Source organism: Salvia hispanica, chromosome 3 (assembly GCF_029641045.1).
Source record: "Salvia hispanica isolate PSC_SH4W2 chromosome 3, Shi_PSC_v1, whole genome shotgun sequence".
Classification (NCBI taxonomy): domain Eukaryota; kingdom Viridiplantae; phylum Streptophyta; class Magnoliopsida; order Lamiales; family Lamiaceae; genus Salvia; species Salvia hispanica.
Window position 1 is genome coordinate 60,892,957 of NC_142694.1, and position 144,179 is coordinate 61,037,135.

Genomic DNA, 144,179 nt, shown 5'->3' on the forward strand with positions numbered 1-144,179 from the left:
ATTTGACTAATGTTTGCTCGGTCTGGTGGTTTGACGGTGGCAGGAAGTTTTCCTTCATTTCCTCGCATCTCGTTCAAGGAAACTGCAATCTGGGACAGTTGCTTTGTCATCATGTCCATGGCGGCCTTATGTTCAGACTGAGCATATTGTAACTTGTGCACCACGTCATTGTTGGAGTGTAGGTTACTCTGCATGAACTGTTGTGAATTCACTAGATCATGGACCATGTCATCCAAACTCCTTTGTGGTCTGGAGTTGAATTGACCAGAATTCGGTCCTTGGCCTTGATTCTGACGATAGTTACCTTGATGATTGTTGTATTGGTTATTAGACCCTTGATTTCCCTGATGGTTGTTGTACTGGCTACCAGACCCTTGATTCCCTTGATGATTTGGTTGGGAATTCTGGTAGTTCCCTTGGTTATTTCTCTGATGAGGTGGCACATAGGAGCTCCCTGGATTGTTCTGATTCCTATTTCCCCAATTAGTATGGTCTTGATTCCTGTACCCCAGCTGCAATTGTCCCTCTTGACCTTTTCCTGACCAGTTGGTCTGCCTCGCCGGAGGATGTGCATAATTCGTGAGCTGAAGTGGGGGTGGCTGGCCTTGATCATGGTCGGTCCACCTAAAGTTTGGGTGAGTCCTCCATGGAGCATCCCTCTGTCACTCCCCTTCGCAGGGCTGACCGTAATACGGTTGAAGTTGCCTTTCCTCTTGACCAGGGGGTTTCTCAATTTCCACTGGAGCATGCGGATTATATTTCTCAATTGCATTTAGCAAGGCTTTTTCCAGTTTATCGATCCTATCTTCCACCTTCTTGTCTTCTTGTTCCATTACTGCATTGGCTGATCCTCTCCTCAATATGCTTCGCGGGTTATCATAGGCCTCCTTCGCCTCGATCAGCCTTCCCAAGGTTTCCCGAGCTTCACTTGCTTTATTCTTGGTAAAATTTCCCCCGCTCGAGGAGTTCATCAAGTCCTTTGATTCAGGGTTTGCACCTTCGTAGAACAGATAGTAAGTCTCTGCTTCTATCATCCTGTGGTTCGGACAAGCATCCAGCAGCCCCTTGAAACGGGACCAATAATAACTCAGAGACTCATCGTATTCCTGCTTGCACTCCTGAATCTCCTTCTTCAAGGCATTCGTCTTGTTGGACGGAAAAAAGTAATCCAAAAACTCTAGTTTAAAGTCCTTTCACGTGTTGATCGAGTCCGGTGAGAGCCTTAGCAGCCAAGTGTTCGCCTCCCCTTTGAGAGCAAACAGAATTGCCCGAAGACGGTAGTCCTCCTCTGTTGCCTCGTTGGGTCGCTTTTGAATGCTGCATAGTTTACTGAACTCGTTCAAAAATTCATAAGGGCATTCGTTCCTTCGCCCAGAGAAAGTGGGTAAAACTCCGAGTACATTCGTCTTGATATCGATCGCCCTCCGTCGTGGGTTCGAGACTATAGCATGAGCGGGTTCACCGTCGAGATGTGCGGTGAGCGACCCTATTTCCGGATCGGGATCTATCAGATGAGCCATATTCGGGTCCTCCTCCTCCTCGGTCTCGGAATGCTCTGGTTCTATTGACGACTCCGGGTTCTCCTCTGTCGACGAATTCCACTCTTTTTCACTCTCTGACTCGAACGGGAATGGATCCTCCGTCCTCAATCCTGATCTGGTGGTGATGTAAGATGTAGATTCCTTGACTCGCCACTTGTATTGGCCACTCCCTGACCCAGATGAGCTCGCCCAACTTCCAGAATGAAAGCCTGCGTTCATAAACTGTCAAAGAGAAAGAAAATAACAGAAATTAAAATATTTACACCAAATCCTTAAACGCAATAACAATAAAAGCCATCCCTCCCCGGCAACGGCGCCATTTGAAAAACGAGGTGGATCTCACGGTGCGCACAGAAGGAATTTAACAGGTTCCCTTGGTCCAGCAAATCCGCTAGATCACGCGGTCTAGGAACTCATTGGTCGTAGGAAATCCTGGTCGTCGGACACACAGATCACTCTTTCAAAAAACCCTCAACCAATTTACTAAACCTAGTATAGGGAAGTAGGGATCGATCCCACAGAGATGGATGCGTAATAATCATGTTCAATGATTTGGACTTGTTTTTGGGGTTGGCTGCTGCCACGCATTTTTCTCGGGTTGAGGAAAATAAACTTAACTTGGGAATTTAAAAAAAACTACTACGCTAACAGCTGGATCTAGGCGAAACAACAAGCATGCTCAAAAACTACTCGATCTATCGCTGGATTTAAGAAACTACTCTAATCACCTAGACCTGGGAAACAAATTGACCGTGGGGACCATGACTGAAAAAGCAGAGTACGGACGAAAAGCTGGCAAAACAACTAACTCTGGTACTAACGAACAGCGACATCATCTTCTTCAACCAAATTGCGTAAAAACTCAGAATAAAAATCACATGAACCAAATCGGAACAGAGCAGACTGAATCTAAACCATTTTAATGAATAACAATTAAGACTAAACAGATCTACAGATGCTAGACGAAGTAAAACAGAAAGCAAGCGGAAAACTCAAAATCCATGCACAACTCAACCTCCTCGCTTCGGATCCAACCTCAGACGCTAAATCCACTCCGGATCCAAGCGCCTGACACAAACTCCAACGTTTCACAACTTTAAATTTAAACAACAACCTCCAATAAATCAACAAACCACATATCTATCAACAAAATTCCCAGATCGAATACTACCGCAGCAAAAACAGAGATCGACATATAACTTGTCAAAATAAACTCTCAACAGCAGGATCTATGTAAATCAACTTGAACAGATCACAGATAAACGCAAACAAACAGAGTGAATAGATAATCAGTAGCATCGACAACCGAATCGACTCCCAAAAGTGAAGTTCGACCGTAAAAGTGCAAACAAACTAAGATTTAAAGAGATTGTATCTTCGCCCACACGCGGACGGTGTTGCAACTGAAACTTTCTAAAGAAATGAACCCCTTCGTAAACCAAACTACCCCAGATCTCCCATTCCCAAGTGTGTTATGTGTGTGAGCTAAGAGCGAGCGAAAAAAAAGTCCTCCTTTGTGTGTTGCATGCTCATCTATTTATAGGCGTTGGAGTGGGGCCCAGCGAGGTATAGATAGACTTTGTTGCCCTCAGCTACTGACTCCCTCCTTCACGCCTTCTTTTTTTTTTTTTTTTTTTTCTCCTTAGCTTCTGTTCATTTTACTTCATTCCTTCGCTAGATCGTTTCATTCAGCACTTCCTTGATCTAGCGATTCTGTCACACACCTGGCTTATAAACCGTGTTAGATCCAGCAAAATGTAACGCTTTTCACCATATAACCGATGCATGAAATTAGCCTTATCAGTCTCCTTCTTTTGAGTCGTTCAGTCACGTCTTTCTTTCGAGTTTGTCGGCGATTTCTGTGTGGGAGTATTTCGATACCTGGTTCCCCTCCTCGCACACAGTGATTCACACGCGCACTGATATTGCAGTTAGACTAGGTCACTGGCGGATGTCCTCTTTCTCGAGGGCCCCCGCCATGCATATTAGTTTTATTGTTCCATGTCTGATCGTTTGGTTTCTTTGGACGGAGAGGAACGGCTGCAAGCACCGTGGTCGTCCTTTCCGTCATACTCATGTCATTTGGCAGGTTACTCATCACCTGCATACGTTCGTGCTGGTCGGCAAGATTACCTCGATACACTGGAGGGGTTGCTCGACGTCGGTGGATTTCATGCCTTCTTCTCCCAGACAGCGTGTTCTGCGTTCACTCATGGTCCTATGGCATCCACCCGATGCCCCATGGTTGAAGCTGAATACAGATGGTGTCTTCTCTTCGGCGACATTGGAGGCGGGAGAGGGAAGACTTGTTCGTGGTACTGATGGAGGTCTTCTGTGGGCCTTCTGTTCTCCAATGGATGCATCGTCAAGCTTTGAGGTGGAACTTATGGCTCTTATTCGAGGTTTGGAGATGGCCATGGTGTTTTCTACACACATCTGGATAGAGCTTGACTCAGCGGCTCTGGTTACACTACTGTCATCTGGACAGCCTGGCTCTGCGAATTTTAGACATCATATGGCTCTGATCCGTAGAATGACTTCTCAGCGGCAGGTTCGATTCTCACACATCTATAGAGAGGGTAACCATGCTGCCGATTTCCTTGCAGGTAGGGGGGTTCAGACCCCTACTATGACATATTATGATTCAGTCTCTGCGCCTCGATACTTGAAGGCGCTGGTTAGGTTGGACCAGCTGGGATATCCTAACTTCCGTTTTCGCCGCAGAGATTTGGACGGATTGACTTTGAAAGCATGGAGCATCCCGACCTGTGGGAGCTTCAGTTTGTTTCTTTGTTCATGTTCTTGTTTTCCGATACTAGTCACTTTTGGGCTAGTATCATGGTTTGGAACATAACATTTTGATTTATTCACGGGTTGGGGGTCTGCCTAAACCCCCCACCCACTATGGGCGTTTTTTATTAAAAAAAAATAAATAAATAAAAATTAAGTAGTTAGATATGTGTGCTAAATGTTTCATGGTTGAATCTCCAAGATCTGGTGCTGTTTGAAGATTAAGTAGTTAGATCTTGTGTAATCTTGTATTACTTGTAATTGTTCTGGGCTGATTTAGACCTTACAGTGGCATTAGAGCCACGGTTGGAGTTAAGCCGAGGGTACGGTGTTTTTTCTGGTAATACAAGGGATCTCTATTTTGATCTCTTGCTCTGGTATTGTAGTTTGGCTTCTCTCTCTGGTTATCTTTCTTTCTTCTCCGGTTTCGTTGTGCCTTCTCTGCTCTCTGTTTTGGTTTTGAATATCCCATCAAATTATGTCCTGGCCAGAGATATGATAAGAAGGGAAAATGTTAGACCACCCAAAAGATGGTCTGATGAAATGAACTTGATAGCTTTGGCTTTCAATATTTATGAGTCAGATGGTGATAAGCCCCAGTCATATAAACAGGCCCTTAAGTCAATGTTTTATCCTAAGTGGCTAAAAGCCATGAAAGATGAAATGAAATCCTTATATTTGAATAAGACTTGGATTTTAGTGCCAAGATCTAAAGATTGTACTATTGTTGAGTGCAGGTGGCTTTTCAAGTTGAAACAGGAGCTAAATGGCTTGAGGTACAAAGCCAGACTTGTTGCCAAGGGCTTCACTCAACAAGAGGGGGTAGACTATACAGAAATCTTTGCCTCTGTGGTAAAATTTACAATTGTTAGGTTAATGCTTTCATTATGTGCTTATTTTGACTGGGATCTCAAACAAATGAATGTGAAAACTGCTTTTTTACATGGTGATCTTGATAAGCCTATTTACATGAGCCAACCTGAGGGGTTTGTCGACCCCAAATACCCTGATCATGTGTGTCTCTTGAAAAAGGCTTTGTATGGTTTAAAACAGTCACCTAGGATATGAATATTAAGTTTGATCTGTGCATGCAGAACCTAGGCTTTTCTAGGAGTGTGTTTGATCATTGTCTATATTTCAAAGACCTTAATTCTTCTACTCCTGTTTTTCTTCTCTTGTATGTTGATGACATGCTTATTATAAGTCCTAGTACTTCTGCTGTCAAACATGTTCAGAATATGCTTTCTAGATATGAAGGACTTAGGAGATGCTCAAAAGATTTTGGGCATTGACATTGTGAGAAACAGGAAGAAGAAGGAGCTGACTTTAAACCAGAGTTCTTATGTAAGAAAGGTTCTCAGTAAGTTTAATATGGTGGATGTAAACCTTCCACTGTTCCTTTGGCTGCACATTTCAACCTTAGTAAGGATCAGTGTCCTAATAATGATAGTGGGATCCAGAAGATGAAGAGTGTTCCTTACTCTAATGCTATTGGGTCAGTTATGTACTTGATGGTGAGCACAAGGAATGATATTGTTTATTCAGTGTCATGCCTATCAAGATACATGTCCAATCCTGGACAGCCTCATTGGGAAGCTCTTAAGTGGTTACTGAGATATTTGAAACATACTGCTCATTATGGTTTGAATTTTTCTAAGGGTACATATAAAACTAACCTTTATGGTTTTGTAGATTCAAACTATGCCAATGACAGGGGTAAGAGGAAATCCACTACCTCTTATGTTTTCACACTTGGTGGATCTTGTATAAGCTGGAAGTCACAATTGCAACATATTGTGGCCCTCTCCACTACTGATTCTGAGTACATTGCCATCACAGAGGCAATGAAAGAGTCTTTGTGGCTAAAAGGAGTGATGGGTGAACTGAAATTCCTTAAGCAACCCATTGTTGTCTTCTCTGATAGCCAATCAGCCATATAAGTGTGCAAGAATCCTACCTTTCATGACAGCACCAAGCACATTGATATAAGGTTTCACTTCATCAGAGACATAGTGGAAAAAGGTGAGGTCCAGCTGGAAAAAATTTACACTGATCACAACCCAGTTGATATGGGGACTAAGTGTCTCTAAGTGGAGAAAATGCTATCCTGCATCAGAAAACTCCACATTGATTCTGGCTAGGTAAAAAGGTCAGGTATTTTCCTTGTTTTTCTTTTATTATATACTTATGTATATGTATGGTAGATAGACTGTGGAAAGGCGTGTTTGCCTAGTCCTTAACTTAGCAAACACCAACAAACAAGGATGAAAAGCACAGGCCGAATCTCTCACTGGTCTGATAAGGTCCAAGGTGGAGAATTGTAATAGTAAGGCCCTTTAATGTTGGCCCAGTCTGCTCCATTGGTAACCAGCCCAAGATGCAACTTGGGTTTGAGCCCAACTCCTTGGAAACCCTAGCTACATGGCAGCTTCTGGTCTGAATCTTGAGTGATGAAATTAGGGATGTGTGTTTCTTCTTCTTTGGTGATCTCTCTGTGCTACAAGCTTGAGAGTGTGGTTCTCTTCTTCCTTTGTTCTGCGTGTGTATATACACTGAGTCAGTGAGTGAGTTGAGTGAACTCCTGGTTTATGGTAAAGATCAATTGACCTATTGTGGTGGTTCCTGGAAGAGTGGAGACTTGAAATGTGGTGTTTGGTCGTGGCTTTGATCCTTGGGTTGTTCTGCAACAAAGTGGTTGCTGGATCTAGGGTTACAGTGGATACGGTGGACCAGTTGGAGGGTCGGATAAATAGGCACAGTTGTACCTAGTGCAACCTCTAACAGTCTGTGACACTATAATCGCAATAGAACGTTTTTGATCTGTGTGCCTTTCAGGGTTGAATCTCCGAGATCTGGTGCTGTTTGAAGATTAAGTAGTTAGATTGTATTACTTGTAATTGTTTTGGGCTGATTTAGAACTTACAACAACAATAACTTAAACGAATAAAAAATAAATAATACAGTCCGAAGAAGTAAAAACTTAAATCCACACATGCCGCCATTTTTCTTCCAAACTGAATTACAATCAACCAGCTCCATAAGAGAAAAATTGCTGAGAGTACTCACTTTTAGAAAGCAACACGACGCATCAAAATCGAAGACATTTTCTGCCTTCGAATTTCGAAGACAGAAATTGCACATTCGAAGCTGAGAGTACTTACTTTTAGAAAGCTCCATAAGTTATGATGCATGCATCTAAGGCTTCGAAATTCTTTCCGTGTTCGCAGAAACTTTCGGATTCAAATCCTAATTGATTCATAATATTTAATTCGACGTATTTTAGAAATAAACTTTGTTATATCGATTAATTGTGGCCGCCCAAGGTGTCTTGGTGATGCCGGTCGGCCACTTATGTCCCCAACATTTTTACAAATTACCCGAGTCATGAGCAAATAAATTCAATCTTCAATTTAGCCCAACATAAGTGGATTAAAGCTGGCCCAAAGAAATAAACAAATTGGCCACTTCTTATAAAAACAACCTAGCCCGAAGAAAGAAACAATCAACCCAAGTAAAAAAAAATGAAATTGGCCCAACACTCCAAATAAATTCCCATAATAATGAAAAAAACATGATTATACTGAAGGAACTGGCAGCGGAAGCGTTCGTATTTAAATCAAACAAATAAATCACATAATTATCAGATCTATTTAGCAGATTATTTAGACAAATTCTATTCGCGTAATTTTCACATGTATCATGCTCAAAACTTGAATTAATCATGCTTTAAGTATAAAAGAAACCTAAAACATGATTTTCAACGGAGCAGAAATAATACCTTGTTGATTCTCCAAAGAATCGACGATGGCTAGCTACTTCTCCACGTGACGCTTTGAATACTAGACCACGGATCTTCTCTCTGGTTCCCGAACTGTACTCCAATATTAGTGTGGGCTGATCTCACCGGAATAATAGGACTTAAATAAAAAAAGATAGAAGAAATCCTTCTCCAAGTAGGATTTCGAACTCCTCAAGGCAGAGGGGGACGAAAATTTTAGTGATAATAATAATGATTTTTGTCTCCTTTATTCTCCTATTTATATTAAGTTCCTTTTGGGCCCAAACAAGGATCTATAGAAGGGTTTGGATATGGCCTTATCCAATTCACTTTTTACTAATTAAATTGAACCCACAATTTAATAGAAGCTTTAATTGGAATATTACAAGCAGCCACTACAGAAGTAATATTGAACTCTCCACATCCAAATCTGAAATTATAAGTAATCCGAGTTTCCGTTTTAACTTTAATTTCCCGCGCATAAGATAAACATGTCCATTAATTAATTAATGTCTACTATGGACTTAATTAATTAACTTCTTATTAATTCCAAGAGTGGACTTAGCATAAAACGCTTATTTATTATTCTTAGAGTAATCAAACTCCAACTAGCTAGGTTCCGAATAATAAAACCTTGTTTCGCGCTCCTCTTGAGGACATTATCAAACGAGACTCACCTCGCGCACGATTCAATATAATAGCAATCCTAGCACCGCTAGATATTAATCACCACTACCCAATATATCAGGATTATTGGGTTGCGAAAAACCCGCACCATTTGATAAGTCAAAGTAATGCATAATCAATACCGTATGCTCAATGCTAACCTACATTGGTTAAGAAACAAATATTTATCAAGATCTCGTCTTTCAGTAGGTAGCACAAAGACTCGCCTTGCTGTTAGATCCGTTTAGTGCTTTACCACACCAATGTCATCTTATTTCAGTAAGACTTGGAAATATGCGGACTGACATTGCAACCTTTCACGATGGATAGTCTAATTCCATCTAGGTCGTGAAATTCTTCTTTTTCTTTGTTTAGGACTGACCGTGTTACCTTAAAGTAGACGTCGCCCTCAACCGGTCTACTAAAACTAAGACTTAGACTTTGTTAAGTTAACGTATACATTTAAACATGCAATTAACATCCATTAAATGTAAAACATAACAACATTATGACAAAAATAATTTATTTTATTGCTTAGAAAATAAAATAAGAGTTTTAAAGTATTCAATCACTCGAAACATGATTTCTAGTATACAAACTCTAACATATACTCCCATTCCAAATCACGCGTATACTCTCGTACTACCCAATTTGGAACTCAAATCCCTAACTTCTCAATGCACTTCCCTCTCTCGCCTTCTCTCGTCGTCGGCGTAGCCGTTGTCCCTCCCTCTCTCAATCCCACTCTCTTTCCCTCTCTCTTCTCACGGAGCGGATCCCAAATTACAACCCAAAAATCCGCCGCAACTTCTCTCTCTCACTCAAACCAGCAACACACATCACAACATTTTCTCCCTCTCTCTCGGCCAATTTCTTGCCCTTAATGCTTATTCTCTAAACCCTAAACCCATTGTGGAGACACCAGTGCCGGTTCCTTGGTGAGCCTATGGATATCATGACTGCTCTGTGACCTGAAGATGGGATTGAATTCGGAGTTCTTTAGAGCAATGCAATCTCTTCAGTGACAAGAATTTGTAGACGTATTGAATTTGCTTCTTGTCGAGCTCTATTTCCCAAAGTAAGTATCATGCCTGCTATTTTCTGGTTTTGGTTGTGTTTCCCTGCATTTGGCAAGTTGTCTACTTGGTCATTGCAGTGTTATTTCTAACGCAAGTTAGATTAGGTGTTCGTCTGTAATCACAAAAATAACCAGTTATGTGTATCATTCAAGATTCAATCTTCTTAGTAATTTTGTGGAAATTCTTGATTGTCAGATTGCTAGGGCATTGTGAGAAGCATATGAGGCAAGTTGGCTATGTCGCTGGCACACCGATATTCTGCAGCTATGCTTCGAAGCCGGCGCGTGGCAGCAGATTCTGCTCATTTCCAAGCGCTTGAAACAGCTTGGGTAGATTTTGTGCAGTGTCGGATTTGTTTTATTTTGTTGATATTTTTTCAATAATATTCTTGTTTTAGCATTCTCATCATTAACCTTTTGATTAATTTGGTTTGAGATGAGATGAAAAGTCGATTGTTTTCATTTACCCTTTAAGGTTCAGTATTTAGTACTAGTACGAAGTTGAAAACGGCTGTATGCGTTTTTTTAACTCGTTCATGGCTTGATTAGTGATGTTGCTGCAAGCTCTTTTGCTGCCTTGTAGATTCTTTATCGCCTGTTATTTATTATATGGCCCCACTCACTCTCTCTCTCCCAGCATGCTCAGTATATGGTAAGGAAAAAAAACTTAATCACCGGAGAGTGCACGAAAAGCAAACTTTGGCTTGAGGACTTAGTAGGAAGTGAGAGGCTTGCAAAAACTGATATACAAGGTAAGTGGCTTAAAGAAGCTCAGAACATCAATAGGTCACTCTCTGCTCTCGGAGATGTAATATCTGCCTTAGCATATAAAAGCAGCCACATATCATACATGTTGGTGATGCAAAAGAAAAAGGTCTTTTCATTTTTCCTATAGTTGTTACACCTCAGTATATGAAGCCTGACATTGGTGTCTAACTGTTGCAGCTTTCAGGAACTCAAAGCTGACCTGTTTATTCAATTTTGCGACCCGAGTTAGAGGTGTTGAGTTGGTCCTGCTAGAGAACAAGTTGATATACAAGAGCTCCTAAAGATAAAAACAATGGTATGCAATATTCAAGAAGATCAAATTTGGTATAGAATGAATATTATCTCTGAGAACATTATATGGAATTGATCTCACGCTTTATGTACTTGTCTATTTCTTCATGTAGCTTGAGAAAGCTCAACTGGAATGCAAGGCCAAAGATAATCTTTAAAAAAGGCTTGAAGAAAATCAACAGAACCTTGAAATCAAAGCTAAGGGAAAGGATCAGTTTTACAAAAAATATTGGAAGAAACTAAAAGAGTTAGAGGGCCAAGTAGAGTTGAACTCATCACTGCAATGCCAATAAGAGAGAAAGGTTTCACATCTTTTGGAGAAGTTAAAAGGGAAAGAAGAATCGTGTTCCAAACTTAAACACAAGGTGAGAAATCGACTTTTATGTTCATACACTAGCTTGTATGCTTTGAAATTTGAATTTAATCTTTGTCGATTTTTTCGTGTTTGTTGAAGGTCAGATAAAACGAGAGAAAAATAAAAGCTGAAAAAAGAGAAAAAAAGCTGAAACAACAATAGAGAGAAAAAAAGACTGAAATAGCACGAGGAAAATCATTCTACAACATACAAAAAGAAGGTCTGAGAAGAAGCTGAGTGAGCAAATACAACAATTTGTGAGTCCAGTTCTCAAACACTTGAACACGAGGTTCCTTGCACTTGTTAATGCATTCATTTTTTTGGAAAAGTGTGATCCAACCCAAGTACATTTTAAAAGATATACACGTATAACAAATGTTCAATAATTTCCTTAGGTCAAAGAGCTTGAAAGGAAGCTGACATAAAAAGAAGAAAATAAGGATATTCACTTCCTCTGTTTAGGGTATAGGGTTTAGGGTTTAGGGTTTAGGGTTTAGGGTTTAGGTAGCTTGTAACGTGTTTAGGGTTTCGAGTTCGTGATTGTGAATCTGTGATAGAGTTGTGTCCGAATAACAATTATACGTCTATTCTCTCAAACAAATGGGATATCTTCAAGTGCCGAGTTCATTTAAAGATCCATTTTTATGTCCAAATTACCACTACAAGGACATTAATTTTCTCACCTTTTGATGCTTCGATTGTTAAGATGGTTTATTCCTGATTTGGTTACGTGTGGCATAAGCTTTCATGTAGGTCATCATTTTATTTCTTATGGAACAAGAATCTTTGATAGAGTAGTGCCTGAACAATGATTATTAGATTATGCTTTCAAATAAAATGGACAATATCCCTTTTTCGCGCCCCAAATTATCTCTGCAATGGCCTACGAAAAAATCGACAGAGATTAAATTCAAATTTCAAAGCATATGAGTTGGTGTATGCACATAAAAGTTGATTTCTCACCTTCTGTTTAAGTTTGGAACAAGATTCTTCTTTCCTTTTAACTTCTCCAAAAGATGTGAAACCTTTTTCTCTGATTGATTGGCAGTGATGAGTTCAACTCTACTTGGAACTCTTTTAGTTTCTCCCAATGTTTTTTGTAAAATTGATCATTTCCCTTAGCTTTGATTTCAAGGTTCTGTAGATTTTCTTCAAGCCTTCTTTAAAGATTTATCTTTGGCCTTGCATCCCAATCGTGCTTTCTCAAGCTACATGAAGAGATAGATGTATTGTAACATCCCACTTTTTCGAACCCTAATTTTTGAGATGTGAAAATTTTGCATTTAATGCTTTTAATGCTATGAAATATGTAGATGAAATTATGAGTAATTTATTGCATGATTCCTTGTGACCTAATTGCAGTTTGGAGTTAAATTGGAGTTGAATAGTCAAACTTGTTGATTATATGACGTGGCTATTGAATAGTCAATATGGTGGAAAATATGACGTGGCCGTGGAATGGTCAAAGTCGTTGAAAGTGTGACGTGGCGGTAAAATTTGAATGGTGGATTTTGTGATGTGATTATGCGAATATTTTGATGCGGGGTGAAATAGTATTGTGGTGAATTATTTTCTTAAGGGATGAGTGAGAATTTAATAGGAGCATTATTTAATTAAGTGTAATTTTCGACCCCTCCTATTTATTGGAAAGGAATTCTATTTTTCTTGGATTTAATTATTGTTTGGGATAATTATTTAAATTAAAACCAAAGTCCGATTATTCCTTATTTCTCCATGAAAATTTCGATCCCTATATTTATCTAAGGAGATTTTCGAAAATCTCTTATTATGGGAGAAGGGATATTTTTATTATATTATTTGATCCATTGTTTATTCTCTTCCATAAATAAATTCAAATATCCTAGCATATCTTGTCATATCTAGGAAGATCTTGCCATACCCTATTTAAATTAGGATTTTAATTTGAATCCTTGTGTAAAGATTCAAAAATCACGCCTATTTCATAATGATTGGGGAGTTTATTATTTTATCATACTCCGTGAAATATTCAAATTAAACCATAGGCTAAATAAATAGCCTAAAAATTCGAATTCCCTATTTTCCTCTTCAAATTTTCGCCAACTACAACTACCATATCTCCTCAAATCTTTTATTTATTTAATTGTTGGATTAAATCTTGCACTCTATAAATATAAGAGTGAGAACCTAACCCTAGCACACCAAAATCACGCCCCCACTCCCAAAATCACGTCTCTCTCTTTCTCCCCACTCTCTCAAAATTTTCTTCTACTTTCTCCAATATTTCTTCATCTTTTGGAGAAGAATTGAAGTTGAAATCCAAGAATCTTTGAAGAATGAGGCTACTACTTTGTTTCTACCGTTCATTCTATCAAAAAAGGTATTTTTATTTTGATCTTTACTTCATCTACCGATTAATCGGTGTTGTTGAATCCACATGCATTTAGATTGAGTGAAGGGGAAATTAATTGATGAATTTGGGATGGATGGGTGTGTGTGTATGAAACCGTGTGTGTGTTTGACCGTGTGTGTGTGTGTGCATGTCTCGGTATGTATGTTGTGCGTGTGCGTGTGTTGTGTGAAAAACACTCATGTGTGACACGATTTGATGACAAATCTGGAGTGGTTGTGCGAATAAAAGCGATATGATAATCGTACTTTGATTTTGAATGGTGATATTAAAAGTTTAAAACTAATCGATGGGAACAAGGGAAAACGTGGGAACATGCATGATTTTGATCAATGATTGAGACTTACTTGTAATACATAAATTAAAGGTGATACCTCGCGCTCACGGAGTGATAGCAAGAAGAAGAACATACTTGTGATCTAGGAATCGAGGTGGGCTTTATTCTTAAACTCTCGCTTATGTTGCAAATTTATGAAAGTGGAGCGATAAGGGTGGATTAAACTGTTATGCCATGCTTATGATTATTTTGGATATTGTGTGTGTTTGATGCCTAGTTTGCGAGTGCGCTCCATTAGGCTATAGGGCTATATAAACGAATTCGGGTCTGAGTAGGGCCGCAAACCCTATTAGGCTAGTGTACATGGGAGATCGGGAGTCGTCCTTGCTAGTCGGCCGGTCTCGTGGGCGAAAGTGTGGCTACACTTCGTCGCACCATGATATTGTTGATTGATGAGAAAATGGGAGGTATTGTTTGACTGGCCAGTCCATGAAATATTTTGTGATACTCGATGTTATTCTTTCAATAAATGCTAAACCTCGAGTTCACTATGGTAAGGGTGGCATAACTATTAAAACGTTTTGGCATGAGTCCACTGAGTATGTTTAAAATACTCAGCACTGCATGTGTTTTCCCTATGTGCAGGTTGAGCAGTGACGAGCGGGTGGCGGTGTTGAGCTAATAAATTGAATAATGATATGATCGTTTGAAACATCAAGTGGAGTTGTGTCTTCATACATGTTCTTCACTTTTCTCTTGGTTGCTAACGCTAAACATGAAACTTAGTATCATCGCTTTTGAACTATTTCATTATTGCTTAGAATATCGAGACATAATGCGTTTTGTTGGATTTACATTAAACCCTTGACCTTTGAGCATAGTTATGATATCTATTCATCTTTTGATTTTCTTGATTAAACCGTTGACTTATTGTTTTGATAGTTCGTTAAATACCTTGGTCAAATCTCATTAAATGAAACCTTAGCCTTTGTCTTTATTGCTTGTAAGTCCGCCTTAGTAACAGTCGCCGTATTTATTATACCCTAAAATGTCGGGCTATTACAGTTGGTATCAGAGCCTCAGTTCTTTCCACTCTGGAACCAAGAGTCTTGTTGTATTAAAATCTGAAATTGTGTAAATTGATTAAGTGATCATCATCGAAAGCTCAACACCACGACTCGTCTCCGCTCAACCACGAAGAATGAGGTAACCCGTATCTCTGAATATTGATTTGAATTATGAAATGATGGAAATTGAAGCGAATGGAAGTTGTTGTGACATTTTGAGATTGTGTTGGGGTATGAACTGACGATTATGCATGCATGCGAAATTGCTAATTGTGATTATGCAAGAAAAAAAAAGATGAATGTTGTTTTGCAAGTGATTTTGCGACTAAGATCTCTACGAATCGAATCAATGAAATTCTATATGATTGTGATTGCTGATTGAATGATGAACGACACTTATGAGAATGAATGTGAGCATACTGCTATACATAGTTGTAAATCGTGTTGTGAATGAAAATATTGTGATGATGTCAAATATGGAGGCACGAAACGCCGAATGCGAGGCAAGCGACTTGAGAACGAAATTTGCGAATTATTGAAATGCGAAAACATACGAACCATTTGTTGCGGATTTGAAATCCCATTTGTTCTTGATATGATAGTACCTTCACGCCTTTATCGTTCGACCCATATATACATCCATCATACTCTCAGCATCATTTGAAACCTCATACACTATCGATTTTTTTTCGATCCTTGTGCTGATGCTGAGATTTCTTTTTGTAGATGCTTAACCGGTATTACGCACGGATACGAGACCGTTACGCGAAGAACAATGTTTTCCCTGTCGAGACCTACCAAGATTTTGAATGGGACGGAAAGTCTTTCCTCCTGACCTACGTCACCGAATTCTACGATCGTTGGATGGATGCATACGCGTATGGAGGAGCTACCCATCACGCGGGGATCTCGAGATTGATCCACAGCCTGCCAAGTCCTTGGAGCGAATGGACTGCCCAAGCTGCGTTACCATATACGTGGTTCAGTCCGCCCGAGTATACGCCTCGAGGTGATATGATCGGCTTGATAGGGGTGCTACTCCCAGCCATGGCAGCTGCAAGAGATGGACCGCCGCTTAGTCCCCCACGGCACAAGTATCCGCCGAGTCAGGCCCGTCGATGGAGATATCGTCGTGATAAGGAGCTGCATCTTGATCGTGTCCCTACTAAACCGAGACTTAGGACTCGTACGTCTAACCCGTTGGTTATAAATGGGAATGTGGAGGACATGCGTGCGATAACCCCCCCGCCCCCAGATGTTGGTGGATCAAGCGAAGATGAGGAACCTTACGAGGAAGGACATGATTTGGACATGGGAAATGTTGATGAGGATGAGGACCCCGAGGAGGATATGAACGATATTGACTAGGAGTGATAGTCGTGGAAAACGTTGTTTTGCTTCCCCCATATTTTGATTATTTTTGCTAAACTTTTGTCGTACCTTTCTATTTTTGCTCTTTTGAAATTCCGTTGATACTAAGACCTCATTGAGGCAATGTTTTTGATTGATATGCTATGGGGAGAATTTTTATTATTATTTCTGTACTCACTACCTTATGATGCAATGGATTTCCATATTGTTTTTCCCATGCCATTGTGAAAAATTATCTATCACTGTGTTATCACGCCATCATATTATCACACCACTATCTTTGAATGTCTTATTTTGCAGTATACTTGCCACTTAAATTGCATAATTGTCTCTTGATTACAATTACCTTGTTGATAAGGACCAATGATCCTTTTGATACCCTATGGCGCAACCGATTTTGTGATAATAATGCTTTGACACTACTTGTGCAATCCATCTATGTGACGAACTTTTGATATCTTGTGCTTGGCCATATACACCAAAACAATTGTCGTTGGCTAGTAGAGGAAGACTTCCCTACGCCGACGCGTTAGCACTCGCGTTAGAGAGTGAGCCAAGGAGAACTCTACACCGTCTTTACCTCCATCGCATCACTCCCGGGAGAAGAGAAAGTGTGAGGATTCTAGAACTTCCTACGATGGAAAACGGTACCAAGGAAATCAACATCGGTCCCAACATGGAGGAGGACAACATGCATCTAGCCAGAGAGGAGACTACCGGACTAGGGCACCACAGTGCAACGTGTGCTCTAAGTACCATTTCGGAGAATGCCGGCAACAGAATGTTATCAAATGCTACACCTGCGGAGGGAACGGTCACTACTCTAGGGAGTGCCCAAGTAAGACGGGAGGATCGGGATCGAGGCGGAATGACCAGGGATTCCGTCAGCATTCAAGGGGAACGCAAAATGAACCACGAGGGAATCACGACCCACCGTCGCGACAGCAAAAACCTCCTCGCCAAAGGCTTCCTCCTCAAGCGAGAACGTACGCATTGGAACAGAAGAAGCCGAAGATTGAGGAAGATGAACGCGAGAAGAGAAATTTGACAGGTATGGGCGAAATTCTCAACACCCCTGTTGTTGTGTTGTTTGATACGGGCGCGTCGCATTCGTTTATATCTGAATTATGTGTGCACACTTTGAGCTTGCCTGTTAGAAAATCTGGACATAAGGTGATAGTGTCTTCACCAGTGGGTGGGACAGTAGAAATATCTCGAATATGCTCGAACATAAAAAGTTGTACTAGGAGAACTTAAGTTAGTCGCTCACGACCTGCAAGTTATGGCAATGAGAGATACCGACGTAATCCTAGGAATAGATTGGTTGGCCGCGAATTTCGCGACGATTCGTTATAAAGAGAGGCAAAATTCTCTACAAGCTCCGGGAAAAGAACCCATCGTGTATCACGGAATCTCGTTGAACCGACGAACCGCGATAATCTCTGCACTACAAGCTACCACGATGATGAGAAAGGGGCGACCTGCCTATCTCGTCTATCTTCACGGCAATGAAAATGATGAAAGAAAAGTGGAAGACGTCGCTGTTGTGCGGGAATTTCCAGACGTTTTTCCCGAAGTGTTACCTGGACCGCCGCCGGATCGACAATTAGAGTTCACCATCGATCTCGAGCCGGGAGCCGCACCCGTATCCAAAGCACCATATCGAATGGCGCCTAAGGAGTTGGAAGAACTCAAGATACAACTCCAGGAGCTTATGGACCTAGGTTTCGTTAGGCCTAGTGTCTCGCCATGGGGCGCACCAGTACTTTTCGTGAAGAAGAATGATGGGTCGATGAGAATGTGTATCGACTATAGGGAGTTGAACAAATTGACCCTTAAGAACAAGTATCCACTGCCGAGGATTGATGACTTGTTCGATCAACTTCGAGGAGCCGGTGTGTTTTCAAAGATGGATTTGAGGTCCGGATATCACCAGTTAAGAGTTCGAAGGGAGGACATACCGAAAACTGCGTTTCGTACAAGATATGGACACTACGAGTTAGTTGTGATGTTGTTTGGTCTAACGAATGCCCCAGCGGTATTCATGGATTTGATGAACCGGGTATTCCACCCATACTTGGATAAAGTCGTCTTAGTATTCATTGATGACGTTCTAGTCTACTCGAGGAACGAGGAGCATCTATGAATTGCTTTGGAGACTTTGAGGACCGAGAAGCTATACGCCAAATTTAGCAAGTGTGAATTTTGGCTGAAAGAAGTAAACTTTCTTAGACACATTGTATCGGCAGAGGGAATCAGAGTGGACCCCGCCAAAGTTGAAGCCGTGCAACAATGGAAGTCATCATCCACCCCAAACGAGATTCGGAGTTTCCTAGGCTTGACAGGATACTACCGAAGGTTTATAGAAGGATTCTCCAAGATAGCGAGACCAATGACCCAACAACTTAAGAAGATAGTCAAGGTGAATTGGACCCCATAGTGTGAAGCAAGCTTTTAACTCTTGAAGGAGAAGTTGACCACCGCGCCAGTGTTAGTTGTGCCCGAGTCTGGAGTGAACTACGTAGTCTACACCGATGCCTTGAAGGTTGGACTAGGATGCGTGTTGATGCAAAACAACAAGGTGATCGCATACGCCTCACGACAGTTGAGACCACACGAGTTGAACTACCCAACACACGATTTGGAGTTAGCAGCAGTAGTTCATGCCCTAAAGATTTGGAGGCATCATCTCTACGGAGTTCGATGCGAAATCTTTACGGACCACAAGAGCTTGAAATATTTCTTCGAGCAGAATGACTTGAACATGAGACAACGAAGATGGCTCGAACTAGTGAAGGACTACGATTGTGGTATCAATTACCACCCCGGTAAAGCAAATGTGGTGGCAGATGCTTTGAGCCGAAAGGACCATTCGCAACTAGCTTTCCTAACGGAAGAAGAGAGTTTGATACAAGAGTTTAGTAAATTGCGATTGGAAGTAATAAGGGCACCTGAAACGGTGGAAGGACGAATCGCCACCTTAGTGGTGGAACCAGATTTGAAAACCAGAATCATTGCAACGCAACTAATGGATGCGAAACTCGAAGAGATTCGAGTGGAAGTGAGAACGGGCATATCGGAAAATTTTAGTGAGGAGTCCGATAATGCCCTCATCTTTGAAGGAAGACTGTGTTGGAACATATATACTAAAAAGCATTTTTCGAGTTTATTTTGAATTTGATAAATTGCTTGTATATTGTAAACACTCTTCATTTAATGAGAATAATAAATGTTTTCTTCATACTGTGTATTTTACTTTAATGGGTATTAACCGTATTTAATTATATATTAAATTATATAATTAAAGCGCCGGAAAGTAAAATCAGTCTAAGTCTTCAACATTGAAGGTTGGGTCGTGGAACAGGTCATCACAGTAGGTGGCCCAACCGGTACCTTGTAGAAGTAAAATTTTTTCACAACCTAGATAGGCCTTGGCTACCTATCGCGAAAGGTTGCAGTGTCCATCCGAAAGTCATCTTTACCTTGAGAATGACTAGTGACACTGGTGTGGTATAGCATTGAATGGATCTAAAGTATAGACACGTCTTTGTTGCTATCTACTGTAAGACGATGTCTTGGAGATTTAATATTTCCTGATCTTTGTAATAATATAGGACACACGTTATTTAATCATACGCTGCTTTGACTTATCAATAGGTGCGGGTTTTTCGTAACCCAATATTCCTAATATCTTGGGTAGTAGTAATTAATAACTAGTATGGTGTTAGTTTTATTATTACATTGAATCGTGTGCCTGCGCGGTTTGACTATATCCCCAAGAGGTGTTCGAGAGAAGTTCTATTATTCGGAAACCCGGCCGGTTTGGATTTAATCCAAGAATAAATAGAAAAGGAAAAGTATATTTTTAATATACATCTCGTACTAGACAAACTCTTGGAAATAAAGATATTAATTAATTTAAAGTCTATAGCAGACTACAAATTAATTAATGGATATAGAAAGTCTTAGACACGGGAAATAATATATTAAAGAGGTTAACCCGGATTGCTTGTAATCACGGATTGGATGGGCGGTCAATATTTCTTCTATAGTGGCATAAGAAATATTCCATTGGCCTTATATTAAATTATGGGTTATAATTTAATTAGTAAAGAAGGTCTAATGGGGGAGGCCCAATCCAAGCCCCATAGATCCCTAACCTAGCCCATCATAAACTCTATAAATAAGAATGTAAGGAGATGAGACAAATGTTATCACAAACCCTAGCCTCCACACTTGGCTTTCTTGTCTTCTCCTTCAAGATTCTTATAATTTCTAAGAGATTCCTTCCACAAGGAATTTAGATCTATAGAGTTAAGGGTCATAGGTTAGAAGATCTTTGGTCTTGCATTCACAATCAAGCTTCAAGATCTACACGTGGAGAAGTAGCAAGCCACTTCGATTCTTTGGAGAATCATTATTGTAAGTATTCAACATCATAATTTAATTTAAATTATGTGATTAATTGCGCAATTATATGTCTCTACATGTTCAAGCATGAAATTGAATCGATCCACATAATCTCCTAAATAGATTCTTTTGTGGATTTATTTAATTTGCTATTTCCGCTGCGATTATCCCCAACAGACTGTGCGTGCCGAACGACGAGGGACTCAAGAATGAGATCATGAGTGAAGCTCATGAGACTCCATACACTGCTCACCCTGGAAGTACAAAGATGTACCAAGACTTGAAGAGGTCATTTTGGTGGAATGGCATGAAGAGGGATATCGCGGCATTTGTGGAGCGTTGCTTAGCCTGCCAACAGGTGAAGGCCTTACATCAACGACCGTACGAAAAATTACAACCGTTGGAAATACCAGAGTGGAAGTGGGAGCACATCACCATGGATTTCGTGACGGCCTTGCCAAAGACCCTCAAAGGAAACACCGCCATTTGGGTGATTGTAGACCGACTCACCAAATGTGCGCACTTCATACCGATTCCTATAACTCATGGATCGGACAGACTAGCTCGTATCTACATAAAAGAAATCGTGCGATTGCATGGAGTCCCAGTGACGATTACGTCTGATCGTGACCCGAAGTTCACTTCAAAATTTTGGATTAGTCTATAGCGCGAGCTTGGAACACGACTGAACTTTAGCACGGCGTTTCACCCGCAGTCCGATGGGAAATCCGAAAGGACGATACAAACTCTCGAGGATATGCTAAGAGCCGTGGTGCTCGACCGAGGCGGAAGTTGGGAGACCGCACTACCGCTGATTGAATTTGCTTACAACAACAGCTTTCAAGCAACGATCAGCATGGCGCCGTATGAAGCATTATAAGGAAGAAAGTGTAGATCACCGCTCTACTGGGATGAAGTTGGCGAACAAAGGGTACTCGGACCCGATGCAGTCGAGGAGATGATTGAAATTGTTCGACGAATTCGTGTGAGAATGAAGGAAGCCCAGGACAGACAAAAGTCATACGCTGACGTCCCACGGACCGACTTACAATTTCAAGTCGGTGATAAAGTTTTTTCTCAAGGTATCCCCGTCGAAAGGGATAACACATTTTGGTGTTAAAGGAAAGTTGAAACCGCGTTTTATCGGACCTTATGAAATTCTCGAAGGAGTAGGACGCGTAGCCTATCGATTAGCACTACCGCCAAACCTTGGGAACGTACACAACGTCTTTCATGTGTCGTAGTTGCGAAAGTACGTGTTCGACCCGAAACACGTGATTCACTACGAGGAAGTTGCCTTGAATCCGGATTTGAGTTACGAGGAGCGACCTCATATGATCTTGGACCGTAAAGTTCAAATCTTGAGGAACAAATCTATAGCCAGTGTAAAAGTACTTTGGAGAAACCACGAATACGAGGAAGCCACGTGGGAGCTCGAGGATAAGATGATGGAACTGTACCCGAAACTTTTCCCATGAAGGTACCAAATATCGGGACGAAATTTCTTTTAAGAGTGGTAGGATGTAACATCCCACTTTTTCGAATCCTAATTTTTGAGATGTGAAAATTTTGCATTTAATGCTTTTAATGCTATGAAATATGTGGATGAAATTATGAGTAATTTATTGCATGATTCCTTGTGACCTAATTGCGGTTTGGAGTTAAATTGGAGTTAAATAGTCAAACTTGTTGATTTTATGACGTGGCTATTGAATAGTCAATATGGTGGAATATATGACGTGGCTGTGGAATGGTCAAAGTCGTTGAAAGTGTGACGTGGCGGTAAAATTTGAATGGTGGATTTTGTGATGTGATTATGCGAATATTTTGATGCGGGTTAAATAGTATTGTGGTGAATTATTTTCTTAAGGGATGAGTGAGAATTTAATAGGAGCATTATTTAATTAATTGGAATTTTAGACCCCTCCTATTTATTTGAAAGGAATTCTAATTTTCTTGGATTTAATTATTGTTTGGGATAATTATTTAAATTAAATCCAAAGTCCGATTATTTCTTATTTCTCCATGAAAATTTCGATCCCTATATTTATCTAAGGAGATTTTCGAAAATCTCTTATTATGGGAGAAGGGATATTTTTATTATATTATTTGATCCATTGTTTATTCTCTTCCATAAATAAATTCAAATATCCTAACAAATCTTACCATATCTAGGAAGATCTTGTCATATCCTATTTAAATTAGGATTTTAATTTGAATCCTTGTTAGAGATTCAAAAATCACGCCTATTTCATAATGATTGGGGAGTTTATTATTTTATCCTACTCCGTGAAATATTCAAATTAAACCATGGGCTAAATAAATAGCCTAAAAATTCGAATTCCCTATTTTCCTCTTCAAATTTTCGCCAACTACAACTACCATATCTCCTCAAATCTTTTATTTATTTAATTGTTGGATTAAATCTTGCACTCTATAAATATAAGAGTGAGAACCTAACCCTAGCACACCAAAATCACGCCCCCACTCCCAAAATCACGTCTCTCTCTTTCTCCCCACTCTCTCAAAATTTTCTTCTACTTTCTCCAATATTTCTTCATCTTTTGGAGAAGAATTGAAGTTGAAATTCAAGAATCTTTGAAGAATCAAGGCTACTACTTTGTTTCTACCGTTCATTCTATCGAAAAAGGTATTTTTATTTTGATCTTTTCTTCATCTACCGATTAATCGGTGTTCTTGAGTCCACATGCATTTAGATTGAGTGAAGGGGAAATTAATTGATGAATTTGGGATGCATGGGTGTGTGTGTGTGTGTATGAAACCGTGTGTGTGTGTGTGCATGCCTCGGTATGTGTGTTGTGCGTGTGCGTGCGTTGTGTGAAAAACACTCATGCGTGATACGATTTGATGACAAATCTGGAGTGGTTGTGCGAATAAAAGCGATATGATAATCGTACTTTAATTTTGAATGGTGATATTAAAACTAATCGATGGGAAAAAGGGAAAACGTGGGACCATGCATGATTTTGATCAATGATTGAGACTTACTTGTAATATATAAATTAAAGGTGATACCTCGCGCTCACGGAGTGATAGCAAGAAGAAGAACATACTTGTGATCTAGGAATCGAGGTGGGCTTTATTCTTAAACTCTCGCTTATGTTGCAAATTTATGAAAGTGGAGCGATAAGGGTGGATTAAACTGTTATGCCATGCCTATGATTATTTTGGATATTGTGTGTGTTTGATGCCTAGTTTGCGAGTGCGCTCCATTAGGCTATAGGGCTATATAAACGAATTCGGGTCTGAGTAGGGCCGCAAATCCTATCAGGCTAGTGTACACGGGAGATCGGGAGCTGTCCTTGCTAGTCGGCCGGTCTCGTGGGCGAAAGTGTGGCCACACTTCGTCGCACCATGATATTGTTGATTGATGAGAAAATGGGAGGTATTGTTTGACTGGCCAGTCCATGAAATATTTTGTGATACTCGATGTTATTCTTTCAATAAATGCTAAACCTCGAGTTCACTATGGTAAGGGTGGCATAACTATTAAAACGTTTTGGCATGAGTCCACTGAGTATGTTTAAAATACTCAGCACTGCATGTGTTTTCCCTATGTGCAGGTTGAGCAGTGACGAGCGGGTGGCGGTGTTGAGCTAATAAATTGAATAATGATATGATCGTTTGAAACATCAAGTGGAGTTGTGTCTTCATACATGTTCTTCACTTTTCTCTTGGTTGCTTCCGCTAAACATGAAACTTAGTATCATCGCTTTTGAACTATTTCATTATTGCTTAGAATATCGAGACATAATGCGTTTTGTTGGATTTACATTAAACCCTTGACCTTTGAGCATAGTTATGATATCTATTCATCTTTTGATTTTCTTGATTAAATCGTTGACTTATTGTTTTGATAGTTCGTTAAATACCTTGGTCAAATCTCATTAAATGAAACCCTAGCCTTTGTCTTTATTGCTTGTAAGTCCGCCTTAGTAGCAGTCCCCGTATTTATTATACCCTAAAATGTCGGGCTGTTACACGTATACATAAAGCGTGAGATCAATTCCATATAATGTGCTCAAGAGATAATATTCATTCTATACCAAATTTGATCTTCTTGAATATTGCATACCATTGTTTTTATCTTCTGGAGCTCTTGAATATTGCATACCATTGTTTTAGTGTGCGGTGTGTGTATAGTGTGTATTTTTTATATAATGTGAATGTCTGTTTAGCACAATGTCTGTATTTTGAATATAGCGTGTAATGGTGTATATTTTGAATTTTTTGTGTATTTATATTTGGTGTGTATTTTGCGCATTATATGTATTATTTGTTTTTTGTGTATAGTGCATGAAGTGTGTGTATTTATAGTGTGTAGTGTATGAGTTTTGGATTAGTGTGTTTTTGTCTTCTTATTTGTAGTGTGTATATGTGTATGTGTACGTGCATGTGTACATGTAGTTTTTGTAATGTGTGTTGTGTATGTGTTTTGTTTTAGTCCGCAATGTGTGTATTGTGTATTTTTTGTATAATGTGTTTAGCACAATGTATGTATTTTAAATATAGTGTGTAATAGTGTATATTTTGAATATAGTGTATTTACTTTTGGTGTAGTGTGTCCATTATATAGTGTGTATTTTTTCTTTGAGTGTGACGTGTTTGTAGTGTGTATAATGTGTATGTGTACGTGCAGGGCATGTATTATTGGTATAGTGTTTGCATTTTATTTGTAGTTTGTGTAATGTGTGTAGTGTATGTGCTTTGTTTTAGTGTGCAGTGCGTGTATTGTGTATTTTTTGTATAATGTGTATAGCACAATGTATGTATTTAAGCTGTAGTGTAATAATGTATATTTAGAATATAGTGTATTTTTATTTGTACAATGTATAAATTGTGAGTATTTTGTGTAGAGTATGAATTGTTTGTATTTTTTCTTTGTGTGTGAAGTATTTGTAGTGTGTGTGATGTGTATGTGTACGTGTATGTGTATGTGTATGTGTATGTGTATGAGCGTAGCATGCACGGCGGCATAACCGGATTCGAAAATTGATTTTGGTGTTGTGTTACACTCACTCCCCCTACTGAACCTTCTTTTTCAACTCGTCAAATCTCATTGCTATGTATGCAATCAACATTACCATCATATTATCACCAACTCTATTTATTCAAATTTTTAGAAATAAGTTAGTATTTATTGCATACCTGTTGCTGAAGGATCCCATTCCCATATGACGTGGGTGATCATAACCAGAAGAGTTCAAGTTATGGTTTTGTTGTTGCTCCATTGCCGCCGCCGTCTCTTTCTCTCTCTCCTTGATCTGCTTATACATATATAAATCAAAATGAAAATGCATAAACTTTCCCTACATACGGCTTCATTTCGTTATTTAGATTTTGGTCAGGGAATGTCGGAATATATAATCAATTCAGCTTTGATGTTTAAATGATTTTAATCTCTAATATCTGTCCCAGAAAAGTATGAACAATTTTCTTTGTTAGAAGTTGAGCTGATCAACAACTCAATTTGGGGAATTACCAAATATAGCCGTTGGAGAAGTGAAGACTCAAAATTGAAGGTGACCGTTGGTTTCAACCGATTTTGGGAGCTGAGCTGGTTTGGCAGTTGAGTTGGTTAGTTCTCTTCTGGAGTGTTTGTAACAGCATTTGAATACCGTGTTGTTTACACATTTTTATTCATTCAATTCAAGAGTGAAAAAATCAAGAGGAGAGTTAGGAATTCTTTCGACTGTGCGTGATAGCTCTCAAAGCAAGTAGACTTTGAGCGGGTTGAGAAGAGTTCTTCTTCTTGTAAATTCAGCTGAGAGATTGAGTGTTTCTTGTAATCCTTGTACTCGTTTAATAAATAAAGCATACACTAGTTCTGCCCGTGGACGTAGGCCTAAGTGCCGAACCACGTAATCGCCTAAGTTCCTTTTGCTTCTCGTTCTTGGTCGAATATCGCTACATAATTCACATTCTTTTTAGTCAATCCCCGAAAAGTATGAACTTTCTAATTTTAGAAACTCTTTCTTCTCTAATAAGGTAGGGACTCATTCTCCACTAACAATACTTTAAAACTTTTTTTTTATATCTTCCTCTTGCCTTTTCAATTATGCATTAAAACTCGTATCAAACCAAATGCGTGTATTTTTTGTATATTGTTTGCATTTTATTTGTAGTGTGTGTATAATGTGTGTAGCGTTTGTATTTTGTTTTAGTGTGCGGTGTGTGTATAGTGTATATTTTTTATATAATGTGCTAATTTGAGCCTTTTCTATGCTACTAAATAAGCACTATGTTTCCGATTCATAAAAGAGTAAAAATAGAGAATTTGAACTCCATGTCTCCATTTCATAAAAGAGTGAAAATAGAGAATTTGAACCCAAAATATCTACCTAATCTATTGACTTAAATGGAACACTTTATCATATTAAATTCTATGTTTGAATTATGAAATGTGCCGATCTGTGTATGATCGATTATATTCAGCCAACATTATGTCTCCACTAGGGCTAGGGAAAAATACCGAAATACCAAAATACCGGCCTTATCGTACCAAAAAATACCAAAAATACCGAATTTTCGGTATACTGTGACTTTCGGTACGGTATGATACCTTACCGAAAGATTCCGGTAAGGTAACGGTATGAATTTTCAAATACTGCGGTATACCGCTACATACTGAAATTCGGTATATGCCGTAAATTAAGGTATATACCGTAAACTAAGGTATATACCACAAAAATACAAACACAATTATATATAAAATATATTTTATATATTTTAAAATTATAAAATCTATTGTGAAATATAAATATAATTATGAATAAATTATATTTAATTTATTTTTAAAATTATAAATATAAATAATATTCTAAAAACTCTAATTTTCTATTTTAATTGATGTTGAAAGTTAGGTATACTGAAAAAGTAAGGTATACTGAACTTCGGTACGATATACCGACAATGAGGTACGGTATCGGTATGGAAATTCGTCACACCGAAAATAAGGTATACCGAAGTTCGGTATACCGAAAACTTTGGTAAGGTAAAGGTATGACTTTTTCGCATACCGTATTTACGGTAAGGTATACGGTATGGTGGTTTCAGTAAGGTATATCGTACCTACCCACCCCTAGTCTCCACGTCTCAAACATTTTCACTCCCACATGCTTTAGGAGTATTTTTTTTTTTCCACATGTTTTAGGAGATTTATTTTTAAAGTTGTACCGAAATTCTACTCCAGTGATTAGCTGCTTATATATAATGACTAAAAATTCCTAACGATATAAATTAAAGTATTATATTAAATGACGGACGTAAAATATAGGAGAAAAGAATTGATTCACTAAGTTTTCGAAATATTGTGTCAATCAAAGCTTGGCACAAGTCTAGAACCATATTCGTTAAAGTTTCTACTGTGAAATATCAGTCACATATTCACCAATGTTGCTAGTTTTCGAGTCAAAAAAATCAAATTATGTCATTAATAAGAAATGTGTAGTGAATGTGAATAATAAGAATCTACCTTTTCTAGCTTAAGTGAGGATTTAAATTTACGATATACTCAATCTCACTCCTTTATATTATTGCTAGTTGAATGGTCACACATAAAAATTATAACTTAAATAAGTAAATTTGTCATATAAGTATGTATGATTTTTGCATTATTAGAGAGTAATGTATTGTGAATACTTGTATTTTATCGAATTACTCCCTCAGATCCTGAATATGAGTCCTATTTAGTTATGGCATGAGTTTTAAAAATGTAAAGAAAATGAGTAGAATAAGTTAGTGGAATATAGGCTCTACTTATATGGGGAGTGTTATATTGCTAACTCAATACTTAATAGCTAACTATAACTAAATAATAGTCATTAGATATTCAAATTAAAGGTCTAGATCATCAACTCCGAAATGTCAATACGATTAACAAAAAACGTCAATAAGGCCATAGGATTAATTCCAAAAAATATCAATAGGGGTATTAATGTCAATTAACTACAAAATTAGTTATAACTAACTTTTAAAAGAAATCTCAAAACTTTAAATTCATAATAACATATATCAAATTAAAGATAATTTTATAAGGATTCCAACGATATCCTACATGCATATGTTCCGACGTCAAAATTTTAAAAAAAATGACGAAAATTTTTAATTTTTTTGTACAACAGAAATGTCAACATACTATATAAAATATGTCAATATAATACATGTAGAATGTCAATATAAGCAATGGGTTAATATTCTTAAAGCATTGTGTTGACATTCTCAAAGCATTGTATTGATATTTTCGAAACACTGACATTTTCATCCAAAACCCTAATTTGGAGTTTTTTTTATCTTTTTTGATTCGATTAATAAAAACGAAAATTACACATGGAAAGTTGTAGACCACACGTTTTCTAAAATCCTATGGCCTTAAATTAGTTGTAGTTAGCAATTAAATGATGAGTTAGCAATTGATCACTCTTCCTACTAATATATATTAGTTTTAGGGCAAATTGTCATTAAAGTCATGAACTTTCAAAATAGTTTGGTTTTTTTCGTGAACTTTAAATGGTGCATGAAAAGCCATGAACTTTACTGGACTGTGTGAATTTCCCGTCTGGCCCGACCTGATACATTTCCGACACAAACGTATCCTACGTGGCGCGCCGAAGGCATAACTTGGCATATAACAATTTAGGGTTCAATTCGAACTATGGAATTCATGCTACTTTTATGTTGAATTCGATTTGTGGAATTCGATTTGTATGTTTATGTAGATTTGTATACTCAATTCGATTTGTATGTTTTCATTTGTGCAACTTGGTCAGAGATTGCAAAGATAGAAGAGAAACAATCAGAATTAGTGGAGTTTTGCCAAGTCAAACCTCTGGCGCTCCACTTAGGATAAGTAATTGTGTTGGAAATCTATCGGGTTGGATAGGATGGGAAATTTGCACAGTCCGGTAAAGTTCATGACTTTTCATGCAATATTTAAAATTCACAGGGAAATCCAAACTATTTTGAAAGTTCATGACCTTATAGACAATTTGTTCTTAGTTTTATAACAAATGTGAGTGGAATAAGTTACTGAAATGTGAGGCTTACTTATCATTTATGGTAAAAGTGAAATATAACTCTTATTATGAGACGAATCGAAATAGTAAAACATGACTTATTGTGAGATGGAGAGAGTAAGCGATAAGAATACCATTAAAGCTCGTACAAAAATTTAACTAACTTGTTAGCGTTATATTTTTGCAATTTTGCCTATTGCATGCTATGTGCAGGTAAGTCAGAAATATTATCAGGACAGCTTTATGGAAAATACAAATATAAACAATTTGTTTAAATGTTACTAGGAAATCGATATTAGTTTTATAATTAATTTATAGCATCTAAACTTCACCAAAAAAAAATAATGGAAGTCCAAATCCGAACCCCATTCCAAACCCAAGTGCAAGTCTAGATCAATCTACAGGTTTTATTACACTGTGTAAAAATGATTTACTTGCCGCAAAAAAGTATTTAGCACGTTTTAAAAATACAATCAATGTTCGGGTGCGTGCGCATTTGTAATTTCAAATAAAAGAGTTTCGACAATATCCTACTACTTTTTAAAAAAAAAATAGATTAATTTTATCATTTTCAATTATTCACCAAAGTTTAACCTAGTTCTAAAAATGAACAGTTTAACATACTAGTACATCAATATAAATGTGGACCATGCAATCCATTAACACAACTTGACCATATTTTTCTTCTTATCTTACTTTATTAATTGATATTAAAACTTGTGTCATTTACAATTTTTTTTTTTACATCTTCAAACACTAAACTTAGTTTAAAACAAATTTGCAAATCTAGAAGATAGCATTCTATAAAAAAAAATCAAACACTAAACTTAGTTTAAAACAAATTTTGCAAATTTAGTACTCCCTCCGTTCCGGCTAAAATAACACATTTCTTAGCCGACAGGAGATTATAGGAACTATTAGTTAATATTGGAGAGAGAAAAGGTGGATGGAAGTATTTTAATAAAGAGAGAAAGAAAGATAAATATTTTAATAGGAGTGACAAAAAGTAGTTTGATGTATTAATTGAAGAGAAAAAAATTTCTAAAAAAAAAATATGTCATCTAATTTGAGATAAACTAAAAAGAAAAATGTAGTATTATATTAAGTGGGACAAAGTGGGACAAAGAGAATAGATAACATTCCAAAAAAAAAAAAAGTTAAAATGTGTTAATTATACTCTTTTAATACTCTTTTAATTTTACCATCAACAGAGCAAATTCTCTCTCTCCTCTCTCTCTCTCCATTTCAATTCCCAAATTGACCTGAAAAACCCTCCTTTGCCCTAAGAATTTCGGAGCTATGAATTGTTAGTCCATCACCATCACTCTCCAAACCCCTCTTTCTGGCAGGAAACTTCTCGCTGTTCCAACCTAATTCCAAATCCCCAAATGTGGCAGAGACATTTGGTCGAATACCTTGTCTGCCAGAGATGCTAGGGGCCGTTCAGCTCGGATTGTTAGCCGCCTGCGTTGTTCTGTTTGTTCCCATGGGTATGGCCGGCTGGCACTTGAGCCGCAATAAGATGCTATTCTTCAGCTGCGCCCTCTTCATCACCCTCGCCGTCGGCGTGCATCTCACGCCCTATTTTCCTTCAATTTCCGCTTTCCTTTCCGCATCCGAGGTAATCATTTCCACGCCGGCTATTTTGTATCATGATTCCTGCGTGCTTTTGCTTCATAGAGTTGTGTATAAAGATGTTAGGGAATGTGATGTTGATTCCAATTTTGATGATAACGAAAGTGTCTGTAAGAGGTCGTGGGATTGGATTAGGAATGGTGAGGTTGATGAGTGTGAGTTTCAGAAGCTGAAGAAATCCGATGCATCGGATTTGTTGAACGGATCGTGGGTGGTTGTTGCCGGGGACTCGCAGTCGAGATTGATGGTTGTTTCTTTGTTGGAGTTGATTATGGGATCTGAGGGTGTGGAGAAGGTTAAAGGGGATTTGTTCAAGAGGCACAGTGATTACTCGGTGATGGTGGAGGAGATCGGGATGCGATTGGATTTCGTTTGGGCTCCCTACGTTGCGAATTTAACTCAATTGACGTTGAGGTATAAGGGAAGTAAGGATTTCCCAGACATCTTGATGATGGGGGCGGGCTTGTGGGATATGCTGCACGTGAACAATGTCACAGAGTTTGGTGTATCGCTGCGGGTTTTGAGGGATAATGTGTTGGCTCTTTTGCCAGTTTCTTCAAGTTTGGTTGCTGATGCTGGCGGTGGAGGGGTGAGTGAGCCTAAAGCCTCTCACCTGTTGCATTTGTTTTGGGTTGGGATGCCGACGTTGATAACATCGATGTTGAACACTGCTGAGAAGAAGGAAAGGATGACAACTGCAGTGTACAGTTCTTATGATAACGAGCTTGCTGGAAGTAATCTCTTGCGCCAATCAGGCGGTCCCCTTTTGAAACTCGATATTGGTTTGTTAAGTGAATTTTGTGGCCCTCGCTGTACATCTGATGGAATGCATTATGATGAAGTTGTCTATAATACTGCCCTTCAGATAATGTTGAACGCATTGCTCATTGAATCTAATCAGAAACCCCAGTGATCACATTTTGTTCAAAAGGGATATAAGGTTCTTTAATATTTTTTGTATTCTTGAGGTCCAATATCGCGCGAGCTGCAGTTGTGTTAGTTTCTCGGGAGATTATGTTATTAGCTTTTCCTTCATTGATCAAGTCCTAACATGGTGGAGGCGAATTTTCTTTCGCTTCTTTGTGTGGTAGACAGATTAGTCGGAGAAACTAGTATGCCTCACGTCTGATTTTGATGTGAAGAAATACAGAATATTGTAATAGTTCATAGACACATGCTTTCAACCACCCTATAAAGGTTAGTGAAGTTTTTCTTTCCAATTTTTAGATGTTCTATTTTGGGATATACATCCTGAATTTCCTATGTCATTCAATGTGCTTTATTCCTGCCATGGGATATTTTCATGAGTGCAATTTCATTTCACTTCATCAAATACCTCGAGATTTGCAAAATGGCTTTTAGTTATAATTATAATAGTAGTAATTTCTGAGCCATCTTTGTTCTTGAGTATTTTCAGCAGTAACTTGTATGTTGTGTTGTAAAATACATGTGATTGTTATGTTTGTGAGGAAGATTGTAAATGCAATCGTAAATCCTATATTCCATTTGTAGTTGCAGTCGATATAGTTTGGGTTATGTTTTTGACAGCTAGATTTGTTAATTACTGATATTGATTTGATATTTAGATTAGTAAATCATTGCGTAAGAGATTGTTAATCGGTTTTGTTGAATGTGGGGAAAGATGATATGGTTGAATTGGGGTTAATCTTATGGTCGACTTTCGAGAGGAATCCCACTGTCCTTGACCGATACACTATTTGCATACTCTCGATTGAATGCATAGTTCATTTTATTTTTTATTTTTAGGATTTATGTATTGTCTATCTTTTTTGTTATTCATATTATTCTAATGAGTGTTTTGTTAAATTTCTTAATATATTATGCAAATTTAAGTGAAGCCAATTAAATTCATTGGTCCATAAAATACTAGTACTATAAGATAATATAATTAAATAACACAATTTATTAAATTAAAAAATAAATTCATTTAAATGAAATTGAAAAATAATTGACTATACTCTTCAAATTAAATAATTGGGTCAACTAATTAGAATTAATGAAAAAAAGGTATAGAATTCGTTTAAGAATCTGGCGCCATTTATCTTTTGCATCTCCAGTGGAGAGATATAGTTATATAATTATCATATTTACCTTTTTAATATGAAAGGTATTTGACAAGGTATTATACTTTTTTTCTATTTTGAATAGGTATCTTTACCTCTCCGTCAATGGAATGGTAAAATTTGATAACTATCATATTTGACTTCTTTTCATGAAAAACCTTTCTCTAATGGAGAAGGTATTTGAGAAGGTATTACACTTTATATTTTTAATGCATTTTGTACTATTATTTTATTTTTTAAAAATAATTTACCTTTCTATATATCTTTTCCCTTTAGAATATGTTACTCTTTGAAAATGTATATTTCACTTTTTGAGAAGGTAAATAGATAATATACCACATTTATTTACCTTTCCTAGTTGGAGATGCTCTAATACACGAATTTGCCTCCATTTGCTCCTTCACTTCAATACCCAAATCCTTCTCCATCTTATCTTTTGCTCCAATATACCTTTATCTTATCTTCTCCCCTTACCTCTACTTTCCACGTCCATCTATCTCCAGTAGTCTTTATCTTTTCTGGTTAGCCTCTTGCGCACTTTCATAGTCTTGCATCGCCGTTATCTTCTCCATCAAACTACTTTGGAGGATATGTAGCAAGACCAATCCTTCTTTCTTATGTCTTGTCTGCTCGAATTTTGATATAAAAAATTATTTTATGAATGAGTATTTATAGAGATTTGAATTTCCAATTGCGATAAAATTGAGTAAAAGTGTAACTAACTCTTTTTATTCTTATGATTAGCATTTATTGTAGATAGAAGAGAAGACTAATGTATTTTATTTTACTTTAAAATTATGGAATCATCATTCAACTATTGTCTATTAGACATCTTATTTGTATATTAAATTTATATTCAAAATTATTTTCACTTCCTCTTCCTCTTCCTCTTCCTCTAATTATTTACAAAAATAAATACAAAACTCCCCTTTTCAATATTTACATATTTCTATTTTCATTTTCCAATTTCTTACTACACTCTCTATCCACAATTTAAAGAGTCATTTTGTCATTTTGTTCATTATTTAAAAAATCATTTATTTTTTCTTCACTCTTAGTACGTGGATACCGTATTCCACTAACTTTTTACACTCACAATCCATTATAAAACTAACACTATCTTTAGCCTCCATCTTCTCTGCCTGTTTTCTTTTTCTATTTATTTTGTTCTAAATAATTATATTATTTTTTTAGTAACCATATACTAATAATATTAATTAATTTATGAATAAGTAATCTTATTCCATTTGAGTTAACAACATGTTTTTATATTTGAGTGAACTTCCTCATTAGTACTAACTTTTGAGGTTGTGACATCTCATACCCTTAATTAAACACAACAGTGCTAGATAATCCTAACATTTAGTATAATCACGATGTGATTTTTTGGACTGAAGCATCCTCAGGTCCTAAAAGGATATTTTTGTTCCCGAAATTATATGAAATGACCAAAAAACTGAAATTAATATATATATATATATATATATATATATATAGGGGAGTGATCAATTGCTAACTTTCTTAAGTTGCTAACTTGCTAACTCATCAACGCAGTGTATTAAAAATGTTAGCACGATGACATTAAAATGTCAACATATAATTTTGTTGAACTTCAATATAATATGTTGATATTATGTGTTGACATTTTGATGCCACTGTGTTGACATTTTTAATACACTGTATTGATGAGTTAGCAGAGTTAGCAATTTAAATAGTTAGCAATATAACACACCCCTATATATATATATATATATATATATATATGATCTTGTTAGGATGAGATTTTTAGGCATAATTGAGAAATGAATAATTGAGAAATGAGATGCAATCTCAACCACTAATTCACAAGATTAACTTAATGTCAACAACTATCACATTATGTCAACACGGGGGTATAATTGTCTTTTCAATTAAATTGTACTTGAAATCATTTTCTAAAATCCTCTCTAAAACTCTAGCTGCAAAGTCTTCAAATCTTCAAATCTTCAACATTCAAATCTTCAAATCTTCATCATTCAAATCTTCAACTCTTCAAATCTTCAACATTCAAATCTTCAAATCTTCAAGTCTTCAACATTCAAATCTTCAAATCTTCAACATTCAAATTTTCAACTCTTCAAGTCTTCAACATTCAAATCTTCAAATCTTCAACATTCAAATCTTTAACTCTTAAGTCTTCAAATCTTCAACATTCAAATCTTCAAATCTTCAACATTCAAATCTTCAAATCTTCAACATTCAAATCTTCATATCTCTTCAACATTCAAATCTTCAAATCTTCAACATTCAATAAAATAACACTTATTAAAATGTCAACAACTAAAAAATAACACTTATAATTCACATATCAATACCGAGAATATCGAAGGTCAACAACTCGTATTAAAATGTCAACAACTAACAAATAATACTTATAATTCACATATCAATATCGAGAATATCGAATGTTAACAATTCGTATTAAAATGTCAACAACTAACAAATAACACTTATAATTCACATATCAATACCGAGAATATCGAATGTCAACAACTCGTATTAAAATGTCAACAACTAAAAAATAACACTTATAATTCAAATATCAATAGCGCGAATATCGAATGTCAACAACTCGTATTAAAATGTCAACTAAAAAATAACACTTAAAATTCACATATCAATAGCGCGAATATCGAATGTCAACAACTCGTATTAAAATGTCAACAACTAAAAAATAACACTTACAATTCACATATCAACACCGAGAATATCGAATGTCAACAACTTATAGTTGACATTATATGTGTATAGTTGATATGAATTGTATATATAGTTGACATTATATGTGTGTAGTTGACATGAATTGTATATGTAGTTGACATGATTGTACATATAGTTGACATGAATTGTATATGTAGTTGACATGATTGTACACATAGTTGACATTATATTTGTGTAGTTGACATTATACGTGTGTAGTTTACATGAATTGTATATGTAGTTAGACATACATTATATATGTAGTTGACATGGATTGTACACATAGTTGACATTATATATGTAGTTGACATAGATTATATATGCAGTTGACATTAAAAAAGGAAGATAGCTAAATCTTGAATCTATCTCTTAGCAACTAATTTCTATTTTGAGAATATCACCAAACACATATTCTATTTTAACAGTTAATTTCCTCAGGTGTGGTTGATCTCAGAGATGAACTAGTACGACATCTCAATCCTATTTTAACAGTTAATTTCCTCAAAATCAGTACAAATTATTTTACAGAACTGGTCAAACAAACACATAATAGCCAACACAAACGACTAACAAGGTCACTCATGAAGTCTACAAATAAAATTTGCCAGCCAAAAATGTAAAACTCATTATTCCAAACAAAAAAAACTTTCTAGAAATGGCAACAAAGCTCTTCTGAAAGTCTGAATCCCAAAAGAATATAACAAAAGGATACCAAAAGAAACAATACAAATACATCAAGAATTTTGCCAATTCTTCTCCTAATGAATCGAACAGAAGCAATTTTATCCGGTGAAAGCAAATCAACTATTGCAACCATTGATTTCAGCTGAAGCAAACTCAGAAGCAATCAAATCAGAAGCAACCCCCAATTCTCTAGCTGAAGACACAGCAAAGCAAACTCAGCTCTTGAAATATCACAACGGCGCTCTCCTCCTCGAAAGAATCTCCGCCAACCTAATTTGGTACGGAAAATTCACCCCTTCTCAGCGCGCAATCGTCGCCGATTTCATCACCTCTCTCTCCCCTTCTCCCTCGCAATCTAACCCCTTCGTCGCTGCGTGGTGGAAAAAAACAGAGAAGTACTACCACCTCACCTCCTCCAAAAATCCATCCCTCTATCTCCACCTCAACTAGTAGATCCTCGACGATTCTTACTCAATCGGAAAATCTCTCACCGAAAAACACCTCATAGATCTGGCATCTAAAGGAGAGAAAATCAACGCGATTAACGTCGTAGTCGATGGTTTCTGCCAGAACCGGTGCGGCAGCCACGGATCTAAATCGAGCGTCGTGAAGGGGAAAAATCAGAAATCGACGATCTGAGGAGTTTTACTTCGAGGATATCTTGGCAAATCGACGATCTGAGGAGTTAAAAATTCTGATTTCGTGAAGATGGCGGTTACCTTCTTCGCAATCGCGGTGCTGCTGTCTCTCTCCTCGGCGGCGCAATCGGCTCCGGCGCCCGTGGCGGCGCTGGAATGCAAGAGCCTGGTGGCGAACATGGTGGACTGCCTGCCGTTCGTGACGGCCGGCGGCACAGCGCAGAAGCCGGAGGGGACGTGCTGCTCCAGATTGAAGACGGTGGTGAAGACGAATCCCCACACACAAGCTGAAAATCCTAAATTAAAACACAAAATTACCATTATACCCTTTCATAATAAATTAATCTAAAAATATTTTTTGTGTGGTAGAATCTGGATCACTCATTTAATAAAAATGAGTGGCTGATATTGCATCTCATTTCTCAATTAGCCTAATAAATCTCATTTAATAAATATTAATAAAATATATTAATATTTTAATTTATACTATATACTAATAGAACATATATATATATATATGATATAAAATTAATAGTATAATATAATATAATACTACATATTATATAGAATATATTAAATTAATAGAATATATATGCAATATTGTATTTAAAATATAATTCGATTTTTTGGTTTTTTATTGCGCCCGAATCGAACCTAGCGAAAAATCAAAATTTTTGTATTTTTAAAACCGAACCAAACCGAAAAAACTGAAAAAACAAACTGAATTTTAAAATTTCAGTTTGGTTTGGTCCAAATATTCGGTTTTCGATTTTTTTGCCCACCCCTACTCACAGCATGGACAATCCGGCCTCGTGTTGGTGAGGTAGATAAGCGAACCAACAAGGCTTTTAAAGAGTTGTGCATCAATTTTTTCAGATCCATCATCTTTCTGTAACTTATCACTTGTTTCCAGAGGAGAGAAAACTGGTTTGGGATTGCAGTTCTCCATGTGAAATTTCTTCAAGAGATCTTCAATGTACTTTTCTTGTGATATGAGTGTTTCTCCTCCAAATTGCTTCACTTGGATTCCAAGAAAATACTTCATGATTCTCAAATCTGTCATTTTTGAATTCCTCCATCATTATTTTCTTGAAATCTTCTATCATCTGTCTTTGTAGGTACCTATAGATAAGATCATCTACATAGATGCAAACAATCATCATGTCATTATTCTCTTTCTTCACATATAAAGAAGGCTCATTGGGACTACAATGAAAACCATCTTTGAGAAAATCCATCAATTCTGCTATTCCAGGCTCTTGGAGCTTGTTTAAGGCCATATAGAGCTTTCTTCAATCTGTACCCCTTGGCTTCTTCTCCTTCAACACAAAAACCTTGAGGTTGTTCAACTTCTTCTAACTCTCCATTTAGAAAAGCTGACTTGACATCGAGTTGAAATACTTGAAGCTCAAGCTGTGCTGCAAGTATAAGTACAACACGAATAGTCTTCATCCTCACAACTAGTGCAAAAGTTTATGTGAAGTCAATTCCCGGCTGTTGCGAGTACCCCTTCGCCACAAATCTGGCTTTATGATTTTGAATGCTTCCATCTTCTTCATATTTTGTTTTATAGATCCATTTCAATCCAATGACATATTTATGTATTGGCCTATCGACCAACTCACAAGTATTGTTCTTCTCTGTCATGGCAACTTCTTCCTCCATAGCTTTCCTCCAAATTTCTTTGTTGTTTGCAACTTCAAAATTTCCAGGCTCACTAGAATATAGAGCAAATTCGGATACTTCATATATTTCTCGTAATGAATGAGTCTTTCTTATTGGAGATTCTGGACTTGAATCTGCAACATGATCAGGAGGACTCTGAGGTGAAGTAGGATTTGGACTTTGAGGTGGAGGAACGCCATGATCTGTTACATTGTCTACATTTAATGATTCATAAAAATCATCTTGAGATAGATGCTCAACTGATTTTCCTTCCCAACTCCACGATATTGTTTCATCAAAGATAACATCTCTTGCAACCACGATCTTTCGAGTAATCGATTGTAGAGATGATGCCTTTTGGCTCGTCACTGTAACCAACATATATCGTTTTCTCACTTTTCTCATCAAATTTATCTCTATTTGGAGTAGAGATATGAGAATACACAATGCTCCCAAAAATCTTCAAGTGATCTATATCAGGCTTTTTCGGCTTTTTCTTGTGCCATGCTTCAAATGGAGTTTGATCCAAAACAACTTTTGTAGGACATAAGTTGAGAATGTAGTTAGCTGTATGAACAAATTCGGCCCAATAAAATTTTTGGTAGTTTTTTTTCAATCATCATGCTTCTGGCCATTTCGATGATTGTGCGATTCTTCCGCTCGGCCACTCCATTTTGTTGGAGACTCCTCTTAATAGTGAGCTTCCTGTGAATGCCACTATTCTTGCAATAATCCAAGTGGTGTGAAGATAAACTCACCTCCACGATCAGTTCGAAGTGTCTTTATTTGATGATTGTCTTGCTTTTCTACAAGGATTTAGAACTTGAGGAATGCAGAAAATGCCTCGGATTTTTCTTTTAGAAAATAGATCCACATCATCCTTGTGAAATCATCAACAAATAAAATAAAGTACCTCTTTCCTTCGAGAGAGAGTTTTCTTGAGGGACCCCAAATGTCTGCATGAATGAGTTCCAATGGTTGCTTAGCTCTCCACGAAGTCTTTGGGAATGGAAATCGATGCATTTTCCCACAAATACATTCTTCACACATTTGACTGTTTGATTCAATCTCCGGAAGGCCAATCACCATATTCTTTTTCTTCAGAAGTTGCAATCCGTTCCAATTGAGATGTTCATATCTCAAATGCCATATTCCAGATTGATCAACGCTTTCTCCAGCAAGAGCCACTTTTTCTTCTATAGGCATGACTAAGGGAAACACCCGGTTTGAACTCATTGGCACGGAAACAACAGAGCGACTATTCTTCTTGTCAACTATGTTGCACTTTCCATCATCAAACACGACGGAATAACCTCTTTGTGTAAGTTCTCCAACACTCAGAAGGTTGCTTGTTAGATTTGGAACATAAAGTACATTGCTTATAAATCTTTTTTTGTTACCACATTTGGTGGGAACGACGATGGTTCCTTTTCCTTCGCAATGATGGATCTTCCCATCACCAAGCCTTACTTCCGAGGTGAAATCTTGATCGAGTTCGACAAAGATATTTCTGTTCCCGGTCATGTGACTGTTGCAACAGCTGTCCATGTACCATTTCTCTTGTGATTGATGTTGGGAAATCATACAAGAGAAGAGTTGCTCACCTTCATCTTTAGAAAAATGTGCTTCATTTTGCTTCTCTTTTTTCTTTTGATGGTAGCATTCCTTCTGGAATGATTTGAACTCTTGCACTTTTTGCATTTGAAATAACACTCTTTGTGATATGAGTAGTCTTTTTGCAAATTTTGCAATAAAAACTAAAATTCCTCGACTAATCTCCTCCTCTTCCTTGGAATGATCCACCCTTGTTTTGAAATGTTTGTCCTTGGAATTTTCTTTTGCTTTGTTGTTTTGGGTGCGAAAAATTCATCAACCCAAATGCTTGCTCTAGAGGCTGATTTGAAGACCTTCAAATTCTTTCTTCATGCTCTTGAATAGGGCTGGGGAAAAATACCGAAAAAATGATATATCGCTCGCATCGTATTGAAAAATATTGAAAAATTATCGAATTTTCGATACGATACGATATTGTATCGTAAGTTTTCGATACGATAACGATATGAATTTCCTTATATCGCGATATATCGTTTTATATCGAAAATACGATATATATCAAAAAATTTCGATATATCGATATTTTCGATATATATCGATATTTTATTTTCGATATATATATCGATATATATCAAAAATTTCGATATATATCAATATTTAACGATATATCGAATTTCGGTACGATATATCGAAATATCGATACGATAACGATATGAAATTTTTTTATATCGAAACTTTCGATACGATAACGATATGAAATTCTTTCATATCGATATTTTCGATACGATACACGATACAGCGTTTTCGATACGATATATCGTATTGACCCACCCCTACTCTTGAAGAGAGCATGTAATAAGATCATGTAGTGTATAAGTTGATAAATCCTTAAACTTTTCAATAGCGGCAACAATATAATCATATTTTGGTGGAAGACTCCGAAGGACTTTTTGAACTATTTTCTTTTCTTCAATTACTTCTCCAATACTTCTAATTTGATTCACGATCTCGGCAACTCGGGTACGATAGATTTGTATGGTTTCACCATCTTTCTTTTGATAAATTATGAAACTCTCTCCAAAGAGATTGTAGTTTGATAGAAGTTACCTTGTCGTTGTCGTGAAATCCTTCCTTCAATGTATTCCAAGCTTCTTTGGATCGTTTGATACTACGAATTCTTGGATATATGGATTTACTCAGCCCTTGTTGAATAAATCTCAAGGCACTTGCATTTCTTTTCACATTTTTCTTTAAGTCGTTTTGTTAAATTTGGCTTCATTCCTCTCCATTAGTATGTTATTGTGGTGGTTCTTGAAATCCATCTTCCACAATATCCCATAGATCTTGAGACAAAAATATAGTCTCCATTTGATTACTCCAATAATCGAAGTGCTCTCCTTCGAAGATAGGAACTTGATTTGGAGTATAAGAAAACATGGAAATGCTTGATTCCATGTTAAAGATCAAGGCTTTGATACCACTTTGTTGAGTATAGGAATTGATAATAGTATTGTGGCACTTTTATATTTGGAGAGAATATGGATATTGATATATTTCACTAAATAGTGAATATGATATTTTTATTGGATGATTAAAATTGTGGAGATTACAATAGTATTTATAGATAGATACATGACTATTCACTAAGGGACATGGCTCTACATTAAGGGAACACGACTATTTACTAAGGGCCATAACTCTTCAATAAGGTATATGACTCTTCATCAAAGTATACGACTCTTCAAGAAGGTACATGTCTATTCATTGAGATCCATGACTGCAAATTACTTTTTCAACAGTTTGGCTATGGCTTGCCCCACGATTTGGTGGAGTTGCTCCATTCCCTGCCATAACGCGTCTTTTGCTTGCTGACATGATTGCGCTAGATTTCCAGGATCCAAACGATGTTGTTTAGGCAATGGCTCCAGATGTGGTAAGAGAACCTGTTTCCAAACAAAAGTCTGTAGGTCATGCGCAGGTGTGTGCAGAGTAGGAGTGCAGGTTGGTGGTAAATTGACTAAATTGCCCTTCTAGCCATTTGGGCATTTTCGTTTGAAAAAATGGCTAAAAACACTGCATCCGTAATTATATTATCTGGCGATATTATTTTTTGTTAGGGGTTTGTGGTGTCACAACCCCGAACATTAGGGACTAATGAGACATGTCACTCTTTATATTTTGTTTTATACAAATTGTTTAATTATAATTAATTATTAAGATTAATTACTTTGTAAATACTGTATTTACATTTAAAATTATTAATAAACATGGTTAGATTTATTAAATAAGTGATAAACATGAATTACATTTATACATTTATTTAGTGGTAGTAATATTTAAATTTTTATAACAAATTTTATGAAATAATATGATGAATGGTGGAATACCGAAAGAAATAATAAAAAATATAGATGAAAAGAACATAAGATATATAAAAAATAATTTATACATTAAAAAATTAATTCATTGTAACAGTTTACAAGAAATAAAAACAAAACTAATTTATATACAAACAAGATATATAAATAAAAATAGTATATAAAATAATTTATATATTTCTTCAAAAGAAGAAAGAAAAAATAAGAAAGACAAAAGGAGGAGAGAGGTGTTAAAAGACAGGAGATCCTCTCCGGTTAAAAGAAGAGTAACTTTCGATATATACTTGTGTAGTTTATAACGGTGTATTAATAAATACTACTCCCTCCGTTCATAAACAATAGATCATTTTTGTCATTTTGGGACGTCCACAAAAAATAGTTCATTTTCTTAAAATGGAAAGTTTATCTCTCATACTTTTTCCATTTTTTTTCCCTCTCTCATACTTTACTCATTTTTTCTCCTCCTCTCTCGTACTTTATCTATTTTTTCTCCCCCTCTCTCTTACTTTACCAATTCTATATTAAAACTTGTGTTATACACAAAGTGATCTATTTTTTGTGGACGAATTGAGGAAGTATATTAGTAAATGTATTAAGTAATCCGTAGTGTGGACCAAGGGAGTATATATCTTCAAAATTAAATATCAAATTAATATTGTGATCTAGATTGATCTCATGAGTCATGACTCACAACCAATTTGTGGTCTGAAATGTGAGCAGGCGCAATTAAGAATCAATACGTATCCTAATTATAATTAAAATATAATTATAATTTATGTCGAAGCATCTGCTGGTGTCTGGAAATAGGAGGCGGGTGGATTGTGACGTGGCGGAAAAGAGCAGAAAGGTTTGGCCCACCCATATTTATGGTGAGAGAGAATAATAGACAATTCATTAATCACCTTCTACAGCTGATTAATAGTAACTAATCTTTCATTTTTACATATTTATCTGGTCTTTATTTTATATCGTTTTTTATAATTATAAATCACATTTTTAATACTTGAGGAAATATTCACCCCAAAATACTATTTAAACAAATTCATTTTTCTATTTATATCCTAAAGGATATTTTAGACATTGACAAAACTAATATCAAAAATAATATTATAATATCTTATCTCATTCTTTTCACTCTTTATACTATTATTATTAATTAATATTAATATTATTATTTTGATGTTATAAATTAATAATTAATTTATTCTTTATTATCATTTAAATATACTTAATTATTATTTTATATTAAATTAATAATTAATTAATATAACCTTAATCAAAATTTAAAATTGTGAATTTTATTCATAACGATAAAGAGTTAAATATTTTTAGTTAGGTGTTTCAACCCTAAAATGAGTATAAATAATTTAATTAAAAAATATTCAATTAATTTGATTACTTTAAATAATTATTTTATTAGGTGTTTTGTTATTGATTTATAATATGAATGCAATTAGATGTATGTATGAAACACTAAAAAGAAAGAAGAGAAAAGAAAAAAGAGGAAACATAAACTATGAAGAAAAAAAGAAGAAGAAAGGAAGATAAAATACTAAAAAGAAAGAAGAAAATGAAGAAAAAAGAAAGAAGAAAGAAGAATAAACTAAAGAAGAAAAAAAAAATAAGAAAGGAAGAAAAAATAATCACATATTTGATTCTATTTAATTGAAATTTTCAAAAATATCCTCCATAACAATTACATGTTTGAAACTTAGAGTTATTTTTGTTATAGGGTACCAAAAATGATACTCCCTCCATTTCGCCATAGTTGAGGCGGAACTTTTGGGCACATAGTTTTAGAAATGAATGTTGGGTGTGTTAAATAAATAGATAAAAAAGTAAGAGAGAGGAAAAGGTAGAGAGAATAAAGTATGAAGTGAATAAAGTAAAGAGAATAAAGTAAGAGAGAGTAAAGTAAGAACGAGAAAAAAGTTACCATATATGGAAATGACTCAACTATGAAGAAACTTCCCGAAATGGAAAAATGATTCAACTATAGTGAAACGGAGGGAGTATAAAATAAATATCAAGTACCATTTATGTATAAAAGTGAAAGATCGGGTATCATTTATGTAGTTCACTATTTTTCTTTAATTCAAAGTACCAACGATAAAATTATTATGCTAAACAAAGATATGTCAATGTGTACAACAAAGTACTCCCTCCGTCCCGGCTAAGATGACACATTGCTTAGCCGGCACGAGATTTTAGGAGTTATTGGTTAAAGTGTTTAATTGGAGAGAGAGAAAGTGGTGTAAGTATTAAAGTAGAGAGATAAAGAAAGATGAATATTTTAATAGGAGTGAGAAAAAGTGGTTGAGTGTATTAATTGGAGAGAGAAAGTTACCAAAAAAGGAAATGTGTCATCTTAGTTGGGACAAATTAAAAAGGAAAACGTGTCATCTTAAGCGGGACGGAGGGAGTATTTGTTATCCTTTGTGTTAAACCATTTAAAAATAGAGAGAGTTATTAATTTATTTTGTCTATGTATTTCTTTTAAATATTTCCTTGAGAAATATCCTCTTCAATATTATCGACTTCTCTCTAGCCTTTAAACTTCAATTGTGCTAATTCGCTCGAATTCGGGCCAATTCATTTGGGTGCGGGTTATTTTGGTTATGAATTTTTTGGATTATAAATTTTCGACCATAACTCTATATCTTTGGGTTTCGAGCTAATCCACGAACTATTCGGGTCAAAAGTGATCTTATGTGTGACTTTCTATCAAATCCAATATTCTAAGTTATAAAAAAACAGATTGTCGCAAATCGTAAATTAGTAAGTGATCAAGAGAAAAAAAAATAGGAATTGAAAATTGAAACAAAATACATAAACATATCGTGAATCTAACTACAATTAAATGGAAATCATGCATTTCAAATCAGTTGAGTGACATTCTTAATTGTATACCCAAAAAATAATTCTAACTTTCCATTTGAGAGAGAAGACATGATTACCATATATACTTCATATCAATGATACGTTTGATAATGATATTACAATAAATACATCGTATTATATTTTTAATTATATTTTTATTTTAAATGTTCAACCCATGGGCTAACCCACAACCCACTCGGGCCATCCCGCATAACCCGCTGACCCGAACGGGTCAGTCCGTGTAGCCCTATTCTGCATTTGAGTTGTAATTTTTCGGCCCTAACCCTATAATTGTACCGGGTTATTTGGGCAACCCACGAATTTCGAACTAGATTGACGTCCCTATCTATACATATGTTACCGAATTTCTGCATGGGAATTTTGGGATCTACCTATAGTGTCTTATTTAATTTTCTATTTTCTAGTTTCTAGTTTCAAGATTTGGATATGTTTTTTAGGTTATATTCTAAAGTCACATTGGATAGCTATATTTCGTGATATTAGAACATCTACTAAAAATCAATCTTATAATTCTCCGCAACCTATTTTGTAGTTGCCACTTGAATATTTAAAAATTCCAATCTTTAACGCAATCAGCCACAATTTTTTTTTTTACTATTTTAATATTTAATGAAAAATTAAAAACATCAAAATAACATAAATTAAACACAATACTAAAACTTACTCCCTCGGTCTCTTAAATTTTAGCCACATTTTTTATTTTCGTCTGTCCCATAAAATTTCACATTTCATTTTTTACCATTTCTGATAGTGGACTCTATATTCCACTAACTCATTTTAACTCACATTTTATTATAAAACTAATACATAAAAGTAGGACTTACTATCCACTAACTTTTTCTACTCATTTTTCGTTACATTTCTTAAACCCGTGCCCCGACAAAGTGTGACAAAAGAGATGGAGGGAGTACATATTAAAAAAAAAAAAGGTAAAAAGAAAAAGTTACATAGGAACTAAAAAAAACTAATTGAATAAAGAAAAATGACACATCAATTGTATCCTAATCGTGGGTGAAGCATGTTGATCATTTTCTGATACATTTTCTTCACACTCTGCCTCGGGCCTCCTCGAAGTTGGTCTTGGTGGCGAGCAGCGGCTTCGACAATAGTGCATTGATCAGCCCTTGGATGTGGACTTGCTTCATGTGGCTCGGTTGCTTTAGCCTTCCACTTTCTATTGGCCACTTTTAAGCCCATGAGACAACTTTATCTTAGCACTTGTGTGCCAAAATACTCTACCATAGGAGAGTCAAGTCGAAGGCATCGCCACCGCTGATGGTGCAGCTGCCATTGACACTGATCTTGGTCTTCTTCAGGCCCCTACACTCGTAACCCGATTAGAATTTTGTAAAATTCCTTGATGAGGAAAAAGACGCCGTTGTACTTGAACTTGAGACTCATATTGTCATTGGAGTACGTCTTCGTGACTATGCTGCGGAATGTCTCCAAACTTTGGAAGTTGGGGCACATGCTTTTGGTGTTTTGGTAGATGGCGATAAATTTGGAGACATCCATTTGGACCCAGTGGTACTTCTTCAAGAGACAACCCTAGATTTTGTTGACTCTTTGGTTGTTCGCAAAGTTGGGTCCTCAGAGATGTTGACCCAGCACTTAGTCAGTACCATCATCTCCTCCAGGCTACAGACCTTGCAACCAACTAGGTGAAACCTCCTTTACTTTCCCTTCCCCTTTGCAGGCGAGTTCGTAGCCCCATTAGGAGGTGATGGCTCCATGCCTGAAATCTTGTAGTAGTCGGTGTCTATAAGGAAATCAGCGTTGGGTCAATGGTGGAGTCATGCATTCTTGGGGTACCCAAATCTTGGGGATCCGTGACCAGCCGATACACATCGCCTTAGTGTCCTGCACCAGCAAAGTTAGGATCCCATCTCGCAACTCGGTAAATGTTGTGGTAAGCTTGCTGAACAATCAAGTCCATGGCTCTTAGTTGGGGAAGTACGTGGAACCATAATTGAGTCGTTTTTTCATTTTGGAAAGTTTCTTCATGGTTGAGTCATTTCCCTATATGGTAATTAACTCACTTTTCCTTTCCTACTTTATTCGCTTTTCTATTTTGTTCTCTCTACTTTTTCTGTTCTCTTACTTTTCTTTCTTTTCATTTAACACAACAAACATTTTTTCTTAATTTTCATACAGAAAATAAACATCTCAACTAGGGATGTTAATGCAGCCTGCAACCCGTGGCTGGCTCGAATAGCTTGCCAAATTAATAGGGGTTAGGGTTGAAGAATTATAGCCCGATAAAATTACAACTCGATTAACCCGCAACCCGTTTAGGTCAGACCCGAAAACCCGATGAGCTGACCTGAAAGCCTAGTAAAATTTCTCCTCCCTCCGTCCGGCATTAGGAGTCCCGATTGAGTTGGGTGCGGGTTTTAAGAAATGTTTGACTGTGTAATAATTAGAATGTGTGATAATGAAATGTAAGACCCATTTGCATTAATATTTGTTTTATTCTTTGGATGTGTTTTTACTTGTGCATTTTAGTGTTTTATTTTATAATATTTTTCTTTCACTTTTTATGAAAATATCTAACCGGGACTCCTAATGCCGGACGGATGAATCTGATCAACTGGGACTCCTAATTCCGGACGGAGGGAGTATTATTCTATTTGTTTGACTCTTAATTCGACACTTCATTATTTATTATTATTATTATTATTATTATTATTATTATTATTATTATTATTATTATTATTATTATTATTATTATTTAGATAATAAAAAGATTAACTTTCAATCTTATATTAAATACAAATTATACATTAAACTTTAATTAATACAATAATGGATAAATAACGTAGAAATTTTAAATTCACTAAAAAAATATTTAAAATTTTAAAACATGCTTTAAAAAATTTTAATGTTTATTTTTATTTGTATAAATCTCAAATATTAGTATTTGATCATGTTAATGTTTAGTTTAAGCATATACCTCAAATTTACTAATTAAATGATTTATATTTTATAAATATAACTAATTTTTATCATTATTTATTGGGCTTATCACATGTTAATTTTATCGTTAACAATCCGATTAACTCATTGGGCTAGCCCGAAATTCGAGCTTTTAAGGTTAGAATTGAACTTTTATAACTCGGAAAATCACATCCCGGTAGCCCCCATCCAATTGATCCGTATCCATAAAGCTGACCCGAAACCGCTAGATCAACCTGATTGATATTCCTATAGTCTCAACTATGGATGGACGAAAGTGAGCAATGAAATGTGCGATGAAAATATAAAATTGGCCATCAATGAGTACTGTGAAAATGAAATATCATATGTTATCCGGTCAACATTTTTAGGCAACATATATGTTGCACTCAGAATTCCACTAGAAATTCGCCAAGTGGCTGGAAATTTTTGGCGAGTAAACGTTACTCCCTCCGTCCGGCATTAAGAGTCATATTTTTCCATTTCGGTCCGTCTCCAATTAAAAGTCACACTTCATTTTTACCATAAATAGCAAGTAGGTCTCATATTCCACTAACTCAATTCACTCACATTTTATTATAAAATCAATATAAAAAAATGGGTCTCACATTCCACTAACTTTTTCAACAACTTTTTTTTACATTTCTTAAAACTCGTGCCCGGTCAAAGAGTGATTCCTAATAGGGGACGGAGAGAGTAGTTTTGTATAGATGCGAGCACTTTAAACACAAAAAGAGCAGTAGTGGGGCCACTCCCAGCATCTTCACGCCACGTGTTGAATTCCAGCCACATGATTCCATCAAATTTTCGAGACTTGTATTATAATTTTTTAACTATATTTTCACGCTGACGTGGCGGCCTCAACCTCCTCTTTTCATTCTTCTTCTCCACAATCCACAAATGACAATAAGTTTCTTCATCCAGATATTAATTTTTCTCATCTTTACCTAAAATCCGAGCAACATATGCCTCTTCTCACTTTAATCACCATTTCCTTCATTAGTTTCCAATAGTTTTGCTCATATTTCACTTTTTGTCCAAAAGCGGAAATGAGATATAGTATTTGGTAAAGTAGTCGGATATTTTTCCTTCAAAATTCGAATTTTCTTGGATTTGGAATTTTATTTTTTTTAAGTTGAGGAATAGATATTAGTAGCGGAGAGGTTGGAGGACTTGTGGAACGAGTACAGCCATGGCAGTTGAGGTGAGATCGAGGCATCAATTTTACTACTACCTCTGTCCCCCAAATTTTAACACGGTTTGACCCGACATGGGTTTTAAGAAATGTAATGAAAAGTGTATTGGTGGGATGTGGGTCTTGTATTAGTTTTATAATAAAATGTGAGTATAAATGAGTTAGTGGAATATAAGTTCCACTACCTAAAATGGTAAAAAGTAAAGTGTTTCAAACTTTCAGGGACGGACTGAAATGGTAAACTGTGTCAAAATTTGGGGGACGGAGGTAGTAGTATATTTCTAATTAATTACATTCTATTTAGTTTTATGTACGATTTCCAGACTTTTCTGTTAAATTTGTTGTAGGAATATTTTTTTGTTTTCCTCTTTTAATTTTTAATTTTCCAAAGAGGATCAATGCGGGGGAGCATCTAGAGAGAGTGATGTTTCTATATTAGAAATGCGTTGTGTGTGGGACGGAGGGAGAATTAAGAGTTTTGATTTGATGGGTCCATGCTAGCTAATAAGGAAGATTTGAAGAAAGATCTAGTTTGGACAGTGTTATTATTTTCTGGTGTAGGAAAAGCATGATAAGGCCACGGGTGCAAGTGAGGAGGCTATGCAGTCGAATCCGTATGCGTATGCTCTTAAGGTGATCGGTCCGTATGCAGTTGTTTGAGTTCACTCCTAAGGTTTAGTATTGCAGATAACAGTGCTCTTGCAACTTTGTGAGTGATTTTGGTGTCCTATGTTTGTTGGGACAGGTAAGAAAGCCATATACGATTACTAAACAAAGGGAAAGATGGACTGAGGAAGAGCACGAGAGGTTCCTCGAGGCCTTGAAACTTCATGGTCGTGCGTGGAGGAAAATTGAAGGTGTTGTATGCATGTCTTTTAGTGAATGATTGATTGATTCTGAGGAAATTGTGTATTCTCTTTTGCAGAGCATGTGGGTACAAAAACAGCAGTGCAAATCCGAAGCCACGCACAGAAGTTTTTCTCCAACGTTAACTGTTCTCATAAGTATCATTATGTCCATAAGCTCCTTTAAGTAAGGCATCCAAACTGCATTGATTTTAACTTAATTTAGGGTTAGGTTTTTCCGTGCTTGAGTGTGGATAGTTGTGGTGTTTCAGGTTTCGAGAGAGAGTACTAATGGAGAAGGAAGTAATGCAAAGCTTATTGAAATTTCTCCTCCAAGGCCTAAGAGGAAGCCGGTGCACCCTTATCCGAGGAAGCCTTATTCAGTGGTTAAGAAGTTAATGAAATCGGTATCTCAAGACATGACGGAACAAGATACACAGTCTCCTACTTCTGTGTTATCTGAGAATCATTCGTACACATCTGCCAGAGCTGATTTGTGTACTCCAGAAGGTAGCTCGTCACCAGTCTCATCTGCTCTTGCTTCTTGTGGTACCCAAGTACCTACAATATCCAAACCAATTCACGAAGATGGAAAGTGTAATCCTGATGAAGAAGTTTCTCTGGTACTTGCACGACTCTCAAATTAGTAGGCCAGCGTTAATTGGTTTACATATTCTCCAACTCATAACTAATGCAGTATATGTTTGTTTCTACGAAACAGAATATGGAGCTTTTGGCTCAAGACAGTGACCTTGCTCAAGAAGATCAATCTGCTGTTCAACACCTGAAGCTTTTTGGTAAGAACTTGTTAGTGAAGGGTTCATCTGGAACATCTCTTTCGACCATCGAGAGAAATGAAGGTGGGGACGTATCATTCCCTTTGAAAGTGATACCTCTGAAGCTAACTGTTGAGCATGTGGATGCGTCGCCTCTGGTTCCTTTTCCATGGCTGATGCTTTCATCAAGTTCGACCCAGCAAGTTATCGAAAAGAAATGCCATCTCGACAATAATGACGAGAAGGGGGCGTCTTCTAGTGGTTCCACAACTGATTCAGACAGAGAAAAGAGCTCGGATACTAACAGGAAGAATGCAAATGCACTCGCCTCTAGATTACGTAAGAGGGCTTCTGCAGATTTTGAAGATTATAGAAAAGGTTTTGTTCCGTACAAAAGACATTCACGACAAGCTGAGAAACACCGGAGCCGCATTTGCTTGTAGCCCCAGCCAATATGCATAGCCAAGTAACATTTTTTTGCTCTCTTTCTGAATTGAAGGCTATAATATATTGTGCAGGTACTTGATTTCCTAGGCAATCTTTGATTTTTGGGTTGTAATATTTTCAATCTTTAATGTTTTCGGTCATTCGAAACACAACTGTGTATCCTAATGGAAACTTGTGTTTTCTTGTGTTGTATAAGATTCAGAACAATTTCGACATACTGTGTTTTCTCCCTGTTTTCCCTGTGGGATCTATTGTTGGTACATATGTCTTCTGCTACAACCCAAGCTTAAAAATGATTAAAAAAAAAAAGTAGAAAAGAAAAGAAGGCACGAGATCGATCATTTTTTGATATGGAGATAATGAAAGATGTGTGGCGTACGTACAACATAGCAAGAAGTGAATGGTCTATGTCGCTCACAATACGATATTATTAATATCTTTCTGATCAATCTGGTGATCTTGAATAATTAGGAAAGCCATTTTTTAATACAATTGCCAAAATTAAAATTTCAACTAACAAAAATTTGATCAAATTTTATTATTGAAATAACTAAGTTAACCCAGGATAAAACCAAAATTTTCTAAATCAAATTCGACTGGCATGGTTGAACTGAATATGACGAGCGCCACTTAACATCTCCTACTACACATGTGGGATCCACTTAGGGATGTCGATGTAGCCCGCAATCCGTGGGCTGGCCCGAATAGCCCGCTAAATTTATAGGGTTAGGGTCGGAAATTTCTAGCCCGATAAAAATAAAACCCGATAAGCCCGCACCCGATTAACCCGCAACCCGTTAGGGCCAGACCCGAAAACCCGATGGGCTGGCCCGATAACCCGGTAAAATTTATATTTTTCAATTTTTTACTCCTAATTCGACACTTCGTTGACTAATTTTATGACATAGATAACTAAAAAAAGATAACTTTCAATTTTATGGTAAATATATAAATTATATATTGAATTTTTATTAATATATTAATTGTTAAATAAATTAATCTCACTAAAAGAATATTTAAATTTTTAACATGCATTAAAATTTCATGAAATATCACAAATATTATTATTTTATGATTGAGTTTAAGCATATATATATATATATCAAATTTATCATAATTAAATATTTTATATTTTATAAATATAACTAATTTTCATCATGATTTATTGGATTGTTCGAGCTTTAACCTTATCGGTAGCAACCCGATTAACCCGTCGGGCTAGCCCGAAACCCGAGCTTTTAGGGTTAGGGCCGAACTTTCACAACCCGACAAGCCCGCACCCGATTGACCCGCAACCCGAGTAGGGTTGGCCCGAAACCCGACGGGCCGGCCCGATTGACATCCCTAGATCCACTCATGTTTTTTTTTTTGTGTGTAGCAGGAAATGACGAAATGTAGTAGGAGATGTTAACAAGACGTAGCCGTAGTTGCGAAATCCAAAAGTATTTAAAAGAAAATTGCAAAAGAGGAGTAGAGCTAAAAATTCAGAAAAATCCAAATACAAGATTAGTTCCAAAAAAAAAAAAAATTCTTGGAGCACCAAAACCAAACAAAGAGAGAAACTTAAAACTTCTAGGCCGAAATAATCAGTTATGGAATAGCTGTCGTACCACTTGAGCTTCAAAGTTGTTGACGATAGTCGTGTTTCTTCCTTTAAGCACTTCGCTTTGCTGGAGATTCCCCATGCCATAAAAGGAGATGGAGCTGGTGCAGCACAGCACACGCCTGCACCTATTCCATTTGCTTTTCTACCATGAGTGGAAAAGCACGACAAAGAATGTCAACGCCAACCTGGTTAAAATCTGCAGCACCGGGCACTTGATGAGCAGTTTCCCCACTCTCAACTTCTTCACATGCTACTACTATGTTACAATCTTATCAAATCAAAATCTATCAAATAACTACCGCAAACAAAACTCGATGCGTGTGGAGAACTTTTCCCTCGTTCCTACATCACTTCTACACCTCACTTGTCTGACTGTCAGCAATAAGCCATGGATGCTGCAGGCATTGCTGGGCCGTTGGTCGTTTATCAGGATCAAAATCAAGTATGGGACATAGAAAACTCGCCAATTCACGTGCATCATCATCAGAGAACTTGTATTTATCAACAAGTAATCGATCAAGGGACCCATACTTCAGCCTTCTAATCCTCTTCAAGTCCCCATATCTATCAAAGTACTCCTTGGATCGTGCACCAGTAGTAGCAATCTTAAGCATTAACCAATGAGAGTCAGCAAATATTGCTTATAACTTGAATTTTTATAGGGACATGAGATGTGCATCTTTACCTTGCGTGGCATCTTTCCAAGGAGCTCCATCATCATAGCAAGGTGATCCTGTAAAAGGAAATCCATCATATGACATATCGATTGACACCACTTCTGGCAAACTACTTGTGTAAAAGCACCCCAAAAAGGTGGAAAGTACAGGACTTGAGGTTGCTCAAAAGCTACTACTTTGCTATCCTAAAATTGTTGTAAATAAAACAGCACAGATACAGTACTATTATAGTGGCATAGCTAACTGGTGTTGTCATCCAATCAGGAGGTGGGATAGGAATACTAATTAATTTTAATCACCAATATTTATCCTAAAATCTCCAATCGATCATATCTGTGCATCTTAAACTTTTAGATTTCAAATTTAAAGCATTACTGAAGAGACGAGCAATGAAGTGTAGATTACTACCTCGTCCTCGCTGAAACCTTGTCCGTTCTTGGGAGCAAACATCATTTCTCCCGTTGCAAGTTCAAAAGCCGTACAAGCAAATGACCACATATCAGCAGCAAAAGAATAACCAGACTGGAGTATAACCTCTGGTGCTCTATATTGTCTTGTTTGAATTTCATCAGCAAGTGGCCTATCACCCCAACATGCATTTCCAAAGTCCACAACCTTACATGTGAAATCTATCCCATCCAAGTTTCTAGGAGGCTTTGGAGTCCTGCCTACCCCATCTCCTATACCAATTCGCCTTTCTGAGATTCTTGCAACTGCTCTTTTTGCCCTTTGTTTTAGTCTTCTCTCAATTTTACTAATAACTGAGACTCCTCCATTTGGGTTTCCCTCAGGCCTTTCAAGGATGGGAGTCAATCCTGACCTGATCGGATCTTTTGAAGGATTAATGGTGGAACATAGAAGAATGTTCTCAGGTTTTAGATCAGTGTGTATGATTCCTAGCTCCCGATGCAAGTAATCGAGAGCAGTCAAAATGCATCTGCTTATCTCCTTAACTCTATGGAGCTCAAGACCTTTATACCGGTTATACTTGATCAAACGAAGCAAACTATCACCAAGAAATTCCAGAGCCATACATAAATGCTGCCCATTTGGGCCTGCATGCTTAAAGGAGTCTTCTAAGCGTACAACTGACTTGCTATTTAAGGGATCACCAGCAGCAATAGCAGAAAGAATTTCAATTTCATGCATTGCCGCCTGAGCAAATTGAGGTGCACTTTTCTGGATCTTCAAGGCAACATATTTCTAAAAACCAAACAAATCACAAATAAGACACTAAGAAAATCCCACCAGTTTGGTAAGAACTGAGCGTGTCATGACAGAGAGCCCAGTTTGGTAAGAACTGAGCGTGTCATGACAGAGAGCATTAATTAGGAAAAGCTCTAGCACTCTTCGAAGTAACTGGAGCCAAACGAACATGCCAAAGAGTCAGGATTGTATCAAATTTTTGAGAGAGTATATAATGGAGAGAATCATCTGTATGCCAAAGGCATGCTTTCTTGTATACTATGTTGCTTCAATTATGCAAAGACTAATTTCATTTGAACTAAATCTGATGCACTAAATGATCGTTATATTCATCAATCGTTAAAATGAATTTCCCTCCTGAGATAGTGTTCAAACTGAATGCGCTACTTGTTTTGGTTTTCCTTTAGCAGAAACTGAGAGTTATCGACTATAAGAACCTTCAAGCTATTAGCTAAGTGAATCATTTTGAATAGATAATTACTAATAATTATGATCCGATCATGAATCGCTAAATATTGATCCATTCAACAATTATCCAAATAAATAAATACAGCAACCAAAATGAAACCTCCGAAGCGCATCAACAGAAGAATGAATCAAAATTGAGACGCTAATAAAAAAAAAAAGAAAAAAAAAAGAAGGTTACAGTGTGCATACCGAGGACTGAGTATCATAGGCGAGCCAGACGGTGGAGAACTGTCCCCAACCAAGTTTCTTCTGCGCGATGTAGCGAGCAGAGGAGAAATTATCGGCGATTCTGACGGCGTGGTAGCCTCCTTTACGGTAGGATTCGAATCCTTCATCCTCATCTTCCGATCCCGACGACGACGACGGGGAGCCAGACATGATGATGGCAATCCAGAGGTAATTTGAAATCCAAAAAGGGCGATCGGTTGAAAACAATTTTATTGGTTAGAGGATTTATCCCAAGGCAGGTTGTTAGGGGAGAAGTTGAGATTGGGAGGAAAAGCTGCAATGGAGGAGTGGAGAAGGAATGTTAATAATAATATTCACTTTTTTGAGATGTGTCTCTAATCACATTACTCTCTCCACTTTTTCCTCGTCATTTTCATTGGGTATTTCTTCAAAAATTATTTATGGAGTATATGTTTTATGTTATGAATATTTTTTGGGTTTATGAATTATCAATGGATTTGTTCTTCTTCTTTTTGAGTGGTCATTTATTATTACTAAGTCCATTCTATTTTGTATGTAAATTGAAAAGTAAAATATTCCAAAAAGCAAAACATACGTATCATTTAGAAAGAGACGAGGGAGTATTTTATTGCACGTGATTAGGTTAAACAATTTTGGAACCATCAATTAAACGAAATTCAAAACCATCAATTAACATTTATAACGGAATAAATGTTTTCCTCTTCAATTCATCTTCTACCTAAACAAATCTTATTGTGGCTTATTCAGTATGGTCACTATTATTTTGTCTAATGAATCGAACAACAATGAATTGTTCAATAGTTTTTGTATGTAATACTAGATTGATCTTATCTTCTATTAAACTCTTCTTAATAAAAAGTTTAGAATTTTTAAAATGAAGTACTCCCTCGATACCATAAAAGATGTTTCACTTTCCTTTTTAGTTTGTCTCACTAAAAATGTCACATTTACAATTCTAGAAAAAGTTCTCTCTCATAATAATATAAAGATTATATTTTCTCTTTCTACCTAACACACAAAACAAAACCTTCTAAAATTTCATGTCGTTCCACAAATGTAACATCTTTTGTGGGACGGAGGGAGTAGTAGTCAGCAAAATTTAAATCTAATGCTACAACAACAAACTTAACAATCTTTTCTAAGAAGATTTGAGTCATAACTAGTGTGAAATAGGACAAATCATTTTTCTTAGTGCCTTTATTGTGTATTGACACATTAAAATTTGGCATCGACTCCTGATATTAAATGATTGTTTTGCAATCATTATTATCTACTATATTAATTGCTTTTTTCTTCTCTTCTTCTTCTTGAAACAATCCTATGCTTTTTTCTTCTCTTCTTCTTCTTCAAGAAACAATCCTAAGAGCATCCGCAATAGGGACGAATGTCTAGTCAGATAAGCCGGCAGACATCTCAAAAACACCTCCTGCCACGTCATAAGGATATCCCGCTGCATAATAGCGGACATACCTAGGATATCCCGACAGACAAGCACAATAATAAAAATTCACAAATTCACAAATTAACAATTACTAAATTAAAATTTTGACACGAATACGGGAAAAGGTGCAACCATTTTATTTTTAAAAACGGCATACATATTTAAATTTTAAAAAAAATACATAGTTCACCAAAAAAAAAACTATCCCAAACCAAAAAACGATAACAAAGTTACATGTTATGTCTTAAATTTGTAAAGTTTGCCGCTAGCCGAACGGGGGTCTCGCAACGAGCCATATATATAGAGTTTGCAACGAACTGTATATATAGAGTTTAAAAAAATATCGGAAATTGGGACGACGCCGGAACGTCTGTCGTGTCACCGCAATAGCGGACGTCACGATGGACGACCCGACGGACGTCCGCGCTCACCCGCGAACAACCTCTCATCCGCCGCCGATGTCCATGTCCGCCTCAAACGTCGCAATAGCGGACGTCCCCGGTTAGACGTCTGATAAGGCTAATTTCATGCATTGGTTATGTGGTGAAAAGCGTTATAATTTGCTGGGTCTAACACGTTTCCTAAGCCAGGTGTGTGAAACATATCGCTAGATCAAGGAAATGCTGAAGGAGATGGTCTAGCAAAGGAATGAAGCGAAGTGAGCAGAATTCAAAAGAAAAGAAGGCGTGACGGAGGGAGTCAGTAGCTGAGGGCAACAAAGTCTATCTATACCTCGCTGGGCCCCACTCCAACGTCTATATATAGAAGAGCATGCAACGCACATCATATCACTTTTTCACTCTCTTTTAGCTCACACACATAACACACACTTGGGAATGGGAGATCTGGGGTAGTTCGGGTTACGAAGGGTTCATTTCTTTAGAAGTTTCTCAGTTGCAACACCGTCCGTGTGTGGACGAAGATACAATCTCTTTTAATTTCAGTTGTTTTGCTCTTTTGCGGTCGAACTTCACTTTTGGGAGTCGACTGGGCTGTTGATGATACTCATTATCTTATCGCTTTTGTTGATTTGTGTTTGGTTGTGATATTTTGAGTTGATTTACGTAGATCTCGCTGCTGAGAGTTTATTTTAACAAGTATCATGTCGATCTCTGTTTTATTTTGATGTTGTGGTGTTTGATATGGGAATTCGGTGATAGATCTGTGGTTTATTGACTGATTGGAAGTTGTTGTTCAAATCTGAAGTGATGAAGTGTTTCTGTTGGTCGGAGTTTGTGTCAGATGCTTGGATCCGGAGTGGATTTAGCGTCTGAGGTTGGATCCGAAGCGAGAAAAGGAAATTGTTAGATGGATTTGAGTTTTCTTCTTGTTTTATGCTTTACTTCGTCTAGCGTCTAAAGATCTGTTTAGTTCTTCGTTATTATGCATAAATTTGGTTTAGATTTAGTTTGCTCTGCTCTGATTTCGTTCATGTTGATTTTCTTATGAGTTTTTACGCAATTTGGTTGAAGAAGATGATGTCGCTGTTAGTTAGTACTCGAGTTAGTTATTCTGCCAGCTTTTCGTTCGTACTCTGCTTTTTCAGTCATGGTCCCCACAGTCAGTTTATCTCCTAGGTCTAGGTAAGTAGAGTAGTTTTCTTAGATCTAGTGATTGAGCAGTTAATTTTCTTGCAACGTTCTCTTGTTATTTCGCCTAGGTCTAGCTATTAGCATAGGAGTTTTAAGATTCTCAAGTCAAGTTTAATTTGTTTTCCTCAACCCAAGAAAAATGCGTGACAGTAGCCAACACCAAAAACAAGTCCAAATCCTTGAATATGAGTATTACGCATCCTTCTCTGTGGGATCGACCCCTACTTCCCTATACTAGGTTTAGTAAAGTGGTTGAGAGTTTTTGAAAGAAGTGCTCTGTGTGTCCGACGACCAAGATTTCCTACGACCAACGAGTTCCTAGACCGCGTGATCTAGTGGATTTGCTGGACCGAGGGAACCTGTTTATTTCCTTCTGAATGCACTAAGACGAATACCTACTTTCAACGTCCGCCGAGAAATCTGCTATTGCGGTGTGGATGCTTTAATAGATATCAAGTAGAAGTGAAAAAAAGGAAATTCATTGAACATAAACTGTAAAATGAGATTAGTGACTATTTACAGAAATAAAATTTAAATTAAATAAAGAATTATTAAGTTAAGAAACAGAAACAAATAATTTCATAATTTAGTTTTAGGAACTTAATATGAATATAGGTTAAATACTCCCTCCGTCCCAATTTAAGAGTCCTGTATTCCCATTTCCGTCTGTCCCAGGTTAAGAGTTCCATTTAAAATTTATCATATTTGAATATAAAATTTAACCTCATTGTTGATGAAATTTACACTCAAATGTCATTACTTTCATAAAAATAAAACAAAATAAAATCCTAAACATACAAAAAGTCAACATGATCTAACTTTCCACTATCTTATTTCAATTATTACACACTTCAACAACCACTAACTCAATTCAATTATTACACACTCCAACAATTTCTTAAAACCTCTGCTGTAACTAAATTGCACTCCTAAACTGAGACGGAGGAAGTATTACAGAATCTTATTCTCGTACATTCGGCCCATTTTGTTTCATTAAGTTTGCAATCATATAAGTTCATATAATGCCCATTTTATTTTAACAATTATCAATTTATTCTTGTACTTATTATATAAGTGACTTATTGAGTTTTAAAAAACTAACTGAATCCTAAAAACATTAGCTGCCTCTCACTGTCCACACTTTATGAAAAGGAGAGAGGAGAAGGAAAGGGAGATCAACAACCATCTCTCTCTTCACTATACTATGAGTCTGTGATTTCTGTGAAAAAGATGACATGGTATGCGTGGGCAGATACAACACCTCAAGATATCAGGATACAAAAAAAAGTATGTACTTCTTCCTTTTTAATCTATGAATACAAAAGGACTTTCATAAATAGGCTTAGATTTAGAATGTCATTCTAGTGGATACATATTAATTCCTATACCAGCTACACATTTTATCATCTATATTTATATTTGAGAACATAGTTCATATCTGACTTAAATGAGCATAATGTATATTAGGTATTCAAGATTATTATAGTCAGATTTCAATTACAATTACTACTCATTTGCAAATAAAATTATCATATTTAATAGGATCTTTTCTATATCCCATTTTTTTACACAAACAAATTCAATAAATAAATTTATAAATTTATATACTTGCAAGGTTTTTTTATTTAGTACAGTAGGATTGCATTTAGAACAGGTTTTAAGCTTGCAGGTAATCATCAACAATACTTTCGGTTACTCAATTTCATGAAACTGAGTATATAGACATTAATATGTTATTGCAAATATTAATTACTAGATGATTTGTAGTTCAACATTGTTCTAAGGCTGTCCCATTTTCTACAGTTTTATTTACAAAAATCCGTTTTGAATATGAATACTAACATACATTTTTCTTTATTGAGGGACAAATGGAATTAGAAACAGCTTAATTAATTGCTAAATGTTTTACAAGAAATAATTTTTTACTCCCTCCGTTCCCTCATAGTTGAGGTGAAACTTTTCGTCACGAAGTTTAGAAATGGATGTTGAGTGTGTTAAATAAATACTCCCTCCGTCCCATAAAAATATGCATACTTTCCATTTTCGTTCGTCCCACAAAAATATGTGCATTCCATTTTTGGAAAGTTATAACATGCCCACGGTTCGTAAACCGGCGGTTCCGGTTTTGGGAAATGTAGAACCGGAACCGAACCGTGAGGCTATTTCATGGTTGTTTCGGTTCTGAACCGCCGGTTTTCGGATGGTTCCTCACGGTTCCGATTCGGTTTGGCGGTTTTGGCGGTTTTTCATTTTTTTTTGCTATGTAATTTGGAAATTTGGACTTATACAATAATTGGAACAAGACAATGGATAATTTAAATCGAAATAAGACGAATAAGGTGAAAATCATATCAATTTTATTGAATTTGAGTTGTAACGGACAACAATGCATTACAATTTTCAATACATATACAACAATGTGATGTATTTTACAAGTGTCATCGGAATATTAATAAAAAAAACATGAAATGGGGTGAATGTAAGTGAGGATAGGAGGGGGTATTTATAGATAAAAATGGAGGAGGGGGGAAATGGATCAATTTGAATTCAAAATCAGAATTAAAAAAAATATATAAAAAAATATAAAAAATTTGAATTTCGGACAAAACCGGCGGAACCGCCGGTTCCGGCCAAAAAATCGTATGAAAAAGCTGCTCCTTGGCTGCCAACGGTTGACGCCACGAATACCTCACCGGAACCGTGAAACCGTCGGTTAACCAGCGGTTCGGTGACGGTTTCGGTTCGTAAAATCTTGAACCTGAACCGGAACCGGCCCACGGTTCCAAATATGTCGGCTTCGGTTCGTAAAAAATGTCACAGTTCCGGTACGGAACCAAAACTGGCGGTTACGGTCCGCAGTTAACCGCCGGAACCGAAAACCTTGGGCATCTCTAGGAGGGAGTATCAATTATATAATCTAGGTCGACCTACTATACACTAACATTACTTTAACTACCATTTCCCCTCTGTCTCTTACTTTATTATACAATTCTCCTCATCTCTCTTACTTTACCAATTTTGTCTTAATTCCCGTGTCATACCTATTGCCCATATTTTTATGGGACCTAGGGAGTAGATAAATAAGTAAAAGAGAAAAAAAAATAGAAAGAATACACTCAACCATTTTCTTTTTTGGAAACTTTGTCTCTCCAATTAATACACTCAACCATTTTTTTCTCACTCCTATTAAAATATTCATCTTTCTTTCTCTCTATTTTAATACTTACACCCACCTTTTATCTCTCCAATTAAACACTTTAACCAATACTCCCTCCGTCCCGGATAATTCGGGTCACTTTGACCGGGCACGGGTTTTAAGAATTGTAATGAAAAGTGGGTTGAAAAAGTTAGGGGAATGTGGGTCCTACCTTTATATAATACTCCCTCCGTCCCCTATTAGGAGTCACTCTTTGACCGGACACGAGTTTTAAGAAATGTAAAGAAAAGTTGGTTGAAAAAGTTAGTGGAATGTGGGACCCATTTTTTTATATTGGTTTTATAATAAAAATGTGAGTGAATTGAGTTAGTGGAATGTGGGACCTACTTACTATTTATGGTAAAAATGAAGTGTGACTCTTAATTAGGGACGGACCGAAATGGAAAATTATGACTCTTAATGGGGGACGGAGGGAGTAGTTTTATAATAAAATGTGAGTAGGAATGAGTTAGTGGAATATGGGGTCCACCACAAAAAATGGTAAAAGTGAAGTGGGACAAATTTTGTGGGACGGACCGAAATAGAAAACTGGGACAAATTATCTGGGACGGAGGGAGTAACTCCTAAAATCCCGTTGCGGCCAAGAAATGTATCATCTTAGCCAGGACGGAGGGAGTATTATATATGGAAATGACTCACCTATGAAGGAACTTTCCAAAATAGAAAAGTGATTCAACTACTCCCTCCGTCCCGGCTAAGATGACACATTGCTTAGCCGGCATGGGATTTTAGGAGTTATTGGTTAAAGTGTTTAATTGGAGAGAGAGAAGGTGAGTGTAAGTATTAAAGTAGAGAGATAAAGAAAGATGATATTTTAATAGGAGTGAGAAAAAGTGGTTGAGTGTATTAATTGGAGAGAGAAAGTTACCAAAAAAGGAAATGTGTCATCTTAGTTGGGACAAACTAAAAAGGAAAACGTGTCATCTTAAGCGGGACAGAGGGAGTATAAGTCTATGAGGGAACATACGAAGTATTTGACAGGCTGTCCCACTCCCTCCAGTTTATTTAAAAAATGATTTTCATTCATAATTTTAAATATGAATAAAGATAAATTAATAAAAATTGTACATACAAATTGCCCTTCAAATTTGAATCGGATAAGATGCAAGTATTTTGAATTGGTAGCATCATTAATTACATACTTCTATGACTAATTTGACCCTATATACAAGTATAAGGAAAAATATACTATTACAATTTTTCCTTAATCATTTATATTGAAAAATATGTAATCAATTTTTTTAAATATCCACAATTATTAATAGATTCACAAATAAAATTTCAATAGATCATTCATGTTTTAGTAGTATATTTTCCATTATATAATTGTATATAGGGTTAAATTAGTCGTAGAAATATGTAATTTATAATGATACCAATTCAAAATACTTGCATCTTATCCAATTTAAATTTAAATAGAATAATCATTCATGATTAAATTCATGTTTCAACAAGATTAACACTATTTTATCATTTTTTATAGGACAATTAGAAAATACGTTCTTTGTTCACAAAAAATAGTCTCATTTGTGAACGACATATGTTTTTAATAAGAAATTTGTAAAGTAAAAGAATGGGTAAAATATGAAAAAGAATGGGTAAATTAGAAAAAGTACATTTCGTTAGTTAATTATGGAGAGAATTCGAAATAAGGGATTGATTTCGCTGACCTCTCGAAATTTAGGATTAAATTCACTGACCTTTCGTAATTTGGGATCGTGGCATGCGTATTTTTTAGAATAAGGGATTTCTGATTTTTTCCCATTTTTCTATTCCTTTTTAATATTATCTCCCTCCCTCCATTTATCAATTGCCTAAATCATCCCTCAAATATTTTACCTAAATTCTACAAAATCAGCCCTCAAATATTATACCTATATTTTAGAATATCAGCGCCGTTTTTTTCAAACATCCGCCTTTTTTCTGTTCCAAGCGCTTCTCTTCTCCACCCTCCTTCACACGCCTCCACCCTCCTCTTCCGTCTCTCCAACTCAAAGCAGCGTGAATCTGTAAGGAATCAAAAATACATATACATATGTGTCTGTATATGTAATATACATGCATACATATTTGTTTGTTTTGTGGAAGTAATCACAGAGGAGGAGTTTTAATGGTTACTTTTTCGGATTTTTTAAAAAAGAATCCTCTGAAGTAAATACATGATGTTTCTGGATGGTATATGATAAATACATGTTTATGGATTGCTATGGTAATTGATAATTGTCTTGAACAAAATTATTATTTAAAAGACTAAAGTTCACGTAAAATATTTTGTAGAGCATGGCAAATTTTGTACACATTTTATAGAGACGGCAAATTTTGTATACATATTGTAGAGACGGCAAATTTAGGCAAATTTAGGCAATTGTTCACATTTTGTAGAGACGGCAAATTCTATAGAATTTAGGTAAAATATTTGAGGGGTGATTTAGGCAATTGATAAATGGAGGGAGGGGGATAATATTAAAAAAGAAGAGAAAAAGGAGAAAAAATCAGAAATCCCTTGTTTTAAAAAATACGCATGCCACGATCCCAAATTACGAAAGGTCAGCGAATTTAATCCTAAATTTCGAGAGGTCAGCGAAATCAATCCCTTATTCCGAATTCTCTCTTAATTATGTCATCAATTTGAAATGCATGTGTACAAATTAATATTACAATAGAAATTAAAATTTTCTGTTATTAGAAAATTGCAAAAATATCAGGTACATAATTTTTAAAGTTAATTTTTAAAATTGCGAGAAAATATGTTTTTTTTTGGTCTTGTGCTTTCCAAAATATTGGGTCAAAGTTTGAGGATAATAAATTTCCAAAGCCGAATTGGTAGATTTATATTTCCGGCTAGGGTTTATAATTTCCCCTCACACTTCCTCTCGTGGAGAATAAAAGGACTCACTTTGATCCGACGTTTCTACTCTTCACCTCAGCGTATTGGATTCTGTGATCGCCGCTGCCATGTACGGCCACAGGGGGTAAGGACCTTGTCAATTTTGAAATTATTTGTATAAACGAATGCCTTTATATGCGACTGATTCGAAATTATATTTTCTGGGTGTTTCCTCGGTGAAAAAGGATTAGGGTTTCTTTTGATTTTGTTGATTTATGATTGAATTGCATTGACTTCTAGTATGAAATAGTAATTGTTTTCCTTTTCTTATAGATGCAAGGTCTTTTTTTTTTCGATTCTGGTGAATTTGGGTATTGCTTTGTTACCGGTTTGAATCTTGATACAAAAGAAATTCGGTTTTAGGGCTTTTATTTTAGTTGTATTTGTTTAGGCTACTTGCAAGTTGAGGATACCTATTGATTTTCTAAATCCCATTGCACTGCTGTTTTTGATTGATTTGTATCGATGTGAATATGCAAAAGATGTGTTTCCAAGTGCTTCCTTAGCTAAGTAAGATGCATTTATCTGAACTGGTGTGGTTTGCTTGGTGAATCATTGCTATCCTGTGTGTTTAACTGAAATCCTTGCTTTTCAATATCATTAATATCTATTTCTGCGACTGGGTTCATGAGTTATCGTTATTCTTTAAGAGCTTGAGATGCAAAAGAAAAACTAGATGGGTTGGGATTGGCTTTTATTAACGAGGTTGAGTGGGGGGTTTTTCCTTCCTTGGGTATGGATAATTGAAGGGCAATGTTTGGGAGCGGGGGGGTGTCGGACGGGTACGAGATCGGCTCAAAGAGACCAAGAATGATGGAATCGGGTCCCTACTTCGCAGTGAGGAGCAGCGGTGGTTCAAGCAGTTACCAGGCACAAGGCTACGACAGCAGATATCCGCCTTCTTCCACTTTTCCCGTGGTTCGTCTGAGGGGCCTCCCGTTCAACTGCACCGATGTGGATATCTTCAAGTTCTTTGCCGGACTTGATATTGTGGATGTCTTCTTGGTGAACAAGGAAGGGAGATTTTCTGGAGAGGCATTTGTTCTCTTTGCAGGGCCTATGCAGGCTGATCTTGCTCTCCGTAGGGACCGGCAAAACATGGGAAGACGATATGTGGAGGTATTTAGGTGCAAGAAGCAGGACTATTACCACGCAATAGCATCCGAGGTTAAAGAAGGATCTTATGGCAGTGTTGACCCACCACCTGTCCGACGCAAGAGGTCTCCCGAGAAGGAGAGGATGGAGTATACAGAGATCTTGAAGATGCGTGGTCTTCCTTACTCTGTGAAAAAGGTGGAGATCTTGAAATTCTTCGAAGACACAGTCAGTGTGAAGGAGGAGAAGATTCACATTGCGTGCCGATCAGACGGGAAAGCAACTGGGGAGGCGTATGTGGAGCTTGGTTCGGTCGAAGAGGCAAGGAAAGCCATGTCTAAGGACAAGATGATGATTGGATCAAGATATGTGGAACTGTTTCCTTCAACACCTGAAGAATTGAAGCGAGCTGCATCAAGATCACGTTAGTGAATTTTAATAGAGTTTCTTCCTCTTTGTCTCTGTTGTCAGCTTACATATTAAATTGTTACATTGAAACTTGAGCTTTTAGTTTCCTAAATCCGTTGAAGAGATGCTTGAAAAATATCAACGCTGCCATTTTACCCTGTGAGATAAATCTATTAAATCAAATTTTTATGATATATCGTCGTAAGGAGAAACACCATTAATATCATTGATGATTTGTTTTAATGATATTTGTTAATTTGATTGTTACATTTATATTTTCATTAGGTAACAAGTAAAATGTTTTCTTCTAGTTATAAAATATAACATAAGTTATTGTATAGTACTCCGTAATAGATAATATTTGAATTCTGGAATTGGTTTTGATCAGTAAAGCACTTTTAGAATGGTAAAGACTTTTGACCATCAGTAAAAAGCATCCCCAATGCTAATCTATATTTATTCGAGGGTCTCTCAATTTTCAACGCATTATAACAAATTTTGATCATTCACTAGTGATTTATTGTATGTTTCTTAATCATTAATGGGAGAATCATTGCATATAAATATAACAAATGACTACATTTCGAAGTCAATATATTTCATTAACTTCATGATTAATAATTTACACATATTGACTAAATGTGATAACGAAATGCATTATTCCTGCATTTATTCCTAAGTATGTCAATTCAACTCAAATTCTATGGGCTGCCCCAATCAACATGATAAAATTAAAAGGTTAGGACTGAAAAATTATTATCCGATTAGAAATTGGACTAGCCCGTTCGAGCTAGCGGGTTAGTAGGTTGCCCCCCGGGCTGCACAAAAAATAAATATTTTTGACTATTTAACATTTGCCATGGGTCACGCTATTTCATTGAAATCATTCCTCCACAGTTTCTTCTTCTTTTCTCTCTAAAATATTAACCTTATGTAAAAAATGGACGAAAAATTTATAATTGTCTCAAACTAAAAGAAAAAGGAAATACAAATTTTTTATATAAATAAATGTGCTTAAGAGATAGTTATATTTTTCCCTGTTTTCTTACGAATTTAATACATTTTTTATACATCAATCTTATTTATTTATTTTCTATGTTTTATGTTCAAACTCTATTTTTATTTATAATGTTGATTTTGTTAATGATGCAGGTGTATATAAATTATTTATAAAAAATATAGAATCTTTATGATTAATAAATAAGATCGATTAGCTCGTTGGACTAACTCAAACTCGAATATTTAAGGTTAGAGTTGTATTTTAACCCAATAAAATTTCAGTTCAATTCGCCTACAATCTGAATAGGATTGACCCAAAAATGTTGTTTTGGCCAGATTGACATCCTTATTTTATTAGAAGAAATTTAGAATAATACGGTCAAACATTCGTATTGTCATAAAATCACCACGTCTGCAATTCTAGTTCTGCCAATCGCAAGCTGATACGATCCTATATCATAGGATCTCCCAATTATTTAGTTATCTTTTGATTCATAGTATCTTTCTCATATATGTTTAGATATTTGTTTCTTGTTCGATAAGTTAAGGTAGTTGTATTCTAGTATATAAATAGGAGATATTGTTATCATTTAATGGAGGAATGAATAAAATCATATGTTTAGTCCATTGGCTTGAGTATCACAAAACAAAACCTAATCGAGCTGCCAGTGGGAACTTCACCCGCACTCTGCCGTCGACCTACTAGGGCAGCGGATTTCTTGTTTCTGTGTCCTACCCAGAGAACCGATTGCTTAAGAGGAAAACCCCTATTAACAACATGTGCTTTCATTGTGTTCTCACCCTCCACAACACCGATTGAATCATAGCTAAGTCACTTCCCGACGGGAATCCACCGCGTAGAACAACTAGCCACACCGATCAATCCACAAATACGTCACTGCCCGACAGGAATCCACCAGCGCACAACAACTAGCCATGCCGCTGCCTGACGGATTCATTCCACGGACAACACTTGCCCCCGATCATCTCCACTGCCGAGCTTCACCGTACTTCATCACACAAACCCCATCTTCATTTTTTGTTTCTATTATTAACTACACATATTCACCACCAACATCATTTTTTACATTGAAGAGAAGGTTTGTGAAGGAAATTTGAGCAGAAAATGTGATTCACTCAAAAGGGATTTTGTCATTCATCAAAAGTCTCTCCCTCCATTGATACAATGCCGAGATGGAATGAAATCTCGACTCGAGAGAGCGGACCCCCACTGGTGCAAATTAATGGGATGTTAGCCGCCACAACTATGTTGGAAAAGAGATTGGATGAGAAGGCGCGACGACAACGACGATTCAGGGAGTTGCACCCACTCGATCCGGGACTACCCTATGGTATGCGTGATCCCAAGATGCCTTTGCCGGAGGGGGTCCACTCCGGTCGCCTGATACGATCGGATTTTGCACTGTTTTAAGGCCATTATTTGGTCTGTTTTTAATGTCAAAGTCGCATTGCATTTTCATTATTTGCATATTTTATACATTTTGGTATTTTGATGTGTTTTGTGAGAAATGTGCATATTTGAGCCGAAAAAGGGAGTCAAAATGCGAAATCTGGAAATTTGGAGTTTCAGGTGGCGACCGGCGACCGCCAAAACATTTCCGTGACCGCCGGCGCCCGGCGACCATCATTCTGTGGCGGTCCTCCTCGGAAATTCTGTGCATGGAACAAAGACACGTCCGGCGACCGCCAGAGGAAGTGTGGTGACCGCCACAAATGAGTCAGAGAGTTTCGGTTCCACGCACGGCGACCGCCGGCCGAAGTGCGGCGGCCCGCCACGGAAAGCGGCGAAGCAGATTTGACCTCTATTTCTCTTCAAGACTTTGATGGTGCTGGCAGCGGAAGCGGTCGCATAAATAACAATCACATAATAATCAGATCTATTTAGCAGATTATTTAGACAAAACCTATTCGCGTAATTATCACATGTATCATGCTCATAACTTGAATTAATCATGCTTTAAGAATAATGAAACCTAAAACATGCTTTTCTACGGAGTAGATAAATACCTAATTAATTCTCCAAAGAATTGAAGATGGCTAGCTTCTTCTCCACGTGATGCTTTGAGTACTAGACCACAAATTTTCTCTCTGGTTCTCGAACTGTATCCCAATATCAGTGTGGGCTGATCTTACTAGAATACTAGGACTTAAATAAAGAAGACAGAAGAAATCCTTTTTGGAATAGGAGAGGAATTCGAAATTCTCTTCAGCTTAGGGCTGAAAATTTCAAAAATTACAATAATTAAAATTGTGTTTTTCTGTCTCCTTTATTCTCCTATTTATATTAAGTTCTTTTTGGGCCCAGACAGGGATCTATGAAAGGTTTTGGATATGGGCCCATCCAATTTACTTTTTACTAATTAAATTGAACCCACAATTTAATATAAGTTATAATTGGAATATTACGAGCAGCCACTACAGAAGTAATATTGAACTCTCCCCATCCAAATCCGAAATTACAAGTAATCCGGGTTTCCGTTTAACTTTCATTTCCCGTGCTTAAGATTAAAATGTCCATTAATTAATTAATGTCTGCTACTGACATAATTAATTAACTTCTTATTAATTCCAAGAGTGGACTTAGCATGAAACACTTATTTATTATTCATAGAGTAATCAAACTCCAACTAGCTAGGTTCCGAATAATAAAACCTTGTTTCGCGCTCCTCTTGAGGACATTATCAAACGAGACTCTCCTCGTGCACGATTCAAAATAATAGCAATCCTAGCACCGCTAGATATTGATCACCACTACCCAATATATCAGGATAATTGGGTTACAAAAAACCCGCACCATTTGATAAGTCAAAGTAGTGCATAATCAATACCGTATGCTCAATGCTAACCTACATTGATTAAGAAACAAATATTATCAAGACCTCGCCTTTCAGTAGATAGCCCAAGGCAAGTCTTGCTGTTAGATCCGTTCAGTGCTATACCACACCAATGTCATCTTATTTCAGTAAGGCTTAGAAATATGCGGACTGGCATTGCAACCTTTCTCGATGGTTAGTCAAATTTCATCTAGGTTGTGAAATTCATCTTTTTCTTTGTTTAGAACTGACCGTGTTACCTTAAAGTGGACGACGCCCACAACCGGTCTACTAAAACAAAGACTTAGACTTTGTTAGGTTAACTTATACATTTAAACATGCATTAACATCCATTAAATGTAAAACATAACAACATTATGACAAAAATAATTTGTTTTATTCCTTGGAAAATAAAATAAGAGTTTTACAGTATTCAATCACTCGAAACGTGATTTCTAGTATACAAACTCTAACAGACTTACCATATTTTGCACATCTTTTCCTTCTAGGATGAGAGGCGATTTTTCCCCTATAAATAGGTCCTCAAGTTTCATCAAAACAGATCCTCTTTTTGCAACATGTTTTCCAGAGATTAAAAGCTAGAGTACTTCATTGTGCAAGGAGTTGAAGAAGAATTCAAGAGCATCAAAATAGCAAGGATTCAACCTATGAGTTTTATTAGCTTTAGTTTTATGTTCCAATTGTTTTCCCTTCAATCTATGTCTTTAGATTATTACATTATGTGTAACTAAATTCATAGGATTCTAGGGATGTGTTAGTGATGCACTATTTTTTAGCACTATAAATACCTGCAAGTATACAGAGTAGGAAGGGTATGATGGAATGGAATGGTGGAATGAAAATGTGATTCCTACTTCCATTCTATTCACTTGTTTGGTGTGATGGAATGAATAAGTGAATGGATGAAAATACAAAGGAAATCCAAGGAAATTGACATTTCATTCCTATCTTCATTCCATTCCCACCTCCATTCCATTCCACCCTCATTCCATTCCATCATACCAAGCATGGCCTTAAGAATTTCACTTACAATCGAAACACATATCTTGTGATATCTTATTTCAAAAATGGGAAAAGTTGCATCTTCAGTAATTTTTGCTATGGTTATGATTTTCTACTTCAGTTTAGAGACAGGACTGTAGGTGCTCTAGAGTATCATTGTGCTGGTGAAGGACACTCTGCCTTTGAGCTTCATGCTGAGCATTGTGATGTATTCAATACAAAAACTTGCAAAACTTCTTGCCATAATGCAACTCCGAAGGGATTTAAGGTTATTAGTCACCTTTGTGCTTATGAGTATACGTTTCCAGGAAGATTTTGTATTTGCACTATTAACCGTCCTTGTCCATGAGATTCATAAATTAATTTTATTCTTATCAAATGTTTCAATACTATTTGGAGCTTTTATGAAACTATCATTTGCACTTAAAAAAAAAGAAAAGTATACAGAGTAGGAACAGTATAGCTAAAGGTCAGTACCAGATATCGAACACGGGGAAGGCAAACACAAAGTGGCTATCCTCTACTAGAACTCAATTGCTATCTGGAAGAACGAGAATTTTTGGAAAACTTTTTAAAAACAGAAAACAATTGAAAACAAATAACTACTAAATGTGAATTAAACACGGAGACAATCGATAGAGATAAGGGAATCCCAGGGATGTGCATTCACAGTTATGGTTATACAAATTCCAAACTACAATACCCTAGCACAATTATTACTTTGATAGGACGAGTCGCCTAGCTTATGCTCATGCGATACAAACGTTGATTACAAGATTAGGGTTGTCAATACTAACACGAAACTCCATAAAGCTCCTAAAACCCTTGAAAAGTTCTCACTCTCAATTAACAGTGCCGTTTTAAGGGAAGCTAACTGTAGCGTCTACTAAGTGAATCTAACTCGCTAGAACTCTCTCACAGTTATGAAGCAAGCTATATTAAATCATACAAGATTGTGTCACTCAATCATGCAGCATCAGAACTACTTAGGGAAGAAACAAAGGAAAAACAAAACGGATATTAAATAGAAAAAGGAATTGTATAACCAAAGTCGTTACTAACACATCCCTAGAATCCTATGAGTTTAGTTACACATAATGGAATAAGCTAAACACATAGATTGAAGGGAAAACAATTTGAACATAAAACTAAAGCAAATAAAACCCGTAGGTTGAATCCTTGTCGTTCTTGATGTTCTTGAAATCCTTCTCCAACTCCTTGCCTTGATTTCTATGAAATATTTTGCAAGTAGACGCTCTCTCTTTTTGATGGTCGTATTTATAGGGGAAAGCCAATCCTTGTTGTAGAAGGAAAAGATCTTCAAAATATGGTGAATCTTGGAGCAAATCTAGGGCATCTCGGATTCGCCGCCTTTCTCCGGCGGGCCGTCGCACCTTCGCCGGCGTTCGCCGCGTTGGAGTCCAGAGAGTCTGTTTCTCCGGCGGCGGACCGCTGCACGACTTTCGGCGGTCGCCAGGCGAGACTTATTTTCCCAGCGTATTTTTCCGAGGTGGACCGCTGCATTGATCTGCCTGCCGGGCGCCGGCGGTCGCCGCACACCTCCGCGGCGGTCGTCGGTTGCCATCTGACTCCAGATTTCCAGACTTTGTGTTTTGGCTCCTTTTTTCGGCTCAATTATGCACATTTCTCACAAAACACGTCAAAATACCAAAATAGACAAAATATGCAAATAATGGACGTTTAGAGTGACTTTGACATCAAAAACGGACCATATAACTTAAAATAGTGCAAATTCCGAGCGTATCACTTTGCGATGTGGGCAATGGGAATGGCGTCATTTACATGTTCTAAAGAAGGTGGCTATCATATAGGAAGCTCACCCTCGAGTTTCTTAGTTCACTCAAGGTGACCAAGGATCGCCGTTCCCGCGTCCCTGAGAGCATCGACTTCCGTTTGGGCAACCGCTGGCATTCACTCACGATGGAGGAGCTTTGTGCGGTGTTCCATTGCTTCGACCCCAACCTCGATGAAGAGATTAATTATTCATATTCAGAGGTTTGGGACGCGATGACCACTGAGGAGGAGCACGCGCCAGGCTATGCTAAGTCCTCATCCATCCACAACCCCGTCTTGAGGTACCTTCACCGAGCTATGACCCAACTCATGTTTGCTAGGGTCGAAGGGGGAAGTGTTTCCCAAACCGAGCTCAATGTTATGTGGTGTCTTCTCACCAAAAGGGGGTTCGATTACGGAACCCTCTTTACTCTTTATGTTGATCGGATCACAAAGAAGGACAGAGGAGTTATTTGTTGTGGAGGCTTGATCACAGCGATTGCCAAGCATGTTGGCATTTCGACTGCCTGGTTGATGGAAGATATGGGGGAGAAGTTCATCACTTATGAGGTGCTCTTTTCGGTTCGATTATTGAAGCCCGATTATGTTGGTTAGGGGTTCTTTTTGCAAGTGGAGGGGGATCACTTTCCCGTTCCCATTCCTCATTTGACCAAGGTCGACGTTTGGGAGAACAAGACCAATTGGAAACTCAACACTCCCGCCCATCGAAGAACCATTGAAGCCAACCCCGCCAATGGGGAGTTTAGGAGGAGGAACATGCTTTCTCACATCCGCCGAGGCTCGACAAGAGTGCCAAACCATGAGTAGCGACATCGCCTATCTTATTGGCGCATTCGACGTTCTCAACGCATGTTTCCCTCCTCAAGATTGAAGAAGTCAAGCTCAATGACTTTAAATGAGCATTTGTATCATATTTTAATTGATTTTAAGACGATATATTTTCATGTTTTGACAGTTTTTGGTTTAAGTTTAAGTTTATTTTGGTATTGGTTTAATTTTTATGCTTTTAAAAAATTTTCACAGGTTCTGACCTTCCCTGGCGACCGCCGCACGTCGTGGCGGGCCGCCAGCTGCTCACTGGAACATTCTGCCCCCTTTGCGGCGACCGCCGCCCAATTGCAGAATCCAGCGCGATTTTTCAAAATTTTTCAAATTTTTGCCCCGTCCAACCTCTACGCGAAATTTTTCAAGCTATGTTCTCTTTTCAGTAGTTTTCTCACGTCCCCACCGACTCTACAAACTTATTTTACTTGTTGTAAATATGTTTGTGGGGATGAAGTGGTGGACCGTGAGTTTAGGGTTTTTGTTCTAGGTTTCATTACATTTTCGTTTTTGTTTTTGTTTTAAAACCCGAAGGTTAAATCTATGTCATGAATTTAACATGAAGAACTTAGAAACACGCATGCTTAGGGACACATTAGACCGAGTTGCCAATGATATTTAATTCCATCCATTTTTAAATATGGCTTGACGTTTTGATTTGATGGTTTGGTGAAAAAGTGCATAATTAGTGAATTGCTTGTTCGCCTTGAATCATGCTTATACCTTGTGAGATTTGAGCCATAATTTGTTTCTTGTGTGATTTATCTGTATTCATGTATATGTTTCAAGAACTTGATCCTAGTCTGCCTAAGTTTACATAGAGTTTATGTTGATTTAGGAGGATGTTAGGTCATCCTTTCTTCGCTACTTTTATTCCCAAATTTTCGACCCTCTCAAAATTATCCCTTTGGAGCCAATTTTGAGCCTTTAAGCCTATTCTTTGGAAGACAAATAAATGGAGACAATTCCTTGGGTTAGTTAGAATTTTATATCTTTTGTAAAGGAATTAGAGAAATAAGGAGGAAAGTATAAAAAGTAGTGTGATTAAATGAAGAGAAAGTACAAGTTGTGAAATAGTGAAAAATTCAAAGAATGTGCTTGATCTTAGAAAGGATGCTTATAAAAAAAAGAAAAAGTGTGAAAGTTTGTGAAAAGAAAAAGAAAAAGAAAAATCAAAGGATTGGAAAGTGAGTTGAAGGAGAAAAATAAGTGTTAGAAGTGTCTTGAGATTTTTTTAGAAAAGTGGAGTCAATTTAACTCTACTTGGGATATCTTTGTTTTTGAGTCACGTCCGGCGACCGCTGGAGGAAGTGTGGCGACCGCCACAAATGAGTCAGAGAGTTTCGGTTCCACGCCTGGCGACTGCCGGACGAAGTGCGGCGGCCCGCCACGAAAAGCAGCGAAGCAGATTTGACCTAGATTTCTCTCCAAAATTTACCATATTTTGCAGATCTTTTCCTTCTAGGATGAGAGGCGATTTTTTCCCTATAAATAGGCCCTCAAGCTTCATCAAAACAAATCCTCTTTTTGCAACATATTTTCCAGCGATTAAAAGCTAGAGTACTTCATTGTACAAGGAGTTGAAGAAGGATTCAAGAACATCAAAACGACAAGGATTCAACATATTTCCCTATGGGTTTTATTAGCTTTAGTTTTATGTTCCAATTGTTTTCCAGTCTTTAGATTATTACATTATGCGTAACTTAATTAATAGGATTATAGGGATGTGTTAGTAACGACTTTGGTTATATAATTCATTTTTTTTTCAATTTAATATCCGTTTTTGTTTTTTACTTTGTTTCTTCCCTAAGTTAATCTTGACGCTTCACGTTTAAGTGACACATTCTGTGCTCATTTAATATAACTTTCTACATAATCATGAGAGGAGGTTGGCGAGTTAGGTCCACTTAGTAGACACAACAATTAGCTTCCCTTAAAACGACATTGTTAATTGAGACTGAGGACTTTTCAAGGGTCTTAGGAGCTTTTGGGAGCTACATATTTAGGATTGACAACATAATGTTAGTAACCAAAGTTTGCATCGCATGAGCATAAACTAGGTGACTCGTCCTATCAAAGTATTAACTGTGCTGGGGTATTTTAGTTGCATAAATCTCCAGTCTTTAGATTATTACATTATGCGTAACTTAATTAATAGGATTCTAGGGATGTGTTAGTAACGACTTTGGTTATATAATTCATTTTTTTTCAATTTAATATCCGTTTTTGTTTTTTACTTTGTTTCTTCCCTAAGTTAATCTTGACGCTTCACGTTTAAGTGACACATTCTGTGCTGATTTAATATAACTTTCTATATAATCATGAGAGGAGGTTGGCGAGTTAGGTCCACTTAGTAGACACAACAATTAGCTTCCCTTAAAACGACATTGTTAATTGAGACTGAGGACTTTTCAAGGGTCTTAGGAGCTTTTGGGAGTTACATATTTAGGATTGACAACATAATGTTAGTAACCAAAGTTTGCATCGCATGAGCATAAACTAGGTGACTCGTCCTATCAAAGTATTAACTGTGCTTGGGTATTTTAGTTGGAATTTGTATAACCATAACTGTGAACTCACATCCCTGTAATTCCCTTGTCTCTATACTTTTATCTCCGTGATTTATTTGCAATTAGTTGTTTATTATTTTCAATTGTTTTCTATTTTCAAAAGTTCTCAAAACCTTTTAGTTTTCCTTATAGTAATTGAGTTTTAGTAGAAGATAGTCTGTGTTTGTTTTCCCTGTGATCGATATCCGTTGCTGACCTTTAGCTATACTAGTCCTACTCTGCATACTTGCAGGTATTTATAGTGCTAATAAAAAGTGCATCATCGCCACAGCAACGGTGAAGTGATGCCTCCGCTAAGGGGCTCGACGCCACATGACCCACTGGTGAAGTTGGAGTATGTATGGAATGCCTTGGACAAATTGGAGTCGCGTATGGACATGAACGACCGGAGACTTGAGAAGCTTCGGCCGCCTCAACGGTCTGATCCAGAACCTCCTTACGGTTTTCCTTATGGTCAAAATCCTACGTGCCCATTGCGCCATAAAGTACATCAGCGAAAACACAATCCCAGTTCTATCATCTACTTTACTCTCTATTTATCTTTCTTACTCTATTCTTCTCACCTACTTTTCAACACAATTTCTTAATCTCTGTGCCCAAAATTTTTGTCTCTATTTAGTTGGGACGGAGGGAGTACCCCGTAAAGCCAAATCCTTTCCATTTTTTATAGGCCACAAAATTTACCTTTTTTCTAAACCTTTTTCAAGCTTAAAAGTACTCATAACCTAACTCATAAAAACCATTCATTGCCTCCAAAAATTGGGCAAATTAAATCACTTTGGGCCTATAAACTAATACTCTCTTCGTCTTACTGAAAATGACTCACTTTCTCTTTTTGGTTTGTCCCAACCAAGATGACTCATTATTATAAATAGAAACACATTTTTTTCTACTTTATTCCCTCTTTATTACTTACTCTCTTCATCTCATGTACAAAATAAAGTTGCATAAATTTCCTTGCCATCAAAGGAAAGAGAGATAAACTAACATGCTTCTCGACGAATTATGCTCAATATAGAACTATTTTCTACCCAGCAAATGAAGTGTGACATCTTCGCAAATTAAGTTCGAAGTACTCTTGTCTTTTTAATATTAAATTCAAGAATCAAGATGTATCTTCTGCATATAAATAATTTATTAATATTATTTTTAAATTTGGTTATTTGTGTTTAGTGACTTAAAATATAAATACATTTTGAAACAGGAAAATCGATTTTCTTATTTGCTTTTTGTGATGAGTTTAATGAAGCATTTAATGAGTTCTTGTCCTATGCGTAACTGTGTTTGGTCAAATATATATATTAATAGTATTAAATACTCCCTTAGTCCCGATTAAATATCATTTTTTTCTATTTTGGTCCGTTCTTCGATAATAGTCACACTTCATTTTTACCATAAATAGTACTTCCTCCGTCCACGAATAGGAATCCCGGTTGGCCATTTTCATCCGTCCGCCATTAGGAGTATAAAAAATGACCTCATTGTTCCCTTAATTTAGAAGGGGCAATTAATTTTAATCCACTTTAGTTGCAATTTCCCACCCTCTCTCCTAATGTTAGATTTCATAATTCCAAAGAATAAAACAAATAATAAGATTTCATTATTCCAAAGAATAAAACAAATAATAATATAAATGGGTCCCACATTCCACTATCACACACTTTAATTATTACACTCAAACTTTTCTTAAAATCCGCACCCAACTCAACCGGAACTCCTATTCGCGGACGGAGGGAATAAGTAAATCCCACATTCCACAAACTCACTTCACTCACATTTTATTATAAAACCAATATAAAAAAGTGGATCTCACTTTCCACTAACTTTTTCCTCGACTTTTCTTTACTTTTCTTAAATAATTAAATGATATGCAAATAAATCTAGGTGCCCAAATGAATTTTTCTTTTCCCTTCTCGGTGACTTGACGCAGATTTCCACAATATGCTCCCAACATGAATTGATTTTTCTTCAGAAAAATGCTTAAGCTTCTGCTCCACTCTTAGGCATTACCTGCACAATAAAATCACCGAATTAAATTCTAATCATGATGATTAATCACAATTTATTTAAGCGTTCTACTCTATGATATTCACGGTATTCTTCATTCCATACTGATACCATACTTCCCCAATCTACAAAGTCACAAGCAGCAAATTGAGAGTGAAAATCATCCAATCTTTCAAATTTCACAAGCATGTTCGAAAACATACTTGGGAAACTTAATTCAATCGAACATACAATCGAAGTAAAGAACTTATCTTTCAGATGTAATCGTCGGTATCTCTTTTTTTGAAATGCCTCTAGAGTTGAGTGAAGCTCTGAATTGGTGGATGCTAGGCGGTTCTCAGTTCAACCCGAACGAAACATGGCGGAACTGACGGAGGACTCAAATCGCCGGGGTACGTGGTCCAGCGGTGTGGTGTGTGTAAGAAATTGAAGGAGACGACGCTGGGGAATCTCTCATTTTGAGTATAAGTTTGGTTTGGGCTTCTAATTTTAATTGCTTTGGCCCAGATTAAATAATTCCACTTGGGCTGATTTCATTTATGCAGTAGGCCATCCCGGAGTAATTTCGTTGGGCCCATGAATAATTAACTGTGGGGAATATTCATCCCAAGTCCGAAATAATTTAATTCGAGGGGAAATATTTACGAGAGTTTAATCACGCGCATAATTAAATCTTGGGATTTGATTATACATTATCGAGGGAGAATACGAGGAGTTAAAAGGAGGAGTCATGGGCGTAAGCGGTCGACCGGCGTCGCAAGCACCGCCTTGAGCACCCGCTGAATAATAAAAAATATGCGAAATTCAAGAAACGAGATATATCCTACAATGAGAGAATACATCTATTTACATGAAACAAAGATTTCCTCGTACTAGGAAACATATCCGAAAATGAAATATATCCTAAAAACCTAAAGAGAGAATTGCATTTTCAGTCCACGAACATTGTACTGATATCATTCACGGTCCTTATTCTTTAAGAATATCATTAGACGTCCCTGGACGTAGATATAATAGCATTGGAAGAATTTCTTTTACCTTTGAGACCTTTTTGGACAAAAATATCCCCAAGCTATAAGTCCTACTCCCTCCGTCCCAGAGTAGATGTCACACTTGGAAAATGTCACGGGATTTTAAGAGATGTTATTTTGTGTGTTAAGTGGTGAGAAAAAAAATATAATTTTATAATTGATGTGAGAGGTAACTTTTTCCAAAAGAAGAAATGTGACATCTTTTGTGGGACAAACTAAAAAAGAAAGTGTGACATCTATTATGGGACGGAGGAAGTATTTATTTGTCATTTTCGTGAGAGGGAGAACCGCCGTTTTTTCCTTTCAACTATGTGTTGTGACGAGCAAATATTTTCCACGTACTTTGATGACTTATCTCAGGGGAATACAACATAGTTGAATGAATCAATTACAATAGAAATTGTTATTGTCTTTCATGAGAAAGACATAAATAAATACTCCCTTCGTCCGTCATTAGGAGTCTCATATCTTGGCAGCATGAGTTTTAAGAAATGTTAAGAAAAGTGGGTGGAAAAAGTTAGTAGAATAAAAGTCCCACTTTTATATATTAGTTTTAAATGAAATGTGAGTGAATGAGTTAGTGGAATGTGAGACCCTATTACCATTTAAGGTAAAAGTGAACCGAGACTCCTATTCGCGGACGGGCTAAAATGACAAAGTGGGACTCCTATTCGCAGACGGAGGGAGTAGCTATTATAAGTTGGGTGTATTTTAATCCAAGAAGCTTTAAAAATTGCAAAAGTTTTCTAGCATTATATCAATATTTAGGGACGTCTGTTGATATTTTTTAAAGAAAAAGAACCTCAGATGATATTAGTGCATTCTTCTGAGATTAAAAATGTTTAAAAATAAATTATGAATATAATAAAAAAAAATATGGCCTAAGTTATTTTCTTTTATCCTTCATATATTATTCCTATATGTAAATAGAGTCATTTTTCTATTTTGGATAGTTCCAATTTAATTAAGTCATTTCTATTTTTGACAAAAGGTAATATTTTCTCTTACTTTATTCTCTTTTTATCTCTCTTAATTTATTCACCATTCACTTAATACATTATACTTAAATTTTGTGCCAAAATAAAATACATCTATTAATATAGAATAGAGGTATTAATATAGAATAGAGGGAGTATGAAAATACGTTTAGATTTTCTCATCTTTTTCTATATTTATTCTTCAATTCCAAGCACTAACTATTTCTTCTAACCAATGACTCAATCTATTAATATAGAATAGAGGGAGTACGAAAATACGTTTAGATTTTCTCATCTTTTTCTATATTTATTCTTCAATTCCAAGCACTAACTATTTCTTCTAACCAATGACTCATTCTGTCTCTGTCTCTCTTCATGACTACATTATTTGACTACTCTAAATTTCTAGTGCTATCAAAAGGATTCTTTTGCCTGCAGAAGGACTAATTTGTAGAGAGCAATTGCATAATATTTGAGTGACGTAACTCCATTAATGATGTCAACTCAATAATGGTAGATGTAGTTCCACCCATTTCCTCACCATTATTATTGCATACCAAATGCCAAATTCCTCGTCTATATATAAACACACAACATTGTGTGGCAGACCCTCAACTCATGAATAAAATTAAAATACATCATTTCAAAATATGATTCAAACCCAAAAATAACTTAGATTCAAAGATAAAAAAAGAAATAATAAACTAGAAGCTCCGCAGGTATGTGCTACCATGCTATCAGAAGACATAAATGCAGTGGTGGGCGCAGGATTTTACCGTTTAGGAGTCTAACTTATTGCTAAAAATTATAGGATAATTTTTTATGTCGGTGTACTACGACAAGATGAGCATGATATGAGTAATGAGATAGAAATAATTAAATAGTACGAAAACTCGAGATATATAATGAAGTACTTATACAACATGAAATTTTTTACGTATAATATTTGTAGGAAAAGAAAAAAAAAAAATTCACAAACACAGGATTTGGTTGTTGGGGGTCCAATTTATTGCTAAAAATTGTAGGGTAATTTTTTATGTCGGTGTATTGCAACAAGATGCACATGATATGAGTAATGAGATAGAAATAATTAAATGGTACGAAAACTCGATATGTAATGAAATACTTATACAACATGAAATTATTTACGTATACTATTTGTAGAAAAAATAAAAAAAATAGCAAAAAAAATATGAAATCATCAATTAAGAATAACTTTTGGTATAAGTTAATTAATGAATTCCTATAAAATACTCCCTCCGTCCCACAATAATTGTCACTCTGGGCACGAGTTTTAAGAAATGTAAAGAAAAGTTGGTTGGAGAAGTTAGTGGAATGTGAGACTCACTTTTTTATAATGGTTTTATAATAAAATGTGAGTGAAGTGAGTTAGTGGAATGTGAGACCTACTTACATTTATAATAAAACTGAATGTGACAATTATTGTGGGATGGATCGAAATTAATAAAAGCAACAATTATTATAGGACCGAGGAAGTATAATTTTTTTTTTTGAATAATAGTTATAAGAAAAAACAAAGACATCATAAAAAACTGTAAAAGGATTAATTTAAATAATAAAAACCAATTGGTATTCCTAGCGCCTAACCACTTGAGCAACTAAGTGTTTACATTGTTTAAATAAATATATGCTCTCTCTGTCCTACAAGAATATGCAATCTTTCCTTTTTAGAGCATTCCCATCCATGCTCTTCTCCAAGAGCATGGAAGTGGGTCTGGACCCACTTTTATTCATTTTTTACTCCTTGCTCTTTCCCAAGAGCACAACACCCACATCCATGTTCTTCTGTAAGGACATGCTCAAGGGTCCCACCATCTATTATTCAATTTAAATAAAAACATTTTCATAATATTAGAATGCATTAAAAATACCCGAAATACTATTACAAATTACTAAAAAATTAAAAATTACATAATTCAAATCCTAAAAATTAAAAATTACATAATTAAAGTCCTAATAATTAAAAATTACATAATTAAATTCATAAAATTATATTAATCCCACTACTCATCGCCGAATTTCGCTCGAATGTGTTTGATTAGGTCTTCTTGTAGCTCATTGTGTGTCTTGTTTCGATCCTCTCTCGCACTGGCGTATGCACACTTCGGCGCGGGGAGACCTTGCGGTTGAACTTCACGGTCCATCCTCGTCGTAAAAGTTAGCCGCCCTCGGTCCTTCGTCAACTATCATGTTGTGCAAGATAATACACGTGTACATGATGTCGGCAATATTCTTAGAGTGCCACAGCCGAGACGGGGTCTTCACAATGTTGAATCGGCCTTGAAGGACCCCAAAAGCTCTTTCGGCGTCTTTCCGAGCAAACTCTTGACGCAACGCAAAAAGAACCCGTCTCGGGTCTTGCGGATTGCTGAGCGTCTTCACGAAAGTCGACCACCTTAGGTAGATACCATCAGCGAGATAGTAACCTATGTGGTATGGATATCCGTTGATGGTGAAGCCGACCACCGGTGCTACACCATTCAAAACATCATTGAAGTGTGATGAGAATAGAGCACGTTCAAGTCGTTGTTGGATTCGGCAACACCGAAATATGCATGCCAAATCCATAAGCGGTAGTCGGCGACCGCTTCAAGGATAAGCGTTGGGCCGCCGCCTTTGTGGCCGCTTAAGTGTTGCCCCGTCCAAGCATTCGAGCAATTCTTCCACTTCCAATGCATGCAGTCAATGTTGCCAAGCATACCGGAAAAACCGTAGACTGTTTCGTGAAGATGAAGCAACCGTTGACAATCTTCGGTAGTGGATGCCCAATGGAATTCCTCACCGAAATCAGAATCAATGCCGTCGCAAAAAAGTTTTAGGCATAGGATTCCAGTTGACTCACACACATGCAAATACTCGTCGAATAGGTCAGCCGTTTTCCGAGTAGCAAGTTGTCGGATAGCACAAGTACACTTCTGCAATACAGAGAGACTTTGCCGACCGGTTGTGTCTCTACGTGATTGAAAGTATTCAATACGAACGGACAATGTAACGCCCCACTTTTTCAAACCCTAATTTTTGGATTATAAAATTTTTGCATTAAATGCCTTAAATGCTATGATATGTGGATTATTTGATGAGTAATTAATTGCATAGTGTCTTTGTGACCTAATTGCGTATGAGAATTTGAGTTGTGTTGAATAGTCAACTTGTTGAAATGTTGACATGGCTATGGAATAGTCAAAGATGGGAAAATATGACGTGGCCGTTGAAAGGTCAATGCGTTGAGAAAAAGAAGAGAAAGTGAAGAAATGATTGATTGGGTGTGAATATTTGATGCGGAGAAATATAATTGTGGGTGAATTATTTTCCTAAGGGATGAGTGAGAATTAAATAGGAGCATTTTTTAAATCATGTGGAATTTTCGGCCATTATCATATTTTGGAGAAGAAATCCTATTTTTCTTGGATTTAATTATTTGTTTGGGAGAATTATCCAAATTAAATCCAAAGGCCAAATACTCTATAATTCCTACATGGAATTTTCGAACTCCACCTTTGATTTTCTATGAGATTTTCGAAAATCTCATATATTGTGGGAGAATGGATTATTTATTTATTTGATCCCTTATTTATTCTCTTCCATGAATAAATATAAATATGCTAAAATATCCTAGCATATCTTGCCAAATCTAAGTAGATATTGCCATATCCTAATTAAATTAGGATTTGATTTTGAATCTCTCTTGAAGAAGGCAATACACGCCTATTTCCTATTAAATTGGGGAGTTTAATTATTATTTTCTTGCTCCGTGATATATTATTCTACTCCATGAAATATTTGAATTTAAATTATAGGCTAATTAAATAGCCTATAATTTTCGAAATCCCCATGCTTCTCAACGGTTTCAACCAATCTCTACTATATCTCTACCAAATCTTCCAAATCTTTATTTAATTAATTATTGGATATTATTATTTGGCACTCTATAAATACATGAGAGATCCTAAACCCTAGAGATCACAAAACCGGCGTCTCCCATTCTCCCAAGAATTTCGAAATTCTCTCTCCCACTCTCTCCAATTTTTTTTAAAGTTTTCTTCAAGATTTCTTCATCAATTGAGAAGAATTCAAGTGAAATTCAAGAGATTATTGAAGAATCAAGATTAATTCCTTGTTTCTACCGTTCGTTCTTTTGGAAAAGGTACTTTAATTATTGATCTTCTCTTCTTCTACCGATCAATCGGTATTCTTGAGTCCACATACATTTAGATCGAGGGAATGGGAAATTAATCGGTGAATTTTGGGATGCATGGATGTGTGTGTGTATATGACCGTGTGTGTGTGTGTGTGCGCATGCCTCGGCGTGCGTGCACAAGTGTGGTGTTCGTGTGCGTGTGTTGTGTGTGTGGAACACTCATGCGTGACACGATTTGATGGTGAATTTGGAGTTGTTAATTGAATAAAAATGATATGCTAATCATAATTTGATTTTGATTGATGATTTTGAAAATAATCGATGGGAAAAAAAGGGAAATATGGGAGACATGCATGATTTGAAATCAATGATTGAAACTGATTTGTGATACGCCTAATTTAAAGGTGATACTTCGCGCTCTCAGCGTGATAAACGAGGAGAAGAGAATACTTGCGAGATAAGCCGACGAGGTGGGCTTTCTTTTAAAATAAGGACATTGTCGTAAACTGATATTGATGAGAATGAGATATGTGTTATCATGCCTTGATTTGTTTTGTCGTGCCTATCCCTCGTGGCTATACCACTATTGATATAATCGAATTCGGATCCTTGTAGAGCCGCAAACTCTACTTGGGTTAGTGTACACCAATGTTAGACCGAGTGCTGGCGTACGGGTTGGCCGGTCTAGTGACCTGGATTGCGGCCGCATTCCTTGTCATGTAGAATGAGGATATGGTAAACGTCGATGTGAAAAATGGTTGCGCGACCGTGATATTTGATAAAGAATATATTTTGGTGCCTCGGGTCTTTCTAAAGTTAAAACCCCGATGGACACTTGAAAATGGCATGATAATTACTATTGTTGATAAAACTGTTTTCGGCATGAGTCCACTGAGTATGCTTATAGTACTCAGCCCTGCATGTGTTTTCCCTATGTGCAGGTTGAGCGGTGGCGAGCGGGCGGCGGTGTTGAGTAGAAAATAATGTCATGATCTGTTGGTACTATAAGTGTCGTTGTGTCTCCATACATGGCCTCACTTCTCTCTTGATCGTTTCCGCTATATTTAATGAAAAATTGTTATCTTTTGGTTGGGATGAATACTTTTATTTCGTGGGAATATTTCGGATATGAAATAGTTGGAATTATTTTGGAAACTCTGATGAGCATTTATTGCCATAGCCTTTTATTGGATTTCTTTGCTAAGGCATTATTCTTCTTCTACTTAATTGTTCATTTAATGCTTTGGTTAAATCCCTTCTAAAATGGAACTCTAGCCTATGATCTTTGATGCATTTAAGTCCGCCTAGTTAACGATCGCCGCATTTATTATACCCTAGATGGGCGGGTCGTTACAGTTGGTATCAGAGCGATCGTTTCTTTCCGCTCTGGACCCAAGAGTCTTGTTGAATTAAAAATCTGAAATTGGTGTAAATTGACTAATTGATAATCGTCGAAGGCTCAACACCGCAACTCGTCTCCGCTCAACCACGATGAATGAGGTAACAAGTATCTCTTGAATATTGATTTGAATTATGAAATATTGAAAGTTGAAGCGAATGGGAGTTGATGCGATATTTGAAATTTGTGATGGAGTATAAAATGATGATTATGCATGCAATTGAAATTTGCGGATTATGATTATGCAAAATAAAAGATGAATGCTGTTATGCAAGTGATTTGCGACTAAGATCGCTACGAATCGAATAAATGAGATTCTATATGATTTGTGATTTTCGTGATGAACGACATCTATGAGTATTGATTTGAATTGTGAGATGTTGGATATTGCGATGGGAATATTACTCTGGTGAAAATGAAAATATTTCAATGGTAATCGAAGTTAATATGACGTCTTTGAAAAAAAAAAAATATATATATTGCTTGGGAGTGTGAAATGATGTATATGCATGGATATGAAATTGCTAAGTGCGATTATGCCAAGAATGATGAATGATGTTGTGCAAGTGAACTTGTATTTTACTCGATAAAGAAAATCGGCGAATACGTGTTAGACTTCTATGTGCTTGGATGAATGAAATCCTATATGACTGTGATTTCTTGATTGTATGTGAAACAACACCTATGGGAAATGTGAAGTAAATACTATGGCTTTTGGAAAATGTTGTGAAGATATGAAATGGGAGACATTATGAGAATATACAAATTGTTTTTAACAATGAGGCATGAATGCGTTGAATGTGATGGATATTGAAGTATGATTGTGAACTTGTATTGGTTGATATTGAGATTTGTTATCACTTCTGCGAAACTAAAGAATTAACTTGAAGGAAATACATGTTGCTTCCATGAACGACAAAACTTTGTGCCTATGTGGTTGAAATTTCATTACTATGAAACTGTGAAAGACAAAGCATAATACGCGTGTGGTTGCGAGTTGTGATTGTGATGTAGATGCGCATGAACTGCATGATCTATGAAATGCGATTCCATGAATGATTGATTGACTGAGTGTTGCTATTCACATATATCGATTTACGATGCTTGTTATGAAACACCAAATGGGTTATAGGAAAAACATGTTTGGTTGTGCAATATATGAATGAAGTTTCATGTGGTGATAATCTATGACCAATGAAGTACAAGGTATCGTATAGAATCACTACGAGAGTGAAATGTGAAATTTGTGAACTCTGTGGCGAACGTAGAAGCTATATGGTGCTTGAGTTAGGTAATGATCGAATATACGTTGAAGTGTGAGACTTCAAGCTATGCTTGAAATTATAGAGTGCCTAAGAAGTAGGCCAGACTGAACGTGCTAGAATGCAGTTGCAAGATGAAAACTGCAATATCACTTTCCTGAGTGACAAAACCAACGAAAATATATATATGTTGAACTTGGTGTATCCTTACAATGGTGAGATCATACCTAAGAGCTAATAAAACTATGCAGTCTTGCATACCCTGCCAAAGTGGCGACGCGACACAAATACGACAACGTTTATGACACATTAAGATCGCGTGTATAATGGCAATCGAAAATGACCATGTGGCATGGTAAGAAGAAGACTTTGAAGATGCGACCATCAAAAATAGTTATTAATTTCGATGATACAATGAATCTCAATTTGGAATCCACGGTTTCATAGAACGATGTTACCATGTCCATGCTCGCGAAAAATGTGCGAGAGAGTGCGACCTTCGTAGCTTGAATGACCATTTTTTAAATCAACAGTACTTACTTGGATCCTAAGTTCTTTTCGGGACGTTTTGAATAACCGTGAGTCATTGTCTATTTAAACGCCTTGGTTTGATTCACAACTTGCAAGTGATATCCATTATTTCTTTTCCTGTAACGAGTCATGACTCACTTGGCTAGAAAATTTGGTGTTTGCCCTTGTAACTTTGGACATCTGGATTGAGTAGTCCTCTTTAATTTGTCATTCATAAGGACGATATTTGATTTTACGAGCCTCCGTCATTGAACTTTGACCCTAAAGTTGTTTGCGGTTATGACATTTAGTATGATCACATCTCCAGACCTGATTTATTCAAATGATGGAATATTCTACTTGGAATTTTGTTCACCTCTTCATTTCGCCAGTTCGTTCTTGCAGAAGTGAAATTCTTTGTAGCTCAATGATTTTTCTTTCGCCAATACCAAGTTGAGGCTATGAAGTTCTCTTCTTCGTTAACGGGTTTGATCGTGTTAATTTTCTGAAAAGTTCCAATCACTTTGAGTTGCCCTCAACAAATTCGTGAATCCATTGATGTGATTTCATTTTTTCAATAACATGATGTCATTGAACCATTGATAGTGCTACTCCATGACATTTGTCTATGTTTCTAAATTCTGCCGCTACTGATTGTTTTAGGCTTTGACATGTTTGAACGATATCATTCATTGCTGTCCAGAATTTTTGCAAATTTTTGATTGGGCAATCTGCTATGGAATTTGAGATTTATTGCAGTTTCATCCTGTTTCCATGACCTACCTCATGTTCTTTCGAACTCTCGTCAGAAGTAAATTCTTAAGCTCTATGGGTTTTACTTGATCCCTCTAAAACCATTTAAAATTCTCAAAATAGATGAGTTAAGTTCAATGGAACTTAGTCCTTGCTTTGTTTCAAACCAATTGTCAATGATGAGATTTGAAAGTGTCGAGCTAGAAATATTATTCTTGCTTCCTTGACTAAGTTTGGAGCCTTCCGATGAAAGACATTTTGTGGTGCTTTTTCGAGTTGAAATCAGTTTCTATCCAAGTAACACTGTTTGATCAATTTATGAATTATTGATACTAGACTCAAGGAAATGTTAGAGTTGTGCTTTTCGGATACACACGAGGAATAAGTTCCTATGGCCAATCACACGTGGAAATGATACACCAACAAGAGGTGTAGACATGACCAATAGAGCGAGACGAGAAATATTTTGCATTTACGAACTGTTTATAACGAGCTGCTGAGAAATTGAATGTCGTGTTAGGTACATAGATAATAGAAATCTCTCGAACATGCTCGAACGTAGAAATTGTTATAGGAGAACTTAAGTTAACCGCTCACGATATGCAAGTTATGACGATGGAGGATATCGATATAATCTTGGGAATGGACTGGCTGACAATGAACTTTGCGACGATTCGTTATAAGGAGAGGCAAATATCTCTACAAGCTCCGGGAAGCGAACCCACCATATACCATGGAATCTCGATGAATCGGAGAACCGCCATCATATCCGCGCTTCAAGCGACCGCAATGATGAGAAAAGGGCGAACTGCCTATCTTGTCTACCTCCATGGAGAGGAGAAGAACGAGAAGAAGATGGAAGATGTTGCTGTCGTGCAAGAATTTCCCGACGTTTTTCCAGAAGTGTTACCTGGACCACCGCCAGATCGACAGTTGGAGTTCACAATTGACCTTGAACCGGGAGCCGCACCCGTATCAAAGGCACCATATCGAATGGCGCCAAAAGAGTTGGAGGAATTAAAGATACAACTCCAAGAACTCATGGACTTAGGTTTCATTAGACCTAGTGTCTCGCCGTGGGGCGCACCAGTACTGTTCGTGAAGAAGAAGGACAGATCAATGAGGATGTGCATCGATTATAGGGAGCTAAACAAGTTGACCCTAAAGAACAAGTATCCACTGCCAAGGATAGATGACTTGTTCGATCAACTTCGAGGAGCAGGCGTGTTTTCAAAGATGGACTTGAGGTCCGGATATCACCAGCTACGAGTTCGAAGGGAGGATATACCCAAGACTGCGTTTCGCACAAGATATGGCCACTACGAGTTTGTGGTGATGCCGTTTGGATTGACGAATGCCCCAGCGGTGTTCATGGACTTGATGAATCGAATATTCCATTTGTACTTGGATAAATTCGTCTTAGTCTTCATCGATGATGTGCTAGTCTACTCAAAGAACGAGAAGGAGCATGAGGAGCACCTACGAATCATGTTGGAAACGTTGAGGACCGAGAAGTTGTACGCCAAATTCAACAAGTGTGAATTTTGGCTAAAGGAAGTGAATTTTCTAGGACACATTGTGTCGGCAGAAGGAATCCGAGTGGACCCCGCCAAGGTTGAGGCGGTACAACGATGGAAGTCGCCTTCAACACCAAACGAAATTCGGAGTTTCCTAGGTTTGGCAGGATACTACCGAAGATTCATAGAAGGATTCTCCAAGATAGCGAGACCAATTACGCAACAACTCAAGAAGGGAGTCAAGGTGAATTGGACCCCAGAGTGTGAAGCAAGTTTCTAACTGTTGAAGGAAAAGTTGACAACTGCGCCAGTGTTAGCTGTGCGCGAGTCTGGAGTGAATTACGTAGTCTACACCGATGCTTCGAAGGTTGGACTAGGATGCGTATTGATGCAAAATAATAAAGTGATCGCCTACGCGTCACGACAATTAAGACCACACGAGTTGAATTACCCAACGCACGATTTGGAGTTAGCAGCAGTGGTACATGCCCTAAAGATCTGGAGGCATCATCTCTACGGAGTTAGATGTGAAATCTTTACGGACCACAGGAGCTTAAAGTATTTGTTCGAGTAGAGAGACTTGAACATGCGACAACGAAGATGGCTCGAATTAGTGAAGGACTACGATTGTGGCATTAACTACCACCCCGACAAAGCAAATGTAGTGGCAGATGCTTTGAGCCGTAGAGATCATTCGCAAATGGCTACTTTCCTAACGGAAGAGGAGAGCTTGATATGAGAATTTAGCAAAATGCGATTAGAAGTGATAAGAGCACCCGAAACAGTGGAAGAGCGAATTGCCACTTTGGTGGTTAAACCAGATCTAAAAACGAGAATCGTTGCAGCGCAACGGATGGATGTGGAACTAGAGGAAATCCAAATTGAAGTGAGAACCGGTGAATCCGGAAAATTTAGTTAGGAGTCCGACAATGCCCTCACCTTTGAAGGAAGGTTGTGCGTGCCAAACAACGAAGAACTCAAGAACGAGATCATGGGCGAAGCTCATGAAACTCCATACACTGCCCACCCTGGAAGCACGAAGATGTACCAAGACTTGAAAAAGTCCTTTTGGTGGAATGGCATGAAGAGAGATATCGCAGCATTTGTGGAACGTTGCTTAGCCTGCCAACAGGTGAAGGCATTACATCAACGATCACATGGAAAATTACAACCATTGGAGATACCCGAGTGGAAATGGGAGCACATCGCCATGGATTTTGTGACGGCTTTGCCGAAGACCCTAAATGGGAACACCGCGATCTGGGTGATTATAGATCGACTTACGAAGAGTGCACATTTCATACCGATTCCGGTAACGCATGGATCGAGCAAGCTGGCTCGGATCTACATTAAGGAGATCGTGCGATTGCACGGAGTTCCAGTGACAATTACATCCGATCGTGACCCGAAGTTCACATCGAAATTTTGGATTAGTCTACAGCGCGAGCTTGGAACGCGATTGAATTTTAGCATGGCGTTTCACCCGCAATCCGATGGGCAATCCGAGAGGACGATCCAAACCCTCGAGGATATGTTGAGAGCTGTGATACTCGACCGCGGTGGAAGTTGGGAGACCGTGCTACCGCTAATTGAATTTGCTTACAATAACAGTTTCCAAGCAACAATCAACATGGCGCCATATAAAGCCTTATACGGAAGAAAATGTAGATCGCCGCTCTATTGGGATGAAATTGGAGAGCGACGGGTGCTAGGACCCGATGCGGTCGAAGAAATGGTTGAAGTTGTTCGACAAATTCGTGTGAAAATAAAGGAAGCCCAGGACAGACAAAAGTCATACGCTGACGTCCGACGAACCGACTTACAATTTCAAGCCGGTGATAAAGTTTTTCTTAAAGTGTCCCCGTCGTAAGGGATAACGCGTTTTGGTGTTAAAGGAAAATTGAAACCACGTTTTATTGGGCCTTACGAAATTCTAGAAGGAATAGGACCCGTAGCCTATCGATTGGCGCTACCGCCAAGTCTTGGAAACGTGCACAACGTCTTTCACGTATCGCAGTTGCGAAAATATGTGTTCGATCCGAAGCATGTGATTCACTACGAAGAAGTCGCGTTGAATTCCGACTTGAGCTACGAAGAGAGACCTCAAATGATCTTGGACCGGAAGGTTTAGGATTTGAGAAATAAATCCATTGCTAGTGTGAAAGTGCTATGGAGGAACCACGAATATGAGGAAGCCACGTGGGAGCTTGAAGACAAGATGAAGGAACTGTACCCGGAACTTTTTCCATGAGGTACCAAATTTCGGGCCGAAATTTCTTTTAAGGGTGGTGGAATGTAACGCCCCACTTTTTCAAACCCTAATTTTTTGGTTATAAAATTTTTGCATTAAATGCCTTAAATGCTATGATATGTGGATTATTTGATGAGTAATTAATTGCATAGTGTCTTTGTGACCTAATTGCGTATGAGAATTTGAGTTGTGTTGAATAGTCAACTTGTTGAAATGTTGACGTGGCTATGGAATAGTCAAAGATGGGAAAATATGACGTGGCCGTTGAAAGGTCAATGCGTTGAGAAAAAGAAGAGAAAGTGAAGAAATGATTGATTGGGTGTGAATATTTGATGCGGAGAAATATAATTGTGGGTGAATTATTTTCCTAAGGGATGAGTGAGAATTAAATAGGAGCATTTTTTAAATCATGTGGAATTTTCGGCCATTATCATATTTTGGAGAAGAAATCCTATTTTTCTTGGATTTAATTATTTGTTTGGGAGAATTATCCAAATTAAATCCAAAGGCCAAATACTCTATAATTCCTACATGGAATTTTCGAACTCCACCTTTGATTTTCTATGAGATTTTCGAAAATCTCATATATTATGGGAGAATGGATTATTTATTTATTTGATCCCTTATTTATTCTCTTCCATGAATAAATATAAATATGCTAAAATATCCTAGCATATCTTGCCAAATCTAAGTAGATATTGCCATATCCTAATTAAATTAGGATTTGATTTTGAATCTCTCTTGAAGAAGGCAATACACGCCTATTTCCTATTAAATTGGGGAGTTTAATTATTATTTTCTTGCTCCGTGATATATTATTCTACTCCGTGAAATATTTGAATTTAAATTATAGGCTAATCAAATACCCTATAATTTTCGAAATCCCCATGCTTCTCAACGGTTTCAACCAATCTCTACTATATCTCTACCAAATCTTCCAAATCTTTATTTAATTAATTATTGGATATTATTATTTGGCACTCTATAAATACATGAGAGATCCTAAACCCTAGAGATCACAAAACCGGCGTCTCCCACTCTCCCAAGAATTTCGAAATTCTCTCTCCCACTCTCTCCAAGTTTTCTTCAAGTTTTCTTCAAGATTTCTTCATCAATTGAGAAGAATTCAAGTGAAATTCAAGAGATTATTGAAGAATCAAGATTAATTCCTTGTTTCTACCGTTCGTTCTTTTGGAAAAGGTACTTTAATTATTGATCTTCTCTTCTTCTACCGATCAATCGGTATTCTTGAGTCCACATACATTTAGATCGAGGGAATGGGAAATTAATCGGTGAATTTTGGGATGCATGGATGTGTGTGTGTATATGACCGTGTGTGTGTGTGTGCGCACGCCTCGGCGTGCGTGCACAAGTGTGGTGTTCGTGTGCGTGTGTTGTGTGTGTGGAACACTCATGCGTGACACGATTTGATGGTGAATTTGGAGTTGTTAATTGAATAAAAATGATATGCTAATCATACTTTGATTTTGATTGATGATTTTGAAAATAATCGATGGGAAAAAATGGGAAATATGGGAGACATGCATGATTTGAAATCAATGATTGAAACTGATTTGTGATACGCCTAATTTAAAGGTGATACTTCGCGCTCTCAGCGTGATAAACAAGGAGAAGAGAATACTTTCGAGATAAGCCGACGAGGTGGGCTTTCTTTTAAAATAAGGACATTGTCCTAAACTGATATTGATGAGAAAGAGATATGTGTTATCATGCCTTGATTTGTTTTGTCGTGCCTATCCCTCGTGGCTATGCCACTATTGATATAATCGAATTCGGATCCTTGTAGAGCCGCAAACTCTACTTGGGTTAGTGTACACCAATGTTAGACCGAGTGCTGGCGTATGGGTTGGCCGGTCTAGTGACCTGGATTGCGGCCGCATTCCTTGTCATGTAGAATGAGGATATGGTAAACGTCGATGTGAAAAATGGTTGCGCGACCGTGATATTTGATAAAGAATATATTTTGGTGCCTCGGGTCTTTCTAAAGTTAAAACCCCGATGGACACTTGAAAATGACATGATAATTACTATTGTTGATAAAACTGTTTTCGGCATGAGTCCACTGAGTATGCTTATAGTACTCAGCCCTGCATGTGTTTTCCCTATGTGCAGGTTGAGCGGTGGCGAGCGGGCGGCGGTGTTGAGTAGAAAATAATGTCATGATCTGTTGGTACTATAAGTGTCGTTGTGTCTCCATACATAGCCTCACTTCTCTCTTGATCGTTTCTGCTATATTTAATGAAAAATTGTTATCTTTTGGTTGGGATGAATACTTTTATTTCGTGGGAATATTTCGGATATGAAATAGTTGGAATTATTTTGGAAACTCTGATGAGCATTTATTGCGATAGCCTTTTATTGGATTTCTTTGCTAAGGCATTATTCTTCTTCTACTTAATTGTTCATTTAATGCTTTGGTTAAATCTCTTCTAAAATGGAACTCTAGCCTATGATCTTTGATGCATTTAAGTCCGCCTAGTTAACGATCGCCGCATTTATTATGCCCTAGATGGGCGGGTCGTTACAGACAATGCGTTGAAAATACGCATAAACAACCGTTTTGACATGCGAAAACGGCGCCGGAAGTAATCTTCCGGAAACCGCGGCGTATCGGAAAAATAGTCGGCAACGAGCCTTTCATGGGCTCCCTCCCGGTCACGAGGAATGTAGTGGCGCTTTGATCTAGCTGGTTGAGGAGGAAGGGTGGCGGCGACATGGGCTTCATAGGTGGCACGATATTGTTCATAGTATTCTTGTTATTCGCGCCCCGCTTCCGCCATGATATCGGTGAAATCCATTTTTGAATTTTTAGAGAGGGTTTGAGTGAGAGAGGAGATGTAGATGATGAATGAGATGTAGTTGAAAATGGATGATGAATGTGTGTATTTATAGATGATTTTGGGATTAAAACATTTTTTAAAAAATTCAAAAAAAATTCAAAAAAATGGTAATAAACGGCTATATTTTTTGGGAGTCCGAAAAAAATTTTTAAAAATTTTTTTTGGTATTATTTTTAATTTTTTTTTAAAAAAAGGAAATTACAACGGCATTGCCATTGAGCAATCGCACGCTGCCACGTCGCCCTGCTCAGTGGCACGGGCGTGCTCTTATTATCGAGTAGCGCCGTGCTGTCGGCGCGAGCATAACGGCGGACACGGGTGTGTCGCGCTGTCGGCACGGACGCCGTCCTTGCGGGCGATCACCGATGAGAATGCTCTTAGTCCGTCCCACAAGAAAATGCACTTTCCAATTTTAGAAATTATTTTTTCTTTAAGAAGCGGGACTCATTCTCCACTAATAACACTTCAATTACTTTTTCTATCTACCTCTCTGTTACTTTATCAATTTTATATTAGAACTCGTGTCAAACTCAAAATGCATATTATTTGGAGATGGAAGGAGTAGTATATAGCGTTATCATAAATTGTTAGGGGTACCATAAATCCTCCGAGACCGTCCACCGCTGCATAAATGTATTGCGTGGAAGGAAATGACTTTATGTTCACATTTGGGATTGACTCATGACTTCCTTTTGTGTTGCATATATTTATGTAGTTACTATTCTATAAATATACGAATTTCTAACGGTTTTTAAATTTTCCTCTTATTATTTTTTAAATATTAATACACAAACCTTTTAATTTTTTTTAAAATTTTTTTCCCTTTAAGCATCCTCAAAGAGTGAGATAAATAAAGAAGTAACGTCTTATAACTACCATATTTAACTTCTTTTCATGAAAAATCTTTTTTTTAATAAAAAAGGTTTTGAGAATGTATTATACGAACATCTCCAAAGAAAAAAGGTAAATTGAGAAGGTATATTTCTTATAAATATAATTTTTGGTAGATATGAGCTCATAATTATGATCATAAGCAATAGTGAGGTAAACAATAATTAGCCGAGCGATAAGCATAGTGTACAGTATATGATATGAGCTAGTTTTGAATGGATATTATCTCACACAAAACTTGATAACTCATAAATAATAAATTTCAAAATCTAATACTCCTTCTATCCCGACCAACTAGCTTTATAACTATTGATTAATTAAAAGTGGAATGGTGAGTCTAAATTACATATATTCTGCATATGGGAAGCAATTTTTGCATTTTGGAAGAAGTGTTAAAAACTCACTAGTTCATCACCGTTTGGCGTTCGTATTATTTATAGGGCTAATAGTCAATTCAGCTTCTTCCTACGAACTTTGAAAATGATATAAAAAGAACATACGAATTTTGAATTTGTAGTATTTCATAAAAAAATTTGTTTCGCCTATATTTAATTCTACATGTCACGGCAAGATGTCCTGATGTCCATTATATTTGATCGCGTTTTGCGATAATATTGATAACACATTATACATACTACTTAATTAATATAATTTTCTCGCTATTTTCTGTACAAACACAATTCATGCTTTAGTAGATTCTACAATATTCATTAATGTTCATAAAGTTTGTTGGATCATGTTTTTGTTAGTGTTTTGTAGACTTTAAATCACCAAGGGATATTGTAAAAATTCTTCTTTTATTTTCCAATGAATAAAACAAATTATTTTATCATAACTAATACACTTGGATTTTGCATGGTTTTAGAGGGCAATTTCATATGAATCTATCTAATCATATTCTGTCTATTATTAAGCGTGTTTATATCTACTTCTCTATTATGTTGATATTTTGACCATTTGTGAAGAATGTGTAGAAAAATGTACAAAATATGTAGATGTGCAGCAGCTTTGGTTTGAGACTGTGTTTCTGGATATTTTGAAAGTCCGATTAGTACATAATGCATATCATTCTCTTCGTCTTCGGAAGATCTTCGCGTGAATATCTTAAATGTCTCCATTGGAGTTCCGTAGAAGAAGTTATGGCTGTTTTACAAAGACTGCGCGGAGCAGTGACATAGTTGGCGACCCGCCAGTAAAGCACAGGAAAAACGCCGTAGGCAGCTGGCTACTCGCAAGCTTTGACGCACAACGAACCTAACGACCCGCCAGGTTCGACCAACAGTTTATTTCGCGCCCAAAGTGACATACTTGGATTTTACATGGTTTTAGAGGGTGGTTTTGTATGAACTTGAGCATATTTCGTCTATTATTAGGCGTGTTTATATCTACTTCTCTATTATGTTGGTATGTTGACCATTTTGTTAAGAATGTGTAGAAAAAGGTACAAAATATGTGGATGTGCAGCAGCCTTGGTTTGAGACAATATTTACTCGATATTTTGAAGTTCAATCAGCCCTTAATGCATATCAATCTCTTCGTCTTCGAAAGAGCTTCGCGTGGGTATATCGCACGCCTCAATCGGAGTTCGGTAGAAGAAGTTATGGCCGTTATACAAACACTGCGCTGTCCAGAAATTCCCACTAGCCCGGGTGAATTATTACCCTATAATTCCACCCGGCCGGGTGGTGTAATTATGCCTGCGAGATTCCAGAGAGTACCAAAGAAGTCCCACCCGGCCGGGTGAATTTTCAGTGGATTAATTCCACCCGGCCGGGTCCGTCAATCTGACGTTTTTTGATAAGAAGAATTAGGTCAATTCTAGGTCAATTCTATTTTTGAAGGGGGGAATAAGAAGGAAGAATTAGGTCAATTCTAGGCATTCTCTACAAGCGACAAAACCCATCTCTCTCTTGGTGAAGAACTCTTGGAAGAAGATTGAAGATTCAAGCTTCAATTCTTCCGCCAATTGCAATTCGGATCATGATTTCCATTGTTTTGTCGTATCCCACAGAGACAATTAAGTGTAAACCTAAGTACCACGAACAAATTTCAACTACTATCCAGACGATCAAGAGTTTTGGGTTTTTTTTCTAACAACTACGATAAGCATATAAATTCAGAGATTAAAATAAACACTTAAAAAAGAGAATAAAGAAGCAAGTTGTAAAAATGATAGAGAAATATGCAGAATTCAAGGATCCGATGCACAACTCATAGTCTAACCCAATTGAAACCGATTTACCATTTAAAGTCTCCAGAATTGTTGAATCAATCACAAATATAGATTAAACCCCCTCCCGAGGTGAGAAATCCGTAGATTAGGTGTAATAATTGAAGTACCCTTCTAATTCTTAGACCTAACTCCTAATAGTTCGATTAGATTAAAGATCCCACTCAAAACCTCAACTCTCCCGAGTTTTATTGAATTAGGGTGTGAATAATTCTTCTTTCAAGGTTAAATATTTCATCTCCCGATTATTCTAAGAAACCCTACACTCCCAATTGGTGATCTGAATAAGAAGGAAGAATTAGGTCAATTCTAGGCATTCAACTCCCCAACCTAAGAAGGAGTTGAATACCATCCGAGAATGAGGGTGGTAGAGTAGCAGAAAAGAGAGCTGAAGAGGAGGAATTGGTCGAAGAAGATGAGACAGTGCAAATTTCTATTCCACCTAAGGAGAACACGACTATACCTTCACTCACACCACATACAGCTCATACTCCAGCTGAAGTGAGGATCCCTTATCCTCAACGTGTTCAGAAGAAGAAGACAGATGCTCAGTTCTCGATGCAGCCTTTCCTTTAGAAATTGATCCACCACATGAACCAAACATCCACTGCGGCAAAGAAAAATCCCCAAATGTGGACTCAATTTCTTGTGCCTTTTGGACTTCTACAACATGCACAGCTTTGCACTCCTTCTTCGTAACCAGTTCCTCTTCCTCACGACTCTTCATAGCATTGTAGATAGATAAGATGTGGCGTTTGTTGCCCATATGAAGAGTGAGCTTTCCCCTCGCTATATCTATCAATGCTTTTCCCGTTGCAAGGAATGGACGCCCCAGGATAAGCGGTACATTCACGTCTTCTTCCATATCCAACACTACAAAATCGACGGGAAATATGAAGTCGTGTACCTTCACAAGAACGTCCTCAACAATTCCTTTAGGATAGGTGATGGTTCTATCTGCCATCTGCAGTGTGATTGTAGTCGGCTTGAGAGTGCCGATCTTCATCTTTCTGAAAAATGATAATGGCATCAAATTTATGCTCGCCCCCAGATCACAAAGTGCCTTTGTCTGTCTGTCATTTCCAATGACGCATGAGATGTTGAAACTCCCAGGATCTTTAAGCTTGGCAGGCAGCTTTTTCTGAATTATGGCACTACAGTTTTCAGATTTGTTCACCGTCTCATAGTCAGTCCACTTCTTCTTCTTGGAGAGCACATCTTTTAGGAACTTTGCATATGTAGGCATTTCTTGAAGTGCCTCCACCAATGGGATATTTAAGTTCACCTTCCTGAAGATGTCTAAGAACCTCGAGAACTGAGCATCTGTCTTCTTCTTCTGAACACGTTGAGGATAAGGGATCCTCACTTCAGCTGTAGTATGAGCTGTATGTGGTGTGAGTGAAGGTATAGTGGTGTGCTCCTTAGGTGGAGTAGAAATTTGCACTGTCTCATCTTCTTCGACCAATTCCTCCTCTTCAGCTCTCTTTTCTGCTACTCTACCCTCATTCTCGGATGGCATTGAAGGTCCCTCGTAGTTTGTTCCACTCCTCAGATGTATAGCTTTGCAATCCTTGGGATTGATGATAGTGGTAGAAGGGAATTTTCCTGGTTGCGTAAGAGTGCTCACAGTCTGGGAAATCTGGCTGATCTGAATATCAATGTTCTTCAAATGAGTGGCCATTCCCTGTACATCCGCCTCGACCTTCTCCATCCTTTGATTGTTCTGCTCCATGACCTTATTAGATTGTAGCATGAAGGACTTGAGTATGTCCTCCGTGGTCATCTTCTTGGGGTCGTTCATCATTCCATCAGAAACTGTGAGTCCCGGAGGAGGCTGCAGAGCATTATTGTGGTTCCCATAAGAGAGACTGGGATGCCCCTTGTTCCCATATTGGTTGTATCCTCCCCCATTAAAGTTCGGGCGTGGGTTATTGTAATACCTGTTACCCCCCTGTTTCACATAATTCACATCCTCCATACTTCCTTGGGGCTCTTGAGACGGTTGCCCCATCGCCATGCAGTCGAACTTCATGGTTAAGGCATCCAGCTTGTCGGATAGGGTGCTCATTGTATCATGATCTGTGGTATAAGCCACCCTATGCACCTTACTCCTTTCGTTGCTCCATCCTTCATCGCTGGATGCAAGCTCTTCAATCACTCTCATCGCCTCCTCCTCTGCTTTCTTGAGAAGATTACCTCCCGCGCTAAGATTTAACTCCCGTTGTGCTTCAGGTATACATCCCTTGAAGAATGTAATGACTTGCACTGTTGGGGACAGACCATGATTGGGACACCTCTTCAGCAAGGCTTTGAATCTCCCCCATGCATCTCTGATAGTCTCCGTAAGAATCATCTGAAAGGCAATGATCTCGTGTTGCCTCTTAATAGCCTCACTAGGAGGGTAGAACTTCTCCAGGAATTTGTGGACCATCTGGTCCCATGTTCTAATGGACCCCGGTGTCAAACTCTCGAGCCAATCCTTTGCTGCATCTTCCAAAGAAAAAGGAAACAGTCTCAATTGGATCTAATCATCTGTCACTCCATTCATTTTCGTCGTGTTGCAGATCTGAATGAACTTGGTAATATGCTTGTTAAGGTCATCTGAGGATTTGCCCTTAAAAGCATTGTTTTCCGCCATCTGGATCAGTCCTGGTTTCAGCTCAAAGTTGTTGACGTCAATATTGTTGAAGACAATTGGGTTTGCCACTCCGTGGTATACATATTGATTTTGCACCGGCACAGCTGGTTCACGATTAACCTGTCGGCGCAACTCCTCCAGCTATCGTAGGAGCTCAGCATTAGTGGGAGGAGGTGGTGGTGGGCCATTGTTCTCCATCAGAATAGGAGAATCAGGATCAAGCTGAATATGATCCTGGACTGGTGATCGAATAGGCGAGAGGTCCCTCCGATCTGAAGATGCTCCTACGCGGTTTGGCGAAGAAGCTTGAATCTTCTTTGTGAGTCTCCTATATGCGTTCCTCTTCCGGTTCGATGCTTCGATCTCAGAGTCGAAAGGTTCTAGAGGCAAGCCTTTAGAACGTGTGTGCATACACCTGAATAAGAAACACAATTGTGAGAACTCGAAAAATTAAAAGAAAAGAAAAAAATATAAAGCAGTAATGTCTGAAGTAGTAGTCTTGATTATTATCACGATATCAAGCTATATAACACAAAAATTATCCCCGGCAACGGCGCCAAAAACTTGACTATACTTTATTTTACCCAAATAATACCCGCAAGTGTACGGAGTTATCGTAGCAAACAGCAAGCAAGAGTATATCGTATCCTACAGAGACAATTAAGTGTAAACCTAAGTACCACGAACAAATTTCAACTACTATCCAGACGATCAAGAGTTTTGGGTTTTTTTTCTAACAACTACGAAAAGCATATAAATTCAGAGATTAAAATAAACACTTAAACAAGAGAATAAATAAGCAAGTTGTAAAATGATAGAGAAATATGCAGAATTCAAGGATCCGATGCACAACTCATAGCCTAACCCAATTGAAACCGATTTACCATTTAAAGTCTCCAGAATTGTTGAATCAATCACAAATATAGATTAAACCCCCTCCCGAGGTGAGAAATCCGTAGATTAGGTGTAATAATTGAAGCCCCCTTCTAATTGTTAGACCTAACTCCTAATAGTTCGATTAGATTAAAGATCCCACTCAAAACCTCAACTCTCCCGAGTTTTATTGAATTAGGGTGTGAATAATTCTTCTTTCAAGGTTAAATATTTCATCTCCCGATTATTCTAAGAAACCCTACACTCCCAATTGGTGATCAAGCAATTGTTAGGAAAAAGCACAAGAATAATTCAAACAATTGCAAGAGCAAGATAAAAACGAAGTCAATTGGATTAAAATTATAAATCAATGCATCTTCACTAAGAATTCCACATAAAAGATGTTTAGCTACTAATATTCATGGTAGAAAACAAAAAGAAACTAAGTAAAACAATAGAAATCATGATCCGAATTGCAATTGGCAGAAGAATTGAAGCTTGAATCTTCAATCTTCTTCCAAGAGTTCTTCACCAAGAGAGAGATGTGTTTTGTCGCTTGTAGAGAATGCCTAGAATTGACATAATTCTTCCTTCTTATTCCCCCCTTCAAAAATAGAATTGACCTAGAATTGACCTAATTCTTCTTATCGAAAAACGTCAGATTGACGGACCCGGCCGGGTGGAATTAATCCACTGGAAATTCACCCGGCCGGGTGGGACTTCTTTGGTACTCTCTGGAATCTCGCAGGCATAATTACGCCACCCGGCCGGGTGGAATTATAGGGTAATAATTCACTCGGGTTGGTGGGAATTTCTGGACAGCGCAGTGTTCGTATAACGGCCATAACTTCTTCTACCGAACTCCGATTGAGGCGTGCGAGATACCCACGTGAAGCTCTTTCGAAGAAGAAGAGATTGATATGCATTGGGGGCTGATTGAACTTCAAAATATCCAGTAAATATTGTCTCAAACCAAGGCTGCTGCACATCCACATATTTTGTACCTTTTTCTATACATTCTTAACAAAATGGTCAACATACCAACATAATAGAGAAGTAGATATAAACACGCCTAATAATAGACGAAATATGCTCAAGTTCATACAAAACCACCCTCTAAAACCATGTAAAATCCAAGTATGTCACAAAGTCGACCCTCGGTATATATATGCCTAGGAAATGCCTCCCAAATCATTCTACACGCCTCCTACCCCAAAAATACCAGTTTTTCACCTAGGAAGAAGAGAAGAACGAGCAGAAGACGAGTATTCATCGCAAGATTAAAGACGAGGCCTCCAATCCGCTCAATCCAATTCTAGGAGTTCATATTTAGTTTTATTTTTGTTCAAATAATATTTTTGAATATTTCTTTGAATGTTTCTTTGACTTTTGTGATGAACATGAGTAGCTAAATCCTCTGTAGAGTTCTACGGGGGAGATACAATGATTCTTATGTTTAATTGATTTTCTTTTTCTATGCCTGGCTCATGTGGTTATTTTGATTTCTTCTGTGCTTATACATATATTTGACTGCTCAACTTATAAATGCATGTGGATTTTACTACAATAACTGAGAAGTTGAGTAGTTTAATTTGATAGAGAAGAAATTGACGCCTTTGTCAATATAATATAGAGATTTGATAAATGAAGCTAAGTATCTTAGGAGCTATTAGGAGTTGTTGCCTTAGTTGTAGGAATGAGACTTCGGTTCTAGATAGCAATCTACAAATTATATGCTTCGAGAGAAGATATGGTTTTACATTAGTGATAGATTAATAACCCTTGAGACCCTTTGTTAGCATAGTTTGGAAATTAGTTGAGCATATGATAGTTGTTGTCGATCCCGTAGGATTCTACCTTCCTCATCCTTGATTTACATCCATTACCTTTTGTTTACTTTTAGCTCTCTAAGTTGTTTCCACTTGTTTCAATTATTATTTTGACTTTGCTTTTAAGTAGATTTAGAAAAACAAAACCTTCTGATAAATGTAGCTGAGGTTGGTTCGTGGTACTTAGGTTGACACTTATTGTCTCCGTGGATACGATACTCTTACTTACTGTTTGCTACATTAGCCCCGTACACTTGCAGATATACTTGTGTTAAAAATAAGTTGAGCCAATAATGATGTTATGTTTTTACATTTAATGGTTTTTTTTTAATATATTTACATGTGTAAGAAACAAAACAAGTCCAAGTCTTTGTTTTAGTAGACCGGTTGTAGCCAGTGGGCATCATCCACTTTAAGGTAACACAGTCTCAGTTCTGAACAAAGTAAAACAAAATTTCACAACCAAGGTAGGCTTTAACTATCTATCGTGAATGGCTGCAAAATTTCACAACCAAGCCTTATCGAAATAAGATGACATTGGTGTGATATAACACTGAACGGATCTAACAGCTAGACAAGTCTTTATGCTATCTACTAAAAGACAAAGGTCTTGATAAACTACCATTTCTTAATCAATATATTTAGCATTGGGCATACGTTATTGATTATGCATTATTTTGATTTATCAAATGGTGCGGGTTTTTTCGCAACCCAAGAATCCTGATATTTAGGGTAGTGGTAATTAATATCTAGCGATGTTAGGATTGCTAATATATGAAATTGCGCCCCAGGTAAGTCTGGCTTGATAATGTTCTCAAGAGGAGCTCGAAATAAAGTTTTATTATTCAGAACCTAGCTAGTTAAAATTTAATTATTCCATGAATAATAAACAAACATTTCTTGCTGATTCCACCCTTGGAGTAAATAATATATTAATTAATTAAGTTCATAGCAGACTTCAATTAATTAATGGACATTTAAATCTTAAGCGCGGTAATGAATTATTCAATCGAGGAAACCTAAATTACTTGTAATTTCGGATTTGGATGGGTAAATCAATATTACTACTGTAGTGGCTGATAATAATATTCCAATTTAAGCTTATATTAAATCGGAGTTCAGTTTAATCAGATTAAAGCTAATTGGAAGTGACCTGCATCAAACCTCCATAAATCTCTGTCTGAGCTCAATAAGTAACATAATATAAATAGGAGAATAAAGAAGAGAAAACCTAACCCTAGTAATACCCAATAATTTCGTCCCCCTCTCCTCATATGAGGCGCCAATTTTTTGAGTGTCACAAGAAGTGGGAGTTTTGCCTCTTCTTTATTCAAGTCCGATATTTTGATAAGATCAATCCACGCTGATATTGGAATATAGTTCGGGAACGATTGGTAGGGGTGATAACTCATCTAGGGATACCTAGATGGAAATCTATGAACAAAAATTTTGTTCATAGATTTCCATCCCTAGATGAGTTATCATACCAAACATTCCATTACATGGAGAAGTAGCAAGCAAGCTTCGATTCTCTAGAGAATCAAGAAGATATAAATTCTTTTCCGTAGAAAAACATGTTTTAGGTTTTAATTTAATCTAAAACATGTTTATTTCAAGTTTTGAGCATGATATATGTGATAATTATGCAAATAGAATTAGTCTAAATAATATGCTAAATAGATCTGATTCTCAACTTTAATTATGCATTATTATCATAAATACAAAGATACTAGTACTTTAGAAAATAAATTAGGAAATTTGGAAACAAAATAAAGTTAAAGCAAAATCTTGTATAATTGGATCGTTATCACTATTTCTAGTAGTCAATACATGATCATTCCATATAAAAGAAATCGAAGATTCATCACTAAAAATTAAAGTATACTAACTCTTTAATAAGAGCAACTTGACCACATATATTCATTATATCTGGGAAGGGAGTAATTAATAATACTCCCTCCTTCATTAAAAAATTGATTAGTTTTATCGATTTTGGTTCGTTCCCTAAAATTAGACATAGTCTAAAAAGTTTTAAACTACTAATAACAAGGACCTCACAATTTACTAACACTACTTCCACCATCATTTCTTCCTCTCTCAATGTTTTAAAAACCGGACCGGTAAGTGAACTGGCGTAGCTACTGGTTCACGGTTCAACTGGTCGGACCGGTTCAACCAATGGTCAGAAAACGGTAGCATATATAATTAAATATATATTATATACTCCCTCCGTCCCCCGTTAGGAGTCACACTTCCGTTTCTACACTCGTTTTATAAAAATAATAATAAATAGTTAAAGTGGAGAAATGGTAAAATAAGAAAGAGAATAATGTGGAATTTTTCCGCTCACTAAAAGTATCATTTTCTTAAGAAACAACATTCTATCAAAAACAACAAACATATTATCGTTTTTCCACTGCTCATTATTACTGAAGACCAACATCTTTTTCACATATTTAAAAATATTAATTCAGTATGAAACATAATTCCATCAAAAGCAAAACGCATTTTAATTTTATGTGGAACACAATATCATTTTCCATCCATAGGAATATCATTTTCTTAACCTCACATACATCGTCGACATAAAATATCAATACAAAGTCATTTTTTTTAGTTTTTAGTATAATATCGTACATGTAACGACCCGTCCATCTAGGATATAATAAATGCGACGATCGTTAACTAGGCGGACTTAAATGCATCAAAGATCATAGACTAGGGTTCCATTTTCAAAGGGATTTAACCAAAGCATTTAATGAACAATTAAATAGAAGAAGAATAATGCCTTAGCAAGGAAATCCAATAAAAGGCTATCACAATAAATGCTTATCAAAGTTTCCCAAAATATTCTCAACTGTACCATATCCAAAAATTCCCACGAAATAAAAGTATTCCACCCAACCAAAAGATCACAAGTTTTCATAATATAGCGGAAGCGATCAAGAGAGAAGTGAAGCTATGTATGGAGATACAACGACACTTAGAGTTCCAACAGATCATGATATTATTTCCTACTCAACACCGCTGCCCGCTCGCCACCGCTCAACCTGCACATAGGGAAAACACATGCAGGGCTGAGTACTATAAACATACTCAGTGGACTCATGCCGAAAACTGCTTTATCAACATTAGTAATTATCATGCCATTTTCAAGTGTCCGTCGGGGTTTTAACTTTAGAAAGACCCGAGGCACCAAAATATATTCTTTCTCAAATATCACGGTCGCGCAACCATTTTTCTCATCGACGTTTACCATATCCTCATTCTACATGACAAGGAATGCGGCCGCAATCCAGGTCACTAGACCGGCCAACCCGTACGCTGACACTCGGTCTAACATTGGTGTACACTAACCCAAGTAGAGTTTGCGGCTCTACAAGGATCCGAATTCGATTAAATCAATAGTGGCATAGCCACGAGGGATAGGCACGACAAAACAAATCAAGGCATGATAACACATATCTCATTCTCATCAATATCAGTTTAGGACAATGTCCTTATTTTAAAAGAAAGCCCACCTCGTTGGCTTATCTCGAAAGTATTCTCTTCTCCTTGTTTATCACGCTGAGAGCGCGAAGTATCACCTTTAAATTAGGCGTATCACAAATCAGTTTCAATCATTGATTTCAAAATCATGCATGTTCCCATGTTTCCCTTCTTCCCATCGATTATTTTCAAAATCATCAATCAAAATCAAAGTATGATCAGTATGTCATTCTTATTCAATGAACAACTCCAAATTCACCATTAAATCGTGTCACGCATGAGTGTTCCACACACACAACACACGTATACGATCACCACACATGTGCACGCCGACCGAGGCGTGCGCACACACACACACACACGGTCACATACACACACACATCCATGCATCCCAAAATTCATCAATTTATTTCCCCTTCACTCAATCTAAATGCATGTGGACTCAAGAACACCGATTAATCGGTAGAAGAAGAGGAGATCAAAGATTAAAGTACGTTTTCCAAAAGAACAATCGGTAGAAACAAGTTATAGCCTTGATTCTTCAATAAAATCTTGAACTTCAACTTGAATTCTTCTCAATTGATGAAGAAATCTTGAAGAAAACTTGAAGAAAATTTGGAGAGAGTGGGGGAGAAGTTTCGAAATTCTTGGGAGAAGTGGGGCGCCGATTTTTTGTGCTAGGGTTTGATCTCTCTCTTATATTTATAGAGTGCCAAATAATAATATCTCTAATTAAATAAATTAGAGATTTGAGAAGATATGAAGAGATTTGAAGAGTAGTTGGCGTTGAAGCCGTTGAGAATTAGGAGGATTTCGAAAATTTAGGCTATTTTAATTAGCCTATACTTAAATTCAAATATTTTACGGAGTAGAATAAAATATTACGGAGCAAGAAAATAATAATTAAACTCCCCAATTTAATAGGAAATAGGCGTGACTTTTTCAAATCTTCCAAGGGATTTGAATTTCAAATCCTAATTTAATTAGGATATGCAATATCTTCTTAGATTTGGCAAGATATGGTAAGATATTCTAGCATATTTATATTTATTCATGGAATAGAATAAATAAGGGATCAAATAATATAAATAATTCCCTCTTCTCCAATATATGAGATATTCAAAAATCTCATGGGAAAAATCAAAGTGGTGGTTCGAAAATTCCATGTAGGATTTATAGAGTATTTGGACTTTGGATTTAATTTGGATAATCATCCCAAACAAATAATTAAATCCAAGAAAAAATAGGATTTCTTCTCCAATAATCATGATGGCCGAAAATTCCACACATATTAAATAATGCTCCTATTTAATTCTCACTCATCCCTTAGGAAAATAATTCACCCACAATTATATTTCTCCGCATCAAATATTCACACCCAATCAATCATTTCTTCACTAGTTCGAGCCATCTTCGTTGTCGCATATTCAAGTCTCTCTGCTCGAAGAAATACTTTAAGCTCTTGTGGTCCGTAAAGATTTCACACCTAACTCCGTAGAGATGATGCCTCCAAATCTTTAGGGCATGTACCACTGCTGCTAACTCCAAATCGTGCGTTGGGTAATTCAACTCGTGTGGTCTTAATTGTCGTGACGCGTAGGCGATCACTTTATTATTTTGCATCAATACGCATCCTAATCCAACCTTCGAAGCGTCGGTATAAACTACGTAATTCACTCCAGACTCGGGCACAGCTAACACTGGCGCGGTTGTCAACTTCTCCTTCAATAGTTGAAAGCTTGCTTCACACTCTGGGGTCCAATTCACCTTGACTCCCTTCTTGAGTTGTTGCGTCATTGGTCTCGCTATCTTGGAGAATCCTTTAATGAATCTTCGGTAGTATCTTGCCAATCCCAGGAAACTCCGAATTTCGTTTGGTGTTGAAGGCGACTTCCATCGTTGTACCGCCTCAACCTTGGCGGGGTCCACTCGGATTCCTTCTGCCGACACAATATGTCCTAGAAAATTCACTTCCTTTAGCCAGAATTCACACTTGCTGAATTTGGCGTATAACTTCTCGGTCCTCAACGTTTCCAACGTGATTCGTAGGTGCTCCTCATGCTCCTTCTCATTCTTTGAGTAGACTAGCACGTCATCTATGAAGACTAAAACGAATTTATCCAAGTACGGATGGAATATTCGATTCATCAAATCCATGAACACCGCTGGGGCATTCGTTAGGCCGAACGGCATCACAACGAACTCGTAGTGGCCATATCTTGTACGAAACGCAGTCTTGGGTATATCCTCCCTTCGTACTCGTAGCTGGTGATATCCGGACCTCAAGTCCATTTTTGAAAACACGCATGCTCCTCGAAGTTGATCAAACAAGTCATCTATCCTTGGCAGTGGATACTTGTTCTTAAGAGTCAACTTGTTTAGCTCCCTATAATCGATGCACATCCTCATTGATCCGTCCTTCTTCTTCACGAAAAGTACTGGTGCGCCCCACGGCGAGACACTAAGTCTAATGAAACCTAAGTCCATGAGTTCTTGGAGTTGTATCTTTAGTTCCTCCAACTCTTTTGGCGCCATTCGGTATGGTGCCTTTGATACGGGTGCAGCTCCCGGTTCAAGGTCAATCGTGAACTCCAATTGTCGATCTGGCGGTGGTCCAGGTAACACTTCTGGAAAAACGTCTGGAAATTCTTGCACGACAGCAACATCTTCCATCTTCTTTTCGTCCTTCTCCTCTCCATGGAGGTAGACAAGATAGGCAGTTCGCCCCTTTTTCATCATTGTGGTCGCTTGAAGCGCGGATATAATGGCAGTTCGCCGATTCGTCGAGATTCCATGGTATATGGTGGTTCGCTTCCCGGAGCTTGTAGAGATATTTGCCTCTCCTTACAACGAATCGTCGCAAAGTTCGTTGTCAGCCAGTCCATTCCCAAGATTATATCGATATCCTCCATTTTTATGACTCGCAAGTCATGAGCAACTATCTTAATTTCTCCCATAACAATTTCTATGTTCGAGCACGTTCTAGATATTTCTATCATTCCTCCTACTGGTGAGGACACCATCATTCTACGTTCAGATTTGCTAGTAGGCAAGCTCAAAGTGCGCACACATAATTCAGATATAAACGAGTGCGATGCGCCCGTGTCAAACAACACAACAACAGGGGTGTTGAGAATTTCGCTCATACCTGTCAAATTTCCTTTTCCACGATCGTCTTGTTCCTTCTTCGGCTTCTTTTGTTCCAGCGCGAACGCTCTAGCTTGGGGAGGAAGTCTAGGGCGGTGAGGTTGTTGTTGCCGCGATGATGAGTCACGATTTCCTCCCGATTCATTCGGCGGTGCCCTTGCCGATTGACGGGATCCCTGATCGTTCCGTCTCGATCCCGACCCTACCTTGTTATTTGGACACTCCCTAGAGAAGTGACCATTTCCTCCACAAGTGTAGCACTTGATCACGTTCTGGTATCGGCATTCTACGAAATGGTACTTAGAGCACACATTGCATTGTGGTGCCCTCGGTCGGTAGTCTCCTCTCTGGCTAGACGTACGCTGCCCTCCTTCGTGCGGAGATCGATGCTGGCTCGACTTGTGCCGTTTTCCATCGTGCGAAGCTCTAGGCTCATCCCACTTCCGTTTCTCTCTGGAGTAGTGCGGTGGGGGGTAAAGACGAGGTAGTGTTCTCCTTAGCTTTCTCCTTAGGCATTGCTGCCTCAATATCTAGCGCAAGTGCTAACGCTTCGGTGTAGGGGAGTCTCCCTCGGCTGGCCAACGACATTCTTATCTCGGGTTTTAGTCCCTCACGGAACTTGTCGGATAGCTTCTCGTCGGTGTCGACTTGGTCGGGGGCATACCGGGTCATGCTGTTGAGAGCTCGATCGTACTCGGTCACCGTCATGCGTCCTTGAGTCAGATTGTGAAACTCCGATGCCTTTGCTTTTCGATAGCTCTTCGGCATATACTTGTTGTATATTTCCGTCTTGAAACCTTCCCACGTCATCGCCTCTACTTGGTCTCGTGGCATAGTCTTCGTTCTAGTATCCCACCAAAAGTCGGCTGCCTCAGTCAGCTGACGGGTCACACAACTCATGCGTTCTCTATCGTTGCATCTCAAAATCGCGAAGATGCGCTCTATTGCCCGGATCCAAGATTCAGCCTTGGCCGGTTCTCCCAATCCATCAAACACAGGTGGCTTTTGCTCCAAGAATAACTTCATGATTTCTCGATCGACCGGAGGCGGCGGAGGCGGAGGATGTGGGATGGGTTGTGACACGCTGTCCTCTTCCTCCGTTTGAGGAGTTGGTTCTCGGTGGCGTCTTGGTGGCATTCTGATTTATCAACAAAAATATTCCCATGATTCTAACAATAGTCACGTGGTATAGTTGAATAACAAGGTTCATGGGTCAATTGTTTTAGAGTATATGGCCAAGCACAAGATATCAAAAGTTCGTCACGTAGACGGATTGCAAAGAGTAGTGTCAATAACATTGTTACCAAAAATTGGCTGCGTCAAGGTTATCAAAAGATCAATGTTTCCATATCATCAAGGCAATTGCACTTAAGAAGCAGTCGTACACTTTAAGTGGCGAGTACAGGGCGCCATAAGGTATTCAAAAATGGTGGTGCGACAAGAGGCATGATGTGATGGCATGATAGCATAGTGATAGATAATTTGTACCATGTACGAAAGGCAATCCATTGAATCAAAATAAACATCTCCCCATGGCATATTAATAAAAAACGTTGCCTCATAGAGGTCTTAGTATCAATGCAGAAAACGAAAGAGTAGCAAAAATCATGAGGTAGAAAAATCAACAAATCAATCCAAAAATATGGGGGAAGCCAAAACAAATATTCCACGACTATCAATTCTAGTCGATATCGTTCATATCCTCCTCGGGGTCCTCGTCCTCATCCATTTCCAAAGCAGGTCCTTCCTCGTCCAGTCCCTCATTCTCGCCATATTCACCAACATTCGGGGGCGGCGGAGTTATCGCACGCATGTCCTCCACATTCCCGTGGATGATCAAAGGATTAGCCGCATTAGCCTTAAGTCTTGGCCTATTAGGGACACGATCAACATGCGGCTCCTTATCGCGACGATACCTCCATCGGCGAGCCTGTCTTGGCGGATACTTGTGCGCTGGGGGACTAAGCGGCGGTCCATCCCTCGCAGTTGCCATAGCTGGGAGTAGCACTCCTATCAAGCCGATTATATCGCCTCGAGGCTTATACTCCGGCGGACTGAACCATGTATATGGCAATGCAGCTTGGGCAGTCCATTCGCTCCAAGGACTCGGCAGAGTGTGGATCAATCTCGAGATCCCCGCGTGATGGGTAACTCCTCCATACGCGTATGCATCCATCCAGCGATCGTAGAATTCAGTGACGTAGGTTAGGAGAAAGGACTTTCCATCCCACTCAAACTCTTGGTAGGTTTCGACAGGGAAAACCTTGTTTTTCGTGTAACGATCGCGCATCGGTGCGTAATAATGATTAGGCATCTACAAAAGAAATCTCAGCATCAGATCAAGGATCGAAGAAAATATCGATAGTGTATAAGATTTCAACTGATGCTGAGAGTACGATGGGTATATATATATATATGTGTGTGTATGCGTCGAACGACGGAGGTGTGAAGGTAATATCATATCAAGAAATAACGGAATTTCCTTTCCGTGCCAAAAGGTGTGTATATATATATATTTTCGCGCTTCGATGATTCGCAATTCGTTCTCATAACTCGCTCGCCTCATATTCGGCGTTTGATGCCTCCAAGTTCGATATTATCACAAAATTTTCATTCACGACACGACTTACAACTATGTATAGCAGCATGTTCAAGTTCATTCTCATATATGTCGTTCATCACATATCACGCAAATCACAATCATATAGGATTTTCATAGAGTTTTATTCATTCAACTCATAACAGTCTCTACATATAATCACTTGCATAACAACATTTATCATTTGTTGTGCATAATCACATTTTGCAATTTCACATGCATGCATAATCATCATTTTTATACTCCATCGCAAATTTCCAAATATCACAACAACTCCCCTTCGCTTCACTTCCAATATTTCATAATTCAAATCAAAATTCAAGAGATACTTGTTACCTCATTCATCGTGGTTGAGCGGAGACGAGTTGCGGTGTTGAGCCTTCGACGATTATCCATTAAATAATTTACACAAATTTCATATTTTTAATTCAACAAGACTCTTGGGTCCAGAGCGGAAAGAACTGAGGCTCTGATACCAACTGTAACGACCCGCCCATTTAGGGTATAATAAATACGGCGATCGTTAACTAGGCGGACTTAAATGCATCAAAGATCATAGGCTAGGGTTCCATTTTAAAAGGGATTTAACCAAAGCATTTAATGAACAATTAAATAGAAGAAGAATAATGTCTTAGCAAGGAAATCCAATAAAAGGCTATCACAATAAATGCTTATCAAAGTTTCCCAAAATATTCTCAACTGTACCATATCTAAAAATTCCCACGAAATAAAAGTATTCCACCCAACCAAAAGATCACAAGTTTTCATAATATAGCGGAAGCGATCAAGAGAGAAGTGAAGCTATGTATGGAGACACAACGACACTTAGAGTTCCAACAGATCATGATATTATTTCCTACTCAACACCGCTGCCCGCTCGCCACCGCTCAACCTGCACATAGGGAAAACACATGCAGGGCTGAGTACTATAAACATACTCATTGGACTCATGCCGAAAACAGCTTTATCAACATTAGTAATTATCATGCCATTTTCAAGTGTCCGTCGGGGTTTTAACTTTAGAAAGACCCGAGGCACCAAAATATATTCTTTCTCAAATATCACGGTCGCGCAACCATTTTTCTCATCGACGTTTACCATATCCTCATTCTACATGACAAGGAATGCGGCCGCAATCCAGGTCACTAGACCGGCCAACCCGTACGCTGACACTCGGTCTAACATTGGTGTACACTAACCCAAGTAGAGTTTGCGGCTCTACAAGGATCCGAATTCGATTAAATCAATAGTGGCATAGCCACGAGGGATAGGCACGACAAAACAAATCAAGGCGTGATAACACATATCTCATTCTCATCAATATCAGTTTAGGACAATGTCCTTATTTTAAAAGAAAGCCCACCTCGTCGGCTTATCTCGAAAGTATTCTCTTCTCCTTGTTTATCACGCTGAGAGCGCGAAGTATCACCTTTAAATTAGGCGTATCACAAATCAGTTTCAATCATTGATTTCAAAATCATGCATGTTCCCATGTTTCCCTTCTTCCCATCGATTATTTTCAAAATCATCAATCAAAATCAAAGTATGATCAGTATGTCATTCTTATTCAATGAACAACTCCAAATTCACCATTAAATCGTGTCACGCATGAGTGTTCCACACACACAACACACGTATACGATCACCACACATGTGCACGCCGACCGAGGCGTGCGCACACACACACACACACGGTCACATACACACACACATCCATGCATCCCAAAATTCATCAATTTATTTCCCCTTCACTCAATCTAAATGCATGTGGACTCAAGAACACCGATTAATCGGTAGAAGAAGAGGAGATCAAAGATTAAAGTACCTTTTCCAAAAGAACAATCGGTAGAAACAAGTTATAGCCTTGATTCTTCAATAAAATCTTGAACTTCAACTTGAATTCTTCTCAATTGATGAAGAAATCTTGAAGAAAACTTGAAGAAAATTTGGAGAGAGTGGGGGAGAAGTTTCGAAATTCTTGGGAGAAGTGGGGCGCCGATTTTGTGTGCTAGGGTTTGATCTCTCTCTTATATTTATAGAGTGCCAAATAATAATATCTCTAATTAAATAAATTAGAGATTTGAGAAGATATGGAGAGATTTGAAGAGTAGTTGGCGTTGAAGCCGTTGAGAATTAGGAGGATTTCGAAAATTTAGGCTATTTTAATTAGCCTATACTTAAATTCAAATATTTTACGGAGTAAAATAAAATATTACGGAGCAAGAAAATAATAATTAAACTCCCCAATTTAATAGGAAATAGGCGTGACTTTTTCAAATCTTCCAAGGGATTTGAATTTCAAATCCTAATTTAATTAGGATATGCAATATCTTCTTAGATTTGGCAAGATATGGTAAGATATTCTAGCATATTTATATTTATTCATGGAATAGAATAAATAAGGGATCAAATAATATAAATAATTCCCTCTTCTCCAATATATGAGATTTTCGAAAATCTCATGGGAAAAATCAAAGTGGTGGTTCGAAAATTCCATGTAGGATTTATAGAGTATTTGGACTTTGGATTTAATTTGGATAATCATCCCAAACAAATAATTAAATCCAAGAAAAAATAGGATTTCTTCTCCAATAATCATGATGGCCGAAAATTCCACACATATTAAATAATGCTCCTATTTAATTCTCACTCATCCCTTAGGAAAATAATTCACCCACAATTATATTTCTCCGCATCAAATATTCACACCCAATCAATCATTTCTTCACTTCCTCTTCTTTTTCTCAACGCATTGACCTTTCAACGACCACGTCATATTTTTTTCATCTTTGACTATTCAATAGCCACGTCAACATTTCAACAAGTTGACTATTCAACTCAATCTCAATTCTCATACGCAATTAGGTCACAAAGACACTATGTAATTAATTACTCATCAAATAATTCGCATATCATAGCATTTAAGGCATTTAATGCAAAAAATTTATAACCCAAAAATTAGGGTTTGAAAAAGTGGGGCGTTACAATACATTTAGAATTTTGTTAATAATTCATATAAATTACCTTTAGTTTAATGAAAATTTGCAAAAAAAAAAAAAAAATTATTATTATTTAATCAAAAAGTTATGCAAGAATTTCAAAATATGAGTTATTGTAGAAGAGAGGGATATTGATTTTCATAATATTTTTATATGAAAATAATTGTATGAAATCTTATACTTTCAACTTTATCAAGAAAAAATTGGAAAAGCAAATTTAATTATGAACGCTGCATCGCGATGATAAGTTATGTGGAGTACTAGTATGATTTTGTTTTTCGTTTCTAAACACACATGAAAGAGAAACTCTACTATTTAAAATAATATTTTATATTTTATTAATGTTTATTTACTGATGTTAATATTTAAACTTAACTGATATTATCTTCGATTCTTTAAAAATAGATACTTATCTCATCTTTTAAAAGAAAAACTTTCTATAGAAAAAAAATTTCTTTTAAAAGATGAAACTCATTTTCCATCTTCAACTACTTCTCTCTATTAAAAGTTTATGTCGTATCAAAAGTATTTTCCTATTAAGAAAAGACGATATATATTTTTTCCGATAACTCAAAAAGCTTTGATGACCAATTACTGATACTGAGTTTTATTTTTCACATCATAACAATTAACAAGTCCTGCAACTTCACAATAAGGGTATGTTTGATAGCCCAAGTTGGAAAATCCAAAAGAAGAAACAAAATCAGAAAATAAACCAAATTATGGAGTAATATATTTCTTGATTTTTAAGTTTCTAAAATTCACCACATGTTTGATACACCACCAGGAGAATTGAATATTCACTGTGTAGACATTATTGCCCTTAATTTTATTTTATTTTATCCAACACAACACAATATGCCCTAGTCCAAGAAATATTCTCTGCATTTCTTCTTCCCCAACAACAGCTCGAAGACTGCAGGCGAAATTTTTACATCCAGGTTCTGCAAGTCTCAACAATTCCCCCAATGGACAGAATTAGAGTTCTTCAACGATGCAGAAAACCTTCAATTGTGCCCATAAATCTTCCAGAGAATCGGGCTGCACCAAACCTTCAATCATTTTTTGTAAACATGAAACAAGGTTCAACCATGATAGTCCAGTAAAAAACGAACCCAAAAAACACAAATTGGAGTCTTGAAATTAGGGTTTACCTACAATGTTTGTAATTCCCCCAATTGACAGAAATAGAGTTCTTCAAGGATGCAGAAAAATAATCGATTGTGTGAATAAATCTTCTAGAGTGGTGCTGCACAAAAACAGGAAGACAATTTAGTGAAATAAATTCGTGGTAATTGAAAATGATGTCTTAAACTCGTGTGGTGTGGTGTGGTGCAGCCTCCATTCCCGAAAATCAGAGAGAAAAGGGGAAGAGAGGGTGCAGTAGTGCTGCAATTCAAATGGAAAATCAAAGAGCAAAAAGGAAGAGAAGATGGAGTGGTGCTGCAAATCTAACCGATTATCATAGAGAGAAAGGAAGAGAAGATTGTGGTGCTGCAGATCTAAACGAAATCAAAGAGAAGAAGGGAAGTGAAAGATGGAAGAGAAGCAATGATTGAGTATGATATTAGAAGGCATTTTCGTTTCTTGATTGGAAGGCATTTTCATTTCAACGAAGAGGGCTAAAATTGGAAGGCATTTTGTTTCCTGATTTACAAATGGAGGCTGGAAAGTAAACCTCCATCGCAGCACCGATAAGTTTCCTCAGAAAACTGGCATACACTCGTGGGCCTTTACGGGCCGAGTTATTCGCGGACTTCTTTTCCATAATTCAGTAAGTATCAAACAATGGTAAAGATGAGAAAATGGGTCATTTTCTTGGAAATAGTTTTCTTTGGCACCTCAGAATTAATGATAACAGCTGGCAAAACTCTTTGACATATTCATATTTCACAAAGTTTTGTCTCAAAGAAAAAATCAATAGGAATTTGAATCAGTCAATGAATAGCAATAATTTTTTCTTTTTATATGCTGCCCACTAGATTAAATGTCAATCCTACCAATGAGAATTTTTTTTGGATTAAAATATCAACACTTACCTTAATCCATTCGATTTCGAGTTAGTTCATTAGATCATAATATTTACTATCTCCATCCCACTGTCACACTTTCCTTTTAAGTTTATCTCATAAAAGATGTCACATTTTCTTTTTCGGAAAAAGTTCTCTTTCACATAAATATAAAAATTATATTTTATCTCTCTATATTTAATACACAAGACAAAACCTCCTAAAATCTCGTGCCGTCCCACAAGTATAACATTTTTTGTGGGATGAAGGGAGTATAGAATATTGATATATACTAATTTTACTATTAGTACTCCATTTTATTGCATGCTTCAATATGAATCTTTGCCAAGAAGTACGTAATACTTTTAAGAAACACACGATCCTATTCATCTAAAGTTCTTTAATCGCAAAACACATTCATTGTAAATTTATTTTTTTAAATCGTTAGGCTAATGCATTTTAATTAAAAAGGTTTTGATACTTATACTTTTAATATAATTAGATCCATATTCAATACACTTCAAGATTTAATTAAATTTTCTTGTAGTGGTAATATTTTCAAAATATATTAAAATGAGTTCAGCTGCAATATCGACCGAAAAATCTCTACGATAATGAAAATTTATTGATATTTTCCATTATCAAATTATAAATTTATCATTTTTAAATGATTATTGACTACATATGCAATTAACTTAATTTTAAAATAAAGAAAAAAAAATGTAACTAACACGAGATATTTAATTACAATATGAAACCCGTTAAACAAAGATTCAACGAAAATTCTCTTAAATAAAAATGCATTAATAAGATCCTAATGAAACAAAAAAATAAAAAAATGGAATAAACCAAAATGTATTGATACAAGAGCCCAATGAACCAAAAATATTGTATAATGTCCATCAACATTTCTTATAACACGCTAATATATATATTTTCTCTCTTTTTTGAAGCTCTAAATTATCTACTGCTCCAACAAAAAATAATCCTGGTAGAGTAGTAGTTAGTGGATAACATAAGTTTAAATATAATAGGATAAGGTAAAAATAGAAAGAAAATATTACTTCCTCTGTTTCCTTGTAGTAGAGACGTTTATTTTTTAGCACTCGTTTAGAAAAAATAATACTCCCTCCGTCCGCGAATAGGAGTCCCGATTTCCGTCCGCCATTAGGAGTCCCGGTTAGACATTTTATCTTGGGAGTATAAAAAATGACCCCATTTTTTCCTTAATTTAGAAGCTGCAATTAATTTTAATCCACTTTGATTGCAAATAATAATATAAATGAGTCCCACATTCCACTATCACACACTTAAATTATTACACTCAAATTTTTCTTAAAACCCGCACCCAACTCAACTGGGACTCCTATTCGCGGACGGAGGGAGTACCAAATAATTAAAGTGGAGAGCGAGTAAAGTAAGAGAGATAATAGTGTAGAGAAGACTTATGTTACTCCCTATGTTTCTGAAAATTTGTTACTTATTTCCATTTTCGTTCATTCCTAAAAGTTTGTCACCTTTCACCTTTACCATTTTTTGTAGTGGACCCAACATTCTACTAACTCTTTTACACTCACACTTTATTATAAAACTAATATATAAAAGTAGGATTTATATGCCTCTAACTTTTTCAACCCACTTTTAATAGATTTCTTAAAACCTGTACCGGGTCAAATTGTGACAAATTATTAGGAACGGAGGGAGTATCATTTTTCCAAAACGGATAATTAAAATAAAATGCTCCTATTATAGTGGGGTCCCAGAGGAAATATTAAAATATTATTATTCAAAATAGACTCATCCGAAGAATCTAATATCCTAATATCGATACTTGAAACTAATTATGATGGACTAAGCAATAGAAACAGGTAGTGTAAATTTCGGATGAAGCCCTAAGCCCTCGGCCCAGAGCGGCAGCCCCGTAAATGCATTAGTAAAAGATATTGGTGCGTACAAAAATACTATACATGCTTAAGAAGGTCATGGAGATATTCAAAAATACCATACATGCTTAAAAGGGTCATGGAGATATTCATTCGAATCATATAAACTAACTTCGAAACTTCCAAGCAATTGATAATTTCCATCCACACCCTTTTGCATCTTATAATCGTTCATGTAACTCTAATACTCCCTCCATCCATAGAGAGTATACATTATTTTCTTTTTCGTACGTCTCCAAAGAGTATGAACAGTGGCGAAGCCATGTGAGGGCCTAGGGTCATTGTCCCACCCACCAATTTCAATGTTTACTACTCCCTCCGTCCTACTTTAGGAGTCCCGGTTCACCATTTTTGGGTGTCCCACTTTAGGAGTCCCGGTTGGAATATTCCATAAATGACATTAGGCCTCACATTCCAGTAACCTTTTTTCACTCACATTTTATTATAAAAATAATATAAAAAGATAGGACCCACATTCCACTATCTTTTTTCACCAACTTTCCTTAACATTTCTTAATACTCGTGCCGAATTCAATCGGGACTCCTAAAGTGGGACGGAGGGAGTTGTATATTATAATACATTTATACAAAATTTAATTACATATGCTTAGAACGGGTGGTTGTCAACCCCACCTTTTAACCGTTAAGTGCAGTGTTCGAAAGTCCTATAGGCGGCAATGTTTAGTCCCTGAAAATTTGATACAGTTTACTATTTCGGTCCGTCCCTGAAAATTTGATACACTTCACTTTTACCATTTTTGGTAGTGGACCCCATATCCCACTAACTCATTCCTACTCACATTTTATTATAAAACTAATACTTTAAAAGTAGGACCCACATCCCACCAACTTCAACTCACTTTCCATTACATTTCTTAAAACCCGTGTCGGGTCAAAGTGTAACAAATTTTGGGGGACGGAGGTAGTATTATTTTAGCTTCACAAAATACACTTTATCCTTAGTTTTTTTTCTATAAAATTCTAAGAGATCCATAAATGTATCTTATAAATATTATTAGTAAATTCAATTTTAAAATTATTTTCCACATATTATCCATCTTTGTCGCAGTCCCAACTTAGGTCGCATCAGTTCTTGGCGATGACGAAACAAAAATATCGCATAACCTTAAAGAGTAAGTTGGGCCCCCCAACATTAAAATTCCACTGAGTATGAACATTCCAATTTTGGAAACTATCTTCTCTCTAATGAGATGAGACCTATTTTCCACTAACAATACTTAAAAAAATTTCTCTGTCTATCTCTTTCTTACTTTACCAATAATGCATTAAAACCTGTGCCGAACTCAAAGTTAATACAATTTGGGGACGAAGGAAGTATAATTTATTTTAATAAAATATCTCAAATATGTACTTGTATTGTCCATGTATTGCTACTTCCGTCCACCAAAATTTGTCTCACTTTGACCCGGTATGGGTTTTAAAAAATGTAATGGAAAGTGAGTTGAAAAAGTTAGTAAATTGTGGGTCCTACTTTTATATATTAGTTTTATAATAAAATATGAGTAGAGATGAGTTAGTGGAATATGAGTCCACTACCAGAAATGGTAAAAGTGAAATGAGATAAATTTTGGGGGACAGATAGAAATGAAAAAATTAGACAAATTTTGATGGACGGAAGTAGTACTATTTTTATAGGTAACACTAATTTTGATAGACAAATTAATAAAAATAAATAAAAGAAAGACTCTTTTAAATGGAAAGAGGTAGTGTAAAAATTTCTCACGAATCCCTTAGCGCAGGCCGGCAGCGTAATAGATATATTGGCGCGTACAAAAATAGTGTATATGCTTTAAAAGGTATCTACAAATTCTTTATATATTCATGCACGAGTTTAGAAACATCATCGACATTTCCTAGCAATTGATTTCAAAAGTCCAACACTAATTTCCATCCACACCCTTTTCCAATTTATGTATATATATATATATATATACATAAAAATATCATCTTTATTCCAAAATCTGTAATTCCTTCAACCAAATTTCATTCTTTAAAGTCAAATTCTGAGGGAGAAGGAATTGCTTAGTCTTTGAAGTATTGTGGGAGTTGGGAGTCAAGTTATTCAAATGGGAAATTGCTTTGGATCTCAGCCAGCTGCGGATCCTATCCTTTTTCCTGCTATTAATAATTCCAGTGGACCATCCACTCAAGGTTTTATGCTCGTTACTCTTTCTGGGCTTTTGAGAAATTTGTTGGGAGTCTTCAATTTTGGGTAAAAGAGGGGGAAAATGGAAACTTTGCTACTTTTCTTGATTTCCTGATTTGGGTTCTTGCTTTTTTGGGATCTATTTTTGTTTAGAAATAGTGGGGTTGACTTTGAGATATTTGTGTTTGTAGCTACTTCGGTTAATCATAGCAATGGCGGAACCACAGACAGCAGCAGAGGGTTTAGCCAGATTTCGAATGGTGTGAGTGATGATGGAGGTGTTGTTAATGGAGAAATACTGCCTACTCCTAATGTCAAAGTGTATAGCTTTGACGATTTGAGGACTGCTACCAAGAATTTCAGGGGTGATATGAAGTTGGGGGTGGGTGGTTTTGGGACAGTTTATAAGGGATTTGTGGATCAGCATACACTCCTCCCGTCGCGACAAGGGACGGGGATGAGCGTTGCCATCAAGAAGCTCAACCAGGAAAGCACTCAAGGCTTTGATGAATGGCAGGTAATGCAACTCAACTCCTCTTGTACATGGTTGCTCTCATTAATCACATGATATAGGTATATTATAGTATGATTATCAAGAAAGGAATAATATTGACAAACTAGGCTTTGGCTTTTTATGTGATTTGTACATTTGATGATTCTGATCATGAGATATTCATGTGTTGATTTGAAAATGCAGGCAGAAGTGGACTTTTTAGGCAGGCTTTCACATCCTAACTTGGTGAAGCTCTTGGGATACTGTTTGGAAGATCCAGAGCTATTACTCGTTTACGAGTTTATGGAGAAGGGGAGCCTCGAGAACCATCTTTTCAGAAGTAAGAATACAGTTTGAAACTAAGAAAGTGAGGAAAGACTCTTCCATTTCAATATCTAGCTTTTATCTGGAATTGCAGGAAATGCTGCAAATGAGCCTTTATCTTGGAACATACGGCTCAGAATAGCCATCGGAGCAGCAAGAGGCCTAGCCTTCTTGCACTCCTCTGAAAAGCAAGTCATCTACAGAGACTTCAAGGCGTCCAACATTCTGCTCGATGGCGTATGTTTCTCTGCGATTGTGCTTCAACTAGCCTGATTTTATTGCTAAGTTAAAAGTCTATGCTTGTTTAGAATGATAGAGCTTGCTCATAACACTTGATTTCTTATGCATGTGGTGATGATTTGTGTTGGCATTTGTAGAGTTACAACCCAAAAATATCTGATTTCGGACTAGCAAAACTAGGGCCTGCAGGCGAGAATTCTCATGTAACGACTCGAATCATGGGCACACACGGCTATGCTGCACCCGAGTACATTGCAACAGGTGAGTTGGCGTTTCATTTAGTTTGATTATTATCATCACAATGTCAATGTGATATATGCATACATGACATTTACCACCAACAGGGCATCTGTATGTAAAGAGTGATGTGTATGGCTTTGGCGTTGTGCTGCTCGAGATGATGACTGGGCTGAGGGCGCACGACACTAGACGGCCTACTGGGAAGCAGAGCCTGGTTGAGTGGTTGAAACCGGACCTCTCCCATCGCCGGAGGCTCAAGGCACTAATGGATAGTCAGATGGAAGGGCAGTACTCGTCCAAGGCCTCGTTTGAGGCTGCAAAGCTCACACTTAGATGCTTGGAACCGGAGCCCAGGAAGCGACCCTCAATGGAGGAGGTTGTGGTGGAGTTAGAACGTATTGCAGCCATGAGTACTTCTCATCGACCACCGAGGACTCATCATGCCGGCACCGGGGGAAGATGACCGATTGTGGGATGATTGTTTAATAATCTTCATGTTTGCGCCATTTTGACTGTATCATATATAGTGTATTGAATTTGTTTGTTAATTTTGTTTGTAAGCTTGTTAACACAACACATCAAAATTGAGATTTAAGGAAATGGATAAATATTCAGAATACAGGGAAAATTAATTATGGAAAAAAATATGGTCCCCTCATGATCTACAACTGCAAACGAAAACTTACTATAATATCATACTGATTGCACTCTGATATATCACTCCTAGGGGTGGGTCGATACGATATATCGTATCGAAAACGTTGTATCGTGTATCGTATTGAAAATATCGATATGAAAGAATTTCATATCGTTATCGTATCGAAAATTTTGATATATCGAATTTCGATATATGAACTTTCGATATAAAAAAATTTAATATCGTTATCGTATCGATATTTCGATATATCGTACCGAAATTCGATATATCGTTAAATATCGATATATCAAAAAAATTCGATATATATCGTATTTTCAATATAAAATGATATATCGCGATATAAGGATATTCATATCGTTATCGTATCGAAAACTTACAAAACGATATCATATCGTATCGAAAATTACGATATATCGAAAATTCGATAATTTTTCGATATTTTTCAATACGATACGAGCGATATATCATTTTTTCGGTATTTTTCCCCAGCCCTAATCACTCCCTCTGTCCCAAAGTAAATACTATACCCTTCGTTCTCAAAGAATGTGTACTTTGGGTTCGATATAGAATTTAATGTAAAATTGGTAAAGTAAGAAAAAGAGAGAAAAATTAATTAAAGTATTGTAAGTGAAGAATGGGTCTCACCTCATTAGGGAGAAACACTTTCCATAATTAGAAAGTGCATATTCTTGTGGGACGGACTAAAAAGGAAATAGTGCATATTCTTGTGGGACGAAGGGAGTATCACACTTTCATTTTTAGTTTATATGCTCCCTCCGTCCCAATAAATATGAAACGTTTGTTTTTCGTCACATGATTTTATGTAGTGTTGTTTTGTGAGTTAAAGAAGAGAAAGTAAAGTAAGAGAGAGGGAAAAGTAGAGATAAAGTTATTTCTATTTTAAGAAACGTTTCATTTTTAATGAGACAACCCGAAAAGGAAAATGTTTCATTTCTAGTGGGACAGAAGGAGTATTTTCCATTTCTCTCTCACGTCAATATATAAAAATATACTCCCTCCGTTCCTTCATAGTTGAGTCATTTTTCCATTTTGGAAAGTTCCCTCATAGTTGAGTCATTTCCATTTATAGTAATTTTTTCCTCTCTCTTACTTTCCTCTCTCTTACTTTATTATCTCTACTTTATTCACTTTTTACTTTATTCTCTCTACCTTTTTCTCTTTCTTACTTTTTTATCTATTTATTTAACACACTCAACATTCATTTCTTAAATTCCGTGCCGAAAAGTTCCGCCTCAACTATGAGGGAACGGAGGGAGTATTTTCTCTCTAATTAACACAAAACAATACTCCCTCCGTTCATAATTATATGTTTCATATCTGACCGTCACAAATTTTAAGAAATTGTTTTACTTTATAAAGTAAAGTGTGTAGAAAAAGGAGTAAAGGCCAATGTGGTCCTAAACATGTGGCCGTTTTATCAATTTGGTCATAAACATTATCTTTTTGATTATTGGGTCCCTTACAAATAAACTCGTACCGGAATCGGTCCTAAACTGATAGTACCGTCTAAAACAAACGGTCAATGGCATTTAAGCAGGTTTTGACCAAAATTAACCATTTTAATTATATCATAAAAATAAAAAAATACTCTCTCCGTCCCGGCTAAGATGACACATTCCTTAGCCGGCACGAGATTTTAGGAGTTATTGGTTAATGCATTAAATTGGAGAGAAAAAAGGTAGGTGGAAGTATTAAAATAGAGAGAGAAAGAAAGATTAATATTTTAATAGGGGTGGAAAAAAGTGGTTGAGTGTATTAATTGGAGAGAGAAAGTTTCCAAAAAAGGAAATGTGTCATCTTAGTTGAGACAAACTAAAAAAGAAAACGTACCATATTAAGTGGAACAGAAGAAGTAATTGTTTAGAAGGCATGAATTTTTTGAGTTCATAATAGGCTAAATGCTGGTTGCCCCCAATTTCAATAATTTGAATTTTGCAATGCGTTACTTGACGCATAAATTCCATCCAGAGGAAACAATTCCTCGCCGGAATTCCTCAAACTGCAGCAAATCCACTCTCTCCTCATCTTCTCCGGCTTCTCCGACCACTCTTCACTCGTCACACCACTCCTCCTTCAATGCATATCCCTCCCTTCCTTACCCCGCGCCTACGCCCTCTCCATCCTCAACCAGATTCGCCGCCCCGATGTCCACACCTACAACGCCCTCATCAGAGACTTCACCTCCGACCCAAACACCACAATTCTCATCTACGCCAAGATGCACCGTGAGGGCGTCTCCCCCGACAAAGCACACCTTCCCTCTCCTCCTCAAGTCCAATCGCTTCTCAGATCTTCGCGCACTCGATAAAGGGAAACTGAGAAGCAATGTCAAATCGTGAGAATCAATAAACTTGCTTCACTCCGATTTTGGTACGATTTGGAGTGAAGCAAGTTTATTGCAATTGCAAAACTCGTACTGAAATCGTCGCGACTCGCGACCACCGCTACTCTCGCCGGACCGTCTGTTGTACAAAGAACGCTCCATCAGGAACTGCAGCCGTCGCCGGACCCTCCGTTTGTCGCCCAAGAGAGGAGAATGAAGAAAGGAGACTGAAGAAAGTGTTTTTAATATTATTTTTTATTTTTCTGATATAACTAAAAATACTACCTCCGTCTAGACGTGGCCACGGTTCAAAAACCGCCGGTTCCGGTTCGGCGATTGGTGGAACCGTAACCGGCCCGGATACCGGTTATCCGGTTCCGGTTCCGGTTTATAACCGCCGGATTTCAGCGGTTCAGGGCCGGTTCCGGTTCGGTTCCGGTTCAATTTATTTATTTTTTTTAAAAATTTTATAGTTATAACTTTTAAATTCTATAGTAGAATCCAAAGATAATTGATAACGATAAATGATAACGATAAAGAATTGCAATTTTATTGATTTGAAACTTTGAACGTAAATTTCTACAATACAATTACAAGTTACAACTTACAACTTACAAGTTACAAAATACAACAATACAATTATACACTTGAATTTAAAATTTAAATACAAAATTACAATTTACAAAAAACATATTAAAAGTAAAGTTGAAACAATTAGAAAAAAAAAAAGAAATAAAAGGAAAAGGACTTGAACTCAACTTAAATTTAAAATTTAAGTTGAGGTGCCTACGTATCCTTAATGCTCAATTGCATTGAGGAATCAAAGTCCACGTAGTTCTCTTACCTTGCTTACCTTGTTGGTTGGCGGTTGACGGCGGTTGGCCTTCATCCTCGGTGTCGGTGAAGGTTTCCTCACTCTCTTCACGAGCATCCCAATCTGGTTCCTGCGCTCTCTTTGCACCTTTTCCCCAATCATCAAGTAACATCACAGCTTCCATATTTCTCGCGGAGAGTTTGCTTCTTCTCACGTCCAAGACACATGCTCCAACACTGAAAGCGGACTCGACGACAACGGTGGAAGCCGGGACTGCAAAGATCTCCTTAGCCGTTGACGCAAGTATGGGATAATCTTTCTCGTGTGTTCCCCACCACTCTAGGACGCCGATTTGGGCGGGTGTAGGACCTGCATCACTAAAAGTATGGTGGCGTGCTTCCAAATAAAAATCTAACTCGCTTACCGATCCCATTGAGGTGTGCCTTGAGCTTGAGCCTGTGCCGTAGCCTTATAAGTCGGCTAATTGTGATTGAGCATCGGGGTCATCATAAGCAAAACCAAAACCGGTTCTCTGACACGAACCGGCAGTTAACCGTCCTTTTTCAGACCTACGCCTGCAACCCTACGAACCTACCGGCGAACGGCTACATATTCCCGGTTAACCGGCGGTTCCGAACCGTCGGTTCCGGTTGCTTATTTTTTGAACCGTAACCAGCCCGTAACCGTAACCGTAACCGGATTTCGAACCGGAACCGTCGTCCGATTCCGGTTCTGAACCGCTGGTTGGAAACCGGCGGTCCGGTTTGGTTTGGCCACCTCTACCTCCGTCCCCCAAAATTTGCTACACTTTGACCCGACTGGGTTTTAAGAAATGTAATGGAAAGTGAGTTAAAAAAGTTGGTGGGATGTGGGTCCTACTTTTAAAGTATTAGTTTTATAATAAAATGTGAGTAGGAATGAATTAGTGGAATATGAGGTACACTACCAAAAATGGTAAAAGTGAAGTGTATCAAATTTTCAGGGACGGACCGAAATGGTAATATGTATCAAATTTTCTGGGACAGAGGTAGTATTAATTAAAATGGTTAATTTTGGTCAAAACCTGCTTAAATGTCATTGACAGTTTGTTCTGTCAATTTAAGACCGATTTTAGTCCGAGTTCATTTGTGAGGGACAAAATAATTAAAAAGATCATGTGCATGAACAAATTGATAAAACGGCCATATGTTTAGGATCACATTTGGCCTTTACTCATAGAAAAAGTTAATGAGACGTGGATCTTACTTTTATATATTAATATATAATAAAATATAAGTAGAATTAATTAGTAGAATATAAGGTCTCCTAAAATATGGTATCATCATTTAAATAAGAGACAATCGACTCAAATTGACTAAATTTTTATTAAATTCTTATGTTCACACCAATATAAAAATAGTGGTATAATTATTAATGGTCGAGCCGGACAAATTGGGCAAAGAAGGGCGACCCAAGGCGGCAGTTCGAGTGGGAGTCCTGGACACTAAATGAAATATTCAAAGAATAGAATATTGGGATTAGCAATATATCAGAAAGAATTGTGAGGAATAATCCTTAAATAAGGTTGAAATCATCCACATGTAGAAATTACATTGAATATATAAAATCTAACAGAAAAACAACTTCATCTTCTCCAGTTTCATCTTTTATGCAATCCCATCGAATGCCTCTCTCTCATAACTCAAATCTCTATAGTTAGATCGGCTATGGCTAAGTAGTTGATTAGAGCAACTATGGCCTCTGTGGTTGTGGAATGATTCAACTGAGTATGTCAAAATTTCGCATTTGTGTTTCAATCTTGGATAATCAAATTGAATTATGAGAAGCAAGTGTGTATATGTTCATATCAAAACAAGCATCACTCATCATCAGATAGCATGATCATAAATTGCTAATGCTGTATGTACAATGGAAGGATGAATATATTGGTTTGGTTATTTTCAACCTAACCTCGAATATGTTGAAGGCACTCGACTGCAAGTTGAAGGTTGCCTGCAGCGACAATCAGTGCTAGGATGTTTTGTAGGGTATCGGAGAAGCCCATTTCCTGTAAGCGGGCGAGTTGAGTACCATATTGGTGTTGGTATTCACAACCTGGTCGTCGAGGAAAAGTTGGAAGCATGCCAGCACATATTGCGAGGTTACCAAACAGATATATTAGCCTCTGCAATGTCACACCAGCACTTATTTGATCCCTACCTGCTATTTCATCTCTGCACTTAAAAATTTCAACACTCAGTGAGCTAGGTGGACACATTTCTGAATGAATTCAACAACAAGAAGACTTACATGAACGCCTCAGTATTTAGAACATTGTGATAAATCAAGAGTGCCTGAAATGGGATAAAACTACTTTAAAACAAGAGTTTAAACAGCTTTTAATATGTACAAAGAGGGTCTAACATCTTACATTCACAACCGGACGGGTAGCTAACTGCTGAGAAAACTCAGAATTTAGCATCACATTTCTAATCCGAGGGTTGGAAGCAAGCACGCTCCTGAGCCTTGGGGTGAAGCCAAAGAACTAAGATCCATATAGGAGACAAATGAGTTTGATATGTTATCAAAAGTAAAGAGAGAGAGAGCTAGCTAACCTGAATCAGAAATCGAGGATTACGTAACATGTGTTGGATCGCTTCATCAACCATGGGGCTTTCCGGAAACCCACTAGAATTTGTAATAGCTAGTATAGACACTGGCAACCCCTCCAGATCAAGTACACCAGCCGTTCTTCCAACTGCAAATTGCATTTAAAAACATCACAATTACAAATTTGAGAATATCTAGAAAACCATGAGATAGAGATGCAACCTGCTTGAGGTGTTGCGCTTGCAGTTTGAGGAATCACACCAGCATGAGTTGCAAGATCAAGAAACATGTCTATCAGCTTCTCCAATGTCCCCACAGAAGTTACTTCACCCTCACCTGTTATTTTAGTATGCAATTGGTTACTTCAATAGGAAGATGCACAGGCCATACAACTCTTTTCTAACTGTTAAGTTTTAGCTAATTGTTCATTTGCAAGGCAAAATTAGAAAAATGAAGTTGAACATTGATAAAGAAAATAGCTCTTGTAAGAAAAATGCAACAATCGTGTTTGTATGTAGTACAAGTATCAAAGGGACGACCAGAAAATAAATGTACCTGTCCATCCATCGGATCTTTTTCTATCTTCTCTGCAACACACAGCCTATGAAGTGAATTAACCAAGCCACAAATTTCAACAGGCATTATGGAAATTGTGATATTCTGATGTGGCAGTGTATGTTGAAGTAAAGAACCAACTTTTGATATAATTTTTCGTAGAAATGAACCAAGGAGCAAAACAGAAGACTTACGCGCACGCCTGATCAAATAAAGATTTTTGGCAAACCAGGATTGCCTGAAAGGAGATAAGAGTACAAGTAGTCAATGTGATAAACAGAGGGTTAATGTTTCAAAACTGACTTTTAAAAGAACAAATCACAAATGACTTTGAACACATTGCCAAGTCTGATATTATTCCCAACATTGGACAAATATGTTAAACTCAATCTTCAATTCCAGTAGCTTGAATATAGTGAGGGTCTAACATCTTACATTCACAATCTGAGGGGTAGATAACCGACGAATAAACTCAGCATTTTGCATCACATATCTAATCAAAGGGTTGGAATCAAACACATCCTTTAGCCTTGCGTTGACGCCAAAAAACTAATATCCATATATGAAACAGATAAGTTTATTATCATAATAAGTAAAGAAGGAAAATAGTCCAGCTTGATATGGGAGAGAGAGAACTAGCATAACCTCAATCAGATATTTAGGCATATGATGCATACGGTGAATCGTTTCTTCAACCATTGGACATTCCATATACTCATTAGAAGCATAGGAATTTGGAAGTGGATTGGCCATATTATTGAGTATAAGATTAGCTACTGGAGCAAAGCTTCTATGTGTTCTTCCAGCTGCAAAGTGACCAAGACTGCGAAAATTGGGTGTAATTTGAGAGCTGTTCCAGTTTGTAGAATAGGAATTTGGAAGTGGATTTGTATTGATTGTAGTTTCATGTCTAAGTAAGGCCTGTTCCAGTTTCTCAGACAACTCTCTAAGTTCGGCCTCAGCAGATTCTACCCTTCTGGCTTCGTCCATTGCCTCACGGATCATCCCATGCATGATATTAAAGTCTAGTGCTGCGTCCAATATCGTACGGAGGGTTGTAGGATCATTAAGTATGAACGCCACCTCTGGGTTATGAGCCAAAATATCACTCAAATCCTGCGTACGCATGAGCATGTTGCAAACACTCTGCGGATCATTGAATAAATCCCGAATAACGGGTATGTAGAACATATATCTAACCAGTATAGCATCATCAACAATCTTTCGCAACCCTTCACGCAATATATCAAGTCCGCTATCTAGAATGGGATCCTCAGGTGCAGAACCTCGAACCACATAAACAGTTTGATTATCTTCTAGACCTATCAATAAAATTGTTCTGGTTATATCAAATGAATAACCACAAACAACATTCAAGAAGACCACAAATTCACCATATTTAATGGGCATCTTCCTAAAATGAAGGAACTACTAGAAATTCTTCCTAATGTCCATTACCAATATAGTAATTTCTTGACGATAACTAACATCATAATTTTAAGAAATCCGAAGAAATCAATTAGAGAAGGCGTACCATAACAGCTTAGGGTTTGATTGTCCTTCATTTCGCGGCCTTTGTGGATGAGACGCTTAGCTGAAACACCACATTCCCGAGAAACGATTGACTTGAAATCCCGAACACTCGTATTCAACTTCGCACGGATAAAGATTTTGGACTCCCCGGCGCCACGGATTTTTACCGTGACCTCATCATCTCTGTCGCGGTGGCTGTAACTGCAACTGGCCATTCCAGTATGATCGGAAAATGAAAGATCGGGCAAGAAATCCAGAGGCCTAACCTCTCTATGAATTCAAACTAAATTTCTGTGAGCTGAAAATCAGTTGAGAAATGAAGTAACTGCTTGTTTGTACCCGCGCAAATACAAAAACAAATTCAATTCTTCTTTATTTAACCGTCCGTTCAGATTCCATTTTCAAATCTATTCGTTTCTGTTTTATGCGACTTACTAAGACTTCTACTCCCTCCGTTTCCGCTATAGTTAGACACACAATTTAAGAAAAATTGTGTTAAGTGAATTAAGTAAAATAAATGATACTCTCTCTGTCCCATTAGAAATTAAACGTTTTCATTTTTGGGTTGTCCCAATAAAAATGGAACGTTTCCTAAAATGGAAACAACACTATCTCTACTTTTTTTTTCTCTCTTACTTTACTCTCTCTTCATTAACTAACTAAACAACACTGCATAAAATCTAGTGCCGGAAACTAAATGTTGCATATTTATTAGAACGGAGGGAGTATATAAGTAGGTAATGAAAATGGTAGACAGATGAAAAGATAATAACGTAAGTGAGAGTAAAGTAAGAAGGGCATGGAAACAATTGGTTTGAAGGACAGCCTCCCTCTTCGGAGGGCGGAATAAATGAATAAAGCCCATGCCACCTGAATAGAGTTTCAAAGAACGTCAAGCTAAAGACGTAAAACAAGTCCGTATTGGAAGACAACCCCACATTGGTATCATTTATTTTTGTTTTTTCAGTTTTATTTTAGTTCAAGTTTTGTTCTACTTTTTTTTTTTTATAATGAATAAATAAGTTGAATAAAAAGACAAATGTTTCATACAACATACACTCGGGCTTACCCGAGGGAACATCAAATGGAAGAAAACGCTAAGTCTAGCAAAAGACTAGCAAAAACATACAAGAAGAGATCACTGTCAACATCATGAACTATCCATCTAAACCCAGAGTGGGCAGCCTTGTTAAAACCCCTTGAGTGGAAAACCCAGTGGGATAAAACTCCCCAAGGGAAAAAAGAGTATTGATAACTCATGATGCGCCTACAAAACAGGTCCAAAACTCCCAACAGACAATGCTCCATAATCATCGGTCTGGAAGATGTAGTATCACTTGATCTTGAGGAAACCGAGAGTAGAGGAGGCTGTATGTGGCCTCCTTGAAATGGAAGATCACCCGAGTCACGTCCCAAGCTTTACCATCGAAAATAACAGCATTACGCGCCTTCCAAATAAGGAAAACCGTGTCCACAAGGGCTATCCGTTTAGCCACTTGAATAATTGCCAAGCCTCTCGAGTGGCGCCTAGCCCATTTGATGATACTCTTAATAGTTGTGGATCTTCTCACCGTACCGAGCCAGAGCATGATTTTACCCAAACAGCCCAAGTCTTCGTGCATTTGAAGAAAAGGTGTATTCTTCATGAAAACCACAGAGTTGGCACGAATGATCGATATCCAGGTAGTGCAACCGGTCCCGAGTAGAAAGCCTTCCCCGAACCGCAAGCCAAGTGATGAAAGAGTATTTGGGCGGAACCACATCCTTCCAAACATATCGGGCCCAGGCAAGCTTTTCACCTTTTGGGCGGAAGAACTCATAAGCATACTGTACACCATTAGAAGCAAACCATTTCTCCCACTTCTGGATAGTCTCCTGTCTTGAGCAAGTTTCCAGCATCAGGTCGCAGATAGTCAGAAGTCTTTTGATAAAGGGAGAATCGTTCATAGCATGTACTGTCCAATCCCACAGAGTTCGAGTTCGGAGATATTCCACATGGATCCATCTAATCCAGAGTGAATCTTTCTTTGTGTGGATGTTCCAAAGAATTTTTGCATGAATAGCCACATTCCAAGATCTGAGGTCCCTCAAACCAAGCCCTCCTTCCTCTCTCGGTAAGCAAACGTCTTTCCAAGCAACTTGGGCAAACTTCTTCCCCCACAAGAAGGACCGTGCAACACCAATGATCCGATCAATGACCATGTAAGGAACCGGGAAAGCCTGGAGCCAATAGGATTCAACGCCATGCAAAACAGATCTAATTAGTTCCAGCCTACCTGCAAAAGATAAACGCCATACTTGGTCATTTTTTGACGAGGGCTGTCAGTTTGTCGATGAGAGAACCAAAGTCCGACGCTGCCAGACGCTTTGAGGCAAGTGGGATCCCCAGGTATTTGATTGGAAGTGTGCCTTCAGGGAATCCGAACAGGTGGAGCAGATCTTCCTTAGGGACTTTGATTAACCCTGCAATAAACATATTTGATTTATTCTGATTAACTTCTAACCCCGAACAGGCTGAAAATTCCTCCATGGCACGTGCCAGCACCTGCATAGAAATAAGATCACCTCTGCCGAAGAGCATGAGGTCGTCTGCAAAAACATGGTGAGTGATACGAGCCCGTTCGCATTTTCTGTGGTATTTGAAGGCCCCCACAGTACGAACAGACAAAAGACAGGAAAGATATTCCGTGCAGAGATTAAACAGGGGGGCGACATAGGATCACCTTGGCATAGACCTCTTTTACCTCGAAAATAACCGTGGTGGCTCCCATTAATTGTGACCGTGTAAGACGGGGAGGAGACACACTCCATGATCCAATGTAAAAAACATTGATGAAGTGCCCAATGAATTCATCGGCAAAACACACTTCTATTTTGAGAATTAGCAGACACATTGACTCTAGTCAGCAGATTGCTGAGGAGCCACCATAGCGGTCCCCTGAATTCATCTTAGCATCCCGCTGAGAACCTATTCTCCTTCCAACCAGGAAAGAAGTGCCCAATGAATCTTCTTGATTTGTGTATCAAGCATATTTAGGGAGTTTGAGGGAGAGAGGCAGTAGAGTGTAGAAAATCGATGATTCCTTGATAATATTATTGCTTCAGATTTCTACTCTTTATATAGGTACTTGTATTAACACCCATGCTATGCATGGTACATAACATTTTCATATAATGAATACTAATATTAATGAAACTATAAAAAATAAAAATTCAAAATAATAGAAATATTTACAAAACAAAAATGTAAATCATGTCCCACTCTAAATTAATAATTTATTCATTTATAATAAATGAAAATATTTCAAATTCAACAAATGATTTTATACGATTTTAATTTATGGTATAAGTGGAGTAAAATAAATGACAAAGAAGAGATGTGTGACTAATGATCAAATAGTGTGAGTTAGTTAGAATACGATATACAAATAAAGAAAATATGGTTGAGTTTAGATCGAAGATAAAAATTCATATTATTATATAAATATAATAATTATATAGTTTAATTGTGTATTATCATATGAAAAAAACAGAGTACAATTTTACATATCACATGATAATTTAGTATAGCTAGCATACTAAATTTAAATGCATACATCTATTTATACTTATTTCATAATTTGAATAATTGATAAGTGTTATCTCTATCCAAATAAATATGAAATATAATTCATTTTATTATTCATCCTAATAGTCAAATTTCTAAAATTGTTAGAATGTTGTATATATCACAATATTCGTTGTAGAGAGTAATAAATAAATACATAGATTTATATACTTCATTTAAAAGAATTGAATTTTAAAAACAATATTGAACAAAATCCAATAAATGAAAAATCTCTCTATTTAGAAAGGATACATTATAAAATTCTCTACTAATATTTAAATTGTACTAATAATAATAGAACTCAACATCCAAATTAAACTCAATTCATTTATAAAGGATAATTTATAAAATTATCTACTACTAATATTTAAATTGTACTGACAATATTATTAAATCCCAAAATTTTTTAAACTAACATAACAACTACAATATACTTAAAGCACAAACTAATGTCCAAACTAAAGCCCAAACTAAAGCCCAATTGTGTACATACATTAATGTTTCCCCTCAACCCTAAACCGACATGCTGCTAACCCGCCTCTATTCTTCTCTCCCTTAGGGACCCGCCTCGCCGCAACTCATCATGCCCTGTCTCGCCGTACGCCCGTCGACGGCGCTGCTTGTGAGGTGTGACGTTAGCTGTGTTGCTGCAGTAGGGAAGTTCCAGCTCTCTCTCTCTCTCTCTCTACCTCTTGGCCGCCGGCGTGCATGCACACTTCATCGGCACGCCTTGCCTCGCTGTCCAATGTCGTGATTCACCGCCCACTTGCTTCCTTCACACCCACCGCACTGCATAGCTCGCCCAGCCGTCGTTCCCCGCCTTCCTCAGCCTCGCCGCCTTGCAGCCACTGCTCCGCCTCCATCAGCCTTGCCGCCTTCGTCACCCATCGTCAGAGCTGTCGCTGGATTCCAAGATTCATGCTACGCTGCAATCAAAAATATAATTATCAGTAAATCAATCAATAAAAATGCAGATTCAATTAAAGGTGTGTGTATGTATATATGTGTTTTATCTTGTTTGATAAGCCACTGTTTACCAATTTTTTGTCCAATAATATTTGTTTCTTTTCAGTCCAATGTTGTCATGTCTCAAAATGACCAAAAGGGTAAACAAAATAGCTTCACATTTTCCTTCCAAAATGGGCATCAATGTCTTTTTACCAAACTGACACTTTAGATGATGTTAGATTACAAGTGTATGTACAAGGAAATGTATCAATCTATTTTCTAATGCTATCAATCAATTCCCTTAATTGTATCAATCTATAATTGGGGTATCATTGTGATTGATCCCCCATAATATTTCTTTTTAACACTCCCCATTAAGTTGAGTAGTGGGATCTCGAAAACTCAGCTTGCGAAGTACACTTGTGAAGCTTCTTGAATTAACAGCTTTGGTGAGGATATTTGCCGGTTGATCTTCGGATTGAACATAGGGTATGTCACACCTCAACCCTTATGACATATGCCGTGATTCACTGCCCACTTGCTTCCTTCACACCCGCCGCACTGCATAGCTCGCCCAGCCGTCGTTCCCCGCCTCCATCAGCCTTGCCGCCTTCGTCACCCATCGTCAGAGCTGTCGCTGGATTCCAAGATTCCTGCTACGCTGCAATCAAAAATATAATTATCAGTAAATCAATCAATAAAAATGCAGATTCAACTAAAGGTGTGTGTATGTATATATGTGTTTTATCTTGTTTGAGAAGCCACTGTTTACCAATTTGTTGTCCAATAATATTTGTTTCTTTTCAGTCCAATGTTGTCATGTCTCAAAATGACCAAAAGGGTAAAAAAAATAGCTTCACATTTTCCTTCCAAAATGGGCATCAATGTCTTTTCACCAAACTGACACTTTAGATGATGTTAGATTACAAGTGTATGTACAAGGAAATGTATCAATCTATTTTCTAATGCTATCAATCAATTCCCTTAATTGTATCAATCTATAATTGGGGTATCATTGTGATTGATCCCCCATAATATTTCTTTTTAACACTCCCCATTAAGTTGAGTAGTGGGATCTTGAAAACTCAGCTTGCGAAGTACACTTGTGAAGCTTCTTGAATTAACAACTTTGGTGAGGATATTTGCCAGTTGATCTTCGGATCGAACAAAGGGTATGTCACACCTCAACCCTTATGACATATGCACTTACTATAAATAAATTCAAAAATTTTAAAATAAATAATCCACATGTCAACTACATAAAATCCACATATTATATTAGGTACATATTTCAAAATTTTCTGAAAAGCAGTGGGGCCCTCTCACCACTCTATATATAGCACATTTATCTACATGCATAAATGATGAGGGAGAGAAGTTGCCAAAATGCGTCAGCCGCCGACCCTTATAATAATTGTAACTCACGTCAACCCACGAATCATTGATATCTTATTCCTGAAAAATATTAGTGGTTTATATGAGCCACAACTCAGTGCGTATAAACCTTGCCTTTAATTTTACATCACAAAAGTCAAACACGTTCTTTCACCAAAATATATCACCAGAAGTAATAAATATCATAACAATTTAACATTCATATGCATATGCCTCTCCATTCTTTTTATTATTCTGTGACACATCAAGCCTGGTATCTGCCCGGGATTTCCATTGTATACGACCCGTAGGTCCCTTATATTTATTTGACCTTTCCACGAAGGTCCCTATTTGATTTGACCTTTCCACGAAGGCCCCTCTTTGCATATTTTGACCTTTCCACGAAGGCCCCTCTTTGATTTGACCTTTCCACGAATGTCCCTCTTTGCTCTTTGTATTGACCCGTAGGTCTATTATCATTGTATATGACCCTTAGGTCTTTTGCCATTGTATATCAGATCCAGAGCAAGACTGTCACATATCCTCTTTAATCCAATGATTCAAATGATTCCAAGATGATACATCAAACATATCCATTGCACCAATTACATAACTATATATTCCATCAATTAATTCCAATACTATAGATAAACATATTCATTGCACAAATCACATATCCACATCACATTTCACTATCAATATCAAATAACACATAACCATTTAGTCTCATATCATATAATTCAAATATTCACTTCAATTTAACACATAGCAATCAATCATATAAAATATGTAAAATTTAAAGTGTGATTTATACACACCTGATGATAATTTAACTGGAACTCCAAATCCTTACAACTCATAAATCCCAAATTTATTTTGCATCTGCTTATTTGTTGAGGCATCTTCATTTTCTCTTATTTTCCAACTTCTTTTTATTTTCTCTCAAAATATATATATATATATATATATATATATATATATATATATATATATATATATATATATATATATGAATAATTATGTATGTTGGCCACTTTAACATCTCATATCTCATACCAATCAAAATGAATATTATAAGGACAAGTGTCATATCCTTCGTTAAGAATGCAGCACGTCAAAATTACACAATTATATAATACATACTATATACTATCAACATACACGCACACAAATCAATTAATATACAACTCTAATCTCCAAATACATGCATAAAATATATTTATATATATATTGTACTATTTATATATATGTACATACATCAGTATTAACACATTCACACACATTCACACACATTAGTGTCCTATTTCCTTCTTAATCTCATCCCTTGGATCCTTGAATTGGATGGTTATGATCAACGCATTATTAGTCTATAATGTTGCATTATTAGCCGTTGTGCATTATTAGAACCGCTGTGCATTATTAGAATGAAAATGTGCATTATTAAATGACACGTGGCATTAATCTAACCGTCAGATGACAAAATCGTGGGGCTAGGATTAAGAAGGAAAAAGGACAAAAGATATGAAAATGATTTGAATACATCCCTATATATACTCTAATTTATATAATAAAAATAATATATACACTTCCATTTTAACAATTCCCGCAAATCAAAACTATCCATATATTCGACTATATTGAGTCGACATAACAATAAATATTCTCTATGACACAATTAATATCTCTGTAGTAAAAATGACAATTTAATATGCAATAACAATATAATATAATAATATGCAAAATAATGCAGGTTTCGGGTTAGGAATGTCACAGGGTAGTTCCACATTTCCACTTTCGATGTTCTCTTTGATGAAATGCCTATCGACCTCGACATGTTTGGTGCTATCATGTTGCACAGGATTTTTAGATATGCTGATTGTTGCTTTGTTGTCATAGAAGAGTTGGTTGTTTGGTGGAGCGAGCCCAATTCCCTCATTAGTCTCCTCAGCCATAATATCTCCATTAGCCCACTTTTCATTCCTCTGAACTCGGCTTCAGCACTTGATAAAGCAATTACTTTTTGTTTCTTGCTCCTCTAAGTGACTAGGTGTGATATCCCTGACCCGAAACTTGCATCATTTTGCATATTGATATAGTTTTATTGATCATTTCATATTTATAGTGTTAATTGCATATAATTATATATATAGAAACGTGTGTAGATGTATTTAAATACTAAATAATTAATTTAGGTGTGTGAATGTATAGTAATACTTGTGTGTGCATGATAATATTATAAGTATGGAAAACTATAGTATTTATAGAAAAGCATATGTGTACATGGACGAATTTTTTTTATTTACGTGTATCTAGGTGCAGTGATTCTATTTAAGTACTTATACGTGGGATTAAATTTTTATAGAGTATTGGTATATATAGTGGATGGCTATGTGACCTCTTTAAATTGATCAAACTTTAGCTTCTATAATATTTGAATAAATACTTTTGTATGTGTGAATATATGACTATACACGAGGGATCAAGAGAGGCAATGTATACATGTCTTCTAATTAGGTGTATTAATTTAGAATCATGACTAAGTCTAAGCCGACATTAGGTCTATATATGAGAGAGAGTATATAGTTGATAAAATGGGGGAATAAGAAAAAAAAAAAAAAAGAGGAAAGGCTACGGACAGAAATGAATATCGAATTCAAAGAGAATAATTTCATGGACAGAGAGTTGTGAAGTAGGAGACAAAATAAGAGATCCGGTTAGACTCTGTGGTGAATATAAATCACATTTTTAATTTTACATGCATTATATGATTAATTGTTATGTATTGAGTTGGAGTTGACTTATAGTAAATATTTTGGATCGTATTATGTGAGCCTGATATAGTTATGTATGATTTGAAATTATTTTTGTGGAATATGATATGGATATGTGAGTGGTGCAATTGATATGTTTTGCATATGATAGTGAAAGTACATGAATCATGTGACTAAAGAAGATATGTGAAGGATCTGAATTTCTAGAGGGACCTACGGGTCAAATACAGAGGGACTGATGAGTCCGATACAGAGGGACCTATGAGTCCAATTACAGAGAGATCTTCGGGTCAAATACAGAGGGACCTATGAGTCCAATTACAGAGGGACCTTCGGGTCATAGAGGAATCCCGGACAGATACCAGACTTGATTTGTCACAGAATAATAAATTGAACAGAGTGACATATGCATATGTATATGAACTTGTTTCAAATATTTGTTGGTTATTTTTATATATATTAGTTAAAGAATAAGTTTGATTGTTGAGCTATGAAATTAAAGGTAAGATTTATATACACTGAGTTGTGGCTCATATAAACCACTAATATTTTTCAGGAATAAGATATCAGTGAAGTTTTTGATTGACATGGGTCATAGGAACTCCACGTGTTATAAGGGTCGGCGGCTGACGCATTTTGGCAACCTTCTCCTCCTTGTCATTTTTGCATGTAGATAAATGTATAGTATATAGAGTGGTGAGAGGGTCCCACTACTTTTTAGAATGTTTTGAAATGTGTACTTGATAAATGTTGGTTTTTGAAATTATATAATATGTGTGTTTATGTACTTGACGTGTAGTTATTTATTTTAAAATTTTGATTTTATTTATAGTAAGTGTACATACGTCATAAGGGTTGGGGTATGACACTATGTTTCCTTCTACGAAGGTAAAGTAGCCTGCTGTTGATCTCCGATCTACTGGTTTGCTTGCCCAGTCGACATTTGTATACCCATGCACCCCTCCATGTTGATTCTTCTTGAAGAATATCCCATGTCCGACTGTCCCCTTGATATACTTGACCCTTCTGTGGCCGATTGATAAGTTGCATTTTAGGCCTCAGTTACTAGTCAGTATGTGAGCTTAACTTGTATTATCTGCAAGAAAGTTGCTTAAGTGTGCATAAAAAAGGGTACAAGCAAGTAGGGAAAGGACCGGGAAATTTAAGTGAAAAAGGATGCCAGAAGGGTGTAATACTGACCAGGATGCACATCAAAAGGCTCGAGATGGAGAAGGAAGGATTGCTAGGAAATGACCAACTAAGATAGGGGAAAAAAAGACAATGTACAAGAGGAAACAACTCTAAATTTTAGGGCAAGCTCACCTTATAAATAGAAGGTCACTTGGAGAGAGAAGTAGCACTCGTCCAACAGCTCACTCTCTCTCTCGGATAACTCTAGTTCCAGCAGTAGAGGAGACTAGCTCCTACACTTCTCGTTCCTCGCCACGAGTCATGATCACTTGAAGACTCCGGCAACCTGCCGGAGAAGAGTCCACCACCGTTCCAGTTCATCGTTTTTCGTAGCCAAAATATCGTTTCACCGCCTGAGGGGCAAAAAATCTTTAATCTCTTTCGTAGTTACATTTTAGTTGTTATTTTTGAACTTTTGTTTTTTCCCGTTGTATTTTGGATTCTGAAGTATTTCGTCTGGATTAGATCTTTATGAAGTTTTCTTTTACTTTTCGTTTCTCTCTCAGTCTTTATGAAGTATTTCTGTCTTCATTTTGTTTGGATTTGTTAGATCTGATAGCTTAGAGTAATTTTCGTACGTTCGAGCATGTTTTCTTGTGATTCAGTTAGATCTAGTTTGTTTGCGTTTTCTTAAGTGTCAAGTGATAAAATCTGGAGAAAAATACATAATGTCTTAGTCGAGTCATTCTGCCACCTTGCATGTTTCGTAGTTAGAGTAAATTAGAATTTACGGTTTTAATCTTTTAATTTTAGTTTCAATTTCGATTTCGAGTCAGTAGTATAATTTCTGTGAAGTTGTTAATGGAGTTCGTGAATTTGCTGCATTTCTAAGTAGCTTGGTGATGAAAATAACGTCCTTTTTCTACTTTTGTGGACCACTTTTTCTTTTAGCTCCTTTTTACTTTATGTCCTTTACTTTTCTACACACCCCTTGACAGTTCAACCATGTGCTAGGGTTTGGTGCCCCTTGCACAGCGGAAGACTTGTACAAAACAAATAAATTAGACACGGATCTATTTGACTGATTATGTGATTAATCAATTCACATGTTAAACAAATAATTGCATGCTAGAACACAAATAATTCATACTCAAAGAAAGTAAATCCTAAAGCATGAATTCTACGGTTTAGAGTTACCGATTTGATTCTCCAAAGAATCAACGATTGCTCGCGCCTTCTCCACGTGATGATCTTCACTACTAGACCACGGATCTTCTGACTAGTTCCCGAACTGTATCTCGATATCAGGGCGGGCTGATCTTATCAAAATACTAGGACTCGAATAAAGAAGACAGAACTTTTTCAAGGAGGAGAGCTGAAAATCTCACGGAGGAGAAATATATAAAAAAATCATTCCCTGCTTAAAGGAGGAGAGGGAACGCTATTTCTTTTTCTCTTGGAAAAGTGATTTTTGTTTGATTTATTCTCCTATTTATATTAAGTTCATATTGGGCCCAGTCAGGGATCTATGGAAGGTTTTGGATATGGGTTCCTCCAATTAGCTTTTTATTAATTAGATTGAACCCCAATTTAATATAAGCTTTTAATTGGAATATTACGAGCAACCACTACAGAAGTAATATTGCACTCCCCATCCAAATCTGAAATTACATGTAATCCTGGTTTGCATTATTATATTATTTATTTCTCGCGCTTAAGATATAAATATCCATTAATTAATTAATATCTGCTATGGACTTAATTAATTAACATCTTATTAATTCCAAGAGTGGACTTAGCAAGAAACACTTATTTATTATTCATAGAGTAATAAA

The 144,179-nt window shown here is 37.0% G+C and overlaps 8 protein-coding genes, 1 long non-coding RNA gene and 1 pseudogene across 16 annotated transcripts; 5 read left to right on the forward strand and 5 right to left on the reverse strand.

Annotated features, from left to right (window-relative positions):
• The first annotated feature begins 9,412 nt into the window (after positions 1–9,412).
• Positions 9,413–16,544, forward strand: LOC125210609 (kinesin-like protein KIN-14R). Of its 5 annotated transcripts, XR_016137394.1 has the most exons (7): positions 9,413–9,853; positions 10,050–10,605; positions 10,799–10,916; positions 11,026–11,277; positions 11,372–11,524; positions 14,024–14,087; positions 15,727–16,544. XR_016137394.1 is itself a non-coding variant. In XM_089069384.1 (5 exons), exons 2-4 carry the CDS (start codon positions 10,091–10,093, stop codon positions 10,900–10,902), a joined length of 312 nt encoding a protein of 103 aa, XP_088925510.1. In that variant the 5' UTR covers positions 9,413–9,853; positions 10,050–10,090; the 3' UTR covers positions 10,903–10,916; positions 11,026–11,277. The 5 variants fall into 5 exon arrangements, 1 of the variants encoding a protein (XP_088925510.1); XR_016137393.1 differs by lacking the exon at positions 14,024–14,087; XR_007174381.2 differs by lacking the exons at positions 14,024–14,087; positions 15,727–16,544 and having other exon boundaries at positions 11,367–11,941.
• A 14,478-nt stretch (positions 16,545–31,022) lies between these two features.
• LOC125209951 (Pmr5/Cas1p GDSL/SGNH-like acyl-esterase family protein) lies at positions 31,023–32,758 on the forward strand. The gene has a single exon (XM_048109525.2). The coding sequence runs from the start codon at positions 31,246–31,248 to the stop codon at positions 32,362–32,364; it is 1,119 nt and encodes a 372-aa protein (XP_047965482.1). The 5' UTR covers positions 31,023–31,245; the 3' UTR covers positions 32,365–32,758.
• Positions 32,759–41,648: 8,890 nt separating this feature from the next.
• Positions 41,649–42,270, reverse strand: LOC148931197 (uncharacterized; annotated as a pseudogene).
• Positions 42,271–49,935: 7,665 nt separating this feature from the next.
• Positions 49,936–52,527, forward strand: LOC125216126 (protein REVEILLE 2-like). Of its 2 annotated transcripts, XM_048117753.2 has the most exons (5): positions 49,936–50,253; positions 50,806–50,877; positions 50,990–51,101; positions 51,170–51,276; positions 51,362–51,501. In XM_048117753.2, the coding sequence occupies exons 1-4, from the start codon at positions 50,242–50,244 to the stop codon at positions 51,274–51,276; spliced, it is 303 nt and encodes a 100-aa protein (XP_047973710.1). In that variant the 5' UTR covers positions 49,936–50,241; the 3' UTR covers positions 51,362–51,501. The 2 variants fall into 2 exon arrangements, with proteins under 2 accessions (XP_047973710.1, XP_088923747.1); XM_089067621.1 differs by adding an exon at positions 51,811–52,527 and having other exon boundaries at positions 49,945–50,884; positions 50,990–51,276; positions 51,362–51,712.
• A 1,242-nt stretch (positions 52,528–53,769) lies between these two features.
• On the reverse strand, positions 53,770–56,837 carry LOC125210816 (uncharacterized). 2 transcript variants are annotated; one of them, XR_007174409.2, is made up of 5 exons: positions 56,459–56,837; positions 55,004–55,798; positions 54,604–54,651; positions 54,218–54,523; positions 53,770–54,114 (listed from the first exon to the last, which is right to left on the reverse strand). XR_007174409.2 is itself a non-coding variant. In XM_048110411.2 (4 exons), exons 1-4 carry the CDS (start codon positions 56,645–56,647, stop codon positions 54,272–54,274), a joined length of 1,284 nt encoding a protein of 427 aa, XP_047966368.1. In that variant the 5' UTR covers positions 56,648–56,837; the 3' UTR covers positions 53,770–54,271. The 2 variants fall into 2 exon arrangements, 1 of the variants encoding a protein (XP_047966368.1); XM_048110411.2 differs by having other exon boundaries at positions 53,770–54,523.
• An 8,707-nt stretch (positions 56,838–65,544) lies between these two features.
• LOC125216565 (uncharacterized) lies at positions 65,545–67,313 on the forward strand. 2 transcript variants are annotated; one of them, XM_048118312.2, is made up of 2 exons: positions 65,545–65,701; positions 66,366–67,313. In XM_048118312.2, the coding sequence occupies exons 1-2, from the start codon at positions 65,685–65,687 to the stop codon at positions 67,138–67,140; spliced, it is 792 nt and encodes a 263-aa protein (XP_047974269.1). In that variant the 5' UTR covers positions 65,545–65,684; the 3' UTR covers positions 67,141–67,313. The 2 variants fall into 2 exon arrangements, with proteins under 2 accessions (XP_047974269.1, XP_047974271.1); XM_048118314.2 differs by having other exon boundaries at positions 65,563–65,701; positions 66,267–67,313.
• A 32,186-nt stretch (positions 67,314–99,499) lies between these two features.
• LOC148931198 (uncharacterized) lies at positions 99,500–101,194 on the reverse strand. The gene has a single exon (XM_089066751.1). The coding sequence runs from the start codon at positions 101,192–101,194 to the stop codon at positions 99,500–99,502; it is 1,695 nt and encodes a 564-aa protein (XP_088922877.1).
• Positions 101,195–117,315: 16,121 nt separating this feature from the next.
• LOC148931199 (uncharacterized) lies at positions 117,316–118,392 on the reverse strand. The gene is made up of 3 exons (XR_016137225.1): positions 118,061–118,392; positions 117,759–117,853; positions 117,316–117,656 (listed from the first exon to the last, which is right to left on the reverse strand). It is a non-coding gene; the product is annotated as an uncharacterized LOC148931199 (long non-coding RNA).
• A 4,051-nt stretch (positions 118,393–122,443) lies between these two features.
• LOC125215272 (putative serine/threonine-protein kinase CST) lies at positions 122,444–124,568 on the forward strand. The gene is made up of 6 exons (XM_048116642.2): positions 122,444–122,728; positions 122,915–123,240; positions 123,421–123,556; positions 123,635–123,777; positions 123,918–124,041; positions 124,125–124,568. Exons 1-6 carry the CDS (start codon positions 122,644–122,646, stop codon positions 124,481–124,483), a joined length of 1,173 nt encoding a protein of 390 aa, XP_047972599.1. The 5' UTR covers positions 122,444–122,643; the 3' UTR covers positions 124,484–124,568.
• Positions 124,569–129,781: 5,213 nt separating this feature from the next.
• LOC125210577 (ubiquitin domain-containing protein DSK2a-like) lies at positions 129,782–132,728 on the reverse strand. Its single transcript, XM_089066752.1, has 10 exons — positions 132,515–132,728; positions 131,626–132,302; positions 131,416–131,529; positions 131,210–131,218; positions 130,981–131,026; positions 130,648–130,761; positions 130,431–130,573; positions 130,247–130,360; positions 130,126–130,169; positions 129,782–130,049 (listed from the first exon to the last, which is right to left on the reverse strand). The coding sequence occupies exons 1-10, from the start codon at positions 132,726–132,728 to the stop codon at positions 129,782–129,784; spliced, it is 1,743 nt and encodes a 580-aa protein (XP_088922878.1).
• Between the last annotated feature and the right edge of the window lie 11,451 nt (positions 132,729–144,179).

Coding starts and splice junctions, on each gene's coding strand:
- LOC125215272 (XM_048116642.2), top strand. CDS start 122,644: ATGGGAAATTGCTTTGGATCTCAGCCAGCTGCGGATCCTATCCTTTTT. Junction 123,778..123,917: donor CCAACATTCTGCTCGATGGC/GTATGTTTCTCT, acceptor TGGCATTTGTAG/AGTTACAACCCAAAAATATC. Junction 124,042..124,124: donor ACCCGAGTACATTGCAACAG/GTGAGTTGGCGT, acceptor TACCACCAACAG/GGCATCTGTATGTAAAGAGT.
- LOC125210816 (XM_048110411.2), bottom strand. CDS start 56,647: ATGTCTGGCTCCCCGTCGTCGTCGTCGGGATCGGAAGATGAGGATGAA. Junction 55,799..56,458: donor CCTATGATACTCAGTCCTCG/GTATGCACACTG, acceptor TTTGGTTTTTAG/AAATATGTTGCCTTGAAGAT. Junction 54,524..54,603: donor TTGGAAAGATGCCACGCAAG/GTAAAGATGCAC, acceptor TTAATGCTTAAG/ATTGCTACTACTGGTGCACG.
- LOC125210577 (XM_089066752.1), bottom strand. CDS start 132,728: ATGGCCAGTTGCAGTTACAGCCACCGCGACAGAGATGATGAGGTCACG. Junction 132,303..132,514: donor TCAAACCCTAAGCTGTTATG/GTACGCCTTCTC, acceptor TTTTATTGATAG/GTCTAGAAGATAATCAAACT. Junction 130,050..130,125: donor CTAAATACTGAGGCGTTCAT/GTAAGTCTTCTT, acceptor TTTTAAGTGCAG/AGATGAAATAGCAGGTAGGG.
- LOC125216126 (XM_089067621.1), top strand. CDS start 51,488: ATGAAATCGGTATCTCAAGACATGACGGAACAAGATACACAGTCTCCT. Junction 51,713..51,810: donor CTGATGAAGAAGTTTCTCTG/GTACTTGCACGA, acceptor TCTACGAAACAG/AATATGGAGCTTTTGGCTCA.
- LOC125209951 (XM_048109525.2), top strand. CDS start 31,246: ATGCTAGGGGCCGTTCAGCTCGGATTGTTAGCCGCCTGCGTTGTTCTG.
- LOC125210609 (XM_089069384.1), top strand. CDS start 10,091: ATGTCGCTGGCACACCGATATTCTGCAGCTATGCTTCGAAGCCGGCGC. Junction 10,184..10,490: donor AAGCGCTTGAAACAGCTTGG/GTAGATTTTGTG, acceptor TCTCTCTCCCAG/CATGCTCAGTATATGGTAAG. Junction 10,606..10,798: donor TGCAAAAACTGATATACAAG/GTAAGTGGCTTA, acceptor TAACTGTTGCAG/CTTTCAGGAACTCAAAGCTG.
- LOC148931198 (XM_089066751.1), bottom strand. CDS start 101,194: ATGAGAGTGATTGAAGAGCTTGCATCCAGCGATGAAGGATGGAGCAAC.